Source organism: Mustela nigripes, chromosome 12 (assembly GCF_022355385.1).
Source record: "Mustela nigripes isolate SB6536 chromosome 12, MUSNIG.SB6536, whole genome shotgun sequence".
Classification (NCBI taxonomy): Eukaryota; Metazoa; Chordata; class Mammalia; order Carnivora; family Mustelidae; genus Mustela; species Mustela nigripes.
The window spans coordinates 147,346,954-147,481,353 of record NC_081568.1 but is presented as its reverse complement, the minus strand read 5'-3'; the positions used below and the strand labels follow the sequence as shown (position 1 = coordinate 147,481,353).

The window sequence follows — 134,400 nt, the reverse complement described above, 5'->3', positions numbered from 1 at the left end:
ATTTTCTTTTTTTTTTTTTAAGATTTTATTTATTTATTTATTTGACAGAGAGAAATCACAAGTAGTTGGAGAGGCAGGCAGAGATAGAGAGAGAAGCAGGCTCCCTGCTGAGCAGAGAGCCCGATGTGGGACTCGATCCCAGGACCCTGAGATCATGACCTGAGCCGAAGGCAGCGGCTTAACCCACTGAGCCACCCAGGCGCCCCTAAATTTCAAATTTTCAATGGAGAGATTCAAAGAGGAGGAAAAGGCTTGATGAAGATGAGTCTTCAATTGCCCCCCCAAGTCTTGTTATAGGGAATTGAAGTAACACAGCGGGAGGAAAGAGTCAGGAGTTCGCTGGGATCTGGTCCAGAGTGCTTGGGATCTAGCCCCTCCTAGCCAGACATCAGCGGCCTTGAGAGCCTGCCATCTAACTAAAATGTGTGGCTCAATCTTGACCTGTTCTTCTAAATTAGATGTAGCGTTTTGCATATATGAATGCATTTGTCATGCAGTTTGGAGATAGAAAAGATGCGGCAGCAATGGCCGAAACAGCAGCGATGGTTAAAATAGCTGCCAATGGGATACCTACGAACCGATTTGTTCTTTTTCTCTCTCTTGTAAAGCATAGACCAGTTATTATAGGCGAGATCCCCCTTGCCGTGGCCCAGACAATCAGACTGAGAGCCAGGCCTGGGCTTAAAGGACAGAAAATGCTCCAATAAAGGCTTCTTGTTTTGGGGCTTTCTATAACTTTTTTTTTAATGGAAAAGGAGGCACTCTCTCCGACAGCTTTATTTTCTGCCCTCAGAGAGGGCGGAGGGTGAGGCAATTTATTAGGGGATAATGCTGGAGCCCCTGGTGGGGTGCTAGGGGCTGTTGTTGCGACTGGGGACGGTGGGGGCCAGATTTGAAAGGGGGAGGAATAAAGTCCTGCCAACTAGTTTTAGCTGTTTTTCTTCTGCAAAGAGTAGATAGCAATCAGGTATAGATTCCATGGATCCGAATGAGAAATTTTAAGAGGACCCAAAGCATCTTTTAGCCTTTTGCCCATATGTTCTCAGTCTTCAACCGAAAGAGCCTTCAGGCAGGTGCTCTAGGCAATGTTGATATATTACAGACAACAGCTGTGTCGATTCTTCATTTCTTCGCATCCTATAGAATGTAGCAGTATATGTAGCTGTTTTTTAATGAGAACCTGTTCCTTCCTTAAATATGTTCCCATGACTGACAGGTTTATAACAGACAGAAAAGTAGATCAGGACGAAATAGAAAGTAAATACTGCACAAAATAGAAAAAAAAATGAGGTCAATGGTTACTCCATCACAGACATCGAGTGCCTGTAGTTCCTACCTGGATGAGCGGACGTCCTTTCCCTTTCTAGGGCTTCAGGACTCTTACCCGATCCTGAAGATGTCCAAGGACCACATGTCATTACGCACTGCAATAAAATTCTCAGTCACCAACCTGAGCCTCCATGCAGGGCTGCCTCTGCTAGGGGGAGCACCCGCCGCTGAATCCCACACAGAGCTTTTATTTTATTTTATTTTGTTATTATTATTATTATTTTTTACCAGAAAAGCAAGGACAGACGCCTCCAAGCGTGGGAAAGGGGTACAAAGGGGCAAATATCTGGAAGTGGGCATGCATGGGCATGCAGGGAGTCAGTCCTGGGATAAGGGAGGAGCGGATGTTCGTGCTAGCAATCTCCAGGTGCAGAAAGGGAGGACTGAGGTTACATTCCTTCCTAGCTTCTAACTCGTGCCCTGCCCCTGGGGATTGTGGGAACCTTGCTCCCAGGGAACACTGTGTTCAACAGCCCAAGAGTAGGACTGTTGATGACACTCCCACACTGTCCCTTAGGGCTTACAGTATATTTTCTAAGAATAACTCCACAACCCAGCTGGCCTCTTTTCCTTGCTGCCCCCCAAGCAGGGGTTATAGCCTGAGAGCTTCGTAGTCTGCTGGGCTCCCCGAGAGCCCCTTTCACCCCTCTCCTGGCCTGGCCAGTGCCCAAGGAATGCCTTTTGCCATCAGGGCCCCCGGGAACCAGCTGCTCCCCAGGGGGTGCTGCAGGCTCCCTGGCGACAGGGGTGGTGGCTCCATGCCAGTGCCCTGCTTTAGACCAGCTCTGCCAATTACAGGAGTGGGCGCTCAGGGGTGGAGACGTGTCCTCCAGCTCGCTCACTCTCTCTCTGCCGCTCAGCCCCCTTCCTCCCTGAAAGCGGTCCTGACCACAGCCCCCTGCTCTGGCCTCCTCTCCCACTCCCTCAGGGCCGACTGCGAGGACCATGCGTGTCTGTGGGCAGACATAGTGTGTGTCCCTTGGGGCCTCTGTGCCTGTCGCGTGTGGGAGCTCACGTGTGTGTCTGTGGGTCTCCACACATTTCAGGGGATCCCTTCTGCCAAAGCCTCATTTCCTCTGAGGCCCAGACATCCTCCCCTCCAAGCCAATCCCCTGCCCTGGCAACAGGAAGCTGAGGCCTAGCCCAAGCAGCTTCTGAGGAAGTCCTTGGGCAGAGGTCCAGGCCATAACTGGGGTCTCCACCCCTGGAGCTCTCCCCAGGCCTTCCCATCTGTACCTCCCTTCCTGCCCTCACCCAGCCTCTCAGGGCCTTGCCGGGGCTAGGCCTGCTCTGGCTGACCGAGGTGTCGCCGGAGGCCCCTCTGGGCATGGCCACCCTCCTGGGCAGCCCTAAGGTGCTCATATCATGAAGGAAGTGGAAAAGCCCCTCCCTGAGCCCCTGCAGGACACACCTCTGTGACCCTGGACCACTCCCTCTGTGCTACCTCTCCTACAGGGGCCCTGAGGAACATTCTGGAAGCTGAGCTCATCAAGGACCTTGGAGGAAAGGAAGAGCCAACAGAGCCATTTTGTTGAGAAGAAACCACAACTTCAGAACAACAGACCGTGGTAAGCGTGAAGAACTCAGACGCTAAGCTAAATTTAAAAAGTAATAATAAAAGGGGAGCGGGGTTGAGGGGAGTGAGAGAGGGGCTGCTGGGACTGGCTGACTTAGTCGACTGGAGCTCATGACTCTAAATCCTGGGGTTGTGAACTCAAGACCCACCCTGGGTATGGAGATGACTTAAATAAATAAACTTTTAAAAAAAGATGTTAAAATTATTTTACTGGGGCCTCTGGGTGGCTCAGTGGGTTAAAGCCTCTGCTTTCGGCTCAGGTCATGATCCCAAGGTCCTGGGATCGAGTCCCGCATCGGGATCTCTGCTCAGCGGGGAGCCTGCTTCCTCCTCTCTCTGCCTGCCTCTCTGCTTACTTGTGATCTTTGTCTGTCAGATAAATAAATAAAATCTTTTTTTAAAAAATTATTTTACTGGGCGCCTGGGTGGCTCAGTGGGTTAAGCCGCTGCCTTCGGCTCAGGTCATGATCTCAGGGTCCTGGGATCGAGTCCCGCATCGGGCTCTCTGCTCAGCAGGGAGCCTGCTTCCTCCTCTCTCTCTCTCTGCCTGCGTCTCTGCCTACTTGTGATCTCTCTCTGTCAAATAAATAAATAAAATCTTTAAAAAAATTTATTTTACTTACCAAAAGCATTGCAAAAATAGTACACAGTTCCCAGATACCCTTCACCCCAGCTTCCCTTAATGTTAAAATCTGATAAGGCATAATTCCATTATGTAAACTGAAAAATTAATATGGATACAAACCTATGACTGGTCATTCTACAGACCTTATTTAACATACACCAACTGTTCCACCAAATGGGACAAAGGTCTCAAAACCATTATACTAAGTTATACCAAACACAGAAGGCCATATATTATATGATCTTTACATGAAATGTCCAGAAAAAGCAAATCAAAAGATGCAGAGAGTAGATCACTGGGAGTCCAGGGCTCGGGGTGGGATGAAGACGTTCTAAAACCAGATTATGGGGCGCCTGGGTGGCTCAGTGGGTTAAGCCGCTGCCTTCGGCTCAGGTCATGGTCTCGGGGTCCTGGGATCGAGTCCCGCATCGGGCTCTCTGCTCGGCAGGGAGCCTGTTTCCTCCTCTCTCTCTCTCTCTCTCTCTGCCTGCCTCTCTGCCTACTTGTGATCTCCCTCTGTCAAATAAATAAATAAAATCTTTAAAAAAAAAAACCAGATTATGTTTGCACAGCTCAGTACATTTACTAAAAGTCACTGAATGGTGCCCTTAAAATGGGCAAATTTTGTGGTTATATATAAGTTAGTTGATGCCTGAACAATGAACGCACCAACAGTCAAACATCTGAGTATAATTCCCTCAAAAACTTAACTTTAACAGCCTATGGTAGACCAGAAGCCCTACCCATAATGTAATCAATTAACATGTATTTTGTATTTTGTGTTTTACATGTCGTATATACTGTAGCCTTACAATAAAGTTAGCTAGAGAAAATCACAAGGGGGCACCTGGTTGGTTTACTTCATAGAGCATGTGACTTGGGATTTCAGGGATGTGAGTTCAAGCCCCACATTGGGTGTAGAGATTCTTAAAAATAAAATCTTTTTTTTTTTCTTGAAGATTTTATTTATTTGACAGAGAGAAACACAATGGAAGAGTGAACACAAGCAGGGGGAGTGGGAGAGGGAGAAGCAGGCTTCCCTCCGAGCAGAGAGCCCAATACGGGGCTCGATCCCAGAACCCTGGGATCATGACCTGAGCGAAAGGCAGACGCTTAATAACTGAGCCACCCAGGCACCCCTAAAAATAAAATCTTAAAAAAAAGAGAGAGAGAGAAAATCATAAGAAAGAGAAAATACATTTACAGAACTGTACTGTATTTATAAAAAAAAATCTGCATCTAAGTGGACCTGTGCGGTTCAAACCCCTGTTTTTCAAGTGCTAGCTATATACCTCCATGCAGTTGTTTTTATGCATAATACAAAGAATGTGTGTATGTGCTTGACCAAGCTTCCTCAAATGCTAGCATGTTATGTAACAACGGCATAATGATTACAACAAGGTAATTTTGTAATATTGATCCAGGACTCTTAATCAATAGGCCTTATCCAGATTTCAATAGTTGTCCCATAATGTCATTTTACTGGTCCAGGATCCAATGGAGGATCACGTGTCTTTAGCTTACTCCAGGCTGGGACAACTGGATGGTCCCTCAGCTTGTCTCTTTCTTTTTATGATCTTGGCACTGTTGAGGACTGCCAGTCCATATTTGGTTTGTCTAATGTTGTCACGTGTTAGACTGAGTTCAGACTCAGTTTTGACAAGAATGCCACAGAAGTGCCGTGTGCCCTTCATGTCAGAAGGGACATGAATTCCATAGGTCACCACTGTAAGCTTTAGGAGGAAGGAAGGAAGGAAGAAAGGAAGGAAGGACGGACCACTGATGCTGGCACTTCTTGCTCTAGACTTTCAGCCCAGCCTGCCCCCAGCCGACACTCCACCAGCAGAGTCCCTCACTGATTCATGGCTCTGAACTGGGTCTTCCTCAGTCTGATGCCCTTTGGGCGCTGGGGCCCCTTAGGCACCCACTAGGACTCCTGAGACCCTTCCCTGGCTTCCCTTGTCCCTCTCCATTTTCCTAGTTGGGTTTTCTATCTCTGCACCCTTCCAGGAGGGCCTGAGAGGAGACACCTGTGCTCTGCCTGGCCCCCAGGCTCGGTGTGGAGTGGGCGCTCAAAGAAACGGAGCCACGAATGAGGAAACAGAGGACTGCCCAGCTGGCCTGGCTGTGCTTCCATTCCCCCCCACATCTGCCCCCCAGAAACCACTGAACTGATAATGAGCCCATGGTGACCTGAGTACACAGGGCATTTCCCTTTAGGGGAGGGTTGGGGGAGGGCACTGGCCATAATATCACAAGGTTTTCACAAGGACACCTAGCCTCTGCTTCAGTCAGTGGGGTTCTGGGTCTCAGAACTGATTTAGGTTTGGAAATGGGCAAGGGACCATGTGTTTCCACTGGCTCGGCTAACTTGGCTTTTCTGCTTGTCTGTTCTGGATCTCCTTTGGTTAAGAAGTGTATCCCCCATCAGCTGCCTGTTACTCTTGTCACTAGGTACCCCACTTTCTGTGAGTGATCGCTCTAGACTCTTTTTTTTTTTTTTTTTTTTTTAAGATTTTATTTGAGAGAGAGAGGGAGAGGCAGAAGGAGAGGGAGAAGCAGACTCCCCACCAAGTAGGAAACCCAATGCTGGACTCAATCCCAGGACCCTGAGATCATGAACTGAGCCGAAGGCAGATACTTAACCAATTGACCTACCCGGGTGCCCTAGACCCTGCCATTTTGATCCTGCAAACCATCATGGCAGTCATTGACACATGGCCTTTGCCAGGGGGGTGTTGTGCTCTAGATTTTCTGCCTCTATCATTTCCATTTGTTCCCCAGGCACCCTGTTCTATCAGGGCATCTCTTATCACCCATCCCAGACCACAGCGGCCAAGGAGAGTCAGGTAACAAACTCAAGTGTATTCTGGGCCTTCCGAAAGGAGTCTTAGCCAAGTTCCATTTCACAGTGAATGAGCCGGGCTTGAGGGCCCTGGGTCATTTCCCTGGTTCCTAGCTGTATCATTAGCCAGTTGTACTGGGCGGTTGGCATTGTGCAAAAACAGTTTGCACAATGTGGCTGTCACTGTTGTCCTCGTGGGGCTGGCCCTTGGCTGATGTCTGCTAACTTAAGATGTTGGGAGAGTTCTCACCATTAACTGAGATTAATGGCTCAACCGTGCCTAACCTATTTGGGTTTAGGGGGAGCATCTACTCTCCTTTGGGGAGTCTGGCACCGTGGTTCATGCTAGACGGATGAGACCTACATGACCAGCCCCCTAGTAAAAACCTTGGGGTGCTGAGTCTCTGATGAGCTTTCCCAGTTGGCCATAATTCACACGTGTCATCACATCTTATTGCTGGAGGAATGAAGCATGTCCTGCATGACTCCAGAAGCTAGTATCTGCTTCCCTAGTCTTCACCCCATGTGCCTTCTCCCCTTTGCTGGTTTCACCCTGCACCCATTGGCCGGAGTCCAGCATGGCCTTCTACTGCAAGAAGTTGTACTATGAACAACATTACTGCTGAGTCCTGGGGGTTCTCCCAGCACATCATGGGACCCAGGCTGGCCTTGGGGAGCCTCTGACACAAGCAGATTCATACACTGGTACCTATATACCTATACTACTCCTATAGAGTAGGAGGAGGAAAAACCAAGAACGAGATTGCCTCTGGGAGGAAATTGCCATGCTGAAAGCCTTTAACAGTTGGAGGGTGGTGGCTCTCATCACATCCCCAGGTTATTCACCAGGCTGGCCTCTGCAGAAAGCAGAGGAGCCTGCCCTCCCAGCAGCAGCGGTGACAGATGTGACATACTTATCAGAGCGTATCAGGAGACTGGAGTAGCTGATGTGCAGCCGCTGGCTGCACTCATTTCCATTCCCATGGGGAAGGAGGATTGGAAGCAGTTTGCATTTGCAAGGGATGGACAATGTGTTCTCTCACCCCAGAACTATTGGAACTGTCCCACTCTCTCCTCCATAACACAGTTCGGAGGGACATCGATGCTCTGGGCATTCCCCCCAAACCACGTGCATCCAGTATACAGCTTATGTCATGTGATTGATCAGAGGAGCAGGAAATGCCAAGGACATGGGTGGCCTTGGTAAGACACACACACTGGGAGTGGGGGTGTCAGGGACTCATTCCCTCAGTGACCTGTCGGGCATTCCGTAAGTACAGGCTATTATTCCCACCAATGGGAAAAGGAACAGAGACGTGGTAGGTCTCTCTGGGTTTGGGATGCAGTATATTCCACACTGGGGGACCCGGCTGGGACACATTTACTGGATGTCACAGAAGGCTGCCAGCTGTGAGCAGGACCTAAGGTAAGGATGAGGCTCTACAGCAAGGACTAAAGAGCAAGCACCCTCCTCTTTGGTCACCGGGCCCAGTATATCCCCTGGGGCTAGAAGTATCTGTGATAGAGAAAAAGATGGCCTATATCTGTAGAAAGCCCCAGTTGGAGCCTGGCGCCCACCCTCAGGGCCCAGAGTGAGGCCCCAGGAAATGTACATCATTCTGAAAATGAAGCAAAACTTGACCATGGGGCCACAGGAAACTGGGGCACCAAGTGAGAATGTGGCCAGAGCAGCCTGTCATCTCAGCTGGTTCAATGGGGCCGAACAAGTCAAAACAGAGGACCAACAGACAAGGGAAGAGAGGCTTGGTATTGGCTGAATGGGGTCCTGGGCACATGGGAGTGCCTGGGTCATCTACCGCGGCAACCCTAGCACCTCTTTCAGCTGCTGGCCAGAACTGGCCAGGGGAGGGACTCCCTTTGACCAGAGGCTGGTGTCTTCAGAGTCCTTACAGTGGCTTGCAGTGCATGCAAGCTCTGAACTTTACTGTAAGAAGTTTATCCATGAGGACCCCTGGGTAGCTCAGTCAGTGAAGGATCTGCCTTCAGCTCAGGTCATGATCCCATGGTCCTGGGATTGAGCCCCACATCAGGCTCCCTGCTCAGCAGGGAGTCTGCTTGTCCCTCTTCCTGATCATGTTCTCTCTCTCTCTCAAAGAAATAAAATCTTTTTTAAAAAATAAAGGGGCGCCTGGGTGGCTCAGTGGGTTAAGCCGCTGCCTTCTGCTCAGGTCATGGTCTCAGGGTCCTGGGATCGAGCCCCGCATCGGGCTCTCTGCTCAGCAGGGGGCCTGCTTCCTCCTCTCTCTCTGCCTGCCTCTCTGCCTGCTTGTAATCTCTCTCTTTCAAATAAATAAATAAAATCTTAAAAATAAATAAATAAAACAAAAACTAAAAGACACTATCATTATCGAATCAACAGACTTCCATGAGATATGCCTGTCCTTATGGCAAAAGAAATGCCAGCATTCGGCGCTGTGTTTCACTGTCAAGGGTGTTCAGTTCCCTTTAGTCTGGAAACGTTCATCAGTTCACATATGTTTATCTTTCGTGAGACCAGTTATTTTGCAGAAATACACTGATTTGGGTTTATCTGAGGTTTCCACTGACGACGATTGATCATGCGCTTTGAGCAAGAGAGTCAGGGGAAAGGCACTGTGTTCCTCTCGAGGACTGTCAGGAAGATACGTGATGTCAGTCTGTCCTGTTCCTGAAGATAGGTTTCCTGTTTTGTTTTGTTTTTTCTTCTTCCCCTGAAGACTTTAAGTAATTTCTACAACGTAGAGATCAAGAGTCGCATGCTCCACCAAGTAAGGCTTGTTCCTGGAAATGTTTGAACTGTGCCGTTAACATGAGGTCTGCTGGCTTTTCTGCTGTGAAGCGACATCTACAAGAACTCTCCGCATGCCGACTCTGTCCACATCCCTTGCACTAACAGACTTTGCCCAAATTCTCCTGCAGCTTCTGGCAGCCCAAGACCTAAGCCTAAGGCCACTGGGATGACCCAGCCCCCTTGAGTGCCAGTCTGGCAAAGTTAAAGGTTGATGAAAGAATTGACTGTTTGTTCCAGCCAGCCCCAGAAGATGGGCTACTGACCTCCCATTCTTAGAGCCTTTGTAGAAAAACCTTGAACTGTTTAAGTCCCTTCTCTGAAATGTCTCTCTGAAATGGTGTCCTCAGGAAGGCTGGGGCCTCTGTTTCCCTGTCTCAGAGGGAGGGAGAAGCCTGACTTCACAGAGCACCTCATGACTTTGACAATGACAATGACCAACCTTCTTAGCTGCTTCTTGCAGTTTCTCAGTCCCCGACTCTGTGGGAGTCCCCGGTCTGTTTTTACCTCCCGCACCTTGACCCTGGCTTTGTTGATCTTTGACAAATTGAAACTTGATCTTTTTCCCATTGAAACTTCTCTTTGACGGGTTACACCTTGAGGCTCTGAGGAAAAAAAATCCTGTTACTCCTCAAACTTTCCCAGACTGATTTTAACCACCATTAGGGATCCTTGCCCGAGTCACTCACTAGCCCAATGGTCATTTTCTAATTCCGTTCTTTCTACATTGGTGAAAAAGAGCGTTCCCTTCTTGTCCACTTGAGTACGTATTTGAATCATTATGAATTCATAAATTCTAAAATTAAAAAATTCATATTTTACTCAAGGGTTATACTTCTTTGTTGTTATTTATTGGGATGTCCATGTTGTCTATGGTTGGCCAGGGTGTCATTTTCTGCATCTACACCCTCCTGATGGAGAGAACTGGGAAACAGTTGTGCATATATATATGTATATATATATACACATATGTATGCATACATATGTTGAGGGGCTCCTGGGTGGCTCAGTCAGTTAAGCATTTGCCTTCGGCTCAGGTCATGATCCCAGAGTCTCAGGAATGAGCTCAGCGAGGAGTCAGCTTCTCCTTCTGACCCTCCTCCCCACTCATGCTCTCTCTTTCTCAAATAAATAAATAAAATCTTAAAAAAAAAATGTTTAAAAAAAGAAAACAAAATTCAAACAAGGAAATGTGAAGATCTCACTGGCTTTAATATTAAATGATTCATGAATCGGGCAGCATCCCCATCTAGCAGGTAGAGGGGAGGAAAGGTTTTTAAAGGCAGGACTTAACTAACCTACCTAACCTATGACTAACTTCCTGATCACCTGCTTCTCCTGTGCAACACCCCCCATCCCCTTTTTCTGTCCTTCCCCCTTTAAAACCTTCCGGCTTCCCTTGGGCGGGGTTGGGTGTGGAGGATAGTCTCTAAGACATTAGTCCATGGTCTTTGCAGGTTGCCAGCTTCCTGAATGAAGCCTTTCCTTTCCCACATTGATTTTCAGGCGTTGAGCAGCAAAATCTGAGTTCCGGCCAGGTTCTCTGTCCAGTAACAATATGATATACATACTGATTTAAATATCATGGCCAATGAGACTTTTTGGTGACATACACTGAAATTCTCTACCTGTGTATTTACTTATTTTCTTTTAAATATTTTATTTATTTATTTATGAAATGGAGGGGGATAGGGAGAGAATGAACAGTGGGGAGGGGCAGAAGGAGAGGGAGAAGCAGACTGCCCTCTAAGCAAGGAACCCGGATGGGGGACTCCATCCCTGGACCCCGGGGATGGTGACCTGAGCTGAAGGCAGTAGCTCAACCAACTGAGCCACCCAGGCGCCCTGTACTTACTTTTTAAGTGCTGTTTGCACCCATAAAGTGGGACCTGAACTCAGGACCCCAAGATCGAGAGTTGCATGCTCTGCCCACGGAGCCAGCCAGGCGCCCCCTCTTCCTGACAATTTTAGAAGAGCTTAAAATCAGAAAGAAAGACACTGAAATTGCTTATTTTCCAGATGCCCCATGCAGTGAGGTAGGCCCAGAGGTAAGAAAGGACACCTTTTCATCCCCACAGGCTCTGGCAGGGAGGCTGAAAGAGGGTGGGACCCCCAGTTTGGGGGACAGGAAAAAAGCCTTTGAAATGCTGATGAGCTCTGGTTTGCGTTGAGCAGGTTGTTCAGAAACCAAGCGCGTGGGGACTGCGGTCCCGGATTCGGGGACTGGGTCCCGGAATGTGCATGCTTGTAACAGAAGTGAGGGAGGCGAGAGGGGCAGGGGCCCGCTGAGCTGGGACAGGGCGCGGCTGAGCCCCAGCCCGCCGCCCTGCCGAGGGGGCCCTGCAGCGCATGGGGGCGGTCCAGGGCGGGGGGCGGGGGGGGGGGGCGACGGTGTTGAACGCGGGCGGCCTTGTGGAGGGGAGTAGCGCACGTCAAGGGCAGCCGCTTGCGCAGCCCCGGGCCCAGCCCATTCCCAGGGAGAATCCCGCGGCCCCCTAAAGGGCAGCACTGGGGGGCGCCACAGCTTCACCTAGAATCCGCATCTTGTGCAAATCGGGTCCTCTTCATCCAGTTAAGTGTATGTCTGATTACATGTCAGCAGATCTGAAGGGGCCACCCAAACCCATTCCCCGGGAGTGGGTGGAGCTCCTGGTCACTCAGCACTAGCAATGCTTGGTGGCCACCCTGTCCCCTTGCCACCAAAACTGTACCAAGAGGCGCACCAGCGGGGCAGCGGGGTGGCATGCATTGTCTCTCCCCAGTATGGAACTTCACCCTCCTCCCTTGATGGTCAGGGTCCTCTCCTCCTGCCAGATTTCTGGGCACAAGGAGCTCCAAGGCCCAGGAGGCCAGTAGCTTTGTGCCTAACAGTCCTGCTGTGTCTTCTGGTGGCTATGTTGTCCCTTCAGGAGCCAGGGTCCCTGGTCGCACACAGTCTTAAGTGGAAGGACCTCCCAGGGGGGTCTCTGGAGTGAGAGCAAGCAAGGTATCCTCAACCTCCGCTCCCAGTTCCCCCTCCATGTCTCTTATCTAGTGGAGGCCCATGTCCCCCAGTCACTGATCTGGGGTACATACCCCTTCCTAGAGGATGGCGCCCTCTCCTTGCAAGGCCCTGTCACTGAGCTGACCCCTGACCTGTACTATGCTCCTGGAGTGCGGCTCCCGGGTGTCTGGAGGTGACGTCATAGTGGATCCTATGCCGTGCACCCCGTGATGGCACTGCTGTGCAGAAATGCTCCCTCCAAGGTGACATAGGACAGACTCTGTAGCACTGGGTCAAACACTCTTGACCCTCAGTGGCAGGACAGCCAGAGCCACACCCAGATGCAGCATCTGTTCCCAGACATGTGAATGAATGGCTGCTGCCAATGACCGCAGTGACGAAGACCAAGGAAGCCTCACAGATCATGGGAGACGAAGGAGGCTGGACACCTCAAATGCAGTGTGATTCTGGATGGGATCCCAGACTAGAAAAACAGGCATTACAGGACAGCTCTCAACAGCTGAATAAGATCTGTGGATTAGTTGACAGTCTTCGTTTCAGTATTAAGTTCCTATTTTTAATTTTTGTTTTATTTTATATTTGGGCGGGGAGGGGGGCGGTTCTGAACTCCTGTCCCTGAGATCAAGACCTAAGCTGAGATTGAGTCAGACACTTAACCAACTGAGCCATCCAGGTGCCCCTAATTTCCTGTATTTAATAATTATACTGTTGGGGCCTCTGGGTGGCTGTCAGTTAAGTGTCTGCCTTCAGCTCAGGTCATGATTCTGGGGTCCTGGGATCCAGTTCCCTATCAGGCTCCTTGCTCAGTGGAGAGCCTGCTTCTTCTTCTTCCTCTCCCTCTATGCGCTCTCTCTCTCTCGTGAATAAATAAATAACATCTTTAAAAAAAAAACTACTATACTGTTGCTATAAAGGATGGGGAAGCTGGGGGAACCATATCTAAGTATTGAGAATGGCAACTTTGCTGAGGTATAGAATTTATATACCATAAAATTCACCCATCTTAAATGTCCAACTCAACGACTTTTAGTAAATTCGCCCAGCTGTGTGAAGGATCACCATGATTTGGTGTTACAGCAAATTCATCATCCCAACAAGCCCAGCCCCAGGCCACCTGAATCTTTTCTGTCTTTACTGGTTTGCCTTTTCTGGACATTTCACATAAAGGGATTCATTCATTCCTGTGACATGTGGTTTTTGTGTCCATTGCGACTCAGCACACTTTTGTGACCTTTGTCCTCTTTTCAGAGTTTTTTGTAGGTTTTTTGTTTGTTTGGTACATCTGAGGTTCTAGCTAAACCAAGAGGCAGAAAACAAAACAAAACAAAAAAAGGAAAAAAAAAGATGACTCACCATCCTTTCCTGGCGTGGGAGGGACAGATGTAGTACCAAGTGGCTAGCTGGTCTCCAGACGTGGGCTGACTCAGAGGCTGTTGCTAGCTCAGACTCTGTTGCTAGCAGGGTGGACACTGAGCAGTGATGATGCTCGAGCTCCTGGGTGAGTCAGAGGCATGCTGCCAGGATCCTGCAGAGACGCCCCCTGGCCCCTAGCTAGTCCATTCATAAGCCCCCTTTTCCAGCACAGGGAAGGGCGGAGTGGGATAGCAGAGGCTGGCTGATGTTCCCTGTAGCTACAGTTTGGAACTTGGTCTCTCCTTTGCTCAAGGGGTGGTATCCCTCCCTTAGGGTGCCCTTTTTCTGGTCTATGGATGTCCTCGGGCTCCCTTTGTGGAACATACTTGGCTGGTAGGCCTATCTGGCCATCACAAATACAGAGAGGTACATGCACTCTAGTGTGCAGGATTTAAGCAAAGTCTCTTGTACTGCACAAGCAAATATCAAAAAGAAGAAATGGCATGGGGGTGGCAGATATAACTAATAGATGGGGTTTAAAAAAATTTTTTTTCACTACTCAGGGTTTAGCCACCCACCCCCCTGCCCCGATTCTCCATCACCGAGAATAACATGACACAGTAATGGGCTAGCTGAAGCTCTTGACCTTGAAGATGACAGTAAGTGGTTGGGCTCTGCCCCCCAAAGTGCAGAGAAGCAGCTAGGTATTTAAGAAAATACAGAACCCGGGGCGCCTGAGTGGCTCAGTGGGTTAAAGCCTCTGCCTTTGGCTCAGGTCATGATCCCAGGGTCCTGGGATCGAGCTCATTGGGCTCTCTGCTCATCAGGGAGCCTGCTTCCTCCTCTCTCTCTGCCTGTCTCTCTGCCTCCTTGTGATCTCTGTCTGTCAAATAAATAAATAAAATCTTTTTAAAAAAGAAGAAAAGAAAAAGAGAATACAGAACCCATCTGAAACCTTGACATTCAAGACAGAACAGCCAGTGATGGTGTGTCAGGAAGGAAAGATCCAAAGATAGTTCAGCAAGCACTTACCTTGGCTGTGTCAAGGGAAGCTACCACCTCTGTGACTTGAGTATAGAATGCCAGCTTTTCCTTTGGCAATCTTGAAAAGTTCAGGGACAGGAACAAATGGAGCCTCCTGCACAGGCCTTGTCGAGCTACTAGTCCCCGGGCTGTTGCCTTGTGGCTTCTGTTCCTTCCATGCCCGCAGGCTGGCCGGGACCTGTGGCCTGGAGCAGGGAAGACACTGGACCGCCCTCTCCCACCCCCGGGGCCAACAGTTCTGGCTCTAGCTGTTGTCATTATGGTTTTGCAGCACACAGCGTGTCCTTCCCTTCCCCTCACGCAGGCCAGCTCCCTCAAAGATAGCATTCCAGGACACAGATATGAAGGCGGATGGGTGAGTTCTGCCTTTGTCCTGCGGTTTCTAATGTGGGAAACAAAGGCGGAAGAAAAATTATTAAATATCCTTATTAGCTATAGCCCATTGACAAGGCCTTGAAACAGGCAGAGTGACATTCTTCTAGGGACGCAAGGGCCTCTATGCTAATACTTTGCTAAGGGCAAAAGGCAATCTTATCCCAACGCCCAGGACCCTGTGAGTCTACTTTCACATATAAAAATTCTTTTGGAAACTTCCTTTATCTCTAAACACCCCAAAATATGTGTTGGTAATCATCCCCCAAACATAGAGCCCACTGATAAACATTTGAAGGGTCTCGTGACTCGGGTTTTATAAGACAGTAATAAATGACCTTGTCTCAACAACAGCTAGCCCTCTCAAGGTCTTGGATACCTTGCTTCTGAAATTCCTTAGTCACTTAACACTACCCCCTCACCCCCTCCCAACCTGAAAGTGTATAATGGGCTGGCACCTCACAACCTCAGTGCAGCTCTTTCTTCCCACGGGTCCTGTCCCTGTGCTTTAATAAAATCACCTTTTTGCACCAGAGAGGTCTCCAGAGTTCTTTGTTGACCGACAGACAGCTTGGAACCCTAACCTTTCCTATGTCAGTTTCTGCTCTGGGTGAGGGTCCAAAGATCATCTTTCCCAACCTCCCTGAGAAGGTCTGTAGGCACTGGCTAGCCTCTGGGGCTGGGCTTAGGGCAGCCACTCAGCCAGCCAGTTCTCTTTGAAACACAAGCACAGCCAAGAGGGAAGAGGGGCAGGTGCATTACCACTGTGAAGACAAAAGGGAAAGGGTGGGTCCATCATGTGATGACCCCCACAGTGGACAGTGACAACAGTGGGTGGGTGGGCTGGAGCATATGTTCTTCTAAAAAAAAGGCGGGGGAGGACACCAGATAGGACTTGGGGGAGTAGGGTGCTTGGAGGGTAAGTCTCAGGGCTTCCAGTAAAATATCTCAACTGTTGAGGACCTAAAGTACCCAAGTCACTGGGTCCAACTTCCTCCCTCCCGTTAGACATAAAGATGGGGTGGGGAGGTCCACAAGAGGGGAGAGGCTGGTGGCCCCAAGTTTCACCCTCCTACTTGTCATCAGGTAATAAAAGTTACTCTGAGGTTGGGGCGCCTGGGTGGCTCAGTGGGTTAAGCCGCTGCCTTCGGCTCAGGTCATGATCCCAGGGTCCTGGGATCGAGCCCTGCATCGGGCTCTCTGCTCAGCAGGGAGCCTGCTTCCTCCTCTCTCTCTGCCTGCCTCTCTGCCTGCTTGTGATCTCTCTCTGTCAAATAAATAAATAAAATCTTTAAAAAAAAAAAAAGTTACTCTGAGGTAAACCAGACCAAATGTCCCTCCTTCTACCACCAAGCAGTGGGCAAGCAGCTCCATCCCAGACGGACACCAACTACCCAAGAAGTCACACGTCAATCCCCTACCCACCCTGCTGGCGCGGCCACGTGAGGTCCAAGACACACGCGGTTTCCATACTAGCAAAATACTTTTATTATTTTATAATGATAAAAGAAGGAAAGTAAAGATTTCTTTTTGGTGTATACCAGAGTTAAGGGCAGTAGAATAAGGGAATTAATGGGATTTTTATGTACTTTGATGACAAAAAAAGTTAACAATACCAACTGTTTGCCATAAAACTTATCATACTCCCCCAAAACACATATATAAAGGATCATAGTTTTAAAATCTATAAAAGTAAAAAATATACAGTCAGAAACTCTAACGCTTATTTCCTCTTTAATATAAAATTGTAAACATTTATTTACACAAAGCAAATGTGTATAACAAAGTCCGAGCACCCTTCTTTTGAGTCATGGCTCCTGGAAGAGGGGATTTGCACTGAAGCAGAGACGTCTCTTCCCCTGACTCCCCAAAAACCAGATTCATAAATAAAGCCACGGGCAGCTCCCTGGGGGGACCCCAAGCATCACATTTTATTGCTCTGACACTGCAGCAAGAAGCCTGCTGTCTGTCTGGCGGCCCAAGGACTAAGGCAGGGGGCAGCCCTCCCCAGGAGGGGACAGAGGTGAGCAGCTAGAGGCAGACCAGGAGAGGAACAGGACCTATCACCAGCCTTTAGCCCTCTATTTTTGGTAGAAAACCCGCTGAAGTCACCCTCTTCCCCTTCAGATTGGGGAACTCACGCAGAGGGTGGAGTCTTCACTGGCTTTATGATTCATTCCCTTCTTTGAAAGCTAAATTCAGCATCTGGGAGGGCAAGGGAGGGCATTTAAAGGGGAAATGGCCCACACACCACCCAAGGTGGCAAATGGCTATTATAGAGAAGAGGATCTGAGGGTCCAAGTACCCCCAGCAAAGGCACTGCTGGTGCAGAATAATTACCCCTGTGTGCACAACCCTTCATCCCCTCAAAAGCCACTCAGGCTGCCCACACAGATTATCTTCCCTGGCTCAATTCTTTACATAGGACACTCCTTGAATCATCTACTTTGAGACTCCAGGGAAATAAACACGGGGTTTCAGTTTGTTCCGAGACCACTCTGCATGGAAGCCACTCTTCTCAGTGTCCTCTCTGCTCTCCGACACTTTAAAAGGGTCTCACCCTGCACTTACCACTCTGCTTTCACTCTAACCCAAGTGCTCTCTCCATCTGTGTTGTCCAGAAACAGCCCACAGGGAATCCTGTTTTGTGGACTTTTAGCTTAGTCAAGTCCATAGACCTTCAGAGAGACATCCACTCAAAACCCCAGAAGGATGTATTAGTGTTATAAAGCCATTCTCTTCAAAAAGTGCAAGTCATCTGGCATGGGAGAGTGGCCAAAGTGGTGAAACCAAGTGGAATTCTCTCCTCCAGCCTGGCCTGCACCCCTCCCCCTTTGGGACCCCCACACTCCCGGTTTTCCCTCCTTCCCCCGCACCCTTGCCTTCTGGGGAGGAGATGCCCTCCCACCTACAATGCTGGGGCTCCCTAAGGGATTTTAGTGACTCCCCACCAATCTGGTACACTGCCTTCAAGAGGTTTTCCATTTGGGCTGGAGAGACAAAGAGGGGTGGCAGATAGGTCACGGGAACTGGAGACTAGGTGAGGACCTCTGTGCGCAGCTCAGCTAGGATCACCTTCCTGATACAGCAAATGCTAGTTTTCAGAGAAACTGCAGAAGGAGGGCAAAGACACAGACACAGGCACCCCATACATTCCATTTCAGCACATAGCCTGGGGGCTGGCAAGTCATGAGTGTCGACCCAGAGGGTGCAGCACTGTGGGAGGAGGAAGAAGGCAAGTGGCTGGAGAGGCCACATCTGTGTTCCCAGCGCTGCCACCTCGCGGCATCCTGTTCCTTTTTGGCACATACAGTCACAGGCTGCGCTGACGGAAATGACCTCCCAGGGACCCTCCCTATCCCCTGAAAAGAAGACAAAGAGCAGGAATAAGAAAGGCTCTTGACCACAAGGAAACCCTCAGTTCCCAATGCCAATCATTTTAAACCACCACCTATCCTAATCGGTCCTCAAATCTTTAAAAACAGTTTTTAAAATCTTTTCTATGCTACAAATTGCGAATGGTTCTGCTATACAAAGTTGCAACGAAACCTGTCCCCAGCCTTGGGGCAAGTGGCGAAATCTTGGATTAAGTCAACACGATGGCACACATCGTGGGGTTTCACCATCATTATTCTTGGGGTTTTTTTGGTCATTCAGATAGAAAACCTCCTGCAGAACCCTGTCCTGCTGTCCCGACACCAGGCAGTGGATGCCAGCAGAGGGGCTGGGGCCAGCCGGACAGACCGCAACTGCTGGCTGGGAGCTGGAGGTGGGGGGGGGGGGTCCCCGCAGACCCTGGGGCTCCAATCCCACCCCTCAGCCCTGTTCTCTGGGCCACGAGCTTTTGGTCCAAAGTAGTTGATATTTCTTGAATCTGAGAACAAAAATACAGGCTGTAGGAACACTGAGAATACCGCAAACCCTCCAGTTACTGAGGCCCTAAAAGGTCATCCAAATCATTCATCCACTCTTCCGAAGTCCTGTTCTTCAGCAGGGAGTCAATCAGGTCGGCATCTCCAGCCATGCTGGCCAGCCCACTGGCCCCTGGCTGCCCGCTGTAGGCAAAGGGCAGCTCCTGGCCCGCGGTCCGCACAGGGTATGCCTGAGTGCAGTGCAGTCCCGCCCGGCCTCCCATGGGTGGTGCCGGGCTCTGGCTGAAGGCCCCCAGCTCAGGCCCACCGGGGCTCAGGCCCGGCAAGCCTGGCTGTGGGGCTCCCTGGGGAGGTGCTGGGGCGGGGGCACTGGTCCTCTGCTGCGCACTCACTGGGGGCAGCATGGACCCCGCCGCGGCTGCCGAGCTCATGGGGGCCATGGGCCTGCTGGGCATCGCCTGGGAGAACTGGGGGCTGGACATTTTCATGTGGGCCTGCTGCATGTGGAAACTGGAGGCTGCCGTGAAGGGGCTCACGGTGCTGCTCCCCGGGGTCTGGCCACTCAAGTTGGGCAGGCCCTGATGTGGCCATGAGGCGTTCTGGCCTCCCACAGTGGCTGACACCCTTGGCACCTGTGGCTTGGTTAAGCCAGAGTTCATAGTCCCCTTATTGTGCTGCTGGGAGAGGCTGGAGTTCCCCAGAGAGTTCTGCCCGTAGGCAGCGGAGACCGAGGTGTTCTGGCCCATGCCGGTCTGCCGTGCAATGTGGGCATGTCCATTGGCGGCCTGTGGCGGCGGCTGGGCAACAATCTGGGTGATGCCGGAGGCCATGCCGTAGAGACCGCCCTGCGGCAGGCTTTGGGAACCAGTGAACTGAGCCACACCCCGGTCCTGCGGGCCTGAGTTTGAAGGGAGAGAGGAAACTGAAGTGTGTCCAGGGCCCATTGGCATCAGATTCCCAGCCTGAGGGAACCCTCGAGGACAGCTGGAGTTAGATGGCCCCAAGTTGTTCATGCCAGGCACAGCACCAGAGGACCCTAGAAGGCAGAGAAGAGCCAGTCAATCGAGCTGGCATTTCTGGGCCCACTGCCACCGAGAGGCTCTAGGACCCCAGCTGCAGGCACTGTTCTCTGGCGTAAAAGGCCAAATCAGAACACCAGGTATCTTAAGGTCAGTGGACCCTCAAAGAAGACGGCCCTGTGGGCCAAAGGGGAGCAGGTTTCCCACAGGGTGGAATGGAGGCCAGTCTGGAGCAGTAATGAATTTAAGACCAGCTCAGAGGAGGGGGCCAAAGCCCAGGGCGGGGGAAGCCAGGAGACTCAATGATTCACCCGTCAAAGGCCCACTCTGTTTCTGCTCCGTGGGAGCTCCACGCCAGCACAGCAGACTCCAAGACAGATACGGCCCAGGGTCTGCCTCGGGGAGGCAAAGGCTCTGTGGTATGACAGGGTGGTAACAACAGCTGGCAGGGCAGGGGACCAGAGGCTCAGTGCCTTGGAAGATCTGGGGACGGCTTCAGAAAAATGGTGACAAAGACATCGGGTTTTCAAAGGGTTGAACTGAAAAACTGATTTCAACAGTTTGGAGAAACGGAGTATTCTAGACAGAGAAGAGAGTGTGAAAATGCCAGAGATACAAGAGGTGGTCTGTGTGGGGAGCTCTGTGGCTGGGGGTATGGGGAGGGTGTCCCCACAGGCTGGGGGATACAACTGGACAGAGAGCTGTGGCCAGACTCAGGGAAGCTGAGGGGGCCATGTCAAGGACAGGAATGCAGGACAACAGGGCAAGTAGATGGCAACAGTGGTTCCAGGCCCAGGCAGCAGTTACTCAGATCACTCAGGTGAGGAGTGTATGAGCTGCTGGCACCGTCGGGGTGAAAGAGGGGAGGGTGTGAGGTCCTCTCATATTCCTGGAGGGACGGCCAAGCAAAGGCTGTCAGGTTCCCGAGCATAGCTAAGATATGATAGCTGAGACCTCAGAGTGCTATCTGCCTGTGACACCAAAGTGAGCTGACAGGAAGAGAAGCAGCAAAAAGGCCACACAAACTACCCCAAGTCTCTCCTTAACTGGAAAATAAGAGGGTCCCTTTTTGAAGGCACATCACAGCAGAAACAAAGAACTTTCTTAAGAATTACAGAACCCATTTCCTGTTGATTAGCTATCCTCCAGCCAGAAATAATTTTACTTCAAAAGACGGCATGGCCAGAGTGCCCGCCAAAGTGGTCTGCCCCTGCGACCCTTTCCCCCTGACCCTGGGCCTGCAGGCTCCACTGGCACACTGATGTTTACACAAGCCAGCTGATCTAGTTAGCCCCTAGTAGGAAGCCATGCAGACAGCAAGAGCCACCCACTGCGTCCTGTGCTGCCTGAGCTGCCTCTGCGGTCCCCTCACCTGGGAACTGTCCAACCTGCTGGGGGAAGGTGCTCTGGGATGGGTCCTGGTACTGGGGAGGCGGGCGTGTCAGGTGCCGCTGAAACTGCTGCTTCTCCTAGAAAATGCCAAGGATGGAAGAACAAAACAACAAGACCCACATAAAACAAAAACAATAGAGTCAGAGCAGAAAAAAGCACACCCCTATGTTTGTTACTCATGGATGTGTTCCTGTGGACACAATGCTTGTGGTTTCATTTGGCGGATTTTTAATAAACTGTGTGAAACAGAACAATGGCACAGATCTAAGGAGCAATGATTTAAAAAAGAAAACAAAAACAACGGTGGTGTATTGGTTTAAAAAAAGTTGGGCGGGGAGCGCCTGGGTCGCTCAGTCGGTTGGGTATCCCACTCTTGGTTTCGGCTCAGGTCATGGTCTCAAGACCGTGAGATGGAGCCCTTTATCAGGCTCGGAGCTGGGCATGGGGCCTGCTTAAGATTATCTCTCTCCCGCTGTCCCTCTCCCAAAGTTGGGAGGGCAGATCAGGCAAATGCGAATCAAAGCCGCAATGCCATACCACTTCACGCCCACCAGGATGGTGAGAACCAAAAAGACAAGTACGGGAAAGTTGAAGAGGACTGGTGCTCTCATGCCACTGTGGGCATGTAAAATGACATGGCCGCTTGGGAGAACAGTCTGGCAGCTCCTTACAGGGCACCAAGTAAGAGCTACCACAGGACCCAGTGATTCTTGGAATACACTCAACAGAGCTGAAAACCTCCAACCATAAGAAGGGGGAACAACCCAAATGTCACCAATCGGTGAATGGATAAATCAAACAGAGCTTATCCACACAAGAGTACTGCTCAGCCACGGGAAGAAGGGAAAAACTGGTGTGAACCACAACACAGGTGGTACTTTTTTTTTTTTTTTTAAGATTTTATTTATTTATTTGACAGAGAGAGAGATCACTAGTAGGCAGAGAGGCAGGCAGAGACAGAGGGGGAAGCAGGCTCCCTGCTGAGCAGAGAGCCTCATGTGGGGCTTGATCCCAGGACTTTGAGATCATGACCTGAGCCGAAGGCAGAGGCTTAACCCACTGAGCCACCCAGGTGCCCCAGTAGGCAGTAGCTTTTAATGGGCATATGGCTTCTTTTTAGGGGCTGAAAACGGATGAAATCAACTGCAGTGATGGTTGCACTCCTGTGTGAATATAGTGAAAACCACTGAATTGTACATTTTAAATGGGTGGATTCAAGGTCACATGACTCGAGTCCCAATAAAGCTGTTATTTTTAAAAAATGGCAGAACTGAGGCAGAGATGTGGGCTTTAAAGTCATTCTCAATCACCTTTGTCTTCTGGGTAGCTGCTTCTTCTCTTATGACTTTAAAGATGGAATCTGAAATCCTGAGCACTGCTGTCACCTTGGTGTTTGCGCACCAGACTTGGGGACTGAGCAGGTGAACTGCAGGATGTGGGGTGGGTGGGTGGGGCTTGGTGGGCCTGATTCTAGAACTCGAGGGCCGCAGGGACATTTCCATTTCCCTGTGTCATATTCTGGCTCATCACAAACTACGCTTACAACAAAGCTGGATCCCACATTGAACGAGGAGACCAAGGAGCTCACTGCTCTGGCAGCTGCAGACACAGGACATGGATAAACATCCCTAACAAATATAGTTTAAGCCACAGAGTTGCCTTCATGAATCCCCACCAAGTGATATGAAAGCTGCTTCTGACACAAGCTACCACTGCCTGAGAAACGCCACACTCCTGAGAAGGGGTTGAAAAGGGCAGGGGGGGGCACCTGGGTGGCTCAGTCGCTCAAAGGGAGTCTGCTTGAGTCTCTCGCTCTAAAATAAATAAATCAATCTTTAAAAAAAAATTTAGGGGCGCCTGGGTGGCTCAGTGGGTTAAAGCCTCTGCCTTCGGCTTGGGTCATGATCCCGGGGTCCTGAGATCGAGCCCCATGTCGGGCTCTCTGCTCAGCGGGGAGCCTGCTTCCTCCTCTCTCTCTGCCTGTTGCTCTGTCTACTTGTGCTCTCTGCCAAATGAATAAATAAATAATCTTAAAATAATAATAATAATAATAAAAGATTTAGAAAAGGCAAAGGACACACAGCAGGCCCATATACACACGCACGCACACACAGCGGGTCTGATGGCCGAGCAGCGACACTGAAGGCAGGTGAAGATGCAGTTGGCAAGGGTCGTCCTCCCCTCTCGCTTTACCTGTTCCGCCAGAAGGTGCTGCTGCCTTTGTAAGAACTGCTGTTGCTGCAGATGTTTTTGCTGCTGCTCCCTCTGTTTCTGCTGGTCCAAAAGCAAGTGATGCTGCTTCATGACTGCCGCCTGCTGCTGGCTACTGAGATAGGGGGCGCTGCTGCGCGTGCTGGCCGAGGATGCAGCAGGCGGCTGGCTCCCCACGCCACCAGCTGGGGCAGCGACAGGGATGCTGGGCGGGTTCTGCTCCTGTGAGCGCAGAGAAGGGGGGTCTCAGGTCGGGGGCACACAGTGGAGTCTATAAGCTTCTGCCCACCGCCCTCTACCCAGTCACTGCAGAGCCAAGGGCACATGTCCTCCAGGGCCAGGTGGAGAGGCGAACACTCGCGTATCCCCGCACAGCAAGAAGCAGCGTAACCAGTGGCAAAGACAAGACTTGACATCTAAGCCCGTCTATTCACACGCATGACTCCCGGTCGGCAGCCGGAGCTTCTAAATCCTCACTTTCTGGAATGCGTGAGTATAGATGGGCCCCCAAAGGAGGAACGCTCTGCCAGATGGAGACAAGGTGTTTCAAGCGGGCCAACCTCACATCCCCAGCCATGGGACTGTCCCTGACCTGTCTGAAGCCGTACCACGTGTTTGTTTGTGTAGAGCATTTTCCTGGGACCAGACTGCTGGGCTTCTGTCAGATACGCTCACAAAATACTGAATATCAGTGAGAACTTGAATAAATATTCTCAATTAACACAAAGGGTAGAAGTGAGAGTCCTGTCAGAGGCTCCACAGTATTATCCCGTCATGACTTACATTTAAAAGGGGAGAAATACGGGCGCCTGGGTGACTCAGTGGGTTAACCCTCTGCCTTTGGTTCAGGTCATGATCTCAGGGTCCTGGGATTGAGCCCCGCATTAGGCCCCCTGCTCAGCGGGAAGCCTGCTCCACCCCCCTCTCCCGCCTGCCTCTCTTCCTACTTGTGATCTCTGTCAAATAAATAAATAAAATCTTGGGAAAAAAATAAAGAAAAAAAGGGGAAAATTTAACTTGAAAAGAGAAAAAGGGAAAAAGCAATGATCATTTAAAGGATCTCAACTTTCCAGTCCTGATGAGCCTGGACATTTCATTCTTACAAGAGTCTAATCTTCAAGCAGATGCACCGAGGTAATTTGCTCACCAGCCCCCCCACCCCAAGTCTCCAGTCTCAGGCTCCCAGTGCTTTGTGAGGCGCTAAGCACTGGCAGTTGTCACGCTTAAGGATGCTCCCAGAGGCTGTGCAGAGCTTCCTGGCTGGCAGCGGCAGCAGCAGCATCAACATTGACATGCATGCACTCCTGCTGGGAGATGCCCAACCTGCTTCCAGTTTGGGGCAATTAGAAATAACGATGCAATGAATATCCTGTATCTAACTTTCCTATTTTTTTAGGGATTGTTTCTTGCAGGGGTATAATGTGTTGATGCTTACAAACAATTTTATGGCTTAAGAAGAATATCTAATGCCAAATTACTTCCCACCAGCACCAGGCCTATGTATACACCCTCCTCACCAGAGGGACACTGACTTCCCAATTTTTATCATTACCAACACTGGGATTTTAATTTTGAAAATTTCATAAATCCACACCGGAAGCCGCAAGGGTACTGGCCACAGGCTTCCTTATAGTCATGAAGACCCAGAGACAACAGGGTACACCAACATCAGGGCATGCCTCAAAACTGTGGCCACATGACTGGTAACAAGTATCAAGAGAACTACATGTCCGGACACGAAGGACAGTCTGGGACACGCCGTGGAGGGAGAAAACAAGTGCGCTCCCCTCTGTCCTGGAGGAAGTTGGGGGAACACGCTATCACCATGAGAAGGTTGCCAGGGAAGAGACATCTTCGAACACATTTGACCATGAGGAGAAATGCAAACAGTGATCATGGTAAGACTGGTGCTTGACCATTCTCCATCCTTCAGAGCTACGTGACTCTGCCAGGCTGCACGGGGTTTAAATCTTAAGATACTTTGTGAAGATGTGAAAGGTGGTTTAAAATAAAAAAAGGCAAAGCCTCTAAGAAGCACATCAAGTGTGACCGCTACCTGCAGAGCACAGACCACACCTGACTGAATTTACGCTGCATGGCAGGGAGGAGAACTCAATGCCTCCGCCCAGGTGCCTGGTGATGTCTCAAACATATGGATACTTTAAACCAAGTTACACCAGGGAATTCTACCTTATTTTTGCTTATTCAAAATTGAGCCCACTTTGCTCAGCCGATTTTCTCCCTCCAGGGACTCAAAGGCCAAAGGCAGCTGCTCCCTGTCTCCCTCTCGCTGACCGCAGGGGTACACAGTGACAGAGAGGGAAGCCGCGAGCTCACCTGGTTAGGTGGAACCAGTGACCGGAAAGGCATGTTTCCTGGCTTTGGTTTCATCAGAAACAAGGAGTTCTGCTCATTGCTCAGATGAGGCAGCTGCTGGGGAAGGTAAGCCATGACGGCGGTCTTGCTCTGGCCGGACGCAGGGCCGCCTTGCCCGCAGTCGGCTTTGTAATGAGACAGGGGTTTGGTGTTGCCGTAGTCCAGCACCGAGCCCTGGCTAGGCACGGTACTCTGATTCAGGTTACTTGATGGTGGGTGACTCAGCAGGTTCACGTGGCCAGCCTGGAGGTAGGGGCCTCCAGGCCGCGGGGAGCTCTTGTTCACTCCAGGCATCATGAGGAGTTTGGGGCTGGTAAAGTCTTGCTTGTAGCCAGGAGGGCTGGCAGGCTTCTCCAAGGGATAAGGGACGTTCAGGGGGCTGTGGGAGGGGCCTGTCTGCTGCCATGGGGACATCTGGCCTGGGGTTGGTGCGGAGGTGGCCGGCTGTGGGTTTTGGAGCATCTGCTCGCGCTTCTGCTTGGCAGCGATCTGCTGCAGCTGGTGGGCAGAGGACAGCTCCGAGGCCCCTCCCGGGCCCTGGCTGGGCAACACCACACCAGAGAGGGCTCTTGGGGCATTCTGGGCCTGCACTGATGCCGGCATCAGGGTGGGACTGGGGTTGTCGGCCCCGGGCTGACTAGAGGCGTGGAACAGAGGTTGAGCGCCCCCCAGGCTGGGTGACTCTGTGCTGCCAGGGCCAGCTGAAGGCCCCATAAAGGTCTGTCCTGCAGACCCAGCCCTCACTTGTGGAGAGCCTAACTGTTCTTGTTCGAAGGCTGCCGGAGAGAATTCTGTCTTAATATTAATGTCCTGTGCCAATGGGGTCTGTGTGGCCGACCCAGATGACTCTGGGTCTTTCTTTTCTTCAAAGTCCTCATTAAACAGATCCTTCATGTCTTCATCGGGCACTGACCTGTTCAGCTCCTCGATAAGCTCCTTCCACTCCTGCTCGTTAAGGTTGAGGTCAGGCATGAGGTTGCTCTGAGATATGGAGCCCCCGGCCCCTGCGATCATGCAAGGCAAGTCATCGACGGGCTCTTGCTTTAGCTCTTTATTCAGGCTCAGAGGAAAGGGCTCCCCAGGGTTGCTGCCCCCGTTCAAGTGGAGGCTCGCATCTGCCAGACACTTCTTGCTGAGGGAGTCCAGCCCCAGGGAGTGCTTGCTGCCGGCCTGCAGTGCCTCAGTGCCGGGCTTGTCAGGCTGCCCCAGAGGGGAGGCCGGGGGCAGGCCATTGGAAGCAACGGCTACACCCAGAGGAGCCTCACGCCGGGTCTTCTTGTGTCCAGGAAAGAGGTCTCCATAGCCATTCTGCTGCTCGCCATTCTGAGGAGAGGTGGTGCTATCAAGGTTCCTCTTCACCGTATCGTGGAGATGCTACAAAACACAGACAAGAGGGACTTAAGACACAGCATCATGTAGGAGGCCCCTCCATGCCTGCTGGTGACGTCAGTCTGGGCCCACATCCCATAGCACTCTAATAACTGTGCTTGTCCTGCTCATGCTCCCTCCACTCCCACTTCCCTTCTCCCAGGTCCCTCAGCTGGGCCTGACTCCCAACCACTACCTGCGATCCGGGAAAGCGAGCCCGCGTCAGCACATGGGTTCCTGGCTTCTGGGGCCCTCTCTTCCCACAGGAAGCAAGCCTGATGCTGCCCATAGTCGTCTAGTCGGAGAGTGTGCCCAAGAATGGAGCCGATGAGAAAGAACCAGAAGATACAGATCCATTCTCCAGGGTGCTACCTAAGTCCGGGTTGTACAGGAGACCATTGCCCCTGGACTTTTCACTTTGTGGAACCAAAGAATTCCTCCTGTGTTTAAGCTGACTTAACGCGGATTTCTATCGCTTTCCACAGGAAGGAGCCCTGGTTGCTAGGGGCTCCTTCTCAGGCCTCAGTGGGGGCAGTTCACGAGCACCAGGCCACGCTTCCTGCCCTGCGCAGCCTCTGGAGGAGCCATTGCCTGGCCCCATCCCTTCTCCCTAGGCAGGGCTGCTCCCATGTGCCCACCCTCCTCCCTGCGGCAGGCCAAGCAGCTTCCAATCCCCTGTGCCTAGTCATGAGCCCCAACAAACCCCACTTCTTATCAGAAGCATTCCTCTGAGCACAGCCAGTCTGCCTTACACCGCTGTCCTTGCTTCCCCCTCTTCTCCTCAGAGGGTTTGTTCAGCTAACCTTCCTAACTGTCCGCCTTGTGCGGGGGGGCAAGGGCTATGTGCAGATCAAGACAAAAGTGGTGGTTGCAGTGGAATTCATGTACCACAGGACCCAAGCAGACACGGCTACAGAAGAAGACAGAGGCCCCCCAGAAAACAGCTGAGCAATTGTGCCCTGAGACGGGGCTCCAGATGCAGGGGTTTCGTGAAGAGAACGCTACAATGAGTGGGGAGGAGAGAAGGTGGTATCGTTCCACTCCTTCCTCAGCCTCGTTTTCAGCTCCCGGGACAGGACTCCTCCAAGTGGAGGTGCCTACACTTAGCTCTTAAAAGGGTGCTGCTCCTTTCCAGGCTTACTTTGGTTACATTTTTGTCCTTCACCCTTCCTCCCACTGACCCTAAGCATCCACACCTCGCTATTTACATAGTTCCGAATAGTAGCTTTCATTGTATCTTTAAATAGCCACCAGAGGAGTGGTAGCACCTAGAACTCCAGACCGCTGTCCTCCGGCTATAGAGAAGGGCTAACAGACCCAGCACAGCAGCCTGAGGAGCCTGCGTGCGTGAGCACTCTGACCCGGACTCCTGCCTAGATACAAATGTGCAACGAGTAAGGAAACAAGGAGGGCAATTTTCTCAATCTGGAGTTCCAATTCCATTGCTCCCTTGCCTTTGTTTATCCCCACTTAAAGACTTTCCACTTTCTTTCCTGTTAAAGCCCACTGCACAGGGCTCTATAAATCCTGGCTGAGTCTGTATTTCTCTAAATCCGTGTCTGGGTACCTAAGTTAGCTCCTAAACACTTAGGGATACTCAATAGGTGGAACAGTAGGGCAGAGGTGTAAGCTGATCCTAGAACCCTACAAGACAGTGGCCTTCCTTTCATGTGGGTTCTTCTGCCTCCTGCTGCCACCTAGGGGCGGGAGCGGGGAAGGGACCCATGCTCTTAACCTGGACCTTTCTAAGATCTACTGTTGGGAAGTTTCCTTTGGGGAAGTCAATTCATAGCCATTTAATCCGTCACAAGGAAATAAAAAAGAGTTCATTTTCCTTGGATTTTTAATCTTTCTATTATTTCTTTTTGGAAAATCATTTGTTCCTCACTGTCAGCTTGGGGCCATCTGTGAACCTGGGAGCTCAGTTTTCCACTCTCCTAAGGGGGAAGATGGAAATCTAGAAGGTCAGGACACTTGATGAGTCAGCTGGTTGTCCCAGATTAAAAACAGAATCTTTCTTTGCCTGAACAATTATAAAAGCCACCACTCCCTCTTTCAATATCTGCATGCAAACAGCTGCAGACAAGTTCCAAAGGAACGACTCAATTTTGCAATCCCATTACTTTTGGCCAAAGGAAACAGTCATTTTCTCAACTGCTCACAAAGTGTACCTGGGATGATGTAGGCAGGGATGAGGAGTGTGGAATGTGTTGGCCCTGGCAGATTTTTCCATCTGGAGCATTTGCAGGAATGCCTGATATGTGCAGGCCCCGGCAGAGGAAGACGAAGATGGGTAAACCATGGAGACTAACCTCCAGGATTTTACAAGAGTGGGCAGACACCCTGAACGGATTATAAATTATATAAGAATAAACAATGTAAGAGACATAAGGCATCCAAAACTGGCTGCCATGGATAAACACACGGGCTTGCTCTCAGCAGATCTGGTACTTGTGGGTGCTCAGTGCAGAGGCTCCCGTCCTAACCATCAGGGTTCCAGGAGGATCTGGTCCTGGACAACATGATCCGGTGTTCATTTCCTTTGCAAGGGGGTTTTGTTAAAGGGTACCAAGTGCCTGATGCTAAGCTGGAGGCCCTGCATGCTCACCAAGTCTTCCACCAAAGGACTCTGCAGGCCTCTGCCACCCACCACTGAAGTTCCAGTGCACTTTCTGGTCAGACTAACCACAGGCTAACACCTGTACTCTTGCACTGAGCTAACAAACACGTGTGGCTGCTTAAGACAGGGGTGGCTCTCTCCTCCATATTCCTTACGTGGGCAGTTACCTGGGGGCAGCACCAGTGCTTTCTGCTCCTTCTCAGGTCCTCTTTTCCTCAGTCATCCTCCTATCAGCCAAACACCACACCCCCACCCCCACCTGGAGAGTCAGTACCCTGACCCACTGCAGTATGGGTTCCATCCTCTGGGGATGCTGGGTGGGGATGAGTCGAAGGGAGACTTTAGGGCTGTGTTCCCTGAGGCCAGCAAAGACCTTGGTGCTGTTAAATGCAGCCCACAATTTCAGTCTTTCCCTCCATCATCTGCCTCTTAATAATTCCCTGCATATTTTTAAAGATTTTATTTATTTATTTGACAGACAGAGATCACAAGTAGGCAGAGAGGCAGACAGAGAGAGAGGGGGAAAGCAGGCTCCCTGCCGAGCAGAAAGCCCGATGCGGGGCTCGATCCCAGGACCCTGGGACCATGACCTGAGCCGAAGGCAGACGCTTTAACCCACTGAGCCACCCAGGCGCCCCTCCCTGCATTTTCAAGTTCTCTATCCTATTTCTTTACCACACTATCTTGCTTTCTCTTCTACTTTTCTGGTTGTTTCTTCTAGTCTCCTTTGAGATAGGTCTCCCCTTCAAATGAGTATGCAGGAATTTTAATTTTTAAAAAAGATTTATTGATTCTTTTGAGAGAGTATGCATGAGAGTGTATGAGCAGGGGGGAGGGGCAAGTGGAGAGAGAAAGCCCAAGCAGACGCTTCACTGAGCACAGAGCCCAACAAGGGGCTCACTTCCACGACTCATGAGATCATGACCTGAGCCGAAGCCAAGGATCAGACACCCAAATGAGCCACCCAACTGTCCCCTCTTTTATTCTATACACACTCTGATCTTATCTACTCCCATGGCTTCAAATTCCTAAGACTGAACATCACACTCAGAATAGATCCAACTGCCAGGGATCAAGTGCTGATCTATCAGCCCTCACCCTCTATCCAACCTCCTTTTCCATGCTCCCCACAGTACAGCACACTGAGTCACACCAGCCTTCTTACAAGTTCCTCAAATGTGCTGTCTGCCTCAGGGCCTTTGCACTTGTTCTCTTTTCCCAAAACACTTCTTCCCCATCTCCCTAGGAGCATATAATTTGGGCCCCTCATCTCCTAAAAGTCATAGAATGACTATTTTCCATCTCTCCAACCTATCTCCTTGTTAAGTCCCCCATGGAGGCACTCATGTGAATAAGCCGAGCTTCCCCCATTAGAATGAAAAGCAGAGACCCATTACCTAGAACAGTGCCTGGCACTCAATAAGTATTTGTGAATGAATGTGCTCCTACCCACCATGTCGACAGAGCTCCAGACCCCTGCCTGTCCAACCACCCACCTGATGTGCAGGGTGTGCCACAGATAATTCAGACTTAATCTGTCCCAACCTGAAGCAGCCTCTCCCCATGTCCCATTTTCCTTTCTCTGTTCCTGTCCCCAACAGTGTCACTATCATCCACCTAGTCATATAAACCAGAACCAGAGACCAGCTCTAGCCCCTTCTTTTCCACTCCCTGCATCCAATCAACACACTTGTCCTGCTGAGCCCACCTCCTCAGCATTCTTGGATCAATCTACACACTAACTTCTCTTGCTTGAATCATTTCAACCACGTCTACAGCCAGGCTCCTTGCAATCTCAGCCCTCAACTACATTCCACACTACGGTCAGAGTGACTGCATTGAAGGGCAAATCTGATCCTGTCCCTCTCCTCCTGAAAGCTCTTCAATGGCACCTTGTTGCCCTTAGGTCTTGGTCACCCTGAGCTCAGCTCCACAGTCCTCCTGGCTTCGACACTAGTTTTAATTCTCCACAAACTTTCCCACCACACCCATGCTGTACACCAGTGCTACAGCTCCCTGGAGTGCTGCCAAAGTGTAGGATGAAACATACAAATCCTTGACTTTTAAAGGCAGCAATTCAACTTAATACCATGCTCACTTTTCCTTCTCCCCTATGTTCTTTTTGTACTCTGTATGGATACTCAGGAACCCTGACTGTTGGTGGAAAAGACCATCTCCAGGTAAAGTTGACCTACTTTCAGGCACCATTCAAGATTTCATTGATTTGAGGGACAGTGCGGGAAATCCATGTTGAGTAGCAACCTCGGGAAGGCTTGAGTCTGAGCCAAATGCCACAGAGCCAATCATTACTTCCTCAGTGGCCTTGCTGACTGCTCAGTACCTGCCCCTAGCTATTCCTCATGGTGTCAGAATCTCACGCAACCTTCAAAGGCATGCTGTGAAGAAGGATCACTGGTCCTGCCTTCCAGCAGATGAAAAGTCAGATTGCATGATGCTTCCCAAGGCGGGATGCACTGGGGCTCAAAGGAAGGGAAGGGTCTGCTGCCGAGCCTCCCTCCTGGCAACCCCACCTCCCTTCTGGTCTGACAGGGTCCAGGTCAACTCTGCTGCCACCTGTGAGGCTGAGCGAGGCGTCTGGTATGAAACCCAGGCAGCAGGGAGTGAGTCAGAGCTGCAAGCTGTGAGAGGAGCACCTCCCCTCTGCCAAGCATGAAGAAGCCCATCAAGGTGCTGTGACCAGAAAAACGGGCCATGCAGTGAGGAAATCACACATACACACTAAAGAAAAGGAAAGATATCACAGAACTAAATATAACCTGCTTCTAAAGATTCCCACTTTTTTTTTTTTTAAGATTTTATTTATTTATTTGACAGAGACAGAAACACAGCAAAAGAGGGAATACAAGCAGGGGGAGTGGGAGAGGAAGAAGCAGGCTTCCCGCTGAGCAGGAAGCCAGATGCAGGGCTTGATCCAGGATGCCAGGATCACGACCGGAGCTGAAGGCAGACACTCAGTGACTGAGCCACCAGGCACCCCAAGATTTCCATTTTTTCTTAAAGGTTTCTTTTTATTTATTTGAGAGAGAGAGAGAGAGAGAGATCACAAGTAGGCAGAGGGGGGAGCGGGAAGCAGGCTTCCTGCTGAGCAGAGGGCCCGATGCAGGGGCTCGATCCCAAGACACTGAGATCATGACCTAAGCCGAAGGCAGAGGCTTAACCCACTAAGCCACCCAGGTACCCCGAAGATTCCCACTTTTAAGATATTATTTGTCTTCATAGTTTGAAATCACCAGCAATTTTGAAGGATGGTAAATACTACAGAGATCAGTAAACACTACTCTTTCCCACTGAATCCACCTAGAAGAACATGCTGAAAATGGAAAGTTCCGAGAAATGCATTTTCCAGAAAACTTTATACTCTGGGGTCCAGACATTTTTGCCATAATTTCTTTAATGTTTTATTTTTAACGAATTATAGGTTCCTGTATCAACTATACTCAAATTTAAAAAATTTAAAAAAGTATTGAGGTTCACAGGACATTGGAAAGAGAGTACAGAGAGGTCCTATGTATCCTTCCACCACTTTTCCCAGAGGTATCCCCATGCACTGCTCATTCACAAGATCCTAATATTTGCCAGACACTGCCCTACACAAGTTGAGCACAAAATAACTGTAAATTCTGATAAGCACTTGGTTTTTACTGTATTCTAGGCAGGGCACTGGGTCCTGGGATAAAAAAGACAAATAAGGCATGGTTCCTGCTCCCACTAGCTGGGATGAGATGGTGGAGCAATGGAGGCAGGACAGAGTATTACGGGTGGAAGGAGAGGGGGGCACCCGAGTTAGGTACTAAAAGAACAAAGAAGTCATCCAGAAGTAGGGGGCAGGCATTCCAGGCTGAGAGGCATACGCAAGGATATGCAAACAAACACTGAGAGTAGGAGTGGACAGAAGGGAGGCAAGCAGAAAAAATGAGTCGTAGTTGAATGTTGCTCAAGTGTAAATGGCACAACAGGAAGTGCTGAAAGTCAGGCTGGGAACGGACACCAATGGCTCTGAAATGTTATTTAATAATGTGAGGTTTCAAAAAATACACAAAATGAGAGAGTACAGTACACTGAACCCTCATGCGCCCCTCACCCAACTTAAACGACTCTTAGTATTTGGCCATTTTGTTGCATTTCCACCTCCCTATTGCCACTCCCCAAATTGGATTATTTAAGAAACAAATCCTGGGCATAATACCATTCAACTCACAAACACTTCAGTATGTATCTCTGAAAAGTAAAAACTCTTAAAAATATACATGGGTGTATGATATCCCAATACCATTATCACACCTAAAAGATTAATAATTATTTTTTTAAAGATTTTATTTACTTATTTGACACAGAGAGAGACAGCGAGAAAGGGAACACAAGCAGGGGGAGTGGGAGAGGGAGAAGCAAGGAGCTTGATGCAGGGCTTGATCCCAGACCCTGGGATCATGACCCGAAGTGAAGGCAGATGCTTAACAACTGAGCCACCCAAGCTCCCCAACTTTAATAATTATTATCACCACCTCAAACACATTAGGATGGCTACGATCCAAAACAAACAAACAAACAAACAAACAAAAAAACCGAAATAACAAGTGTTGGCAAGGACATGGAGAAACTGGAACCCTTGTGCACTGTTGGTAGGAATGAAAATAGTGCGTCTGCTATGGAAAACAGTTTGGTGGTTCCTCAAAAAATAAAAACCCAGATATACCATATTAGTCAGCAATATCATTTCTAAAAGAATTCCATTTCAAAAAGCACTGAAAGCAAGGACTTGAACAGATAATTTGTAGACCGTGTTCATAGCTGCGAAATCACTGTAGCCGAAAGGTAGAAGCAACCCAAGAGTTCACCAGTGGATGAGTGAATAAACTCCATACAATGGAATATTATTTAAATGCCTTAAAAAAGAGAGACATTCAGGGGCGCCTGGGTGGCTCAGTGGGTTAAGCCACTGCCTTCGGCTCAGGTCATGATCTCAGGGTCCTGGGATAGAGGCCCGCATCGGGCTCTCTGCTCAGCAGGGAGCCTGCTTCCTCCTCTCTCTCTCTGCTTGCCTCTCTGCCTACTTGTGATCTCTCTCTATCAAATAAATAAATAAAATCTTAAAAAAATAAAAAAGAGAGACATTCAGACATGTGCTACCATACAGCATAACCCTGAGGACATTATGTCAGGTGATAAAAACCTGTCACAAAAAGACAAATACTGTAGAATTCCACTTATGCATGGTACCTAGAGTCATCAAATTCAGAGACAGAAAGGACAATGGTGGTGTCTGGGGGCTGTGGGGAGAGGGAAGTAGGCAGCTAATGTTTCTGTTCTGCAAGATGAAAAGAGCTATGGAGACGGATGGTGGTAGTAGTTGCACAAACAACATGAATGTACTTAATACTAGTGTGTATACTTAAAAATGGTTAAGCTGGTAAATTTACACACGCACACACACACACATACACGTGTTGTTGTTTTTTTTTAAGAGGGAGAGGGAGAGAAATAATCCCAAGCAGGCTCCATCCTGAGTGTGGAGCCCAACACGGGGCTCGATGCTACATCCCTCTGAGATCACGACCTGAGCTGAAACCAAGTCAGATACTTAATCAGCTGTGCCATCCAGGCACCCCTTGTTTTATTTTAGTACAATTAAAAAATTTTTTAATTCCTTATTATCATTCTGTAGGCCAGCAGTGTTCAAGTTTCCCTGTCTTAAGATCTTTCCGAGACTAACAAAATAACTCCTTTATTATGGCAAAATTCAAACACACACTAAAATAGGGAGAAAGTAGAATGACCCTCCATGCACTCACTGCCCCAGTGAAACAACGCCCAGCCCATTTTGTCTCATTCATACCCTACCGCTGGGCTAACAGCAATCACATCATTTCTCTTTATATAGTTCAGCATGCAACACTAAAATATGAAAGTTCTTCGAAAAATAACCACAAAATCATTAGTGAATGTAAAAAAAAAAAAATCAAATTGTGGCTACAGTTTGGTTTACTCAAGTCAGGATCCAAAACACTGCATCTGGTTGACATGCTGTTAGGACTTCTAGTACATAACAATTCTTTCTCCCTTTCTTAATTTTGCCACTTATTTGTCAAAGACATTTAGTCCCTTGTCCTGTAGCATTTTCCATTTCCACCGTTGGCTAATTGTACGCCCACCCAAAGGTGTCATTTACAAGTTCTTCTATCCTCTGTATTTCCAGTAAACTGATAGAAGCTTGATCGGATTCAGATTTTTTTTTTTTACACATAAAAACTTAAATGTGATGTAACAGATGAAATCAGACTTGCATTATTATTATTATTATTATTATTATTTTTTGAACCTGCATTTTTATAAGTTATCTCTAATGCCTCTGTGGTAAATACACTTTAGGGAGGGAGGACACAGCCAGAGCAATCACCAAGGAGGAGAATACAGAAGTAGTCCATGAAAGAGATGGGGGCCGGAGAGCGGGCATGAGGAAGAAGAGAGGATTTCAGAGTTGGGAGGCGGAATTCAGCCTGAAGACTGATCTTATATTGGGGTTGAGGAAGAAAGAAGTTTTTCTCTAGTTTGGGCACACAGGTAAGACAGAGAACAAAGGCAAGGCAGGATTTTGGTGGGGGAAGGTGACAATTTAGTTTTAGCCATGAGGAGAAGACTAGACCATTCAGGTAATGTCCAAGAGGCAGTGAATAACACTGATGAGGAGTCCAGGGGGAAGACTGTCACCAGCAACGTGTGCAGCTGAAACCATGAGCACAGATCCAATCACTCAGAAGAGTGACATAATGAAGATGGAGCACAAGGGAGAATGCTGGGTTAAATACATCCAAAAGGTCCCGAAGGATAAAAGCTGAACATGTCCACTTGGTCAGAACATGTCCAAAAGGTCACTCACTGATGCCACTGTCCAAAGCAGTTCCAGAAGGCTGACTGGAGTAAAAACCCTTGACTTCCAAAGTAACTGGGAAGCAAGTAAAAAGAGTATGAATTGTTCTTTCCCAAGTTTAATTTATTTTTAAAATATTTTATTTATTTATTGACGCAGAGAGAGTCAGAGAGGAACACAAGCAGGGGGAGCAGGAGAGGGAGAAGCAGGCTTCCCACCAAGCAGGGAGCCCGATTTGGGGCTCGATCCTAGGACCCTCGGATCATGACCTGAGTTGGAAGACGGATGCTTGATGACCGAGCCACCCAGGACTCCTCCCCCAAGTTTAATTTTAAAAGGGAGATAGACACAGTAGATTAACCTATTGCTTGGATGGGAATTGGGGGGGAGGCATTGATGGATGACAGCTAGGATTGTGGGGCTTTCTAGGGTGAGGTAATGTTCTAAAATCTGTGTTGATGGTCAGACAATTCTGTGGATAAATGTAAAACCACTGAATTGTATGTGGGAAATGTAAGGCAGATGTGCTAACCACTACACTATGGAACCTATATATGGGAAATGAATTTAAATGGGTGAAAATGTATAGTATGGAAACTGGATCTCAAAAAAAGGTCAAAAAAAGTGAGGAAAGGGCACCTGGGTGGCTCAGCTGGTTGTATCCAACTCTTGATTTCGGTTCAGGTCAGATCTCGGGATCACGAGACCAAGTCCCACATCGGGCTCCGTGATCGGTGGGGAGTCCGCTTGAGATTCTCTCTCCCTCTCCCTCTGCCCCACCCTACCCAGCTCATGCACTCTTTCTCTCTCTCAGGAAATAATCAATCAATCAATCAATCAATCAATCAATAAGTTAATTATTATTTTTTTAAGTGAGGGAGAGAGACCAGGTAGCCAGAGAGGGTCAAAGAAGGGTTATTTTGGAATAATACTTGAGCTCACTTAAAGAACAGCAGATAAGGGGTGACTGGGTGGCTCAGTTGGCTAAGCAGCAGCTGCCTTTGGCTCAGGTCATGATCCCAGGGTCCTGGGATTGAGCCCCACCTTGGGCTCCTTGCTCAGTGGGAAGCCTGCTTCTCCCTCTGCCTGCTCTGCCTGCCACCCGCCCCCCTCACTTGTGTGTGTTCTCTCTCTCTCGATGACAAATAAATAAAATCTTAAAAAAAAAAGTATAGCAGATAATTATCTATTAGACCAGATCTATAAAATCCTCTGGAACTCTGTGATACTGTGCAATCAGGCATTCACAGATAAATATGAAAAAGATGCACCATGAACAACTGAAAGCATAAACACCAATATCTTCTCCTGCACAAGGTGATCCTGACTTACTGAGGGGCTGTGCTTGAGGCTGTGCACGTAAGGATGATACTCTTCCCTTCCCAAGCTGCGCCCTCCACCTGGGTTCTCTATCCCATTCTCATTCCATCCATCTCCCTGTTTACCAGGTCTCCCCCCGACCAAGCATTTATTTGCAATGCTCAGTACCCCCATCTTTTAGCCCCCATCCTACTCTACATTTAGCTCTGGGTTAAGGGGATAGCTAAACTGGGTTCAGATCCTGCTCTGGTTGCCTAACAGCTGTGTGCTCACATGCAAATTAACAGCATCTCGAGAAGCTCTGGTTCCTCATCTAAAGAGGGGCTGGTGGGGGGTGGTGTGAGGAGGACAGTCACTTCCTGGGGGAGCTGTGAGGCACATTCCTACTGCTTAACCAGGCAGCTGATAACATTCTCACCCTTCAGCCAATCCCCTTCCTTCACTTTGGAGCTTCCTCAAAGATGGGTCTCTACTTTGCCATATGTGCCAAGGTGACCTCCTGGATCTTAAATCCAAAGGACACTTTTAAACTATATCTGCTTGACCCTTCTGAGGCACTTGAACTCTCTTCTCTAAACATGTTCCTCCCTTAAGGCCCAAGAGACAGTTCTCTGGACCTGCCTCCAAGGCTCTTTGCAGGCTGCTGCTTCGCATGCTTCCCCTTTCCCCCTTTCCACTGCTGTCTTCTCCCAGGTACCCCATCCACACTCAGGGCCTTGGCCACAGCCCGACAACCTGGCACAGAGTGGTCTCTCAAATACTTACTGAGTGAACATTTCCTGGATCTTCATCTTTTTTTTTTTTTTAACATTTTATTTGCTTATTTATTTATTTGAGAGAGGGGGAGCACACAAGCAGTGGTGGGGGAGGGACAAGCAGACTCCCCGCTCAACACAGAGCCCAGTGAGATCCCAGGACCCTGAGATCACGACCCGAGCTGAAGGCAGATGCTTAACCCACTGAGCTACCCAGGTGCTCCTGGGGTCTTCATCTTTGTGCCCAGCTCTCTCTCCTGCTCTAAACTCACGTATTTGACTGTAACCAGGAATCTCCACACGGATATCCAACAGGATGTCCTCCATACCTGGCTCTTCCTCTCAAGCTCCCTCACTCAGTGCACACCTCAATCCTTGCCCTTTCCTGACTCTACTTCCTAAATCAATCTCCAGTGAGATCTCTCCATATCACCACCACACCTCCCTCTTAGTTGAATGCCTTGTTTTTTAAAAAATAGATTACTGAAATAACTTCATGCTGATCTGATCTATTTCTATTCTCTCTCTGTTCCAACCCACCCCTTATGTTGTTACCAAGCCATCTCTATAAAACACGTATTTGAACCACTTTACATCCCTTATTCCCCCCTCACTTACAGATCAAGCTCAAATTCCTTATTCTGGCACCAACAGCCTGTTTGATCTGATCCCAATGAGCCTTTCCACTTAATCCCCTGCCATTACTGTTGGGCCCCAACTTACAGTGAACTTCTTTCAGGGCTGAGAATATACCTCTAGCCTGGCGATCTCCTACTAAACTTTAAGGATTTAGCACAAACATCAACTCCTCTGTAGTATTTTTTTCCCTGGCCACTTACCCCACACCTGGTCAAGTTCCTTATTCCATCCTTAGTGCTCTAACAAAGGATTTTATATAAAAAGTATACTCCACGTTCAAGGTAAAGCATGGAACCACACTGAAAATACACACCGACCTACTTCTCTGCATCTTGCCCCATCTGTGGAGGACAAGAACCTTGCCCTCTCCACCCCCAGTGCCAGCAAGTTACAGGTGCCCAACAACCATTTCCAGATGAAGCCTCCTTCCTGCCCCATTGATCCCCTTCATGGACACTCTACTGTTCTTTGGCTGCCAGCACATCTGTCTTTCAGTTTCATGGGCTATCTGTGCCCAATAATGGAGACAGTTCTAGTTTACTTAATCTTCACGACAGCCTCTGGGGTCCATGCTGTACCATTACCCCACTTTCAAGATCAAGGCACCAAGATTTAAAGCAGTCAAAGCATTTGCAAAAGTGAGCACGAAACCAAGATCTGAACAGATTGGTTTAATTCAAAGTAATTTCCCAAAGTCCAACTTATGTGGCCCCATCAAATGCGCCTCTTTTTCATCACAAAACTTCTTTTTTTTTTTTTTTAAGAATTTATTTATTTATTTGACAGAGAGAGATCACAAGTAGGCAGAGAGGCAGTCAGAGAGAGAGAGGAGGAAGCAGGCTCCCCGCTGAGCAGAGAGCCCGACGCGGGACTCGATCCGAGGACCCTGGGATCATGACCTGAGTGGAAGGCAGTGGCTTAACCCACTGAGCCACCCAGGTGCCCTCATCACAAAACTTCTTAAAGTCTTCACTTTTCTCTTCTCTCCCTCCTCTCTGAGAGGAAAACATCCCTCCTTGCAAGTATTAACTGCTTTCAGATGCACCTTCTTACTCCTTCTGGACCTGTCTCATCTGAGAATTCTCTTCAAATTATCCCCCTCCAGGGGGCACCTGGGTGGCTCAGTGGGTTAAAGCCCCTGCCTTCCGCTCGGGTCGTGATCTCTGGGTCCTAGGATCGAGCTCCGCATCGGGCTCTCTGCGAGGCAGGGAGCCTGCTTCCTCCTCTCTCTCTGCCTGCCTCTCTGCCTACTTGTGATCTCTGTCTCTGTCAAGTAAATAAATAAAATCTTAAAAAAAAAAATTATCCCCCTCCAGGGCACCTGGTTGCCTCAGACAGTGCAACATGTGGCTCTTGATCTGGAGGTCATGAGTTCAAGCCCCACAATGGGTATAAGCTTACTTAAAAAGAAAAAAAAATGCCCTTCCCAGCTCAAAAATAACTTCAACATGGAGATGCCTGGGTGGCTCAGTCAGTTAAGTGTCTGACTCTTGGTTTCAGCTCAGGTCCTGATCTCAGGGTCCTGGGATGGAGCCCCATGTTCAGCTCTGAGCTCAGCGCAGAGTCTGCTTCAGATTCTCTCTCCTTCCCCTTTTGCCCTCCCCTCCCCCAACTCACATACACGTTCTCTAAAGTAAAACCTTTAAAAAATTTTTCATTTGTAAACAAACAAAATCAATGTTTTGTTTAGAGCAGTGGTTTCTTTTTTAAGATTTTATTTATTTATTTGACAGAGAGAAACACGAGTAGGGGGAGTGGGAGAAGCAGGCTTCCTGCTGAGCAAGGAGCCCGATGTGGGGCTCGATCCCAGGACCCTGGGATCATGACCTGAACCAGAAGCAGACGCCTAACTGACTAAACCACCCAAGTGCCCCTCATGATCTTATTCAATGTATTCTACAAAAAGTTACTGAGAGCTCAGTCAGCCACTATCTGGGTCCTGGACTACAGCAAAGAACAGACAACCTCCTTGCTCTCCTGGAACCTATTAGTTGGCTTGTGTTCCCAAGTAAATAAAGCATAGAAAGGGAGTTTGTGGGGCTTACAATTTTTAAAAGATACTCAGGTAAGGCCTTACACAGCACGAGAAGTTTGAGCCAAAGTCAGCAGGAGATGAGAGAATGAGCCATGGCAACTTCTTCAGAAGAGGGTCCAGGCTGAGGGAAGAGGGGGCACAGAGGCCAAGTGGGAGTATGCCTAGGGGACACAGGTGGGGTGCATGAAAAGATGGTGGGAGAGGGGACCTGGAAGAGGGAAGAGAATGAAAGCGAGAGAGCCTGAAGGCCAGGCATGCCAGACTGCACAGGGCCTGTGGCCCTGGCTAAGGGTGGGATTTTCCCTCAGGTGAGACAGAAAACTGAGCAGGGGAACAAGTTCATTCCACCTGCTGCACAGCCAACAGACTGTAGGAAAGTTCGGGCCGATAGGGAAACTGATTAGGAAGCAATATTCTAGGTAAGAAAACCCAAGTGGTAGTGGCAGAGGTGGTGAGAAGTGGCCAGTTCTGGATGTGTGCAGAAGGCAGAGCTGGAGAGGTTTGCTGAGAGCACTTGGCCTGAGGGGTCTCTGGGAGAAGAGTGTTCCTGGCTAGCGTGCAGTGAGTGAGGGCAGGTGGCAGCAGAGAGCTAAGGCTCCCCGGCACAGTCCCAATGGACTCTGAGGCTGGTGAGGGGGAGAGGCCACAGGTCTGTGGGGTTAAGGATGGAGGGAGGCGGAGAAGTGGCTTTTCCAGGAGCACAGTGAGCTCTGTGGGCACCCCTGCACTAGATAGCAGGCAGCACATCTCAAAGTCTTCCCCAACTCCTAAGGGTGACGGAAGAGTCTGCCCTAGCTTTTCGTACCATCCTCTGGTGTGGCACATATGACACAGCTCAGTGATGACTGGCCTCTGCACCTGTCTCTGTCAGCTCCTGGAGCATGGCCACTCCCTTGTTCACCTGTCTCTGCAGCACTGGATGGCACATGACTCATCACACCAGTGTTCGCCTTGTGGTTGGGACCCGGCTAGTTTGCCAACCAAAAGAATAGTCCATGGTTGGCTAGGTCCTCTGGCAAAGGCTCATACCTGATTAACAGAGGTAATCAGGAGATGAAAAACAACACATCAGCAAACATTTAAAAAGAAATCTCCTGGGGGCATCTGCCTGGCTCAGTGAGAAGTCTTGATCTCAGGATCGTGAGTTTGAGTTGGATATATTATTTAAAAAAGCAAATACTCAGGGTAGCTCAGTCAGTTAAGCATATAATTATTTTTTTTCCCTCAATATCACATCTTGATCTCAGAGTTGTGAGTTCAAGACCCAAGTTTTACTTAAAATTAATTTTAAAAAGTCTCCTAAACCAACAAGAGCAACCATTTTTTAAAAAAGGAATTTATTTATTTACTTGACAGAGAAAGAGAGAGAGAGCACGTGTGCACACAAGCAGTGGGAGGGGGAGAGGGAGACTCCCCGCTGAGTAGTGAGCTTGATGCAGGACTTGATCCCAGGACCCTGGGATCATGACCTGAGCTGAAGGCAGACGCTTAACCCACTGAGCCCCACCAGTCACCCCCAAAACAACCATTTATGAAGCACCTATTCTGCTCCAGGCACAGCAACTCTGCAAAGCAGGTGTTGTCGTCACCATTTCCCAGAGGAGGGAAACAAGGCTTGGAGAGAGTAAGCAGAGCAAAGAGGAGGAGGATCATGGTTAACTATAGCTCAGAAGCAATGCAGAAGAGTGTGTGTGTGGGTGTGCGGGTGTGCGGGTGTGGACTGAACTTGGGAGTGACAGCTGCTCACATCTTAACAAGCCTTGAAGCCACAGCAGAGAACACCGCGGGGTATAAGCTATAAACATCCCCCTGCCATTTCACAGTCCTGGGGGTGGCTGGCGGCCTGCCACACGAAAGGCTGGCACAGTACCCAGAACACATGTAAATTCTTAACTCTCCACATAACGCCTTAGACAGGCTGCATGCATGGGATCACCTCGTACCACACAACCTAACTTACAACACAGATTCTCAACTTTCTCAAACGAAACTCGGAGGTGAAAGAGACAACCTGAGGCAAGTTGAGGTGGAAATTATAAATGGATCAGTGCAACATTAATAGTGCACCTTAGGCAAAGCTCCAAAGGGGCTGCAGCTCAAGACCTCTGCATATCTGGAGCTAGGGACTAGCTCCACATCTGATGCCCCCACCCCGGCCCCGACAAATGCCCTGGCAAGGTCACTAATGAGGCGCCTGTGGCTAAATGCAACTTCCCAGCAACTCCTGGCCCAGGAAGGGTTTCTCCTGATCCAGGATCAGGAAAGGGAATTTTAGAAATCAGAAGCTTTTTTTTTTTTTTTAAGATTTTATTTATTTGACAGAGAGATCACAAGTAGGCAGAGAGGCAGAGAGAGAGAGAAGGGGAAGCAGGCTTCCTGCTGAACAGAGAGCCCAATGAGGGGCTCGATCCCAGGACCCTGAGATCATGGCCCAAGCTGAAGACAGAGGCTTAACCCATTGAGCCACCCAGGTGCCCGAAATCAGAACCTCTTGATACATCCCCCAATCCTCCAATTCCTCCATCAACCAATCACCCTATCCTATTCATTTTATCACCTCCTTGGCCCACATTGCCACTTTCTAGTTTCTCCTAATCATATCTTGTCTAGACCAATGAAACAGCCCTTCTCTACTACCTATGCTCAATTCATCCTCCACACCATCCTCCACACCAACGCAAAGATTATCTAAGACACAAATTTACTCAACGGTTCACCGTTATTTAAATTCTTTAACTGGCTCTCCACAGTACACAGAGAAGAATCAAATTCAAGCTCCCTGCCATGGTATACACAATGGTTGATTCCGGGCATCAACGTGACTGAACCACAAAGTGTCCAAATGTCTATCTGGCCAAACATAATTCTGGGTGCATCTTGGAAGGGGCTTCCAGATGAAATTAATGTCTGCGTCAGTAGCTTGAGTAAAGCAGACTGCCCTCCCTGATTTGGATGGACCCCACTCAGCCTACCAGAACAAGATGGAGGTAAGAGGGAACTCTTCCTGTCTGCTTGCCTGGAGCTGAGACATGAGGATTTTCCTGCCTCTGGACTAAACAGGAAACACTGGCTCTTTGTGGGGTCTCAAGCCTGTCAACATCTGGACTGGAACTAGACCACTGGCTCTCTTGGGTCTCCAGGTTGCCAATTGCAGATCTTAGCACTTGCTAGCCTCCATAACTGCACAAGCCAACTTACTATAATCAACCAGCCGATCAGTATCTCTCTCTCACACACACACGGGTTCTGTTTCTCTGGAGAACCTTAATTCAGTACGTAAGGCTTTTATGATTTGACTTGCTTATGTCTCCAGGCGTATTGCTCAACACATCCTTCTCATAGTTTTCTTTAGCAATGAACTTTTTTCTTGCTCTTATGAAGGGTATCATGCACATATGCACACATCACAGTGCAAAGAACAGTAATAAAACAAATACCATTTTCCAACTGCTCAAGTTAAGAAACACTTCAGACCTTGGCACATAACGTGTGGTCCCAGGACCAACAGAACTGGCATCACCCGAAAGGTTACAAAATGCTGCATCTATATCATTGCCCCCTCTTAGAAATCTGCATTTTTTTATTAAAGATTTTTTTTAATTTATTCATTTGACAGAGAGCACAAGTAGGCAGAGCAGCAAGCAGAGGGAGGGGAGAAACAGGATCTCCACTGAGCAGGGAGCCCTATGTAGGACTCAATCCCAGTATTCTAGGATCGTGTCCCGAGCAGAAGGCAGACGCTTAACTGACTGAGCCACCCAGACATCCCTATAAATCTGCATTTTAAAAGCAACTCCAAGTGATTCATACACACATTAAGCCTCAGAAGCTCTCCTTATAAATTCCTGCACCCTCCTTCAATCCACAAGAGAGAACGAATGTCCTGATTTCGTGTTATCTGATTTTGTCTACAGCTCTACCACCCTCATGTCATCTATCCCCAAATAATCGCTGCCCCAGTCTCCTGCACACACCAGCTGTGCAAGAAGAGGACAGCACTGCCCCAGCTGGACAGAGAGTCCAAGAGGAGGTGAGAAGAGTCTCTGGGTCAGGTCGTAGTCTGGCTTTCCCTTCCCTGGGAGGTGACAAGGCCCCTTCTGAGTAAGTTGCAAGCAAGGTCATGAGTGAGGCTTGGGCAACATGGGGCTCTTCACACTGGAGTGCTCAGCAAGACTGAGGTGTGGACCAGGCACTGGACACGCGGCAGAAGTACAGCCAGAGGGAAGGGGCTGCCTCCCGCTCTCAGAGAAAAGCTGAGAACTTCTGTGAGGGACACAAATGCACCAGCAGAGCATCAGGGGAGAGACCCTCAGGAGCACATGTTTAAGACAAGCCAAATCCTCATGAGAATCTGGGCCAAGATGTCCTGGGCGCTCTGTCTGGAGTTTAAGAAGATGGCCCGATGGAAGTGGCGGCTGGGGGGGGGGGGGGGGGGGTTTGTGATGCCCAACTGTCTCTGGGGTCACAGCACTGCGGGATGGCTCAGCCCTGTCCACATCAGCCCCAGAGCTGGCGTCCCAGGAGTGCTCCCTCATCCTCCAAGGGATTCCCTCCTTGTTTTCTTCTATGTTGAGTCTTGTCTTTTCTGCACCTCACGTCTTACTCTTTCTTGACTTACCTTTCAGTTTGGTGGAGTACATCTTACAGTAGGTCCTTGAGAAAGGGTGTGTGGCAGTTAAATTCTGAAAAATCTTTATCTTTGAAAATGACTATCCTATACTCATTCTTATAAATTTTGGCTAGGTCTAGAGTTCTTGTAATCATTTGCCTTCAGAATTCTTAAGGCACTGTACTAGTGTCTTTTGGCTTCATATGTTGCTGTCATGAAATGCAAAGCCATTCTGATTCTTTTTTTTCTTTTTTTAAGATTTTATTTATTTATTTGACAGAGATCACAAGTAGGCAGAGAGGTTGGCAGAGAGAGATGGGGAAGCAGGCTTCCTGCTGAGCAGAGAGCCCAATGTGGGGCTCGGTCCCAGGACCCTGAGATCATGACCTGAGCCAAAAGCAGAGGCTTTAACCCACTGAGCCACCCAGGCGCCCCTTCCAATTCTGATTCTTGATATGTGACCTAGTACCCTACCTCGGCAACCTGTAGAATCTTTTCTTTAAACGCAGTGACTGGTATGGGGCTATTTTCTTCCCCAGTGCTTCCCCACACAGCATGCCCTTTGAATCTGGCAACTCCTGTTCTTCAGATCTCAAGTTATTTTATTAATCATTTCCCACCTTGTTTCCTCACTTCCTGTTATTTCCATTATTCAGATAGATGTTGGACTTCCTACACTGGTTGTCTAATTTTCTTTTTTATTTTCCATCTGATTTGTCTTTTTCTTTACTTTTTGGAAAAATTACTCCTATTTCATATGCATAGTTCACACATATACTTCATATTTTAAAAGATTTTGCTTTCTGAATTTTTAAAATTCTTTTTCCATAAATACAATGCATCTTCTTAATCTCTCTCAATAATATCTCATTGGCCAAAAATAATTCACATGTCTAAGCCCCCAAATCAAGGGATGAAGAAGTATACTCTGTCTGCTACAAAGCTATGCCAAAGGTGTGGGTATATAATATGAATTATAGGGGTGCCTGGGTGGCTCAGTGGGTTAAAAGCCCCTGCCTTCGGCTCAGGTCATGATCCCAGGGTCCTGGGAAGGAGCCAGCGTCGGGCTCTCTGCTCAGCAGGGAGCCTACTTTCTCCTCTTTCTCTGCCTGTGTCTCTGCCTACTTGTGAACTCTGTCAAATAAATAAATAAAATCTTTAAAAAAAAATGGCCTATAGAGTGAAGAACTGAGACCAAACATTTAACTGACCCCCCCCCCCACACACACACAATTAAGGGATAGGACATTTTCCCATCAATAATAGCAACTCATATTAAAGATTTATTTATTTGAGAGAGAAACAGAGAGTGCGGGGGGTTGGGGGAGGGCGGTGGTGGTGGCAAGGAGAAAGGGTAGAATCTCAAGCAGACTCCCTGCAGATCACAGAGCTCCACTCTGGACTCAATTCTACAACCCTGAGATCATGACCTGAGCTGAAACCAAAACTCAGACACTCAACCAACTGAGCCACCCAGGCACCCCAATAACAGCAATTCATTTTAGCCATGACTAAAGACAAAAGTCAGGGGACAGACAGAGGAGGGAGGACATCAGAAGGCAAGGAGATGTATATTTTAAAAGTGCCCCAATTCTCATATGTCCCCGGCCACAGAAAGTGTCTTTACTATACTAAATAACGTATTAACTGTGCTCTTGTAAATCATGTATTAACCAGTAATATGTTTCTAAAAAGGCTTCCAATCTTTGAAAAGTTCTTTCGCATGTACGGCATCTGCAGAACCTAAATGGCACAGTGGAAAGACAAAGAGCTCTGGTACTGGACTCTGGTTTGAATCCTTGTCTTACCTCTGAGCTGGCAAGCTTGACAACTTAACCTATGAATCTTAGTTTCCTTACAAGTAAAATTGGCGACAATAATATCCACCTTATGAGACCGTTGTGAGGACAGAATGACAAAATATTGAAAGAATCTGGTTCTTGGGACGCCTGGGTGGCTCAGTCAGTTAAGCATCTGCCTTTGGCTCAGGTCATGATCACAGGGTTCTAGGATCGAGTCCCGCATTGGCTCCTTGCTCAGCGGGGAGCCTGCTTCTCCCTCTGCCTGCTTGCTTTCTGTCAAATAAATAAATAAAATCTAAAAAAAAAAAAAAAAAAAAAAAGAAAGAAAGAAAGAAAGAGAGAGAGAGTCTGGTCCTTTTAAAATTTTCTTTTGACCTGAGCCCCTTGACTACTTAGATCAAAGCAAATGTGACTGGATGCCAAGATCCAAAGACAGGCACATCATGATCTAAGTAGCAGAACTGGCCAAAGGCTGAATCCTAGGCTGACAGTCCCTTCACACAGCAGCCCACCTCTGGGCAACCCAGGGCTTCCTTATGGAAAGGTGCTGATTATCATTAGCCAGTCAGCAACACAGTCTTTGCTTTTCTAGCAAGGGAAGAATGGTCTGTGGTCCTCTGGCTTTAAAAGAACCACCCTATTTTTCCTCCCCTGAACCACACGCCCCAGAGCCCAAACCATGCTAGATTGTGTTCTCTGCTTAGAAGTAAATGTTTCCACTTAATTTACAATCTCTGGTCTGTTAGGTTTTTTTGTCCCCTTAATATCTTTTTTTTTTTTTTTAAAGATTTTATTTATTTGACAGACAGAGATCACAAGTAGGCAGAGAGGCAGGCAGATAGTGAGAGAAGGAAGCAGGCTCCCTGCTGAGCAGAGAGCCCGATGTGGGACTAGATCCCAGGACCCTGAGATCATGACCTGAGCCGAAGGCAGTGGCTTAACCCAGGCGCCCCCCAGGCGCCCCCCCTTAATATCTTTTAAAGACAAGGGGAGTTGGAGAGAAGAGAGACAAAATACCATACCTAAAGTCATGTAATTACTTTAGGCCAAAAGTGTCAGTGCATTCAGGTTTTTGGATCCAGGCCCATAACCAGCTTCATCCCTTTTGCATGCAAATGTTTAACTACCTCCTTTCTCATTATTGCACCTTCCTTCCCTGAGCGATAGGGAAGACATACTGGAGTGTGTGTGTGTGTGGGGGGGGGGGGGTTTGTTTGTTTTAGTTTTGTTTAGATTAACAAATTTTTATTCATAACTATACAGAAATAGAGATGCAAAATAGATACACAAAACATGATTTTATATTTTCACTGTTTTATATTCAAGCAGAGAATCACAGAATCTATTACATCTTTCTCTGATTTTTAAAAATTTTATTTATTTGAGAGCATAAGAGACAGAGAGAGTACACACAAGAAGCGGGGGGAAAGGACAGAGGGAGAGGGAAAAGCAGACTCCCCACTGAGCAGGGTGCCTGATACAGGGCTCATCCCAGGACCCTGGGATCACGACCTGAGCCAAAGGCAGACACTTAACAGACTGAGCCACTGAGGTGCCCCTCTCTGATTGATTTTTGAATGAAACTGGTCTAATTTCACTGATATAAATTTTTTTTTTTAAATATTTTTTTTTAAAGATTTTATTTATTTATTTGACAGACAGAGATCACAAGTAGGCAGAGAGGCAGGCAGAGAGAGAGAGAGGAGGAAGCAGGCTCCCTGCTGAGCAGAGAGCCCGATGTGGGGCTCGATCCCAGGACCCTGGGATCATGACCTGAGCCGAAGGCAGAGGCTTTAACCCACTGAGCCACCCAGGCGCCCCTCACTGATATAAATTTAATTAAGAATCCATTAATATTTCTAAGAAGTTTCCAAGGTATATAGTGTGTAAAATCACAGCTTTTATCTTGTAGCTAATTTTTAAAAAAAACTGTACCATAAAATATACCATCTTAACCTTTTTTAAGTATATGGTACATGCTGTGCAACTGATCTCTAGAACTTTTTCATCTTGCAAAACTGAAACTCCATATCCAATGAACAGCTCCCCCAACCCCCATTCCTTCAGCCCCTGGCAACTACCATCCTATTTTCTATTCCTAAGAGTGACTATTTTAGATATCTCATGTAAGTGGAATCATGCAGTATTTGCCTTTTTTGGCGACTGGTCTATTTCACTTAGGATAATGTCCTCAAGGTTCATCCATGTTGTAGCGTATGACGACTTCCTTTCCTTTTTAAGGGTGAATAACATTTCACTGTACGTACACACCACATTTTCTTCATCCATTCATGTCCTGATGGGACACTTAGGTTGCTTCTACCTCTTGGTTACTGTGAACAATGCTGCATTGAACATGGGAGTGCAAACTGGGGGCTACAGGTCTTACTTCTGCCAACTCCACTTCTGAAATGATCCCAGCTTGAAAATATACAGCTTATGACTTTCCATTCAGAGTTCCAGCTGCAGGGTCATCCACTGAATAAACACTTGCTGAATATGTGGCAGGTATGGTTCTAGACTCTTGGTCTTGCTCGCAGGTGGCTCAGAGTCTACTGGAGAGCAGCAAACACACTAACTAAAGCTGAACATGATTTTTCTGACAGAGTGTGAGCACCTGGCCCAGCTTGAGGAGGGACGTGAGAGGAATCCTGGAAAAGATGATGTATGAGCAGAATTCTGAATGAGGAGCTGTAGATGTTACAAGACTGGGGAAAGATACATGTGATGATACCAAGAGAATTTAGGCCATTTCAAAGAACTGCATTCAAAGTATCTGGGGGATCTTGGGAGGGCGTCACCTGGGCTTCATTCCCATGGTACTGGATGCCACACCGATGACAAGTTGCTCCACTAGGCCTGGTAGCACCAATGCTGCTCCAAATGTTTACCATGTGCCAAGTCTCTGCTGCTGCTCTGACAGACACAATAGTTCTCCATGGATCTCAGGGCCTTGAGCACTTAACATGGCGAATATCTGGTCTTTGAGTTAGAATGCTTTAAATTCAGACACATATAGACCGGGTAGCTGGAGTTGTGGCATTTTCCATTTAAAGACATTACTCCTCCATCCTAAAGTAACCAAATCAGCTCTTTGCAGGAATGTTCCACAAGAAAGCAGACAGAACAGAGTAAGAAATGTGAAGGCAATGAGTGGTATTTGATGCAGGTAACAAAATTCACGACAAGGCTCCATGCTCTTTAACTCTCCCCCTTAGAAATCAGAAGTGAGACGGAAGTCATGGGGATGAGTATTTGAAAAATAAGTCAAATCTTTTCTGATAGAAAGCTGAGCCTGATGTGGCTAATAAATCTAACAATAAAGACTGGTTTTGCCAGTTAGGTTACATGGCAGAGAATGTCCAAACTTTTCAGATATTAAACAAACTATAGTCACAGTTTGATGAAAATCTATTCAAAGCCAACAGAAGTATTTTATCAAAAACACTGTATTGACAAAAGTGTAGAAATGAACAGTATTTTGATTGGCCCAATCTATTTTGAGAATATTGGGTTAAACAAGGTACCTCTAAGAAAAGAAAAACAGGTATAATCGGTAATCAATTGATAAGACTTGATAAAGCCTTTTGTATATTTCTCAGTAAATGAGTAAGTGACTGACTGAGATTAATCCTTTCATAAGCAGATGGATTCTAATTTTAAGTTTTTATTTAAATTCCAGTTAGTTAACATACAGTGTAATACTAGTTTCAGGTGCACAATGTAGTGATTCAACACTTCCATGCATCACCCACAGTGCTCACCACGGCAAGTACTCTCTTTAATCCCTGACACCTGATTCACCCCTCTGGTAATCATCAGTTTGTTCTCTATAATTAGGAATCTGTTTCTTGATTTGTCTTCTTTCTCTTTTGCTTGTTTTCTTTCTTAAATTCCCCATATGAGGGGCCTGGGTGGTTCAGTTGGTTAAGTGTCTGCCTTCAGCTCAGGTCATGATCCCAGGGTCCTGGGACTGAGCCCTGTGTTGGGCTCCGGGCTCAGCAGGGAGTCTGCTTCTTCTTCTCCCTCTGCCCCTTCCCCTGCTCTCTCTCTCAAATAAAGAAAATCTTTAAAAAATAAATAAATTCTACATAAGAGTGAAATCATATGGTATTTATCTTTCTCTGCCTTATTTCACTTATTTCGCATTACACTCTCTAGATCCAAGATGGCTTCTAATTATTTGTTTTCAATAACATTGAAAGAGTACATAACCAATTCCTGAGGTTAATTAGTAAGCTAATTTTTGATGATTGATCACCATGTGATTTTTGGTATACAAGTCAGGCTTCAAAAAAAATGTGTAAAAATGCTAGAACTAAATTTCTTCCTTGCTTTTGCATTAATGTGAGTAAGGATTTCTGGAGCTTACATTTATAAAAACAAAAAATAGGGACAGAATTGAAAACTCTTATTTTATCAACAATATTCACTCCTGGTTGCATGAACAAAATGCGGAAGGGGAAAGACTCATCCATCTCACAAAGGGAGACACTTCTTTTATCTTTCTTTCTTTCTTTTTTTTTTAAATTTTATTTACTTATTTGAAAAAGAGAGATACTTCATGCAAGAGAAGGGTTGAGAAAGCAAAGTGGGGAAGGGGGAGGAAGAGGGAAAGAATCCCAACTGGACTCACCACTGAGTGCTTGGGGCTCAGTCTGAGATCATGGCCTGAGCCAAATCCAGGAGTAGGACCCTCAACCGACTGAGCCACCCAGGGACCCTTAAGAGAGGCATTTCTAATAAACTTGTGCTCTTTTTGCTTAATGATTATTTACAAAAATTTATAATGTATTTGTTGTGTGTTGTGCACTAAGTCTAACTCAACTTACTGAAATAAGAAAATATGTAACACAGAAACTTATAAATACTACATATATTTTTCTTTTGTCTAAATCAACCTTTTTTTAAAAGATTTTATTTATTTGATAGAAATCACAGGTAGGCAGAGAGACAGGCAGAGAGATAGAGAGGAGGAAGCAGGCTCCTTGCTGAGCAGAGAGCCTGATGCGGGGGCTCCATCCCAGGAACCCGAGACCACAACCCGAGACCACAACCCGAGCAGAAGGCAGAGGCTTTAACCCACTGAGCCACCCATGCGTCCTTAAATCAACCTTTTTTTTTATTATTATTTTTTATTTTTTTATAAACATATAATGTATTTTTAATCCCCAGGAGTACAGGTCTGTGAATCGCCAGGTTTACACACTTCACAGCACTCACTCAACCTTTCTTAAAGAGAGCAAAAATATCCATAGAGCTTTATGGTCAAAGTAAATTGAAAAGTTTTCAGTTTCAATTTTGATGCCTTTATTGTTGCCGAGAAATTTGCTAGAATGAAAATAAAAAGACCTAAACACACACACACACACACACACACACACACATATTATGTTAGAATAAAACTATGGGGGTGCCTGGGTGGCTCAGTGGGTTAAAGCCTCTGCCTTCAGCTCAGATCATGATCTCGGGGTCCTGGGATTGAGCCCCGCATCGGGCTCTCTGCTTGGCAGGAAGCCTGCTTACCCCCCCTCTCTCTGCCTGCCTCTCTGCCTACTTGTGATCTCTGTCAAATAAATAAATAAAATCTTAAAAAAAAAAAAAAAAAAAAAGAAGAAAACTAGGTAGGGCAGGGGCTCCTGGGTGGCTCAGTCGGTTGAGCATCTGCCTTGGGCTCAGGTCATAATCCTGGGACCACAGTATTGAGTCCAGCATCTGCTTCTCCTTCTCCCTCTGCCCCTCCCCCACTGCTTCTGGGCTCGCGCGCGCTCGCGCTCTCTCTCTGTCTGTCTCAAATAAATAAATAAAATCTTTAAAAAAAAAAACCCAAAACTATGTGGGGCAAGTATTAAAGAAATGCAAGTTGTAAGAGGAAAAGGAAGGATTTCAAATTTCTATGAAAAAAAAAAAAAAAGCATTTGTTAAATGGCTGATAAAAGTGTACTCCTAAGGTATCCAGATTCCACAGACTACATTTTAAAAAGTGATGTAACCACCTTATTTTTAAATGTTAATATTTATAATTCTCTGAAAGCTACAGCCCCTGAAACTATAAATAACATTTTCTGTCTTTTCTCTTTTTAAAACAGTTGATTCATACTGAATTATATGTAAACGCTTATAAGACTGTTACATATACTTATTTCATATATTTCACTTAAACTGAGTTACAATAATTAAGCGTACAGTTGATCAACACAATGAACGCATTATGATTTTTTTTAAAAAATTTTTAAAGATTTTATTTATTTGACAGAGAGATCACAAGTAGGCAAAGAGGCAGGGAGAGTGGGGGGAAGCAGGCTCCCTGCTGAGCAGAGAGCCCGATGTGGGGTTCGATCCCAGGACCCTGGGATCCTGACCTGTGCTGAGGCAGAGGATTAACCCACTGAGCCACCCAGGTGCTCCTGCATTATGATTTTTGGTAAGCTTAAAAACCTGGGATGAAGTTTTAGATGTCCACATGAAAATGTGTTGAAGGGGGGTGTGCCTGGGTGGCTCAGTGGGTTAGAGCCTCTGCCTTCGGCTCAGGTCATGATCTCAGGGTCCTTGGATCAAGCCCCGCATGGGGCTCTGCTCAGCATGGAGACTGCTTCCCCCTCCCTCTCTGCCTGCCTCTCTGCCTACTTGTGATCTCTCTGTCAAATAAATAAATAAGATCTTTAAAAAAGAAATGTGTTGAAGGGGTTCGCAGTGTTGTAAAAAATTATTTAGTTCAAATACCCATTATCAAATACACAGCTTTTCAGGATAGGACTACCTTTCTAGATTCACCTTCTAGCTTCTAACACTTGAAGTCCCAAATTCAAAGAACTACTTACTGTCATAATTTTGTGCTTTTGCTTAGTTTCCCAAAGGGATCAAAATCCTATTAGGTGCCCTGTGATAAGAGCTCAAGTCCCCATGTATATTAGTTGTATTTAAAGGCTTGGAAAACTCCTAATAAAGGAAACTGTTTAAATTTGTTTCTCCAACTCTAGAACTCTTTTAATATTCTGTAAGATTAATGCTCCACAGAACACCTTTTAGGCAAAGCATCTAGCAAAATCTTAAGACATTTAAAAGTCTTTTTTTTTTTTTCAATTTTATTTATTTATTTGACAGACAAATCACAAGTAGGCAGAGAGACAGGCAGAGAGAGAGAGAGGAGGAGGCAGGCTCCCCGCTGAGCAGAGAGCTTGATGTGGGGCTTGATCCCAGGACTCTGGGATCATGACCTGAGCCAAAGGCAGAAGCTTAATCCACTGAGCCACTCAAGCGCCCCCAAAAGTCAAGTCTTTAAAGCCTTCCAAGCTTCATCCAAGAGGCAGCCCTTCCCAGTATTCCCCCAGGCTTTGCAGCCCTCAACACAGCTGTGCAAAAACTAGCTTGCCACCTACTCCCCCTGAGGCTATAAGACCTAGGTCCAGTATGACCATGATTCCTGGCTCTAAGCAGGGGCTCAAATGGCTGAATAGACCAATGGAAAGTGGCAACTGCAGGAAAGGAGTGGGCAATTCACAGGTTTCTACTTCGGATGACTAGCCTAGGGAAAATACTCAGAAGGAATATAAGATTGGCAGGAAAAAGGGAGAGTCCATTTTGGATATGTGGGAAATAAAAGTGGAAAGGTCTGGTAGACAGCTGGAAATATGGATCTGAAACTTGGAAGAAAGATCTGGAGATCTGCAGACTCTTACTATAATAGGCGGTAGATGGAGCCATGAAACAAACAATGACATGACCCAGGAAAACAGGACTATGGAAAAAGTAGAGAGCAGAGTAACCCAGGGAATACTAGTATCTAAAAGGCATACCAAGAAAGCTTCTCAAGCCAAAAAACTCAGAATTCTCCCTTTCCCCTCCCCCCGACCCCCCAATCTACTCCATCTGGCCCATCACTGAGCCCTGTCACCTCTGCCTTTGGGAGCTATACAAAACCCAACTCCTCCTCTCCATCACCACTGCCACATCCAGCCTCAGTCTAGACCACCACGAAAGCCTTAACTGTATCCACTCCTGTCCACACCAACCCGAAGCATTCTCCATAGCACCAGAATGGCCTTTAAAACATAAGTCATGCTTCTGCTTAAAACCCTGCTAACTGCTTCCCAGTGCACTTGATCTGGCCCTTTTTACCCACCTCTCACACTAGCTACCTACCTGCCATCTCTCCAGCTACAATGACCTCCTTTCTCAGCCTCAAAGACCTGGTGCTGGTGGTTTTCTCTAACTGGAATGTTCTTTTCTGAGACTTCCAGCTGACTGATGATCCCCTGTCAATCAGGCCCAGATAAAGACAGAGCATCTTATCTAAAGCTGCTACTGTAAGTCAACCAGTAGCACAATACTCCTCTCATTTTTTCTTAGCATTATAATATTATAAAAATTAGTTTTTTAAATTATCTATCTCTTTCTCCATGAAGCCGGAGTTTTAATTTGTCTTGTTCACTGCTGTATTCCTAGTGCCTAAGATCCCCTCTGGCCCACAGTAGGCACTCAAGTACTCGTTGCATGAATTATTAAGGGAAAGCAGGAGACTGAGAAAAAAACCAGAAAGCTGGTAAGAGAATCAGAAGAGAACAGAGGGGTGCCTGGGTGGCTCAGTGGGTTAAGCTGCTGCCTTTGGCTGAGGTTATGATCCCAGGGTCCTGGAATTGAGTCCCGCACAGGGGTCCCTGCTTAGCGGGGAGCCTGCTTCCCTACCCCCCACCCGCCTGCCTCTAGGCCTGCTTGTGATCTCTGTCTGTCAAATGGATAAATGGAATCTTTAAAAAAAAAAAAAAAGAAGAAGAGAGCAGAAACTAAGAGAAGAGCCTTGAGAAGGAGGAAGTCAAAAAGAATGATGACTAAGAAGCCACTGAATTTGGCAATTCCATCTTTGGTGCCCTTTAAAGGGGCAATTTCAGAAGAGAAGAGGGAAAAGGCAGATTACAATGGGCTAATGAGTAAATGGGAAGTTCAAGGGGAAAGGGCAAAGGGAAGGAAAAAGATGGAATACTATTTTGAGGGTGAGAAAAGACAAAAGAAAGGAGAATAATTGCTTATGCTTTCAAGCTGAAGGGAAGGGACAGCGGGAAAGGGAACCAAAGATAAAAAAGGAAAGAGGGCCAGGACAAGGTCCCGGATGTTATAGGAAGAAATGGGATCCTAAAGCCATATTAGTCATCTCTTCTCTAAAACTATCCCACATGATTACAGTAAGATGTCTATTTTACGTTCAGAAACATCTATTCCCTGGAAGTAATTTGTTATTTGCATAATTCTAACACAGTTTGGTCTACAAAATCATTACTAAAATGCTGTATATGTTTCTTAACTCTTAAAAACACACACTGGGGTGTCTGCAAGTAGAAAGCTTTAAGATTTGCAGGTAGTGCTCACATAGTTCAGAGAACAAAGGTGTTTTAAGAGAGAGAGAAAGAGATGGAGGGATGGATGTAGACAGGAGAAAGAGCGTGTGGGCAAATGATAAAGCAAATGGGACACAATGGTGGTATGGGCAGAATCTAAGTGAAGGATGTACAAATGGTCTTTGTAGTATTTGTGTAACTTTTCTCTAAGTTTTAAATTATGTACAAATAAAAAATTAAAAAAGAGGGAGTGAAAGGTAAAGTTCTTACACCTAAACTAAGCAGGGAAGGCAACTTCCATGAATGGTTGGCAGGCAACTACCAAATTTCTCGAGACTTTCACAACTACTTCAGGAATAAGCAGCAAAAATGTAACAATAGTGGATAAAGGGATGAAGCATAAACCTTTACGGCATTTTACTAAAAGAAAATGCTCAAGCTACTGCATAAGACGATTTTCATTACAGAACACTTGTATAAAGTGGTTAGAAAATTCTCTATAATCTAGCACTCCTAATAAAAAGTCAATTTTTGGGGGGGGCACCTTGGTGGCTCAGTGGGTTAGGGCCTCTGCCCTCGGCTCAGGTCGTGGTCCCAGGGTCCTGGGATCAAGCCCCCCCCCCCCCATCGGGCTCTCTGCTTGGCAAGGGGACCTGCCTCTCTGCCTACTTGTGATCTCTGTCTGTCAAATAAATAAATAAAATATTTTTAAAAAAAGATTTTATTTGTCAGTGAGAGAGTGCACAAGCAGGGAGAGTGGCAGGCAGAGGGAGAAACAGGCTCCTCACTAAGCCAGGAGCCCGACACCGCACTTGATTCCAGGACCTGGGGATTGTGACCTAAGCAGAAGGCAGATGCTTAACCGAATGAGCCACCCAGGTATTCCAAAAGAAGTCAGTCTTAACTGTTGTTAGAAAGCAATACTGGGGGCACCTGGGTGGCTCAGTCGGTTGAGCATCTGACTCTTGATTTCAGCTCAGGTCATGATCTCAGGGTCCTGGGATCAAACCCTGCACTGGGCTATGCAGTTGGCACAGAGTCTCCTTGGACTCTCTCTCTTCCTCTGCCCCTCCCTCTGCTCTCTCTCTCTCTTAATAAATAAATTTTAAAAAGAAAAACTAATCTGGTCTTTAATACACATACAGTATAAAGAAAACCCAGTAAGGTCATTTCTTGACAACTAGAATAGAAAAAAGTCTGAGGCACCGTTTCTGTTCCATCTTTAACAGAATAAGCAGAATAAGGTTAAGACTGCTGGTGGTGGGACATCCTAAGAAAGGAAAAAACCTGAAGGATGAACTCTATAAATCTGATCCCTTTTCAGTTTTACAAACGGTTGCTGATGAAACAGCTGCCTACCAGTATAGTACAACTGGGGGTGGGGGAGAACTAATAATATTCCCTATGTAAGGGATATTAATCAGATCAAGTACACATATAGAACTGTCCAAAATAACAAGAGGCACCTTCTCCACTCCACTTCTCTGTGGAAAGCTGTGCTCTCTCTCCAAACCAAAGTCCTATCTGGGGAAGGACGCTCTCCTCTCAGAACTCAGTAAACCATTAAAATGGAAAACATCACTGTTTTCTTAGTGACACGGACCTACTCTGTTACTACGACCCCATTCCAAGGCCAAAGAGCTCAGCTAGAATCAGTTGTAGACTGAAGTGAAAAGGGTCCCGCTCTCTAAGAGGGAGGCGGAAGAGCAGTTCCACTCTGAAGTTTAAACTCATGAAATCCTTGGGTCAAAGTTTAATGTGATAAGACATCAACATTAACACGGTCCACCTGCTTAGGCTCTAATGCCCGAAGGAATGAATGACAAGCCATATTCAAGTTCTAACACACTCAGAATTCATTTCTCTTCAAACAGCGTGCCTCATTTCTTTCCAGTAAATCAGCACTAAAAATAACAGAGAGTCTAAGCTCTTACTCTCTTTAAACAAATTGAATCAGCACTCATACACCTTCTACAGTGTTCAAGACAACTGTTTGAGTATAAAACTAGGATTTTTATGAGCTTTCGTTGTTTACTTAAATTGGAATGACCATCCACTACTCTTACAGGCTTTCCTTAAAACAAGAGTTGTAAGTAAAGGTGGCTCATGAAATTAAGCCATTTTACTTTTCAGGGTTAGCGTGTAAAAGGATAGATGACTGAGTAAAGTACTACAAAGTTGAGTATCAATCACTCAGCATGTGAGGAAGGCCTAAGATGTGCACAGGACTGAACCAAACTCCTTCCTGCCTCCCAGGGCTTACAGTCGACTTGGCAAGACAGGACCTAAAGCAGTACCACTATCTGCCATACCTTTTCCGAATGTTCTCACAAAGAAGACTCCGACGGTAGGCTAGGGTGGTCAGAAACTAGCTTTAAAGAAGAAGAAGATGAGCCAAAGGATGAGGGCAGGATTCTGAAAGGGGAGAAAGGCCCTGCAGGCAGCAGCCTCTCTGTTTAAGAAATAGGAAATATTTTCACACCCGCACGCATTGGAGTCTTGTAAGAACCCTGGAGGATAAGAAGCTAAACGACATCCACAGTTTACAGATGGAAAAAGTGAGGTTCAGAAGCCTGAACTAGTCGATAGGATAAGCAATGAAAATGTCCAGCAGCCCAGTGTAGGAAACAATGAGGAAAAGAACTCACCAGAACATAGGACCCGTGGGGGCAGAGCATTTAGAGAGGAAGAAGAACCAAAGACTAGTAAGGGACCAGCACAGCAATAGCCTAGTGAGAGGTAATAAAGGCACAAATTTAAAAAACACACAGAACAAACTAGACCGGTAACACTTGTTTTAAACTTTAAATCACCAGGAAAAACCACCACCAAATAAATAAATAAATAAATAATCTTCCTTTTATAAATCAGTTTCACGGATGTGAACCTCTAACCAACAAATTCTCTGACATCATCGGAGATTTTTAAGAGGTTTATCCATTAAAACGGGAGCTGTCGACAATATTACTGGAATTACAAGTTCACACATTTCGGGGCTGCCTCAACAAACAAGCAATACTTTCTTCGCAACTCGGTGAGCGGTATTATGCCTTTTGCGGTGATCTCCCAAGATTTTTGGATTTTTCCGTTCAGAACCTTTTAATTTGGACAACCGCGGATCGGCTTATTTCCATATGCAAGCCCTGGCTCTTCAAAGAGCAGGGACCTTATAAATATTCGCAGGATAAATGAGGCCACTATCAGAAGCAACTCTGTGCCAGCCTGCTCCCCCCAAAAAGTTACCAAACATTCGGAATCAAGCCCGGAAGAATAACCTTTCAGCCACCATTCCCAGCCTCCCAAGCCGGGGCCTTAATTAAGTCAGGTCCTTACGGTCATGTTCTCCCAAAGTAAATGCCACAGTGCTGTTTCCCGCAGATGACAACCGCTCCGTCCCTGCCGTGTCAGCCTCCCCCGAGCCAGACCCGAGGAGCTGCCGGCACCGGGGAAGCTACAAGGCGGCCGGGCGGCGTCAGGGGCAGCGTCTCCCCTAGGACAGGGGACAGAGAGTGCTCCCCACGCCCTACTCACCGCGACGGGTCGGCCGTGCTCTGGGCCGTCGGCGGCGTCGAGTCGCGGAGCCGAGGCCGGCGCGGCAGACGCCGGGGCGGCGGCGGGCGCCGGGGCCGGGGCAGCGGCCGAGGCGGGCGGCTGCCGGTGCTTGCCGGCGCGCTTGGCTTTGGCCTGGATGCAGCGCTGGTGCAGGGCGAAGGTGTGCTGGCGCTCGAGCTCCAGGCGCTCGGGCGACACGGCCTCGTAGCGGGCCTCGCAGGTGCTGTGGTGGCGCCGGCACAGCTCGATGCGCCGGCGGAGGCGCTCCATGACCGCGCTGTGCCGCGGCAGCGCGAACTCCGCCATGGGGCAGGTGGGCAGCACCATGGGCCGCGGGCTGCACGGGCCGGGCCCGGGGCGGGCCTCTCGGGGCCGACTGGCACTGCGGGCTCCGCTTCCCGCCGGCGGCCCGGCCGCCTCACGGCCGCGCCATGGCCCCGCGGGCTGCGGAGCGGGCTCGCGCGCGGCGGCGGGTCTTCCTCAGGCCCCGCTCGGCCCAACCCGGGCCGGCGCTCGCTGCTCACCTCAGGCTTCGGCCTGTCCCCGCCGCCCCGACCCCATTGTTTTCCGCGCCGCCGTCGCCGCCATCTTAAAATTGTTTTCAGGGCTCTCGGAAGAGGGCGGGACCCCGGCGGGCGACCCCGGCGTCACGGCTGATGAGCAGGCACGGCGGCCAATCAGAGCAGGCAGAGCGGGCCGCCCGAGGGGTGGGAGCGAGCACGCAAGAAGCGCGTTGGGGCTCCCGAGCCGAGTTTAAAAGGAACTCTCAAGTGAGGGGCGGAGGGAAGCCCCTGGGTTAGCTTGAGTGCCCGGCATACGGCCAAGTGTGACTGACGGGAGCCGGTCCTAAACGCCACCCTTCTCCGGCAGGCCTTTCCGGGCCCGCGGAGGAAAGGGGCCATCCGGTGCAGCGTATCGTTAACTGCCTAACCCAGACGCGCCCGCCTGGCACTACAGCGCTTCACCAGTTTCTTCCCCTGCAGCCTTTTTGAGTTGTTTCCATCAACTCAAAAGTAGCCACGCTTTTTCAATGTCAGCTGTTTTTCCACCGCATTCCTCACGTCCAGCCTCATCATTGGTCGTTATTGTCCACGAGTGAGCTGGAAGCAGCTTCCTCTTGCACCATTCTGAATCACTGTCAGTTTCCACTTGATATAAAAGTTTGAGCAAGTTTCAAAAGTACTACTTAAAAAACTTAAAAAAAAAAAAAAAAAGCCGCAGCAGATGTTAAGAGGATTCTGGCTCCATTACTGGGGACTAGAACTGTAAAGGCTGAAGCTTCAGCCAAAAAACAAGGAGCCTGGCGGGCCATTAAAGGATGGTGGCTTAGGTAAGATTGAGTCACTCAACAAAATCCAACCAGAGACAATTACGTTTAGTATTATAACCAGTAGGCATAAGGGGTGGGAGACCGGGTGGGTGGGGGTGAGGAACAGGAGCAATGACTCAGTACTAAAACTAGGTAACTAAGCCTACGTAGGCCCAAGAGGTAGGGGATAGTCATGGGCAACCTAACTGCTAAAAAGTTAAATAGGAGGTGCCAGGACCACCACCAGTTCAAACATTTGTTACAGTAACTTTTTGCTAGGGCCCACAAAAATATTTTATTTTAAAATCAGAAGGGGAAAAAAAAGTTCTTACGTAATATGTTTTTATACCAATGCTGTAAAAAAATAAATACAAGAGGCTCAAGTCAAAAGTGTCCAGAGCTCATGAAGCCCACATAAATGGTTCTGGGTTTTTTCCCTCCAGTCTTCAAACATATACTTTACATTAGAATTAAACTACTTTCTAATAGGGGAGAGAATAGTCACTAAGAGTACTACACTATGTATACTTCCCTTCCAGCGAGGAATCCAAAAGCCTTAGCACATATTTAAGAAGTTTTGACCTAACTTCAAAAACATCCTTGAAATAGTACGTGAAAGGTAAGTCTGATTCTGAACAGACATTCTCTAATAAAAATTAAAAGTTCAATGGCTCCCCATACATCAAAGAATGTTATCATAAAAATCTTAAGAAAAAAAAAGGGGGGGTGCTTGCCTGGCTCAGTCAGTTATAGCTCCGCCTTCAGCTCAGGTCATGATCCCAGGGTCCTGGTATCAAGCCCAGTGTCTGCCTCCTTGCTCAACAGAGACCCTGCTTCTCCCTCTCCCACCCCACCTGCTGCTTGTGGTCTGTCAAATAAATAAGTAAAATCTTAAAAAAAAAATTATCTACAAGTTACTGCTCCCTCCCCCATTTCTGAGCTGCCATCCTTACTCTACAACAGGAAATGCTGACCCGCAATCCAGCAGAGAAAGAATGCCCAATCTACACTGAATTGACTGGATCAAATCCACACGGTGACATGAAGTAATTACTCAACTATCCACATTTTCTGCAGTGTAACACTTGACTTGGAAGTTACTATGAAGAAGTTCAGTCAAAAGCAGACACTTAACACAGGGCTTTAATGTAATACCATTTAGTGACGTGACAATTTGAGAAAAATGGAGAGTATTTTGTGGATAAGAGAAATTGAGGAACACATCTGATGGAGTGGGATTTTACAACACTGTGACAAGACAGCCAGCATAGAAAACTATTAATTTAAGTGCATTTTAAGAGCTAAATACTGCTGGTCATTCATTAATGTGTCAGACATTTAATCGGAAGGGTGCACCTTCAACAAGAGAAAACCAAGAAAATATTTTTTTTTCTTTCTTTCTTCCTTTTTTTTTTTTTTTAAACAAACTTTGCTACTAAATAATCCCAGAAAAGCAAATGAATCTTCTAGCTTGTACTTGTCATTCCACAGATCAGCTGGAAGAAACTGTTAGGTGAGATAGGAAGGCAGGTTTCTGGAAATGCAATAATCCCACACATTTGCTTCAAGGAGAAACCTGCAGACATATTTTCAGGTCTTGCTAAGTAACTGTTTATTTGCACTCAATACATTTGGGAAAGTCTGCTACATAGCTAAGGTCACTGTGACCACATAACAACAGATGAAAAGGATAAAGCACGGAACAGCAAGAAAAATTCATCCCACCCTCCTAAGAATTTCAGTGAACCAGTAAAAAATTGAAGATAAACAAAATAAACAGATACAGCCTTCATCTTTTACGAATATACTTCCTCCCCAAATCTCCCCAATATAAACACTTTGGAGTGTTTATATATTCAGTGCAAGAAACAGTGTCATCGGTACATTTGAAACACCTCTGAAGAAAGAATAAAGCTAAAACAATTCTGAATACATTTCAGTGTGGTGTAATAATGATATTACACTAGAGTGATGGGGGAGAGGCTCTGATAGCACCCATCTGCATTCCACATGAAATAAACAAATCTAAGATCACTTTTTAAAGAATTCTACAAGCCACATACCCAAACAAAAAATTTTTTTTTCAACAGGACTGCTTTATCATGTAATTTAAGACACAAATGTTACATGAACTGCAAATGAAGACTTAAAAAGTTAGCAGCTTAAAAAAAAAAAAATCAGATAATTCATGCTGTATGTCACTCCTCCCATAAATACTTTTAGCCTGTGTTCAATTACAGTCAATTCTGAATTGGCTCACCTCTGGCTTAGACTTCTCAAGTCTTTACACAGAGTAAAAAGAAATGGATAAAGATGAAAGACAGTATTCTATCCTATACTTTGACCCTGGAAAGGTGTGGGTCTGCTTAAAAAAGGAAGAAGAAACACTTAATCACAATAAAGCTTAACACTATGCGGAGCGTATAATCATTTTCAGCGACGGACTGCAAGCTGCGCTGTGAAGAAAATGCATAGCAGAGGAAAAAGCTGGGGATCTGGAGCAACAGGGAAGGAAACAGTGTCAACACAGTGGAAGTGATGAAAACATCTGCATCTACTTGGGAGCCCCCATGCCCTGGGAGCATTCCTTAAACAGCCCCCTGCTCCGGATGGCTGGCGCCCAGACTCCCCCAGTTTGGGAAGCATGACTGCCCGCGTGCCACCTTATGCCACTTCCTCCACTGACTACAAAGCTGTCTGGGAACCGAGCTGTTCCAAGGGCAACAGAACACACGCACTGTATGGTCTAACCAACATCAAGAGGAAAAATTTCTTCTTTCTGTATGTCTATTTTTAATACAACTGAAACAGAACCTTTACATAAATTTGGGCTTCCATCCAGTCCATCTCCTCAGTTTCCTCAGGAGGAACTGGGCGATGGAAGCAAGCAAAACAAGATTATAACCACAAACGACTGCACTTTCAACATGATTATCAATTTTAAGGGACAGAGAACACTTGAATGTTTTGTAATACCAAACTTAAAAAACAAATTTCGTTCTAAAAACTGCAATTCATCCCCCTAGCATTTCTAAAGGTTGGTGTTATTTCTGCCCGGACAGATTAATATATTAAATTAAGCCAAGATTTTAAAGACTGGCAAAGTTCTATCACTCTATTTTAAAAAACAAAGATGTTTAAAAACAAAAACGAAAACAAAATACAAGTTAGTTGCTTCATGTTACATTTCACAACCATTAATGTTATATGCTTTCTTTCTACAGACACAGGGTCCTTTATGTCACAACTGCAATTACTGACTGCTTAGATGTTTACAATTACACGGGCTAGTGTTCGACTGGAGCCTGTCGATGGTGACGTCTGGAGGTTTTCTGAGTTTCAACCTAAGGTGTGCCAGGCCCTCGCCTAGGACCACGCTTGCAGGGAAAGGGGAAGGAGAGGAAATCACAGATCAAGTTCTTAAGACTGTTTCACTCTCTTCGTGGCTTTCTGTTTCTTGGTGATCTATTCAAAATTTCATCCTCCTGTTGGTTGAAAAAATAAGAAATTCACTATAATTAGCAATGCTTTAAATAAGTGAAAACTTCACCAAGCTTTCAAGATCAGCCAGGCTGAGGGTAACCCATCTGCAGCAAAAACAAGAGAAGAAAAACGATTAGAAGAAAATGTACCAGAAACAATGGTGTTCTCAAAGGCAGCAGGGTTCTGCATGCTCTAATTTTGTCTGTACTGTTTTCTGTAAACATCCACTTTCCTCAATCTAACCCATCAAAATTTTCTTTAAAAGGGACCAGATGCCCTGCTTTCCCACGTGATCTTGCTCAATCCTGAATAACCTACTGGCCTGTGGGCACATTAGCCCCATTCTGAGGCTGAGAAAGCTAGGATCTCAGGGAATGGAAAACTGTCCCCGCTGCCCCCACACAGCACTCAAGACTGTAAGCCCAGGGCTCCTTGTACTCTACAGAGCAACTTCTATTTTGTGAGGAAGATTGGGGAATATAAAATACATGTGTGAGACTGGTCCCTACCTGAAAGAAGTACATCTAGTTCAAAGTCTACATTGTAATTGAGAAGAATATAGCCACAGAAGGTATCAACAGCATTGACCTTTATCGTTGGAGGGGCAGTTGGAGAAGCTGGTATGGAAACTGGGTAGGATTTTCGAGGAAGGAGCAGACTGAAACAGAGCAGTGCTTGCAAAAGGGCCCCAAGAAAGATGTAGATTATTCTTTCCCTCATACATCCTACTATTCAGTCCACCCAAAATCTGTACCCAGAAGCCCAGTGAGTTCTCACACTCTCCTCTACCCCTGCTCATAGCCACCATTATCTTGCCTGCATTATCACAGCAGCCTCCCAACTGGTCTCATTGATTCTCCCCGGTCTGTAGAAAACACAGCAGCCCGCGTAATCAGATCCTGTCACTCCTGTGCCCCAAAGCCTGCAATGGCTGCCCATTTCACAAGCAGAAGCCAAGCCCACACCACCACCTGGGATGCCCCACCTAATCTGGAGCCTTCCCCACCCCCGACTCTACTGACCCACATGGTCTTCTAGACTACTACTTCAGGCCTCTGAGCTGGCTGTTGTCTCTGTAGGAATATTTCTTCCCATGGACATCTCTACAGCAAAGCCCTTTATCTCTTTTAAGTCGGCCCCAGGGTCACCTCTTCAACAAGGCCTACCATTTCTAACACTGCACCCCACCCCACCTCCAGTACTTCCAATACCTTTTCCTGTTCTACTTTTATTTTTCACAGCCTATCACTTCCTAACATATTTACTTCATTATAATGCCTACTGCTTGTTGTCAGTTTCCTCCCACTGGAATTTAGACTCCCCAAAGGAAGGGTATCTTTGTCTTTGTTCATGGACAATGTGAGGCCCATAACGGGCACTCCATAAATACTTGCTGAATGAACAAATCCATGAACAACAGGGACAAAAATTTTAGAATACAATAAAATCCTTGTTCAAGAAATACTTTTTTCCCCCTCCTAACCACTAGACCACCAGGGAAGGAAATACTTTTTCAGGGCACAGAGAGGAGAGAGAAAGGAGACAGTGTTGGATAATAACCTGAATCTGAAGTTACCATCTTCGCAAACACGTTATTGGTTTTCCCCTGAAACCTTCTGCTTACTCCAGAAAATCCATTACAGCAGAGAAAAATACTTCTGAGATTCAGATGTAGTTTAAAATGATCCAAGGAGGAGTGCCTGGGTGGCTCAGTGGGTTAGAGCCTCTGCCTTCAGCTCAGGTCGTGATCCCAGGGTCCTGGGATCGAGCCCCATGTCGGGCTCTCTGCTCAGTGGGGAGCCTGCTTCCTCCTCTCTCTCTCTGCCTGCCTCTCTGCCTACTTGTAATCTCTGCCTGTCAAATAAATAAATAAAATCTTAAAAAATAAAATAAAATAAAATGATCCAAGGAAATGCATCCCTATGTTGCTAAGAATTCTACTTTTAAAAAATTAATCCTCATGAATTTTTTTCTTACTGCCACAGCCCATGAAAATTATCCTCTGAAAATAAGCTCCTACTTAAATGCACCTTCCCTGAGCTGCTTGGGCTAGAAAATGTACTCCCCCCCTGCTGTTACCTCTACTTTAGGTTTCCTGTCATCCTCCTCCTGACTGGCAGTGCCTCCGTCTTCTTCAGCATCACTTTTCTGCTTCTCTTCTGAGACAGAGATCAAAAAACAACAAGATAGGCAAAACCTTGTACTTGTTTTTGACTAGACTAGCAGCCTTAGAACACACTTCTGGAGTCTAGGGCAATCTTTTTCGTCACTCGTTTCTGAGTTTGAAACACCTTAGGGTCTTGCTTAAAGCAGATATTCTGGGGTCTACTTACCAAGCTTTTCTTCGCCCTCCTCCTCCTCATCTCCCTTGTCCTTTTCCTCTTCCTTTTCTTCTTCTTCCTCCTTCACATCTGGTTGAGGAGCATCGGTCTTCTTATACTCCACAGGACTGGACTGTTTCTGAAATAGTCCCCAAAGTGCAACAGTTTTGTTCAGGTTTTTATGTACTACATTATCATGTAATTACTGAATGCCTAAGAGCAAAGTTCTGCATGAGGCCCTATACTGGCATAGATAAATAAAAGTACTAAGATAAATAAAAGTATAAAGTATTCCCACCCTGTGAGCTTTCTCTTCAGTGAGTGTGTGTGTGGGTCAAAGGCAGAAGGAAGAGTAAGAATAAAGGGGTGAGGCAGGATCATGCAGATCTAAATACTCAAGATGACTGAGGCACAGACACACAGACAGAAGCGTGGTGGGGGAGAAGGCTGAAAAAGGAACTTTGGGGATCAGGTTACAAAACATATCAAATGCAAGGTGAAACACAATCCTCATTTAATAGAAGTAGAGTGCCTAAACAGAATATTCTCTCCTGGTTTCTGGATTGCATATAACAAAGACTAAACAAGAAAAACTTTAAAATAAGGCTGGATTATCCCCACGTGTTTTTTGGGGGGAAGGGTAGGGATAATGAGGGAAGAATGGATAATGAAAAAAAATCAAAGACTGAATTATGAAGCATATGGATACAAACAACTACACCAAGGAGGAAAAGCAGGTTTGGGCCCAGATGGCTGGTTTTATATCTAAGTTGTTGGGTTTTTTATTTTTGTTTTCTAGAAAACTTCTGCCAAATAGTAGGGAAGAGTAATACACCAGGCTAAAACACCAGTAGAAACTGAAGGCCTGTAAAGCCTGCTCCCATCTGGGCACCATAAATGCCCAGTGAGAGCAGTGAATAAGGTTTCAGATGTGGCCCAGTCATTACTGAGAAAACCTCAGGCAATAGATCTTATACTAATATAAAAAGAGTTCTTTTTTAAAAGTGACTAACAGAAAAGCTCATACCTTTCCAGAGCAGCAGAAGAGGATAACAAGAAACACGGGGAGAGCTACAGTCAAAATGTAGACCACCCAGAGCCATGGGCGTTCCTCTGCGGCCTCAATCATCTGCCCCACTACACCTGGCTGAAAAACAGGACAGAACAGATTTCAGGTCCTTGGTTTTGACACCAAATATAGGCTGCACTGTTTCACTTTTAATTTCTGCACATCACTACTCAGGCTCCTCCTCTGTCAAAGAGTTCAAGCCAAGATAATCATACAACCTGAAAAGGAAGTAAGAGAAAAGCCTCCATTTCCTCCCCTACTCTTATCATTAAGGTGATTTCCCTTTCAGAGATGTGAATGCAGGTTTCTTAATCATCTGCTAGGGGCCCCCTTAACCTCAGGGCCAGTGAATGAAGAATTTCTTGATCTCAGAAATCTCTGGCTCTCCCACTCACAGCTTGGTCATGTGGCCAAACTGGGGGAAAATTATGTGTACTGGTAAATCAAGATTCAACATTTAAGAATGCATTAAAATACCCTAAATGGCTAATTTCTTAAATCATGTTTTATCACATTAATTAAAAACAAAACAAAACACACCCTACCCATAACACAAATAGGGAATCTAAAAAGCCATTACATTAGACTAATGAAATCATGTCCAAACACCCAGTATTTTGTATTTAGCAAGCATCTGGTCACATATTTTATGCCAATATTCTCAAATAGGGGAAAAGACAAATCTTATAAGATAGGCTGCCATAAAAGAAAAGATTTGTCACCAGCAATAACAGATATAAATGCATGAGAAGCAAGTGAGAACAAACCTCGGCAGCACCGTCAGCAGCTTTCTTCAGACCCCATCCATCGTTGGCCCAATCATCAACTACTCTTCGATCCCCACAAACAATGAAGTTGTCAAAAAAAATGTCTGAGGTCATGGACCACAGTTCCAAACCAATAGCACTAAAAGGAGTCATTTTGAAAGGTTCCAGATCTTCAAAGAAATCCGGATTTGGAATTTTCCGGGGCTTCCAGATTCCCTGGAGAAAAAAGTAGTTTTTAAAACATTTCAGATAATGAACAACACAAATGTGTGGTGAACCTAAATAAGAATTAAGATGAATTCTGCATGATCAACGAAGGTAAGTGCTGACTTTGCAAAATGTAACTGAGTACCAGGGAATAAACGATGAAGATGTCTGGACTCCCAACTACTTTCAATTTCTAACCTCAGCCCTGACCTTGACCCAAACCAACACCTGCTCTGCCTGGCATATTCCAACAAACTCTTATCAACGAACAGCCTTGAACAAGCACAGGCTTGCTCAGTGGTGATCTGCAATGTATGTGACCATCAACCAGCAAGTGTACTTCTTGATAACTAGCTAGAAGAATAGTTACCACACATACCCAGACATGTGCAGGGTTGAACACTGCAGCAAAGACTCTGAGAGCAAACATGGGTGGAAAGCAATCCACCCAAATGACCATCCACAGAAGAGCTAAAGGGCTGGGTTCCCCCCCCCTTTTTTAAAAATTAACATATTATGTATTATTTGCCCCAGGGGTACAGGTCTGTGAATCATCAGACACACATATTTCACATCACTCACCATAGAGCACATACCCTCCCCAATGTCTATCCCTACCACCCCCTTCCCCTCCAGCAACCCTCAGTCTCAGTCTGTTTCCTGAGATTAAGAGTCTCTTATGGTTAGTCTCTCTCCTGACCCCATCTTGTTTCATTTTTTCCCTCCCTACCCCCCCACAACCCCCTGCCCTGCCTCTCAAATTCTTCGTATCAGAGATCATATAATTGTCTTTCTCTGATTGACCTATTTCACCTTAGCATAATACCCTCTAGTTCCATCTACACCATTGCAAATGGCAAGATTTCATTTCTTTTAATGGCTTTATAGTGTGTGTGTGTGTGTGTGTGCCACATGTTTATCCATTCATCTGTTGATGGACATCTAGGTTCTTTCCATAGTTTGGCTATTGTGGGCATTGCTGCTATAAACGTTCGGGTGCACGTGCCCCTTCGGATCCCCACATTTGTATCTTTAGGGTAAATACCCAGTAGTGCGATTGCTAGGTCATAGGGTAGCTCTATTTTCAACTTTTTGAGGAACCTCCATACTGTTTTAGAGAGTGGCTGTACCAGCCTGCATTCCCACCAACAGTATAGGAAGGTTCCCCTTTCTTCACATCCTCACCAGCATCTGTTTTGATTTGTATTTCTAAAGGGACATTTTACTTAAAGGGCTATTTTAATTTATTTTATTGCTTGACTGCACAACTAAAAATACACTTACAAACAGAAATGTATACACACAGTATAGGCACAGAGACATACACTCATACCTTACATTATAATGGAGGACAGGGATGCCTGGGTGGTTCAGTCGGCTGAACACCTGACTCTTGATTCGGGCTCAGGTTGTGATCTTGGGGTCTTGAGATTGAGCCTGATGTCAGGCTTCATGCTCAGAGTACAGTTGGCTTAACATCTCTCTCCCTCTCCTACCCCTCCCACTGCATGCTTGCTCGCCTGCTCCTCCCTCTCCGAAATAAATATTTTGTGAAAAATAGGATATAATAAAGGGGGAAAAAGTCAAAATTAACGATGACAAGTCATCTAAGACAGAAACTGAGGAGACCAGGGTCTCAGTGGTCACCATCTGTATGCCTAGCATTTTGTTTGCACCTCTCAGTCTTTTCACAGCTGAGATACCGAAGCGAAGCACTGAGCGGATTCGCAGTCAGGGAGCCCCCTCCCGTCTCCACGGTCTATGCCACTGATCGCCATCCCACCAATCGCCAGTTTGGATCCAGTGGCTGTGACGCCCCTACCACACGACAGCAGGCTGCCTAAATCACAAGTTTCTGTTTTTCTTTTCTGATTTTAAACACAAGCTACAAAGCAATCATGAAACCTCTTTCCAGTCCCTAGGTTTATTTTTTCCAACGCTTAACATATAAGCTCTCTCTCAATTCCGAAGTTTGGGGTTTTTTGTCTTTTTTTTTTTTTAAGCTGGGCGGGGAGCCTCATGCACCACCCTGACTCTTGAGACCTAAGCCCAAATCAAGAGTCGGACTCTCAACTGACTGAGCCACCCAGGCGCCCCTGAAGTTTGTCTTTAATTCAATTGTTTGAATACAGTGATCAACCACGGCCGCCTCCCTATAGACAAAACTTCTCTCCAAACAAACAGATTAATGAGGCAACTCAACCATGAGGAGGCACACACCTGGTAGTTAGGATTGTCAATCATGGGAGGCTTCCATTTGCCCTTATAATTAGGGTTGTCAATCATAGGTCGCTGCCAGACACCACACCCAGGGGCCGACTCACACTTGGGGTTGGCAATCTGAGGAGCCTCCCATTCTCCATCCATGTCTTCATCCCTGTGGAGGTAGAAACCAATTACAAACAGATTCTGTGATGCAGGACTAGGACGGCCGCGCCAAGACTCCCCTGAAGTCCTGCAGTAATGCTTCTAGGGTCACACTGTGTCACCAGAGTATCATTTTGTACCTGCATTTCCAGTAACAAGGGTTTTTCGGGATAGATGCCTTCAAAACCACCACATAATTAAATCTGTTGAGCCCTACACTTAAATTGGACACCTGGCTATCTTTAATCAGTAACTTTTATGTCAATAAAAGAGCAGGCAATTTAAGAAGTTCACCGAAGGTCTTACCAGTCCTCTGGCTTCTCTGCGTCTGGATCAGGTACATATTCGGGCTCATCGTCTAACCAGCCTTCAGGCTTTGAAGCGTCCTCATCTGGAATTTTAGCAGGTGCATCTTCATCCCTTACACACAACAGAAAAAGCCAGTCAGGACACAACACTGGCCAAAGAGTTACAGTGTGATCCCACATTATAACTCTGAAACAGGGGCAATCTGGAAATATTTTGGTCGTGCTTACTCTCAAGATTTAAAATAACTCCTTCTGGAAAACAGAAGGGAGTAATTCATTCATCTGACAGTGGTCTAGTATTCAGAATAGATAAGAGAGCTCTTACAATTCCATAAAAAAGACAACCCAACTTAAACACTGGCAAAGGATGTGAAAAGACATTTCTCCAAAGATACACAAAGGGCCAATAAGCACATGAAACGACGTTTAACATCGTTAGCCATTGGGAAAATGCAAATCAAAACCACAATAAAGGGGCGCCTGGGTGGCTCAGTGGGTTAAAGCCTCTGCTTTCAGCTCAGGTCATGATCCCAAGGTCCTGGGATCGAGCCCCACATCGGGCTCTCTGCTCGGCAGGGAGCCTGCTTCCTCCTCTCTCTGACTGCCTCTCTGCCTACTTGTAATCTCTGTCTGTCAAATAAATAAATAAAATCTTTTTTTTTTTTTATAAACCTTTTTTTTTTTTTAAAGATTTTATTTATTTATTTGACAGAGAGAGATGACAAGTAGATGGAGAGAGAGGCAGGCAGAGAGAGAGAGACGGAAGCAGGCTCCCTGCTGAGCAGAGAGCCCGATATGGGACTTGATCCCAGGACCCTGAGATCGTGACCTGAGCCGAAGGCAGCGGCTTAAACCACTGAGCCACCCAGGCGCCCTAAAATCTTAAAAAAAAAAAACCCACAATAAAATATCACTTCACACCCACTAGGATGGCTATAAGAAGGACTATAAGAGGGACGCCTGGGTGGCTCAGTTAGTTGAGTGGCTGCCTTTGGCTCAGGTCATGATCCCAGGGTCCTGGGATCGAGTCCCACATTGGGTTCCTTTCTTGGCAGGGAGCCTGCTTCTGCCTGCCTCTCTGCCTGTGCTTGCTCACTCTCTCTCCTTCTGTTTCTGACAAATAAATTAAAAAAAAAAAAAAAAAAAAAAAGAAGGACTATAAGATGGCTATAAGAATGACTGCTAAAAACAAGTGCTGGTGAGTATGTGGAGATCTTGTAATGTCACTGGCGGGAAAGGAAAACGGCAGCAATTCCACTCTAAGACAATGAAAACGTGGAACCACCCAAACACCTGTAATGACTGTTCATAGCAGCATGATTCATAACCATTGCTAAAAAAACCACCTAAACGTCAGTCAACTGGGGCCTGGATAAAGTGTGGTGGTATCTACATGACGGAGTGTTACTAGCTCAGAAAAAGGAATGAAGTATCGACACACACTTCAACATGGATGAACCCTGAAGTCATTATGCCAAGCACAGAAGCTAGATACAAAAGGTCATATATTACAGTACATGGATGTCCAGAATAGGTTAATCTAATAGGTTAGTAGTTATGTCCAGAACAGGTTAACCCAGGGAGACAGAAAGAGGTGGATTTTAGTATGTGAACAATAACTCATTTACTTTTTTTTTTTTAAGATTTTATTTATTTATTTGACAGAGATCACAAGTAGGCAGAGAGACAGGCAGAGAGAGAGAGAGGGAAGCAGGCTCCCTGCCGAGCAAAGAGCCTGATGTGGGGCTCCATCCCAGGACCCTGGGATCATGACCTGAACCGAAGGCAGAGGCTTTAACCCACTGAGCCACCCAGGCGCCCCTCAAACATTTATTCTTAAAAGAAAAGTTCATCAAGAAGTAGCTAATTTCAAAGTTTTATGCAAGCATTATGAAACAGAGCCCATATTAACTGGTAAGCAAAGACATCTTCTATCCTCTGCCAAGATTATGCTTTTGACCCATGCTTGTTTTAAATTAATTGCATGAGAACACTGCAGAACACTGTACAACATTCAGCTGGCCCTTTTAATGAAGCTGAACATTCACACTCTCACCCCCAAAATAAAACAGCTAGTTAAGGAGTACGATACTGAAATAGGCAGAGTCCAGGTCTACGCGTTTATTCAGTGTTTATTGTAGTGTAGCATAAAAATTCAGGTACACATACTTTAGGGAAGGAAAAACATCAGCTAGAATTTAACTGCTCTTTGTCACTTTCTGACATTTCTAAAAGTTACTGGATCATAGTCCCAACATGGCCACACATAAGAGTATAACCTTGCCTGTTTTCACTTTTCATCACTCTCCAATTCGTACCCAACAAGAAAGGCTATACAGCATATACTCAAGTTCACTCACACATGCCAAGCTCACTCCTACCCCTCTACTTACTGCACATGTTGTTTTTCCTCAGCTGGGAGTACCATTCCCCATCTTCACCATTTGCCTGACTCCTTACCCCATTTCCAAGTCTCAGTCTGACCTCCTTGCTCAAGAAACTGGCCCTGGACTAGGAATAGCTGGTGCTCTCATCACTCACTAATACCTACTACCAGATCACTCACCACACGCACACCGACCTTATCTGCCTGCCTCACAACTCTACTGGGAGCTGTGTGGGCAGCTGGTATCCCTGTGGCTTTGTCTTCCACTGCCCAATACAGAGCAGAGGAGCCTTGAGTGTTGTTTAAATGGGAAAAAGGTTATTATACAAATTAAAGTTTAAAATTTAGGGCACCAGCATGGCTCAGTTGGTTAAGCTTCTGCCTTTGGCTCAGGTCATGACCTCAGGATCCTGGGATGGAGCCCCACTTCACACTCCCTGCTCAGCAGAGTCTGCCTCTCCCTCTCCCCCGACCCCTCCTCCCCACTTGTGTATGTGCATACATGCGTTCTCTATCTCTCTCTCTCAAATAAATTAAATAAATTAAATAAAAGAAATAAATTCAAGCAGAGCCCGATGCAGGGTTTGATCCTGGGACCCTCAGATCATGACCTGAGCCAAAGGCAGATGCTTAATTAACTAAGCCACCCAGGTGCCCCCAAAATCTTTTAAAAAATAAATTAAATAAAATTTCAAGATTTTTAAAGGTTTTTTTTTTAAATTTATTTATTCATTTGGCAGAGAGAGAAAGAAGGGGAAAGCAGGCTCCCTGCTGAGCCAAGAGCCCAATGTGGGGCTCGATCCCAAGACCCTGAGATCATGACCTGAGCTGAGGCAAAGGCTTAACCCACTAAGCCACCCAGGCGCCCCATAAAATTTCAAGACTTTTAAATGTGAATTCATAAAAGCCCTGGAAAGGCCAAGTGAAGAAAGGTTCTGCTACAAACCCACCATGTTCCCACAGGCAAACTCAATCATCAATTTCAGCATTTTGTGGCTTGTAAAATGGTATTAGGCAATCGAGATGATCACTATGGCCCCTTTTCAGCTATAGTGGTCTCCATTTTTCCTACCATTTAGAGAGCACCATAGAATATTGAAATTATGAGATCTTAGCCAACATCAGTTGCTTAAGCCACGTGGAACATATGAAATGCTGCACTGTGAAGACTCACCAGTCATCCGGTTTGACAGCATCAGGATCTGGTATTTTTGGTCTTTCATCCCAATCCTCAGGCTTCTGGTCTTCTGGGTCCTCAATCTCACGTGAAGGATTTACAGGAGGAGTCATGTCATTTAGCAAATTTCCACTATTCACAACAGACTGGTCCACTAATATTTCAAAACTATTATCTGGATTCAAGACTGAAAAAAATTAAATGCAATTTAAAAAAAATAAATCAACCACTCATTTCCCAAGTTCTCTTTTCCACAGCAGAAGATCCTATTTCTTTCTTTCTTTCTTTTTTTTTTTTTAAGATTTTATTCATTTATTTGACAGAGAGAGATCACAAGCAGGCAGAGAGGCAGGCAGAGAGAGGAGGAAGCAGGCTCCCCGGTGAGCAGAGAGCCCATTGCAGGGCCCAATCCCAGGACCCTGGGATCATGACCCGAGCCGACGGCAGAGGCCTCAACCCACTGAGCCACCCAAGCGCCCCAGAAGATCCTATTTCTAATAGGAAATGGAAGCACAGAGTAATGACCTCAAGGTGTCAGAGTCAGAAGACGGTCTTGAAGCCTTATGTAGTTAACCCTCTCTTCCTTATCTGTAAATCATAAATGCTAGTTCCTCGGGATTTTAAAACTAAAGCAAATGACACAAAAAATTTAAAGTTGCAGAAGACTTCACTTATGGACATTAAAAACATCAAAACTCATGCAATAATGGTCTGACACAAATGGTTACACACCAATCAACAGGCAAATAAGTTTATTTATTATAACCACCACCCCTCAACAAGAAAAGCCCATTTCCTCATTTTTTGAACTGGTACTACTACCATCTATGTTACCAAAATTTCCAATCAAACAAGCGTTTGATTGTATATATTAAACCACATGTCTACTTATGGTTGTACTTTTGAGTCCAGTGGAACTTTAAATCCATAAACATATCTGAAGTGAGACTTCCTCTAAAGCCTGGATCCCATACCTAAATGTCTCATTGGCAACTGACTAGGTCCCAGCACATCCAGAATACTATGGAAAGCAGGGAGCACCTATGCCACTGGCCTCAGTGATAATGAAGGCCAGCAACGTTGTCAGTCATATGTGCTCTCATAAGAGATATTCTTAAACCTTTGAGAAGAGAGTAAGTGGAATACAGCACGTTAAACTTTTTTTTTTTTTTAAGAGAGAAAGCACATGCATGTGTGCAAGGAGAGGGGCAGAGGGAAAGGGAAAGAGAATTCTGAAGCAGACTCCCCACTGAGCATGGAGTCAGACTTGGGGTTTAATCCCACGACCCCAGATCATGACCTGAGCTGACATCAAGAGCCAGCTGCTCAACCAACTGAGCCATCTAGGCACCCTAGCATTCAACTTTTTTTTTTTTTTTAAAGATTTTATGTATTTATTTGACAGAGAGAGATCACAAGTAGGCAGAGAGGCAAGCAGAGAGAGAGAGGAGGAAGCAGGCTCCCTGCTGAGCAGAGACCCTGATGCGGGACTCGATCCCAGGACCCTGAGATCATGACCTGAGCCAAAGGCAGCGGCTTAACCCACTGAGCCACCCAGGCACCCCTAGCATTCAACTTTTTTCTTTTTTTTTTAAAGATTTTATTTATTTATTTGAGAGAGAGAGAGAGAGAGACAGTGAGAGAGAGCATGAGCGAGGAGAAGGTCAGAGGGAGAAGCAGACTCCCCATGGAGCTGGGAGCCCGATGCGGGACTCGATCCCGGGACTCCGGGATCATGACCTGAGCCGAAGGCAGTCGTCCAACCAACTGAGCCACTCAGGCGTCCCAACAACTTTTTTTTTTTTTTTTTAAAGATTTTATTTATTTATTTGACAGAGAGAGATCACAAGTAGGCAGAGAGGCAGGCAGAGAGAGGAGGAAGCAGGCTCCCTGCCGAGCAGAGAGCCCGATGCGGGACTCGATCCCAGGACCCCGAGATCATGACCTGAGCCGAAGGCAGCGGCTTAACCCACTGAGCCACCCAGGCGCCCGTCCCAACAACTTTTAATAAAACACTACAAGTGTTTATACAGACACGGTCAAATACATATTACAATATTGATATTTCAAATAATTTTATTTATTTATTTTTTTTTTTAAAGATTTTATTTATTTATCAGAGAGAGAGAGAAGGGGAGAGAGCGAGCACAGGCAGACAGAATGGCAGGCAGAGGCAGAGGGAGAAGCAGGCTCCCTGCTGAGCAAGGAGCCCGATGTGGGACTCGATCCCAGGACGCTGGGATCATGACCTGAGCCGAAGGCAGCTGCTTAACCAACTGAGCCACCCAGGCGTCCCTCAAATAATTTTAAATGTAATTTTACTTTGCTTATTTCTAGCTTTTGAATTTTTATGGAGTATGTATTACTTCTGTTATAAAGAAAAAAAAAAAAAAAGCCCTGAATGGCTCAGTTGTTAAGCATCTGCTTTTGGCTCAGGTCATGATCCCAGGGTCTTGGGATCGAGCCACGCATTGGGCTCCCTGCTCAGTGGGAAGCCTGCTTCTCCCTCTCTCACGGTGTCTCTCTCTGTCAAATAAGTAAAAATCTTAAAAAAAAAAAAAAAAAAAGAAAAGAAAAGAAAAAAGGTGACTATACTCTTTAGGAGAAGAGGCCTGTGTATATATTCTTAAAGCAGCAGGAAAAGCTTCATTAAAATAAGAAACGCATTCCAGGGGCCCCTGGGTGGCTCAGGTTAAGCAGCTGGCTCTTGGTTTCAGCTCTGGACCTGGTCTCGAGTCCATTCCAGGCTCTGAGCTCAGTGCAGAGGATTTCTCTCTCTCTCTCTCCCCCTCTGCCCTTCCCCTCCCTTGCATGGTCTCTCAAAAATAAACAAATACATCTTTAATAATAAAATAAAAAATGCATTCCAATGTCCAACTGTCTAGGGATGTCCGGGTGGCTCAGTTGGTTAAGCATCTTGATCCTGGGATTGAGCCCGTACTGAGCTTTTTGCTCAGCAGGGAGTCTGCTTCTCGTTCTGCCCTACCATTCCCCTTGCCTGTGCTCTCTCTCTGACAAATAAAATCTTAAAAACACACATACACAAAAACCTCAACCATCCAGGTATTGAAGCATCCAAACTTTAACTGAAAGATAATTTGAAAACAAAAACAACATGTATTTCTATTGTAACCCATTATTCAACATGTTCTCAACAAGAAAATACACAATGGGAGAACATGAGGGGAATCAGCAAAGCTCTTTACGGAACATACAAGCTTACTTTAAGATGGTCTCAAACCCCACTTTTCAATTCAACCTATGGGAAAAGCAGCGTTTTTTTGCTGCTGAAAAATTAAGTTATTTTCACCACTATGATATTAAGTCAACAGAGACTCTTACTTGCAGACTACCATCTTCTCCAGATATGTAATCTTTAAACAGATGATAAGTGTACGGTGCCATAATACCCCCAAATTAATATGTTTTCTTACTTAATGTATAAAGATGTGTCTTCTTATCAGTAAAATAGGTCTTCAGATCTGCATCTGGCCTCTTAGCATGCTTTTCTTCATATATACCCGTTTTGGGGTTTTTGTGGCGGAAGATGAAATGCAATTTATAGTCTTCTCCACATTTATCTGGACCAAACATAATCGTATAAGGGGTCTTGTCGTGGAACTGATCCTACAGAAACAAAAATGAATTATTTTTAAGTGACTCAATCAAAGTGTTCAAAAGCAAACTTTCAAAATGTGCTATTTCCTCTAATAAAATCCCAGATAAATTTCTGGCACCTTAAAGAAAAAGCTGATTCATTTGTGAGGCTTATATAGATACCACTGAAAAGGAATAACCAGAAATTACCTGGGGAAACTTACATGAGGATATATGAAAGTACTTAAAAACAAAAACAAAACAGAGTAATGCATGTATCTAGATAGTTACTGCTTCTTACACAAAACAAAGTTTGCCAAAACTAAAAATTACACAGAGCAGAAGTCAGGGATAAGGCACAATGGCTTTGAAATTCACATCTCAAATAAAAAAGAAGCATCAAAGTCAATATTCCCAATCCTCTAAATATTTCAACAGTAGGAGAGGAGGCCTTCATTTTCCCAGGTCTTCCAAGATTCTCTTTCCTTTTCTCTAAGATTCTTAAAAGACAACTGTGGGTGGCCATATAAGGAAACAGGAAGGACGTACCAGGTTGAGTTCTGGGGTTTTGGAAAGCAGTTTCACGTAGGCACCACCACATTCTATTCCATTTTGGAAATTAACCTCATACCTGATTTCAAAGAGAAAACAAGAAAACCATAAGGCATTTTGAAAGATCAAATTTCTTTGACTAGTCTTGGTCACATGTTTCATCACAGGTCATATGTTTATGCTTAAGAAAAATTTCATCCTATTGAAGAACTTTTTTTAAAGTAATTTTTATACCCCATAGGGGCACTAATTCACACCCCAAGATCAACAGTCTCATGCTCTACTGAGTGCTCCTCATTTTCTTTTGCTTTTGAATGGCTGTTCAATCACCCCCAAAACATTAGTAAAATAAAATAAAACCTTAATGCAGATTCCCAGTATACACTTTTGACAAAATCCTGATCATTGGCCATCAGGAGAAAAGTAAGTCAATCTGTTTCAAACGAATTTACTGGGCAGGAAAAAAGTACTGGATTACAGGATGCTTAAATATACTGCAAACCTGCCACTGTGATATGTAATTATTCTTATAATTTCCTAAGATCTGGGAAGTTTCTATCAAGCAAACGTTTGACTCACTGAACAATGAGAGGCTTGGTATCAAACAAAAAGGGCTTGTTCAGTTTCGCAGAGATGGCATGATGCTTGGCCCGAGACATCAACACAAGCCCTTTATCACCTGGGAGCTTCGTTTCCTTCATTTCATCTACCTCCCACTTTCCTGCAAGACATCAGGAAAAAAAAAAAAAATCCACTCACTAATCATGGCTTTGAAGATCTCTTAAATGGTAACAAGCAAAACTCCAAGTCATGCACATCTATCATACTGGCAAATTTTTAACCTACTCCATTTACCTATGAGAGCTAGCCCATTAACCACACACATGTGATAAGTATTAGGATATGGTTTTTAAACCTGTAGCTTATTCACTTCATCTACACCTAGAAAGATCTTCCATTTAACACAGACACCAGCACAGGTGACACATTACTTCTCCATTTTATGATGTAAAGCTGTCCACAGGTCTAACCCTATGAACACACAGACAGCAAAGCTTCTAAGAGAAAAATCTTAAAATGTATACATACTATTTTCAGACCTGCCTTAAGATACACTATAGAAACCACACGTGAAGCCTCAGTCTGCTACTCTATGTAAATCAAATGGAACTCTCACCATCGTATTTGGCAATTTCATCATCAGTGTCATCCTTCTTGGCTTTGGATAAAATCCACCTGTAATTAGGACAAACCCCCAAATTAAGATTTAAATGCCAGCTGGCCTATGAAAAGAATGTAAATACTAACACAAGCAGCATCTACCAAGTCTTCCTAGTCTACTTAATCACTCTAGTATTTTCCGTTTTTTTTTTAAGATTTTATTTATTTATTTGACAGACAGAGATCACAAACAGGCAGAGAAGCAGGCAGAGAGAGGGGGAAGCAGGCTCCCTGCTGAGCAAAGATCCTGATGTGGGGCTCCATCCCAGGACCCTGAGATCATGACCTGAGCCAAAGGCAGAGGCTTAACCCACTGAGCCAGCCAGGTGCTCCTACTCTAGTACTTTCAACTTTTAAATCTGCCACACAGAAATACATACTATTCAACTCACAAACCTGTAAGAAAAAGTACCAAACCCATGAAATAATTCCACCTTTTTTTTTTTTAAAGATTTTTATTTACTGAGTGAGTGCGGATGCGTGGGAGGGAGGGCGAGAGAGAATCTGAAGCAGACTATTCACTGAGCATAGAACCTGCCGTGGGGCTTGACCCCATGAATGCGAGATCAGAACCTGAGCTGAAACCAAGAGTCAGATGCTTAACTAAAGTCACCAAGGCATTCCTCCACTTTTAAGACTCAAGAGAAAAAAACTTCTCAGTTCAAAAGAACAATATATAAGATCAAGGGGAAAAGAGAAATGGAAATTAGACCCACATATTCTAAAAAACTTTTCTAAATGGACACGTTCTAAATTCCATCTAAATGATGACAAACACTGGGGACATAAAATAGTTATAGTTAAGACATTTTACTATATAAAATGCTATCTGAAAAGGAATCCACTATCACATCTTACTTACATGATGCTTGCCAACAAGACATTTTTCCCCAAGAAACACTTACCCTGACAGGGTTCCTCTGTCAAAAGAATCAGCAAAATACACTTCCCCTGTTGGAACCGGAGCTTTATAGGTAACCTGTGTTAAATTTAAAAATGTATCAAAAATTGCAATTTTCAGCAGGATTCCCTTCTTAGTAAGATTTGCTTTCAGTTATCCCAAACTTTTTTTTTTTTTTTAATTTATTTATTTGACAGAGAGAAATCACAAGTAGTCGGAGAGGCAGGCAGAGAGAGAGAGAGGGAAGCAGGCTCCCTGCCGAGCAGAGAGCCCGACGCGGGACTCGATCCCAGGACCCTGAGATCATGACCCGAGCCGAAGGCAGCGGCCTAACCCACTGAGCCACCCAGGTGCCCCTCAGGTATCCCAAACTTTTATAGGTGCCTCATGATTCAATATATAATTTATCATTGGCAACATATAAGAAGCTGCTATTTTAGCCAACTTTGCTTGCCCTTGGAAAAGGAGCCAAATTTACCTTCATCCTTTGACTACCTCAAGAGGTCAAACAAATAGATTCAAAGACCACTTCAAACCTTTGGAGATGGAGGAGCACTGGTATCTGGTTTCGATTTGGAGTCTTCTACCTCTTCAATAACATCATCAAGGTCGTCCTCAATATCAATCATATCATCATCGTGTCCTTCATGAGCCTGAACAATGCCAGTTCCAAGGACCAGTAACATACACAGGAACCACTTCGCTTCCATGTTCTACATATTAAAAAAAAGTAAAATCAGTGAAATGTTATTGCTTACTTTTAAATATTTTTTAAAGATCACTGACCCCGCTCTTATTTAAAATTAAGGCCTTCAAATCAGAAAAAAAAACTTTACTATTTCATTTTACAGATAAAGAAACCGAGCCCAGAGAGATGAAGGGGGTTTTCAAGACTGAATTTCACAAAAATTTCCAAATGAAACTCAAAAATGATTGTCCACATATAGAATTATCACATTGGCTACCCAGACCCAGGTTGTCAGAATGCAATTTCCAACTCACTTCTTGCATTTAAAAACAGTTCGATGGGGGTGCCTGGGTGGCTCAGTGAGTTAAAGCCTCTGCCTTCGGCTCAGGTCATGATCCCAGGGTCCTGGGATAGAGCCCCACATCTAACTCTGCTCAGTGTGGAGCCTGCTTCCCCAACCCCCAACTGCCTCTCTGCCAACTTGTAATCTCCGTCAAATGAATAAATAAGTAAATCTTTTTAAAAAAAATTTTTTTTAAAAAGTTCAATGATAGACAAAAGCCTTTTTAACATATTAATCTACAATTTACAATGACATGGTAACAGAAGGGCTAAATAGCCTCACATTGATGATTTAATATAGATATGGTTATTGTTCAAAGATCACCAAGTTTAGATATGGTTTTAAGTTGGTGTTTTAAGACTGAACAAAAATATTAAACCAAGGACTAGCTACTCTTATCTCATTCTTTTAAACACTTAAGTGCCTTGTATATTGTGTTAGGCTGTCATGGGTGGTAGTGGGTCCCCTTTCCAAGGGACCACAAATCTAAAGATATAAAAGCTGAGTCACATGGATGGACAACATGATTTAATAGTACGTAGTACAGTTCCAGTTCTGCAAGATGAATAAGGGTTCTAGAGACGGATGGAGGGGATGATTGCACAAGAATGTGAATGTAACTTATGCCACAAAACTGTACATTTAATGATGGTTAAGATAGTAAATAACCACAAACAACAAAAACTAATTTTTAAAAAAAGACAGTAAATCTTATGTGTTTTTAAAGCAACAACAACAAAAAAAGACATAAGGAAAAAAATCTGAGCTTAACATTTTTGGTCTTTTGTTTACAATGAAGACCTTTATTTCTCAGGCAAAAAAAGAATAAGAAAAAAAACTGAAGGAGCTCCTTCAGAAACTTCAAATGGCCCCAATTCACAACCAACACTGCCATTTTGACCAACTGAGTTTCTAGAAAAATGTAAATCAATTTATTCTCATGCTCAGTTTAATGCCAAATTCCTTATAAACTCTCTAACCCTTTATAGTAACTCAACACAAATAACTATTTTCATGCATCATTTAGTGGTATTTCTTTATTTATGCATCTTAGGACTGTGTTCACAGAATGAAAGAAGGTAGAGACTGGATTCCTAAATGCTTAGCATTTAGTGTGGAAAATAAAAGTGCTAAATAGGGACACCTGGGTGGCTCAGTTGGTTAAGCAACTGCCTTCGGCTCAGGTCATGATCCCAGCGTCCTGGTATCGAGTCCCACCCACATCGGGCTCCTTGCTCAGCAGGGAGTCTGCTTCTTCCTCTGCCTCTGCCTGCCATTCTGTCTGCCTGTGTTCGCTCTCTCTCCCTTTCTCTCTCTCTGACAAATAAATAAAAAAATCTTAAAAAAAAAAAGTGCTAAATAAAATCATTCACAACCTTCTCTAGGACTGATTTTTAGAAAAAAATCTGTTGTTTTTTTTTAAAGATTTTATTTATTTATTTGACAGAGAGAGAGACAATTAAAGAGGGAATACAAGGAAGGGAAGCGGGAGAGAGAGAAGCAGGCTTCCCGCCAAGCAGGGAGCCTAACGTGGGGCTCGATCCCAGGACCCTGGGATCACGGCCCGAGCCAAAGGCAGACACTTACAACTGAGCCACCCAGGCGCCCCTTTAGAAAAAATTCTTAATGTCAACAATCTGCTTCAGTTTCTTATATACTTTAAAAACACAAGTAATCTCTCATTTATTCACTGGAAAGACCGGTTTTCTGGAATGGCATAGCAATATTGCTATTTGATTTACAACTTGCTCTCTGAAACTAAACAGGCTGATTCAACCCTTCTACCTAAATCAATTTTATCTAATTCCCAAGCAGAAACAATGCCCACGGAAACAATGTTATAGGGGCACCTGGGTGGCTCAGTCGGTTAAGTGTCTGACTTTGGCTCAGGTCAGGATCTCAGGGTCCTGGAATGGAGGCCAGCCTCAGGCTCCAAGCTCAGTGTGTAGTCTACATGTCCCTCTCCCTCTGCCCCTCCCCCCTACTTGTGTGCAGGTTTTTTTCTTTTTTTTTTTTTTTTTCTTTTTTTAAAGATTTTATTTATTTATTTGACAGACAGAGATCACAAGCAGGCAGAGAGGCAGGCAGAGAGAGAGAGGAGGAAGCAGGCTCCCCGCCGAGCAGAGAGCCCGATGCGGGACTCGATCCCAGGACCCTGAGATCATGACCTGAGCCGAAGGCAGCGGCTTAACCCACTGAGCCACCCAGGCGCCCGGTTTTTTTCTTTTTAAAGATTGTGTATTTTGAAAGAGAAAGTGAGAATCTCAAGCAGACTCCACACTGAGCATGGAGCCACACGCAGGGCTTTATCTCAAGACCCCTAAGGTCATGACCTGAGCCGAGATCAAGAGTCAGAATCAGACCAACCCACTCAGATGTCCCTAAATAAATAAAAATCTGAAAAAAAGAAAAAAGGAAAAGAGACAAAGCTATAAATGGGGATTAGAGTCCCAGGTATAAGCTACAAAACCAAACTAGCCCCAAACACAGCTAAAACAATATACAGCTAAGACTTTTTGAAAGTAAATAAAATGTGCTGAGACTAGTAGTAATTAAAAGTACAAAAGCAATGGATTACTTAGAACTGAGTACTGGTGCTGGAACACACATTGTCCAAGGAAAAAGCTAATCAGAAAGATGGTCTGGTGGGCTAAATACTTGCCTTTAAAAAAGACAGGACTGATTGTTTTTTTCTCAATAAGTTTTCATGTGTTGATATATTGCTGCTATAGACTGAATTAGATTCTCCCGCCCAAATGTGCATGTTGAAGCCCTAATTCCCAAGGTGACTGTATCTAGACACAAGACATTTAAGAGAGGACTTAAGGTTAAGAGGTCACAGGGTGCGTAGGGCCCTAATCCAGTGAAACTGGTACCCACGTAGGACACTAGGAGCGTTCATGCCCTGAGGAGTCCATGAGGACACAGTCAGAGGGCAGTTCTCTGCAAGCTTGGAGAAACGTCCTCACCAGAAACCAATCCCGACAACACCTTTATCTGGGACTTCCAGCCTCCAGAATTGAGAGAAAATCATTTCCTATGATTTAAGCCCCTGCCGTGGTATTCTATTCAGCAGCCCAGGCCGACCAAAACAGCTCTCCTTTGGTTTTTAAGTATAATGCAGAGCTGTGTTTCTCAAACTTAAACAGCTGTCAGCATCACACAGGGGCTTGCTGAAGAAGACTGCTGGACTCTGTCCGAGTTTCTAATGCAGTCCAGGCCTGGACTTTTACTTTTCCAACAAGTTCCAGGAACCACACTTTGAGAACCACTGCTTAGGGTTTATGAATAATCCATCCGGGCTTGGTTTTCCAGTTTATAAAGCACTTTCATACACACTGTTCATATAAATCTCCCGTGAGGTATTACTCTTGTTTTATTTTATAAGTTAGGAAGCAAGACTTAGTGAAATCACAATAACCTACTTATTATCACAACTAATAACTGAGACTCAAAGAATTCAAATCTTGTATTTCTATTACACTAGACAGAATGCTACTATGTAGTTGCATACTGAGAAGGCATAATGGAAGAGAAGACAGGAAGAGGACCAGGCAGGAGGAGCCTTTAGGAGTGATCTGAAATGGGGAGGTTCAGATAAGGTTAGTGAGGGCAGAGCGACTGCGGACTAGCAAGCCAGGCTGTGGGCCTACGATGGGGGTGTTAGGGGGAGGCATCTGTGTCGGGAAGGCAGAGTGGTCCCACTACAAGGAAAACCCTTTTCACAGAGCAGAAGGCTAGCTACCTGTCATGTCAGGAATAACACAGGAAGTCTCTAGAAAGCTTCAGAAAATGCACTTCTCACCCACTGCCATTTCCTCTACACTCTGGGGTGCAGAACCTGGTTTTTTAGGTGAGAGAAGTGTGCAGGAATTCACCTATTCCCTTCACATTATCCAGAAGGCCGTGGAACCTGTGAAGTTCTGCCAAACCACGCCTCTCAGAGCTCTTATCTTAATGAGCCTTACCCTCTGCCAGCTCCACATATGCTGTGTTAACACCAGTACTGTTACACCAGTATTGTTACAGTATTTGCCAATATCCCCCCCCCAATGCTACAACCAATAGGCCCATTCTAGTTCCAAGAACCACTAGTAAGTCAACTTAAATGTTCCAAGTTTTGTTAGAGATTTGTCCATATTCACAAAGAATTCAACAATAAATTTTAAGGTGACCTTAATTCTCTGCTTTGTTAATGAAAATCCAACATTACTAAGACAGAGAATCCCCCCCATCTTCTTTCAGCCCCCCTACATGGAATGGAGTCCAAAAGGTAGCACTGACTGGGTGGGTATTTACACAGGATGTTGCTTTCTAGAATAAAACATAGGAGAAAATTTCGGTGATCTTGGGTCTCACAATAAGGTTTTACATACAACATCGAAAGCAAGATATATGGAAAGAAAAATCAGTAAGCCATATTTATTAAATTAAAAAATTCAACTCTGTGAAAGACTTAAGAGAATTAAAAGACAAATCAGACAAGGAGAAAATGCTTGGAAAACACACATCTGATAACAGACTGGTTTCCAAACTATACAAAGAACTCACACTCACCGATGAGAAAACCAACCATCCAGTTACAGAATGGACAAAAATTCTGAAGATAGCTCACCAAAGATACTGAGATGAAAAATAAACATGAAAAGATGCTCAGTATCATCTGCCACTGGCTACTTGCAAATTAAAACAAGATACCACCACGCACATATTAAAATGGCCAAGATCCAAACACTGGCAAAGGTCTGAAGCAACAGGAGCTCTCATTTATTGCTGGTGAAAATACAAAACAGCATACCCCCTCTGGAAGACAGTGTGGGATTTCTTACAAAACTAAACGAAGTCTTACCATCTATTCAGCAATCGTGTTCCTACATACTTGCCCAACTAATCTGAAGGATTACATATGTACAAAACCCTCCACACCAGTGTTTCTAGCAGCTTTATCTATAACCACCCCAACTTGGAAGGACCGAAAATACCTTTCAATAGCTGTATGAATAAAGAAACTGCAATGCAATATTATTCAACAACTCAAAGAAATGAGTTATCAAGCCACAAAAAGACTTGGATGAATTTTAAATGCATATTGCTAAGTGAAAGAAGCCAGTCCAAAAGGGAGAAATGTTGTATATTTGCAATATGACACTCTGCAAAAAGCAAAACTCCAATACAGTAAAAAACTCAGTGGTCACCAGAGGTTCGGGGAAGGTGGTCAGGACGAATGCATCAGCAGAGGGGGATAATTCAGGCAGTGAGACTACTCTGTAGGTTGCTAGAATTATGGATATGTAATTGCACTTGTCAAAACCCATGAAATGTCAAAGCACAGAGAGTGAATCTCACTGGATGAAAATCTTAGAAAATCATTTAGGAGGTCGAGTGACCCAAGGACAGCACGTAGTATGTGACAATGTTACACATACATTAAACCACCTCACTGGAAGGGGTAGAGGGAGGATGCTGACCTACGTCACTTCGTAGTCTGTAAACTAGACTGTGCAAAAGCACTTTACCAGCTGGTAAGTTCGTTCCCAGGGGTGTACAGGTTGACAATCCTGACACTGCTGTATACAGACACAGGAACTGAGCAAGTGAGTATACGGGTGGTGGAAGGTGGGAGCCACCTTTACACTGTTAGGTGTGCGCACTAACCGATAAGCAAGGGCAAGAGGCTGGAACAGTCCTATAGTAATGGGAGAGGGCTGGAGACATCGGTGTAAACTCATGCTGCAGCTAATTCACAGAGGGTTACATGTAGTAGTATTTCTAGATATGCGCACATATGCCTGTTAGTATGCACACGTTTCCCTGCTGTGTCACCTGTGAAGACCTAGAAGAAACTACACCTCAGTAGCAATAAATATACCTAGTACCAAGATCTTGATTTTTTTTTTTAAGAGTTTATTTATTTATATGAGAGAGAGAGATCACAAGTAGGAATAGAGGCAGGCAGAGGGGGGGGGGGAAGCAGGCTCCCTGCTGAGCAGAGAGCCCATGTGGGGCTTGATCCCAGGACCCTGAGATCATGACCTGAGCCAAAGGCAGAGGCTTAACCCCCTGAGCCACCCAGGAACCCCAAGATCTTAATTTTTTTTTTTTAAGATTTTATTTATTTATTTGACAGACAGAGATCACAAGTAGGCAGAGAGGCAGGCAGAGAGAGAGGAAGGGAATCAGGCTCCCCCGCTGAGCAGAGAACCCAACACAGGGTTCGATCCCAGGACCCCAAGATCATGACCCAAGCTGAAGGCAGAAGCTTTAACCCACTGAGCCACCCAGGTGCCCTAAGATCTTGATTTTTAATACCAGTTCCAATTAAAGGAAACAGGGCACTTTGGAGAAGTGGCCAACTCTAGGATTGGGGTAGGAAATAAATAAGATGAGCCTGGAGCATCTCACAGTGCCAGAGAAGTGTTCAAAAAATAAAACAAAAATAAAACACGCATCATGATTGGTAGGGTGATGTTAAAGGAAGACAAGAGTGCGCAGTGGCCAAAGTGGGAACAGTATGAGTCAACAAAATAAGTGGTACTAGATAATACCCCAAGTATAAAGTAAATGTCTATCTAATACAAATATACGGGTAAAGAAAGAAATGGGGCAGAAGAGACAAATTTCCCATGCAGAAATATTCCAACTGATCTATGCAGCTACTCCTCCTTCAAGGAAGGAGAGCCTAATCCCCCACTCCTTACATGTAGGCGGCTACACAGTAATGTCCTCCCAAGAGCACAGTATGGGAAAACCGAGAGAGAAAGAGAGAGAGAGAAACGTTTCACTGTAGAAACCTGGCAAAAGCTATCTCACCCAGGTGACCAAGGTCAACATCAACAGTGAGAGGTCATGTTGATAGTTATGTACCCTTGACACAATGTGATGAAAAAAGGGACTTCAACCTCTGCAGTCTTCCTCCCCAAAATCCATATCCCTAGCATAATCATGAGAAAAGCACCAATCATGAGAAAAGCACCAAACAAAATCCCAACAACAGGAGGACATTCTACAAAACATCCTAACTACTAGTCCTCAAAAATGTCCTGGCCGTCAAAACTAAGGAAAGTCTAAAGAACGGTTGCAGCCAAGGAGAGCCTAAGGAAATCTGACTAAATGCAATGTATCCTGGAAGAGAAAGGGACAGTGAGTAAAAACAAGGGAAACATGAATTAAATAAAAGTTTAGTTAATATTTATGTATCAAGATTGGTTCATTAATTATAATCAAATGTTCCATACTAATTTTAAGTTGTTAACTGTAGGGGAGACTGGATGTGCATCATATAGGAATTCTCTGTGCAGTCTTCATAATTTCTCTGTAAACCTAAACCTTTTCTAAAAATTAATTTAAAAAAAAAAAAAAAAAAAAGGATGTTCCACAATTATGCCTCAAATGGTTCATCTCCCACCCCTTCAAAAAAAATCCTGGAGCTGAAATATACCACAGGAATCTAGTCTAGCTCTCCTTTTTGCACAAGAATGAGGTCCAGAGATCAACTTGCCAAAAATCAGTTATTGGCAGAATCAGGATCAGAAGCCAAGGCTCCTGCAGCCCGGTGCAGTGCACCCTACTTGGTAATTCCACAAATGCTTTTGTCTGAAAGACACAAAGTGATTTTTCACATATTTTAACATCTGGGAAGATTTCAGAGGGTTTTTTTTTTTCTCCCTTTTAAAGTCTTCATTTGTCTTTACACTGACAGAATCCTAAGCAGAGAGCACACTTCTACTGTCACTTTGCTTTCCTGTTTCTAAGATTATCGATAGGAAATCTATAACAAAGAGTTCAACAAGAAAGCAAGAATGCTTAATTTAGGAAACAAACAGCACACACACACCCCAACTTCCCCAGAGCCACAGAGCAAGTGGTTCGTAGATTTATTTATTTTTTTATTTTTTTTTTAAAGATTTTATTTATTTATTTGACAGAGAGACATCACAAGCAGGCAGAGAGACAGGCAGAGAGAGAGAGAGAGAGAGAAGGAAGCAGGCTCCCTGCAGAGCAGAGAGTCCGATGCGGGGCTCGATCCCAGGACCTTGAGATCATGACCTGAGCCGAAGGCAGCGGCTTAACCCACTGAGCCACCCAGGCGCCCCGGTTCGTAGATTTAGAAGGTTAAGGAGTAAAAGTGCATAAAGCAATTACCTTTAAACCGAGAAACATTCTCCTGTAATAAAGAAACATTGACCACATTTGCTAAAATTCTCTTCTATTTCACAGTTCATGCCAACATCTATCAGCTCTTTGATGGCAAGGCCTCCCACATTCCTGCATGCCATGACAGCCCCCCACCTTTGACTTTAAGCCATTATATTCTTAGAACACTTCATTTTTGGTCTTCTTTCAGGGGCCATCTTCTCTCCCTGTCTCTCATAATTTTTATCACTGCAAGACTCTTACCTTAACTCTACAGCAAAGCTCCTCTGAGCCAGGACGCAAATGCTGGGTGGATGAACCACCTGTAGCTAGGCTAGTCGGTGCTATGAGTCTCACAGTGGGCCATTTAAATTCCTATCTTAGCCAAATTAAAATCACTACAGGCATGGACCCCCAGGACAGCCTGCAATCAGAAAACAAAAGCACAAATATGAAAATCTTTCAACATCTATGAATCTACTGAAGTAGACACCTTGTCTCAAAAATACCATTCAGTTATATACAAATAAGAGTTCTGTGTGGTTCTGTCTTTTGATATCCTTTAAGCAAAGGATATCAGTCAGTAAAAACAGTAACTGTGGGGGCCAACTCCATATGGTCCAAGTTCTGATTTCTACTGATCCAGAACTTGATCTAAAACAAAACCTACGGGACAGCTGGGTGGCTCAGGGTTAGGCATCTGATTCTTGATTTCGGCTGGGGTTCTGATCTCAGGGTGGTGAGATCGAGGGCGGGACCAGGCTCCCCATTCAGAAGGATTCTGCTTGAGACTTTCTCCCTCTCCTTCTGCCCCTCCCCATGCTCACAAGAGAACATGCTCTCTTTCGAATAAATCTTTTTTTTTTAAGATTTTATTTATTTATTTGACAGACAGAGATCACAAGCAGGCAGAGAAGCAGGCAGAGAGAGAGAGGAGGAAGCAGGCTCCCTGCTGCTATGTGGGGCTAGATCCCAGGACCCTGAGATCATGACCTGAGCCGAAGGCAGAGGCTTTTACCCAATGAGCCACCCAGGCGCCCCTCAAATAAATACATATTTAAAAAATAAAATAGTAAAAATAAAATAATAAAAATAAAACCTACAATACCTAGATTCTAGAGAAATCGACAGACTTTATATCCTTCAAATCCTCATCAGTCAATCAACTGGGACTTCTGATAAAAGCTGGGTGGCAGAGTTCAAGAGTGTTTTCTGGCAGTCACAGGCTCAGACTGGGAATTATATATTAAAAACGGATTAAAGGAAAAAATGCATCTGATGCCCATCAGAAAACTTGGCTAGAGTAAGACACTAAACCAATGTTTGTTGATGGTATCCAATTCCACGAGTGCCAAGGAGGTATCAAATATGAAAAAAAAGAAAAAGTCAATCAGGAACTCAATCTGTAATATATGGTGTCCATAAAGTCTGAAAACATAAGGGACAAGGGGATTTTTAAAAATCTGGAAGCATAAAAATATTTTACTGATTAAAAGTGACCTTGATGACATTATGTATACTTGCCTGTGTTTTCAGACTAATGAATATACTGTAGTAGTAGTTCTACAAATCAGTTTGGGGGGGCTTTGGGGTCAGTATCAAAATAAACTCATAATACTATAACCTTATCTTTTCTTCATCTAACTTGCAAAAAATGCACAGGTTAGTACCACTTAAGACTCATGCTAGTATTCTCTTTCCACAGAAACAATGCCAAAAAAGCAACAATTTCAAAAATGAATTTCCAACATGATAAAACTGCATAGAACTGTATACACACACAAGTGCATGTAAATCCTGGTAAACTCTAAGTAAGGTCTGTAGATTGTACCAATGTCAATTTCCTGGATTCAAGACTGAACTATAGTTATGTAAGAAACTACCACTCATGGGATGTTAGATGTCTGACCCTGGATCCTGGTTCAGGTTTTGATCTCAGGGTTGTGAGTTCAAGCCCAGCACTGGGCTCCACCCTGGTCATGGAACCTACTTCTAAAAAAAAAAAAAAAAAAGATGCTACAATTGGGGGAAGTTGCATGATGGTTGCCAGAGACTGCTCTGTACTATTTTTGCAACTTTTTACAGGTCTATAATTAGTTCAAAATTAAATGGTCTTTTAAAAAATATTTTTATTTACTTATTTGACAGAGTGATAGAGAGCAGAAGGCAGAGCAGCAAGCAGAGGGAAAGAGAGAAGCAGGCTCCCCACTGAGCAGGGAGCCCAATGTGGGGTTTGATTCCAGGTGCCCCTGAAATTAAATGTTTTTAAATGACATATACTGGATCAACAAAGATGGCACTTCAGACTTGAGCAAAATTGTCCAGAAACCAGCTTTAAACTGACGTCCTTCTGTAAAGCATAAAATTATAAAGGAAGACTCAGAAAAATGAGCTGGATTAGAAATCTGCACTTGAAGAGGTCAAGTCTTTCTCTTTTCCTTCCAATTAATAATGGTTTTGTTTTTGGTAATTAAATGTAATTATCTACCTATATCCATGCCAGAGTATCTCCACCGTCTGGGTTCACATGGACAAACACACACATTTATACTATACACTTAAAATATACATGACTTCTGGCTTGCTTCCCAATTTCCCAAGGACAGAGCAGTAAGTCCAGCTCTCAAAATCTCAGGGACAGCAATCTTCAAGAGCACCTAATCTACTCACTTTTAATACTGCAGTCCACACTTTTTAACTTTTAGAAGAGTGAATTCATTTTGACTTCTAGAGTTAGAAATTTCCTATCTTAAAATGGACGATTCAGAAAAGTAATTCCTGATAACCCAAGGCAGTACAGCACATGTGGTTGGTATAACCCAGAGAAGCCTGGGCCCCAGACTCCCCTGCTTTTCTCTGTGGCCCTGCTTAGCTTACTGAACTCCCAGGGGTCTTCTTTTCCTGTTTTATAGCTGCGGGTTATAGTACTACTGGTGGGAAGGCCTGCTGTGAAAACAGAAGAAGATAATACAAAGTCTATCAGAGTCCAGGACTTTATAGGTAGGTATAAGCAAATAGTTCATTCTCTGATGTATAATTAGTACAACCAATTGAATTAGTTCAATTATCATACAATTATCATACAAGACCCACAGGTCTAATACACCTGCCTCCTCCTACAACGTTTTTCAGCAAAGCTGAATAATTTTGCATGGCCAGAAAAACTTGCTTTTCTCTAACCACACTGTATGATTTCTTAACTCTTCCTTGCAGTGGTGTCTCTACAATTTCAGCATTCGTAGACAGAAATGTCCATGTTTATCTGTGATATTTTTTCCTGCTTTGTCACTGATTATTTTTGTTCAAAAATTCTCCAAAATTCCATTTATTTCTTGGTTAATTGTAACTCTGCTCTCAGCACATTCTAAAAAAAGACAATCCCAACTATTTTGCTATATACATTTAATAACACAGGAGACTTCACCTGAACACGTAATATCTGATTTAACAGAAACAGACAATTCTGCATTGAATTTCGGCAAATTCAGATAACCACTTAGATCAACTTTAGGAATGGGCCTACTAAAGAAATAGTAAATTTGTACCCTGTAAGCACAAAACTGTATTCTCAATAAGAGACTGTGCAGAAAAAAAGGTATTTAAAACAAATGGAGGGCGCCTGGGTGGCTCAGTGGGTTAGGGCCGCTGCCTTCAGCTCAGGTCGTGGTCTCGGGGCCCTGGCATGGAGTCCCACATCGGGCTCTCTGCTCGGCGGGGAGCCTGCTTCGCCCCCACCCCCTCTGCCTCTCCATCTACTTGTGATCTCTGTCAAATAAATAAATAAAATCTTTAAAAAACAAAAAAAACAAATGGAGCCTTATTTTTTGAGTTTATTAAATATAAAATTTCTATATTTTACCTTTTTAAGTCTATTTTTTTCATAGGAAATATTGGTCTGGGGCACCTGGCTGCTAAGTCAGTAGAGCATGCGACTCTTGATCATGGGTCATGAGTTCAAGCTCCATGCTGGGCACAGAGCTTACGTTTTTAAAAAAAATGTGTGTGTGTGTGTGTGTGTATGGGGGAAGAGAAATAGGGATAGGATGGCTGGGTTATGGACATTGGGGAGGGTATATGCTATGGTTGAGTGCTGTGAAGTGTGTAAGCCTAATTCACAGAACTGTACCCCTGGGACTCATAATACATTATACATTAATAAAAAAAATTATTATTTAAAAAAAAATATATATATAGGTGTATGGTTTTTTCTTTTCTTGTGAAGGCCTCGTCTGGTTTTGGATTTAGGGAATATTGACCTTACTAAATGGGTTGAGAAGTATTCTCTCTCTCCTATTTTTCTTTTCTTTTTTTTTTTTTTAATAAAAGATTTTTTTTTTTTTTTTTAAGATTTTATTTATTTATTTGACAGAAATCACAAGTAGATGGAGAGGCAGGTAGAGAGAGGGAGGGAAGCAGGCTCCCTGCCTAGCAGAGAGCCCGATGCGGGACTCGATCCCAGGACCCTGAGATCATGACCTGAGCCGAAGGCAGCGGCTTAACCCACTGAGCCACCCAGGTGCCCCAAGATTTTATTTATTTTAAAGAGAGAGAGAGATCACAAGTAAACAGGCAGGCAGAGAGAGAAGGGGAAGCAGGCTCCCCACTGAGCAGAGAGCCCGATGTGGGGCTCGATCCCAGGACCCTGAGATCATGACCTGAGCTGAAGGCAGAGGCTTAACCCACTGAGCCACCCAGGCGCCCCTCTCCTATTTTTCAGAGTTTGTGGAAGGATTGGTATTAATTCCTCCCTAGGTTTCTGAATGACTTTACCAATAAAGGCATTTGGTTATGGACTTTTATTTGTGGGACTTTGTTTCTTAAAAGAAGTTAGGAAATTTCAACCCTAATTCCTGTAATCCATGTGAAATTAAAAAGAAGAACAGAAGAAATCCCCAGGAAGGGGTTATTTGTCACTTCATCAAGCTGAAGAAGTTCTTTCTTTTCCCAGTTTATTATTTTTTTAAATAAATATTTTATTTACTTGAGAGAGAATGAGAGAGAGAGAGCATGAGACAGGGGAGGGCCAGAGGGAGAAACAGACTCCAACCAAGCAGGGAGCCCAATGCTGGACTCGATCCAGGGACTCCAGGATCATGACCTGAGCTGAAGGCAGTCGCTTAACTGAGCCACCCACGTTCCCCAGTTTGTTTATTTTTATCATGAAAGGGAGCATTTTGTCAAAAGCTTTTTTCTGTGTCTATGAGACGTGGTTTTTGTCCTTTATTAATGGAGAGTGTTACATTCATTATTGTATGCTGAACCAACCTTGCATTCCTGAGATAAATCCCAGTTGGTCACGGCGTATAGTCCTTTTTATATGTTGCTGGATTCTATTTGCTAGCATTTTGAGGGTTTTTGTATCTATTTTCATAAAGACCCAGGTCTACAGTTTTCTTGTGAAGTCTCTGGTTTTGGTATCAGTATAATACTGGCCTCACAGAAGGAGTGCGAAGTGTGCTCTCTTCTATTTTTGGAAGAGTCTGTGAATGACTAATGTTAATTCTTGTTTAAGTATTTGGTAGATTTAACCAGTAAAGCCATTTGGTTCTGGGCTTTTCTTTGTGGGACTTGTCTCTTAAAAGAAGATAAGCTATTTCAAATAATTCCTTTAATCCATGAGAAATTAGAGGAATAGAAGAAATGACCTACCTAATGTTCTTGGTTGTTCAAAAACAAAAAAAAAAAAAATTATTTTTTAAGAAAGCATGTAAGAAATGAGGCAGTCTTTCTTTCATGCAGGTTATCCACTCATCTATTAATACACCCTTTCAAAATGTTGGTCTTATGGGGTTTAAATATCTCAGGTTGTCTAATTTAATCCCTACAAGAACCCCAGGAGGTTTGACCACCCTCAGCTGACACAGGAGAAAACTAAAGCTAAGAGAAATTACAGAAACTGTCCGAGGTCACAGTTAGACACACAGCAGTGTTTGTGAGCAGGTACTATGAAGTCACAATCCCTCCTGGACTATCCAATAACTTGGTACAGCGAGTGAACTGCTAACTTTGGGGCCTCGGTTTCTTCATCTCTTAAATGAGAGTAAGAACACTATATACTTCTTAGGGTCATTGTATAAACAAAATGCACGTCCTGGCTTGCAGGATATATGCATAACCCTAGCAGGGATTTCTACTATTACTACATATGGCCTACCGATACCACGTGAGTTTTAAAGGTTCTAAAACTCGACATTTTAAGGCAAGCAAGAAATTGTAAGTCTTTGATTGGAAAGGAACCAGTTAAAAGGGATTTGATTCCAGTCACTGATGAACCAATTTACTATTCTATACCTTCTGACTGTATTACACGTGCATCTAGTCAAAAAGTAAAAGCATTGTGGGGGGGGGGGGCCTACATAAAACATGATCTTTATTGTGAATGCTTATCCATTTAAAAATATATCTATATGGGTGCCTGGGTGGTTCAGTCAGTTAAATGTCAGCCTTTGGCTCAGGTCGTAATCCCAGGGTCCTGGAATGGAGTCCCACATCTGGCTCCCCGGGGAATCTGCTTCTCCCTCTACCCTTCCCCCTACTCGTGATCACTCTCACATAAAATCTTAAAAAAAATATACACACACACACACCCATATATATACATACATAAACACACACACATATATACATATATATGTATGTATGTACCTTGTTTCGAGTTTTGAATTTTGTTTTTCATTGATGGGAACATAATTGGTTTTTCCATACCACCACTTTCTTTTTTCCTATTACCTAAGTAGGTTTAACATGTGAATACTCAAAATACATTGCTGAAGATCCTCTACATTTTTTTTTCCAAGATTTTATTTATTTATTTGACAGAGAGAGACACAGAGAGGGAGCACAAGCAGGGGGAGTGGCAGGCAGAGGGAGAAGCAGGCTTCCCACTGAGTGGGGAGCCCAACGGGGGCCTCGATCCCAGGACCCTGCTGTCAGGACCCAAATCGAAGACCACTGCCTAACAACTGAACCACCTAGGCGCCCGATCCTCTAAATTTTTTACAAAAAACAAAAACAAAACAAAATTCTCCAAATCGGTTTCACAGCTCAAAGTTAAGCTTAGTTTACGTCTGTTGCAGTTAAAAAATTGACCAACCAGCAGCACTTTCCCAATGAAGTCCTACAGTAAGCTATATAGGTTACAACTATGTGCAGGCCCTTTTATTTTTCCTAGGAGTTGTTATGGACTGCCAGTTCTTCTGCCAGGAGTGTAGCACATTATTCAAAGCAGTTCCCTGTTCACTACCTTATTTGTCCCTCCCAGTAACCCCCGCCCCCGACCCAATGGTGAGGCAGTCAGGAGACTTCCCATTTCTACCTTGAAGATGGGGAAACCAAGGTGGCTCCTAAGTTAGTTAGTTACCATGCTGGGCCTGGAATTCAAGACTCTGCCTTCTGCTTACCAACTGTCACTTCACGCCTGAAGCTATCTTGCAGGGCAAAGTGAACTCTCATGAAAGGATGCAACAGCATGATTGCTAAAAGGGCAGCAACAGCTTCTGCCCAACCGTTTACCTCTCATGGTTCTTGGAAGATAATGTCAGCTGAACTGCCTGACCAATTAAGATAGGTTAGGTGGAGGAGGATGCTAACGCCCATTTTCAGATAGGTCAGAAAATCTGCCGTTGTGGGACTCATTCACTCCAATACACCGTTCACTCCAGCCTTCTCGTGATTCAGTTACCAGGCTTGCTGGCTTGTGCACCCTGGCTGGTGCAAAGAACTCCCACACAGTGCTTTACCTCTGTTCCAAGTCTGCTCTGAGTATAATTACAGCAAGTGTACAACATGGCAGTGATTCTATTCATGACCGGCGAACAATGTGGGAAAAGCTAAGATACAGTAGGACCTCAAAACTCAACACAACTCCTCTACTCTTTACAAAATTATGCAAAATATTCCGTTTCCTAAATCAGAGGTAAAGAGACAACTGTGGCTCACCTTTGTCCTCTCACAAGCTTTTAATATTCAGCTCAGTTTAACTTCCCTCAACCGGGCATTCAGGTGTGCCATTCCCAGCAGCCGACCCACTAGATCCAGTTCTCCCTCCCTTACTTTAAACGTAGTTTCAGCCAGAAACCAACACTGCACTGTACGTTAATTAAAGTTTGAATTGAAAATAAAGACATAGGGGCGCCTGGGTGGCTCAGTGGGTTAAAGCCTCTGCCTTCGGCTCAGGTCATGATCCCAGGGTTCTGGGATAGAGCCCGGCATCGGCTCTCTGCTCAGCGGGGAGCCTGCTTCCTCCTCTCTCTCTGCCTGCCTCTGCCTACTTGTGATCTCTCTCTGTCAAATAAATTAAAAAAAAAAAAAAGAAAAGAAAAGAAAGACATAAATGTGACTTCAGATACTGGGAAACAGGACCTAACTTTAAACGCAGCATGGGAGTGCAGTGGACCAAATGAATTGGGATTATAGCAACACTGCAATCATTATTTGTCTAACACTATGTGTCAGACTTCCCGACCTTACTGTACACCCAATTTAATTCTAACAACAACTTCATCAGGTATTATCACATCCGTTATTTGTGGAGAACTAGGACGCAAACGGTAAGTGAACTCCCTAAGTTCACACAACAACAAATGGTCCAAAGGGCTTGAAACAGGACTGTTATACCCTCAACCCCTCCACCAAAACTGCCCTGCCCTCAGCTATAATCCCAAACGTGATCATAAAATTAATGGGCATGACCTTGGGCCAGTCATTTCATAGCTCTGGGTCTCCCGTTTCCTCCACCATAAAGCGCCCTGCCCTCGGTGAGCTTTTGGGTGCTTTCCTGCTTTTTAATAACGTCCCCTGAATTTCCGACTGGATCCCTCCCCACCCCCAAACAGGTGTAAATGTTAGGACTGAAGTTTTTCAACCAAGGCGTGTTCTAGCACATTCTCCACTCTTCGGGGGTGCTAGGGTTTAGTCTTCGCTTCGCGGGTTTACCTTCCCCTACCGAACCTGTAAGGCTAATCCCAGACGTTGCCTCCCGGTCTGAGACCCCCTTCTCCCACTGCTAGGAGTGCCGACTAGGCCCGATCCCACTCCAGACCTTTCCCCGCTGACTCCGACCCACCTCTCGGCTTCCCAGGTAGCCAGTAAAAGGCCTCAGAAAGCCCTAGAAGCAAAGCCATAGGAAGAAGTTAGCCACCCAGAGGTCAAGGGAGCCTCTAGGGCACCTGCCACGCCTCCCGCCCCCGGCGGCGCGGCCAGGGCCTGGCTCCCCACACCGAGCAGCCCAGATTCGGGCCTCGTCCCTCACCGCCGGCGCGTCTGCTGGGGCCTGGGCCCTCAAACCCAGCCCGACCCCCTCGGCCCCGGCCACGCCCGGCCCTTCGCCGCCGCGCCCCGCACCCAGGCCCCCCGTGGTCCTCACAGGCCCGAGGACACGCGTGGGCCTCCTGCCTCACCTCGAGTTTTACGGGGACCGCCGGCGGTGCCAGCGCCTCCACCCGCCCGCACACCTGGCCCCGCGCTGCAGTGGAGACAGGGCAGAGGCGGCCCGACCGTCACGTGCCGCAGAACCAAGAGGCCTCGGCTACCGCCGCTGCCGCGCGAGCGAGCCCCACCGCACGAAGCCCGGCCCTGCGTCCGCCCCTCGCTCCTGAGTAGCTAGGGCCGGCGCCAAGTCCCGCCCCCCCGCACAAGCTCCGGTCTTTGGTTGGCCGATGCGGCCATCGCTCTATGCACCTTCCCATACGCCCCCTAGGGCTATTCTTCGTGGAGTGTGAGGATTGGCTGGGAATGAGGCAGGAAGTGGCTGTTGATTGGACGGGAGAGAAGGAGGTGGGCCGCCCCGGAATCGGGAACCTCGAGCGCGCGCGCCCTGGGGCGGGGCTGGCCCGGCCGGCATTCTGGCCCCCGGTTGCCCTGGTGCCTTAGTGGGCCCGCTGCCCGGCCCTTCATCCCCAGCTGTTCGGTTCCTACGCTGCCGGGGCTTGGACCTGGCCCCCGGCATGGGCATCCCGTTCCCTTGGCTTAGGGGCGAATGGCAGCCGGCAGACCGGGTGGGAGCTCCGCTGGGCCATCGGGAGGGGCCGGTTCCCGGAGGCGGCATGTGCGGACCCGGGACGGAACCTGGCGCGGGCTCCTCTGGCCTGGCCTGGAGTTGACTGCGCAGCGCTGTGCATGTAACCCGGCGCCACCGTTCCTGCAGAGTCATCTCTCTGGGCGCAGCAGCCTGCCGCCGCCTTACCCAGCACAGAGTCCAGAATGCTATAACCCAAGGTTATTTCCTTTTTCAGTTTGAATATCTCCTTGAATAAGATTACACGTAAGGGCCCGGAGACAGACTGACGGCGTTCGGGGAATAGCATGGGAAGATGTCAGACACATCACAGTTTTTGTAACCCACTTCAGACACATCTTCAGTTTTAATAAGCTGAGATCCTCAGAAAATGATTTCTCTCGGCCTTTTATAGGTCCTGGTCTCGGTCTTCCGTTTGTTTGGAGACCCAAAGGCTGAATCTTAAGATGGAAAAAACTAGAATCAGCCACGGTTAAGTCTCTTTCCCTCTGATTTAGGAAACGGAATATCCTATCCTAAGAACCAGCATTATTCCCTCCTGGCGCTTGTGAGGACAAAAGAGGAGACAGAGTTTGATGTCTGCCTGAGTTTAGTATTCTCCAGTTCAACCCCCAGATCTACGTAAGAGAATTTTACTTATGATATTCCTTATGCCAAGTGTTCCAAACAATGAGCTTAAAATGTAGTTATAGAAACTGTATGCGAGCAAAAGAGCTACTCCAGTAAAGGGGCCAAAAAGTAAGGAGAAGGGAAGGGGTGCCTGGGTGGCTCAGTTGTTAAAGAGTTTGCCTTCCGCTCAGGTCATGATCCCACTCCCTGCTCAGCAGTGAGTCTGCTTCTCCCTCTCTCTCTGTGATCTCTCTTGCTCTATCTCTCAAATAAATAAAAATCTTTAAAAAAAATTTTTTTTTTAAAGAAAGAGAAAGTAATGTAGCTTTGAGTTGGAACCGCTTTCATCTAGAATGGACAGGGAAAGAAGAAGACTTGAGCTGGATCTGGTAAGGTGTGCAGGATTTCTGTAGATGGAGAGTTGGGAGAGAGTTGAAGTCTTCCTCAGATGAGGCAACGGCATATGCGAACACAGGAAAATGGGTAGTGTGTGTTTAGGCTGGAAGTGATTTTTTTTTTTGCTTTGTTTTTTAGATTATATTTATTTTATATTTATTTGACAGAGATCACAAGTAGGCAGAGAGAGAGGGGGAAGCAGTCTCCCCGCTGTGCAGAGAGCCTGATGTGGGGCTCGATCCCAGGACTCTGGGATCATGACCTGAGCTGAAGGCAGAGGCTTTAACTGGCTGAGCCACCCAGGCACCCCTAGGCTGGAATGTTTTAAAAGATTTTATTTCTTTGGCTGGAGAAAGGTGTTTAAGAAAGCAATGGGATGTCAGCTCTAGGATTAGGTTAGGGGCTAACCCTTGAAGGCCTAGCCAAGGAGTCTGCAGGGAGATGGTTTGGATTTTAGATTATTTCAGTATTATTCCAGGGAGTTCTGAAAGACAGAGAGACTATGAAGACAGTTAGGAAGCCTCTTCTTGGAGCTGACTTAAAGGCAGGGTTAGGGAAAGGCAGCATGTATAGAAACAAAAGCATTAAATGTTGATGCTTGAAGAATGGTCCGTTGGACTCAGGAGGATAGGGAAAGAGAGGAATCAAAGCCAACACTGGGAGTGTGAGCCTGGGTGACGGGGTGAACTGGGTAGCCCCCCCCCCAAAGAGGGAATTCAAGCTTGGCTGATCTTGGGGATCCTCTCTGGGCCAAACACAGAGCAAGACTGGAGATCTTGCTAAGAATCCTGCTTGGGTTTTTTTTGGCTAAAGCATAATGTTCTTCAGAGGAAGAAGTAAGGGGCATGTGGGTGGCTCAGTCAGTTAAGATCATGATCCCAGGACCCTGGGATGGAGACCCAAGTAGAGCTCCCTGCTCAGCTGGGTGCCTGCTTCCACCTCTCCCTCTGCCGCCCCCCCCCCAAAAATTGTGCTGTCTCTTTCTCTAAAGAAATAAGTAAAATCTTAAAAAGAAGAAGGAGGCGGCGGCCAAGGACAAACCTCGTAGAATATATCCCCCCCCCCCAATTTAAAAGCAGTCACTGTTGATTAACTGACCAGATTACAAAAATAATTGCTCAGTTCATCCCTCTACTAAGCCTGCAAGTCTGGTCTTCCATGTTGCCAGTATCTCCACCTTTTACAAAATGGGTGGTCTTTTTCTTGATTCCGCTTGTGGAAATGATCATCTGACAGGCCCTAGGAAGTTGTTTGCTTCTCCAAAATGTTTTCCAACAGTGAAGATCTCATCAATCAGATCCCCCATGCAGATAATGCCATACTTACCAAGAGATGGAGAAATCCAAGGGTTATCTGTATGGGCAATTGGCCCTTGTTGATTTTGCCATAACCACACTTGTGGATTTGCTCATTGTCTGACTTTAGGTTCAGGTACTTCCTGTGCAATATATGGGCTCCGTGAGTGAAAAGTGAAAAGGAGCCTTTTTCATAATGTGTGTATGTTATCTTTTCAGTGAAGAATCACATAAATGGGGGCACCTGCCTGGCTCAGTGGGTAGAGTTTGTGACTCTTAATCTCGGGCTTATGAGTTTAAGCCCCAACACTAGGTGTAGAGCTTACTTTTGTGTTTAGTTTTAAAAAATAAAATGTTTAGGGATGTCTGGGTGGCTCAGTCATTAAGCATCTGCCTTTGGCTCAGGTCAGGATCCCAGGGACCCAGGATGGAGCCCCACAGTGGGATCCTTGCTCAGTGGGGAGACTTCTTCTCCCTTTTCCTCTGCCTGCTGCTCCCTATGCTATGTGCTCGCTCTCTCTCTCTCTCTCTCTCTGGCAAATAAATTCTTTAAAAAATTTAATAAAATGTTTAAAACTCATTGTAAACAAAATTGTTTATCAATCCCTCCTTCCTATCCAGTTGCTTCTTATAACTTAACTTGCCCTCTACCTATCTGCAAAGCAGCCCTCACTCTTGCTTATCCCCTCCTTCCCTTGCTTGAAAGAAAAAGGGGGCACACAGCCAGAGGGAGCACTGTACATTCCTCTTTAGTTCTTTCCTACTGGTGAGGCTAGTAACCAGCCTCCAACAGGAAGCTCTCTAGGGGTCCACCAATAATCACCTGAATAGCATAAACTCAGGTGTGGCCGAAAGGGGGTCCTTATGGATAACAAAAGACACTCCTGGGGCACTTGGGTGGCACAGTATGTTAAATGTCCGATTCTTGATTTTGGCTCAGGTCGTGATCTCAGGGTCCTGAGATCATGCACGGTGTCAGGCTCTACATTCAGTGTGGCGTGTGCTTGAAAGTGTCTCTCTCTCCCTCTGCCTCTGTACCTCCTCGCTCTCACTCTCTCGCTCTCTCAAAATAAATCTTTTAAAAAATAAAAATAAGGGGCGCCTGGGTAGCTCAGGGTTAAGCCTCTGTCTCTGGCTCAGGTCATAGTCTCTGGGTCCTGGGATCAAGTCCCACATCGGCTCTCTGCTCACCAGGGAGCCTGCTTCCCCAACCCCTCTCTGGCTGCTTCTCTGCCTACTTGTGATCTCTGTCTCCATGTCAAATAAATAAATAAAATCTTAAAAAATAAAAATAAAAAAGATGCTCCTGTTGTTCAGGAAATTCCAAGGATTTTAGGAGCTGTGCACCAGGAACCCAGAACAAAGACCAATTTTTATTACACTACCATTCCCTCATAGCGATTCTCAACCCATCCCTACTGCTGGCCTCAGACAAATGCTGACTTGATTTGTTACTACAGAGTTCTCTTTTCTAGAGCTTCATATAAATAGAACCATAGAGTATATAGTGTTTTGTGTCTGGCTTCTTTCACTCAACAAAGTCTTCCAGGATCCTCATTTATACGGTAACATTTATCACAAATTTGTTCCTTTTGCTTGCTAAGTAATATTCTATCATATGAGGATGCCTGTCTGTTTACCCATTCACCAAGTAACAGTTATCTGGGCAGTTTTGAATTTGGGGCTCTATGATATAAAATAGCTATGGACTCTTTGTACAGACATCTCTTTTAATGTTCGCTGAATAACCTGACATCTTCCATTTTTCTTGGTGGTTTACTACCATGATTGGTAGTTTCATCTTCCTGGTGCTTCCCAAGACTATGGAGTAAGGTTTTGTTGAAATCTTACACACCAGAAAAATCTTCTGGGACACCTGGGTGGCTCAGTCTGTTCTGTTGGGCATCTGCCTTCTGCTTGGGTCATGATCTCAGAGTCCTGGGATTAAGCCTCGCATCAGGCTCCCTGCTCAGTGGGAAGCCTGCTTCTCCCTTTCCCTCTGCTGCTTCCTCCACTCATGCTTGCTAGCTTTCTCTCAAGTAAATAAATATTTTCAAGAAATCTATTTATTCTACCCTCACATAGGTTTTTTTTTAACTTTATTGTTATATAATTTACATACCATAAAGTTTGCCTATTGTCAGTAAATGATTCAATAATTATTAGTAAATGTAAAGAATTCTACAGCCATTACCACAATCCAAGTTCAGGATATGTGAGCCTTTGTCCATATTTGCAGTCAACTCCCAGTCAACCCCAGGCAACTGCTAAATGGTTTTCTCCCTCTATTGATCTCCATTTTCTAGAGAGGTCACATAAATGAAATCATACTGAGGGGAATGGGGTAACTGCGTGATGGGCATTAAGGAGGGTGTGTGATGTGATGTGATGAGCACTGGGTGTTTTATGCAACTGATAAATTATTGAATACTACATCTGAGACTAACGATGTACTAGATGTTGGCTAATAGGATTTAAATTTAAAAAAATAAAGTAATAGAAATTTTAAAAATAAATGGGACCATACAATATGTAGTCGTCTTTCCATACATGTTAGCAGCATGTATAGGAATGCAATCCTGTTCGTTGCTGCATAGTATTCCATTGCAAGACAACATGGATGGAACTAGAGGGTGTTCTGCTAAGTGAAACAAGTCAATCAGAGAAAGACAATTATCATATGATCTCTCTGATATAAGGAATTTGGGAGGCAGGGCGGGAGGTCGTGGGGGGTAAGGAGGGAAAAAACGAAACAAGATGGGATCAAAAGGGAAACAAACCATAGGAGACTCTTAACTCAAAACAAACTGAGGGTTGTTGGGGGGAAAGGGAGAGGGTGGTTGGGTTATGGACATTGGGGAGGGTATGTGCTATGGTGAGTGCTGTGAAATGTGTAAGCCTGAGGATTCACACACCTGTACCCCTGGGACTTAAAATACATTATATGTTAAAAAATAAAATAAAATATTCCATTGCAAGGCTATGCCACAATTTGTCTATCCATTGAAGAGCTGATTGGCCTTTAGATTCTTTTCAGTTTGGGGCTATCGTAGGTAATGTTGTCATGAACATCTGTATATGAGCTTTTTTTTTTTTTAAAGATTTTATTTATCTATTTGACAGAGAGAGAGAGCCTGGAAGAGAGGGAGTAGGAGAGGGAGAAGCAGGCTTCCCGCTGAGCAGGGAGCCCGACATGGGTTTCAATCCCTGGACCCTGAAATCATGACCCTGGACCCTGGGATCACGACCAGAGTCAAAGGCAGACACTTAAAGACTGAACCACCCAGGCGCCCCTGTATGTAAGTTTTTATACAAACATCTCTATTTCTCTTGGGTACTCTGTAGGAGTAGAACTGCCTATCTCTGCGGTAGATTTGTGATTAGCTTTAGAAGATTCCCCAATTGTTTTCCAAAGTAGTTGTGCTATTTCACAGTCCCATGCCAGGTTTTGGTTCTCTGCAGCATTGCCAACACCTGCTATTGTCTGTGTTTGTTGTTGTAGCCCTTCTAGTGGGTATGTAGGAGCATCTCGCTGTGGTTTGTTCCAAATGCAGTGAACCCCTTCTGGCAGCAAAGCTGTTGGATGGTGCAGTCCGCCCAGTCATGGTTGGCTGCCTTTCTGCTGCCCAGGCTGAGGGAATTCAAGCAGCCCCGGGCAAGAATACCACAGACTCTGTTCTCACCTAGAGTTCAGTGGTTTTTCATGGACAACTGCCCCTCAATTTGTCCTTTGCTTTTTGTCTATTTCCAGAACCCTAAATGGTTTTTTTCTTTTTCTTTTTAAAAAGATTTTATTTGGGTTCTTGGGTGGCTCAGTGAGTTAAGCCTCTGCCTTTGGCTCAGGTCATGATCCCAGGGTCTTGGGATCAAGCCCCGCATTGGGCTCTCTGCTCAGTGTGGATCCTGCTTCCTCCTCTCTCTCTGCCTGCCTCTCTGTCTACTTGTGATCTCTCTCTCTGTCAAATAAATAAATAAGATCTTTTTAAAAAATAAATAAATAAAAGATTTTATTTATTTATTTGAGAGAGAGAGACACAGTGAGAGAGGGAACACAAGCAGGGGGAGTGGGAAGGGGAGAAGCAGGCAGCCCGACATGGGGCATGATCCCAGGACCCTGGGATCATGGCATGAGCTGAAGACAGAAGCTTAATGACTGAGTTACCCAGGTGGCCCTAAATGTTTTTTTGGATTTATTTTTTTCCTCCAACTTTATCATTGTTTCCTGGAGAGAGAATTGTTGATCTCCACACTTTGCCATATACTTTTAGTTGAAGATTTTTTCCCTCTGTGTGTCTTCCCTTGACATTGCTTTCTTCCTGCTTTCTTGCATTGGTCTCTATGTTTCACATTGCAAGGGCCATGTCTGCCATTAGAAAAACTTGGAAAGTTTATAAAAATCCTAGTGCCCGGGCACCTGGGTGGCTCAGTTGGTTAAGTCACTGCCTTCAGTGCAGGTCATGATCCCACAGTCCTAAGATCGAGTCCCATATTGGGCTTCTCCTGCTCTATAGGGAGTCTGCTTCTCCCTCTCCTTTGGCCTCTCCCCCTGCTTGTGTTCTCTCTCTCTCTGTGTCAAACAAATAAATAAAATCTTGTAAAAAAAAAAAAATCCTAGTGCCCAAGCTGTACCCTTAGAACATTACATCAGAATCTCAAGGGGGAGAGCATAGCCATTTGGAATTCAAAATAATTATAAGCCAGTGAAAAATTAAAATGTCAACAAATTTTTAAAAAGAAAAAACAAATTAATAAAATGTAAAGAAAAATACCTAGGGGGCACTTGGCTGGCTCTGCTGGGACAAGCATGCAACTCTTGATCTCAGGGTCATGAGTTCCAAGTCCCACATTGGGTGTAGAGATAACCTAAAAATAGATAAACAAACAAACAACAACAACAACAAAAAATACCCTACACTCCAGTGTTTCCCCTTTACTCACACCAGTACCATACTCACAACCCTTCTGACACCAGATATGTGGGAATTTTTCCCACATGTAGCAATTCTGTGACACCAGCTAGGCGCCCTGCAATTTAACTAAGTCCTGACACCATCTGCCTGGAGATAGCTAGCGTCAGATTCCCCCAATGCAAGGCTCAGTCCATGAGACTGACCACACTTCAGATGCCAGTCACAAGTAGTGGATCCCCAGGTTACTCACAACATCTGTCCACCTGGTTCCAGATCAGAGGCTCTCACGATCTCCTCTTGGATTTGATTTATTTGCTAGAACAGCTTGAAGAACTCGGGGAAATATTTATGTTTACCACCTTATGAAAGTATGTGATCAAGGATACAGAGGAACAACCAGTTAAAAGGATACATTGGATGAGGTCTGGGAGGATCCCAAGCAAAGGCACTTCCATACTGTAGTTTTGGGGATATGCCATCCTTCCTGCACACAGATATGCTCATCAACCTGGAAGCTCTCTGAACCCCTAAAGTATGGGGGTTAACTCTATTTCCAGCCTCTCTGCCCCCTCTGGAGAATGGGGGATGGAGCTGAAAGTGCCAAGCTTCTAATCATGGCTTGGTCTTTCTGGTGACCAGCCTCCATGCAGGATCTCACCAACATCTACTTCATTAGAACAAAAGACACAGCTATTACCTGGGAAAATTCCAAGAGACTTGGAAGGTCTGTATCCGAAAGAAGGGTCAAAGATCAAATATGACAGCAAAAGATGCACCTAGTCCTGTTACCACATAGGAAATTGAAGGGTTTTAGAAACCCTGTGTCAGGAATTGAGGGGGGAGGCGGTACAGAGAGTATATAGATTTTCTATGATCTCATGATACTGATAGAGAAGGGAGACCTCTTGCATATAGTAGAATGCTGAGAGCTAAGTGACAAATATGAAGTTAGTGCTAGCATTGGAAAAGCATCACTTTGCAAGTATAATGGTAAAGATTAGCTGAGGTAAGAATCGCCACCAGAGGCTAAATGTGGAAGGAAATTTTGATGAGGAACAGGATACTTACATGGTCTTAGAGTGTCTAACTCCACAGTACAGAGGGCTCCCTCGCAATACTTAAATGTAATACCTGTCTCTAGCTGGTCTCCTGCACTGAAAAACACTACTAGCATTATTGTACTAGTGCCAAATGCCATTACTGGCATTATAAGGAGGCAGATGATATTGAAACATGGATGGTCGATTAAAGTAATTTGTAGTGAAATGAATTCATTGGGTTGATATCTGTACTGTGGTCATATAAGACCATACAAGATTGAAGTATTTAGGGACAAAGTCTCATGATATATGTAAATGGTTCAGAAATAATCAAAGAAATAGAAATAGTGTAAAGTGTTGACGGTAGGGAAATCTGGATAAAGGGTATACAGGTGTTCCATGTATGATTTTTATTTTACTTTTAATTTAATTTTATTTTGGGGGAAGAGAGAGCATATGTGAGAGGGAGGGGAGATGCAGGGAAGAGGGGAGGAAGAGGGAGAGAGAATCTTAAGTAGGCTCCACGCCTGGTATAGAGCCCAATGCAGGGCTTGATCTCACAACCCTAAGATCAGGACCCAAGCTGAAATCAAGAGTCAGTTGCTTAACTGACTGAGCCACCCAGGTGTCCCTCCTTGTATAATTTTCAGCTTTACAACTTAAAAAAAAGTCAGGCTTTCACAATCCAATGAAATTGTTCAGAGGCTGATTTGGAAGTTGAAAGCCCAGAAAGTTGCTTTGTTTTCCACAAAAGCTTCACTTTCATTTAAGTGGTAACAGGGACCTGTGTAAAAGGGAACTTTTTAGGGCAAACTACACAAGGGCTATTCCAAAATATTAACTCACCTCACAATCTTGTTCAAATGCCTATAAACATAAACATCCCGGGACACCTGGGTGGCTCAGTCGGTTAAGCATATGCCTTTGGCTCAGGTCATGATCTTACGGTTTGGGATCAAGTACCCCTTCTAGTTCCCTGCTCAGCGGGAAGCTTGCTTTTCCCTTTGCCTGCCACTCCCTCTACTTGTGCTTGCTCTCACTCTCTGACAGATAAATAAATAAAATCACTCAACAACAACAACAACAAACCCATAAACTTACCATACATTCATTTCCAACTTTTAAAAAAAGATTTTATTTATTTGACAGAGATTGAAATCACAAGTAGGCAGAAAGGCAGGCAGAGAGAGAGGGAAAAGCAGGTTCCCCGCTGAGCAGAGAGCCAGATGCGGGCTGGATCCCAGGACCCTGAGATCATGACCTGAGCCGAAGGCAGAGGCCTAACCCACTGAGTCACCCAGGCGCCCCAACATTTCCAACTTTTGAGTATAAAAGTATAATAAATGTATAAATTACCTAGTAACCAAAAATATTCAAATTCACATTTAAGTAGGATAACAACAACAAAAAAAAATTCTTTTTTTTCCTGCTGGAAATAAGAGCCGCGTGCCGGATCTGGCTCCAGTGCCCCAAGGCAGGTGGTTTGGGGCACCGCAGGCATGTGCTCTGTGCGCTGAGACATGACGCGCATGCTCAGTCTATTTTTGACTCTTAGGAAAGACTTTGAACTGCACTCACCGTTGGAGCTTGGCGTTCCCACGCCTGCCTGCTTGCCTTCCCCTTTCCTTAACCTCCACCACTCGAACCCAGATGCAGACTCTCCCGTTCAGTGGTACTTACTGGTTACAAGGTGGTTACCTAGAGAGGAGAGAATATGCATGACATTTTTTTCCCCAGATTTTTTTTTTTTAATTAAAACAGAAAATTTAAACATTTTTTTTCCATAAAGTACTTACAGATTCCAAAGAACATGCATGGAACTAATTTTAAGATACGATGGCTTTGGAGAGGCATGGGGAAGAGGGGCAAAGGGAGTAGCCACCTCTGGACCACCCCCCAACCCCCCACCTCAAGGCTGTCTCCGCCAAGTGCCAGAGGATGGCTGAAGGAGAAGCTAGGGAAGAAAAAGGCCAAGGGAAGGGTGACAGGTGGACATCCTTTCCTGTTTAATTTGCTCTTCCTAAAAAGGCAGAGTGAAGCATGTGCTTTCTTTATAACTGTGTTCTCCGTGCTCTGTACTATCTGAATGGCTTTTAAAAAAATATTTGCCAATCAAGAAATTGACAGAGGGCTCAGTCATGATCCTGGAGTCCTGGGATCGAGTCCTGCACTGCGCTCCCAGCTCTATGCAGAATCTGCTTCTTCCTCTGACCTTCTCCCCTCTCTGTCTCTTTCTCGAATAAATAAAATAAAATCTTTTTAAAAATGGGCAGAAGACATGAACAGACATTTCTGAAAAGAAGACATCCAGACGGCCAACAGACACATGAAAAAGTGCTCCACATCACTCGGCATAAGGGAAATACAAATCAAAACCACAATGAGAGACCACCTCACACCAGTCAGAATGACTCAAATTAACAAGTCAGGAAATGACAGATATTCGCGAGGATGCAGAGAAAGGGGAACCCTCCTACACTGTTGGTGGGAATGCAAGCTGGTACAGCCACTCTGGAAAACAGTATGGTCATTCCTCAAAAAGTTGAAAATAGAGCTACCCTATGACCCAGCAATCAAACTACTGGGTATTTACCCTAAAGATACAAATGTAGGGATCTGAAGGAGTACTTGCACCCGAATGTTTATAGCAGCAATGTCCACAATAGCCAAATTATGGAAAGAACCTAGATGTCCATCAACAGATGAATGGATAAAGAAGAGGTGATATATACATACAATGGAATACTATGCAGCCATCAAAAGAAATGAAATCTTGCCATTTGCAACGATGAGGATGGAACTAGAGGGTATTATGCTAAGTGAAATAAGTCAATCAGAGAAAGACAATTATCATATGATCTCTTTGATATGAGGAATTTGAGAGGCAGGGCACGGGGTTGTGGGGGGAATGGAGGGAAAAATGAAGCAAGATGGGACCAGGGAGGGAGGCAAAGCATAAGAGACTCTTAATCTCAGGAAACAGACTGAGGGTTGCTGGAGGGGAGGGGGGTGGGAGGGATGGGGTGGTTGGGTAATGGAGCATATGTGGTATGACAAGTGCTGTGAATTGTGTAAGACTGATGAATCACAGACCTGTACCCCTGAAACAAATAAAAGGTCATATGTTAATTTAAAAAAATTTAAGGGGCACCTGGGTGGCTCAGTGGGTTAAAGCCTCTGCCTTCGGCTCAGGTCATGATCTCAGGGTCCTGGGATCGAGCCCCGCATCAGGCTCTCTGCTCAGCGGGGAGCCTGCTTCCTCCTCTCTCTCTGCCTGCCTCTCTGCCTACTGTGATCTCTGTCTGTCAAATAAATAAATAAAATCTTTAAAAAAATTTTTAAGAAAGAGAGAGAGAGAGGGCACCTGTGGGGAGGGGAGGGACAGAGGGAAAGAAAAGAATCTCAAGTAGACTCCCCATTCATTGCGGAGCCCAATGTGGGGTTCAATTCCACAACCCTGAGATCACAACTTGAGCTGAAACCAAGAGTTCAACTTTTAACCTACCTAGCCACTCCAGGCTCACCCGTACTATACAAATGACTTCTGCCATGTTTTATATATATGCAGAATTCTTTTTTTTTTTTTTCAATTCACTATCTTAGCACAGAGAACATCTCGTTGTTTCAGAAAAGGGTAAATGTCACTAACAGTGACTCAGAAACCAAGTGAAATAGCCATGGGGCAAAACAAGTTTGCCTCCTTGGCTTTGGCAGTATTCATCTTGGTTGCCAAGAGAGGGGATTACGGGCATTCACAGTTCCTATGGCATTTGCATGTGGTGTGAGGAAGTGAAAATTCATTTTTATATGTTTTCTCCTTTCCTCTGTCCCCTTAGAATGAACTTTATGTCCTTAAACTCAGACCTGTCAGTACCTTGCACTCCTTTCCTAAAGGGCTTGAGGTCTCTCTTTTTCAGTGTTGACATCAACATAAAGTTTCTTAATTCCTCAGAACCGAGGTCTTCTTGTAAAAGGGGTTAAGGTGTTAATTGCTCTTCATCTTTCTAAATTTCTCCTATTCGAATAATTAAACAAAGACTTCCTTGGGTTTTATAGTTTTCCCTTTTTCATAAGGAAATAAGGGAAATTGAAAGTTACTGTAGACTATGGCCACGCATTACCCATCTAAAATACTGAAATTGTCGGGACGCCTGGGTGGCTCAGTTGGTTAAGCAGCTGCCTTCGGCTCAGGTCATGATCCCAGCGTCCTGGGATAGAGTCCCACATCGGGCTCCTTGCTCCGCAGGGAGCCTGCTTCTCCCTCTGACTCTGCCTTCCACTCTGTCTGCCTGTGCTCGATCTCGCTCGCTTTCTCTCTGACAAATAAATAAAATCTTAAAAAAAATAAATAAAATACTGAAATTGTGAATGAAAATGAGCCTTAATAACAGAGACACAATTGGAGAGAGAGACAGAGAGAATGAATCACTGGCTCGATTGAAATATTCCTGGGCTCTGATTCCACGTCCATCAGACAACCTTCTGAGGGCTGATCTGAGCTTTCAAGTGTCCTCGTTTGTCCTCGTGATAGGAAGAGAGAGCTTTGAACAGTGAACACAAGGGTTTATTTGTGGAAACTGACATTCAAATTCTAAAATTAGGATGGAAATTCAATTATATGGAATTGCAAAGGACCTAGAAAACCAAAGAAATCTTTAAAGAATATTGCCGGGGGGTTCCTGGGTGGCTCAGTGGGTTAAAGCCTCTGCCTTTGGCTCAGGTCATGGTCCCAGGGTTCTGGGATCGAGCCCCACATCGGGCTCTCCACTCAGCGGGGAGTCTGCTTCCTCCTCTCTCTCTCTCTCTCTCTGCCTGCCTCTCTGCCTACTTGTGATCCCTGTCAAATAAATAAATTTTTAAAAATCTTTAAAAAAAGAATATTGCTGGAAGTTACTACCATATGTTAAGACATTCTGTAAGCTACAATAATTAAGAAAATGTGATGTGGTGCAAGAATAGATAAAGAGATCAATGGAAAGGAGCAGAGAGCCCAGAAACACTCAGTCACAGGAAGAATGACTGCAACTCCGGAGAAAGCCTAGTCTTTACTGTAATTGGTGTGAGGTCAAATGGACATCTGTATGAAAAAAAAATCAACTCTCACCTCACACTATAAACAAAAATTAACTCAAACAGGGGCAACTGGTTAGTGTAGTCAGTTAAGCATCCAACTCTTGGTTTCAGCTCAGGTCGTGATCTCGGGGCCATGAGATCAAGCCCCACGTCAGGTTCCGAGTTCAGTGCAGAGTATGCTTGTGATTCTCTCTCCCTTTCCCTCTGCCCTTCTCACTTGAAGATTAAGAAATTAATCTCCAAAAAATTAACTCAAGGGGCACTGGGGTGGCTCAGTTGGTTAAGGGTCTGCCTTCAGGTCCAGTCATGATCTCAGGGTCCTGGGATCCATCCCCATGTCAGTCTCCCTGCTCATTGGGGAGTCTGCTTCTTCCTCTGCCTCTGACCCGCCCCCCCACCCACTCATGCCCTCTCTCTCTCTCTCATAAATAAAATATTTTTAAAAAATTAACTCAAAATGTAGCACAAACCTAAATGTAAAGCTAAAACCATGTAACTTCTAGAAGAAAACAGAGGAGAAAATCTTAGTGACCTTAGGTTTGGCAAAGACTTCCTAGATATGAAACAAAAAGCAGGAACTACAGGAGAAAAAATTGATAAGCTGGACTTTATCAAAATTAAGAACTTTCACAGGCAAACCCACAGAATGGGAGAAAAATTTTGCAAAACATATCCATCACATCCACATATCCATTTTTATCTAGCATTACAGAACTTCTTAGACTCAAAAAGACAAACAATCCAGTTAAAAAAAAGAAGAAAGAATGGCAAAAGACCTTAATTTACCAAAAAGGGTAACAAAGAAGCACATGAAGACACGACCAACATCATTAGATATTACGGAAATATTAAAACTACAATTTAGACATACCCATTAGGATGACAAGGATTAAAAAGGTTTACCATACAAAGTGTTGACAAGTATGGGGAAGAACAGAAACTCTTTCATGGCTGTTGGGAATGGGGTGCAACCATTCTAGAAAAAGTCCAGTAGCTTTGTAAAGAGGTAAACACACACTTACCATATGACCCAGCCATTCCACTCCTAAGTGTTTATTCAAGAGAAATGAAAGCATATGGCTGCACCAAGACTTCTACACATATATTCATAATAGCTTTATTCGTAAAAGCCCCCAAACTGGAAACAACCCAATTTTCCATCAAATAGATGTGAAAACAAACTGTGGTATTTCCATACAATGGGAAATACTCATCAATAAGAAATTGTTGATGAATGCAACCCCATGGACAAATCTCAATTATGCTGCAAGAAGTTGGTGCCCAAAAAAGGACATACTAAATTATTCTATTTATATAAAACTCTAGATAATGTAAACGATTATGTAGTGATGAACACTGAGAAAACTTCTGAAGGTAATGGATGTCTTCATTATCTTGATTTGGGTGATAATTTCATACATCAAGTTATAAAGACATACCAAATTCTACATTATAAATATGTTGTTTATGGGATAAAGCATGGTACAGCTTGTGACTCTTGATCTCAAGGTCATGAGTTCAAGCCCCGCACTGGGCATATAGCTTACTTAAAAAAAATTTTTTTAGGGGCACCTGCGTGGTTCAGTGGGTTAAGCCTCTGCCTTCAGCTCAGGTCACGATCTCAGGGTCCTAGGATTGAGCCCCGCATCAGGCTTTCTGCTCAGCAGGGAGCCTGCTTCCCTCTCTCTCTGCCTGCCTCTCTGCCTACTTGTGATCTCTGTTTGTCAGATAAATAAATTATAAAAAATCTTTAAAAATTTTTTTTAAATTTATTTGAGAGAGAGAGCACAAGTAGGCAGAGCGGCAGGCAGAGGGAGAGGGAGAAGCAGGCTCCCCATTGAGCAAAGAGCCTGACATGGGGCGTGATCCCAGAACCCTGAGATCATGACCTGAGCCAAATGCAACTGAGTCACCCAGACACCTGTTACTTGAAATTTCTTTGAAATAAAGGTTATTTATTGTCAATTAAATTTCCAAAAAAAAGTGGGTTTTTTTTTTAAGATTCTACTTTTGGGGGGGCGCCTGTGTGGCTCAGTTGGTTGGGCCTCTGACTCTTGGTTACGGCTCAGGTTGTCATCTCAGGGTCATGGGATTGAGCTCTGTGTTGGACTCTGCGTTCAGAGCAGAGTCTGCTTGTCCTAGCCCCTCCCCATTGCTAGATCACTTGAGCTCTCCCTTTCTCACAAATAAATAAACTCTTAAAAAGATGATTTTATTTTTTCTTTTTTTTTTTAAAGATTTTATTTATTTATTTGACAGACAGAGATCAAAAGTAGGCAGAGAGGCAGACAGAGAAGGTGGGGGAAGCATAGGGAAGAGTCCCTATGCGGGACTCGATCCCAGGACTCCTAGATCATGACCTGAGCCGAAGGCAGAGGCTTAACCCACTGAGCCACCCAGGAGCCCCAGATTTTATTTTTTCAAGTAATCCCTACACCCAACATGGGGCTTGAACTCACAACTCCAAAACTGAGCTGCATGCTCTTCTGACTGAGCCAGCCAGGTGCCCTCGTCAGTGATCCCTTCAAAGACTCTTCAAGAAAAAAAATTCCCGGGGGGGCGCCTGGGTGGCTCAGTGGGTTAAGCCGCTGCCTTTGGCTCAGGTCGTAATCCCGGGTCGTAAGCCCCGCATAGGGCTCTCTGCTCAGCAGGGAGCCTGCTTCCTCCTCTCTCTCTGCCTGCCTCTCTGCCTGCTTGTGATCTCTCTCTGTCAAATAAATAAATAAAATCTTTAAAAAAAAAAAAAAGAAGAAAAAAAATTCCCGGGGCGCCTGGGTGGCTCAATGGGTTAAGCCTCTGCCTTTGGCTCAGGTCATGATCTCAGGGTCCTGGGATCGAGCCCCGTGTCGGACTCTCTGCTCAGCAGTGAGCCTGCTTCCCCTTCTCTCTGCCTGCCTCTCTGCCTACTTGTGATCTCTCTGTGAAATTAAAAAAAAAAAAAAAAAAAATTCCCAGGAGGCAGTGCTACAAATACACCTGGCTCTACTCTGGGATATGAGCTCCTCTGGAGCTGGTTCTGACTCCTTGGAGGGCCATGCTGAATTAACTGGGAAGGACTCTGGGGTCAGGAATGCCAAGTTGAGGTGACGGCAGGCAACCTGATGTGCTTGGCAGGTACAGTTGACTTTGTTACTTCCCATTTTCTCAACACAAGATGCTTGTCCCTCCAACAGGCCCATTTCATTTCTGCCTCCAGGCCCCAATCTTCCTGTAGTCCCCTCATCATTTAGGTCTTAGCCTGAATGTCTGGCACCTTCACTGAATACCACGTGCTAATGTCACTTTTTGTATTTCTCTATTTTTTTATTGTGTATATCAAAGTCAAATTCTTATTCATTTATTTACTTTCATTTTTTTTAAAGATTTTATTTATTAATTTGACAGAGAGAAATCACAAGTAGACGGAGAGGCAGCCAGAGAGAGAGAGAGAGGGAAGCAGGCTTTCTGCTGAGCAGAGAGCCCGAAGCGGGACTCGATCCCAGAACTCTGAGATCATGACCCGAGCCGAAGGCAGCGGCTTAACCCACTGAGCCACCCAGGCGCCCCTTTACTTTCATTTTTTAAAGACTTCATTTATTCATTTGAGAGCGAGCGAGCATGGTGTGGGGTGGGGGAGGCAGAGGCAGAGGCAGAGGAAGAAGCAGACTTCCCGCTGAGCAGAGAGCCCAAGACAGAGGCCTTGATACCACCAGTACCCAGAGATCACGATCTGAGCCAAAGGCAGAAACTTAACCTGCTGAGCCACCCAGGGGCCCCTTCTATTTATTTTTATTATTTATTCTCTTCCTCCCTCCTCTATGCAATTGGGGCCCCAGATCCCTTTTCCTGGTGATGCACCCACCACATATGTGCCTTAAGTGTTGGCTGACGCTCACAGCTGCCCCGCCAGTAACTGATGGGAAATGAGGGGTGGAAGAGAAGGGAGTGGGTGAGAAAGACTGGCATTCCTGTGGCAAGGGGGCCTAACTCTGTGGTGTAATTTATGCAGTTACCTGTGGGACAGGTCTGAAGCTAGTTTCCACTTGAGGCCACTCTCCTGCTTGTTTTCGTTTGCTTCCCCGCCCTGCCCTGCCCTGTTTCCCTCACACCCTTCTCCTGAGAGCACTTCCTCAGTAAATCACTCAAACAAGAATTCTCATCTCTGGCTCTGCTTCTGGGAACCTGACCCATGATACCCTAGGTAAGCTTCAGGAGGGACTACCTTGTTCGTTCCCTTACATCAAATTCCTATCTCCAGCTCTGCAGAGCTGTACCTGGAACATAGCAAACACTCAATACATGTGTTGAATGAATATGGGGAGAGCCGAGAGCTAGACTTTGGGCACCCCTTCTGTCCTGGGCTAGTCCGGCCTGGAGGCATTGTGAGTCATAGCTGGTGGACAGCAGCTGAGGGGTTCAGAGATGGGGCCAGGCCTGGGACAGCAGCTCAGCACCTCCAACACACCCTCCAGGTGAGGCACAACTTGCAGTGAGGTTTCCTGGGAAAAGGCCCTTTAGGAAGATGCAGCATTAAGGGTGGGCCTGGCTGCACCCACTTGGGCCCTCTTAGGGGTTTCAGAGATGTCACCATGAGTCAGATCTAGGTGATCGTACCATCCGCTCAGCCTAGCTATGTGCAAGAGGAATACGCATGTACTGGATTGATGTAGGCATGACAGAGTGTTCTTTCCCTTTTCACCTTACATGGGGGAGAAGAGGAATTTAAGAGAGAACATATAGTCCTTTTCCCATAGAATAGAGTCAGCACTTTCAGGTTTTGGGGGAGACAGAGAATGAGACTTGTTATCTGTCCTTCAGCTTGCTTGAGGATGTAGTCTGCTTGGGAGAAAAGTCACAAGTAGTCTACCTAACCGCTATGACCTTGAATCCTAAGGATAGGTCCTACTCCGTGGCACGTGCCCCTAGGATGTCACTGACTATACTGAACTACTGTCATCTACACACACATCTGTGTTCCAAGCCGGACCAGTGCATCTTGAGGGTGGGCACAGACTAAGAACCCCTGCCCAGACGAGGCCTGGCCCACAACCCGTTATGCCACTGGCTATTTTACACATCCTACTGAATACTTTTCTGAATCCAGAGCTAGCCCTGGCTTTGTAATGTAGCAGTGCCAGGAATAAGTTTAGGCCCTGGTCTCCTTTCTGGCTTCCTCTTGTATTCCCAGCAGAGTCCCACACACCAGCCCTACTCCAAGCTCTTCCTCACATCTGGGAAATTCAGGCTGTGCCTGGCTCTTAACTCTGCCTAGAGGCTCTCTCTCCTATCTACCCCCAATTCATCCAGCAAAGCCCTGCTCAACTTTTTAAGTAGCGGCTCCACCGTTCCCTTCTCCTGGGCCCATAATCCCTTCCAGCCGCCGGCCCAAAGCTCAGAAAGGCAGGGATGCGGTCATTCATACGCAAATGCATCCCCTGCGCCTGACTCAGAGCGGTCTTTGGGAAAGGTCGTTTCAGAGACTACTGTCAGCGGCAGCGTGCAGGGATGGGCTCCTCGGCGACCAGCAACTGGTTAGCCCTGGTGCCAGCCTCAAAGCTAAGCTCTGTCCACCGGTTCTCGCGGTTTGACGGGACAGCCTATCCAAGCAGGCTGCTCACCCGCACTCTTGCTCCCCAGCAGTGCCCCTGGCTCGTCTTCATCATTCTGGACACCGGGGCTCCAGAGGCAAGGGCGCAGCCCCGGTCGCCCAAGTCCTCGAGGTTCGGCACCGGGCACCCGCACGCCCGACAAGGCCCACTCGGCCCTCGACCTGGAGGCCTTCAGGTGCCCGGCGTCGGGCCACGCCGGCCGCCTGTGGGAGCAGTTGCGGCAGTTCTGGGTCGACCACTTCTCGCGGCGCTTCTCGCCACGGCGCCCGCCGCTACGCCGCATCTCCTCCATGTCCACCTTCTACCTGCTGGACCACCGGACGCGCCAGGCCGAGCTGGGCCTCAGCTACGGCGCGCCGCGCACGCGCCTGAGCGACGAGGACTTTGTGTTCCGCGGCGGTCGCTGGACCGCCGAGGGGCTCCCCCTGCGGCCCGGGCCGCCTCTGTCCCCGCCGACCATCTCGGGCTGGGAGCCGCCGGTGCAGCGGGTCAAGAGCCAGGTACTGCTGGAGGAGAACAACTACTTGAAGCTGCAGCAGGAACTGCTCATGGACATGCTGACTGAGACCACGGCGCGCATGCACCTGCTGGAGAAGAAGCTGGACACCGATTCCAGCCCGACGGCGGCGGCGCGCGCCTGGCAAAGGAAGATGCGCAAACGCGAAGGCGCGAGCGGCGTGCTCATGATCGAGCCGCGCGCTCTGGAGTCGCGGTGACGCAATAAAGCCCGGGCGGCGCACGCGCACTTCTCTCCTTGTCCGGGCGCGTTCGTGGGCGGCGGAGTGGGCCTGTCCAGGGCTCCCGACTGGCGTGTAGGGACCTTCACTTAGTGACCAGTGTGGACGGGTGACTCAGCCAGCAGAAGGGCTCGGGAGGGCGCGATAGGGCCTTGGCGGAAGGTGTGTGCGCGGCCCGCTCGCTGGGAATGCGGGGTGGGAGCCGGACTTGCAGAGGAGAGGGGAAGGGGAGCGAGGACGCCTAGCGGGGGCAGGCAGTGGCATTCTCGTCCCAAGCGACCGAGGGCCAAGTCGGGGAGGCCACGAAAGCTTGGGCGCTCGGTGATGGAGGGTGCGGTGAGGCTGGGAGGCGGACGGGGTCGGGGACCTTGCTCCTGGCTCCCCGCTGACCTAGAGGCGCGGCGCGGGCCAGGGGAGTTTCAGCCTCAGTCCAAAGTCGGTGTGTTTGACTCGGCTTTCTCGAACGTGAGCGCAGCCGCTCCCACCTGGCTGTGTGGTATTTGGGGAGTCGCTTCTCTATTACAGGCCTTTTTCTCCTCCGTAGTCTCCCCCAGAGTACAAACAAGCACTCTCCAGGGCAAAACCTGTACACAAATAGGATTTGCTCCGCCCACGTTGCTTAAAAATTTTGCATTCGTTGTCAACGCTTAAGAATTCAGAGATTTCACATTAAATATCCAGATATCCTGTGTTCTGAAAAAGAGACTTGGCCACCACCTGGACCTCCATTCTGTCCAGCCAGCAGTTTCCTGAGCTGAAGTGTGGCTGTCACCTGCTGGTTGCTTCACTCCTTGCTTGTTGCAGGTGTCTGATTTTGATATCCTCCTAGATCCCTTCTGGATCAGTGTTCTTTCCCAGGACGTGGGGAGCCCATTTCCCCAACCTCCATACACACGAGGTATTACATAAGGTGCTTTGGGGAGTGTATTGTACTTGTGATGACATTTGTCCTTGCTATATCCAACCTTTTCCCTGGAATAGAGACAGTGCATTTCTGCATCCACTGAAACTTGAGACCAGGGGTGGGGGGGACCCATCTCCCGAGGGCCATTTGACAGTTGTGAGAGAAGTGGGTATCCTGCCTCAGCCCAATTTTATTTCAGGAGTAAACTAGGGATTACTAAACAGCTACTTTGTATGAAATTGTGGCCTTATTCAAGCAGCGAAACAACACAAAACATGTCATTAGACACAAAGTTGAGAAACATTTTTTCTTCGCAATGCTTTTTTTATTTTAATAATTATATATTTACATTAACATAGATTAAAGTACTTAAAATAGTTATGGGGGTGAAATAAATTCTCCTTTTATTTATTTATTTTTTTAAAAAGATTTTTATTTATTTACTTGATAGACAGAGAGAGATCACAAGTAGGCAGAGAGGCAGGCAGAGAGAGAGGGGGAAGCAGGCTCCCCGCTGAGCAGAGAGCCTGATGTGGGGCTCGATTCCAGGACCCTGAGATCATGACCCGAGCCAAAGGCAGAGGCTTAAACCATTAAGCCACCCAGGCGCCCCAAATTCTCCTTTTAAAACAACTAGGAAAGCAGGGGGGCCTGGTGGGCTTAGTTGGAAGAGCAAGTGACACTTGATCTCAGGGTGGGGAGTTTGAGCCCTGCATTGGGAGTAGAGACTACTTAAAAATAAAATCTTGGGGCATTTGAGTGGTTCAGTCAGCTAAGCAGCTGCCTTTGGCTTAGATCATGATCTCAGGGTTCTGGGATCAAGCGTCCCCACCACCCTCAAGCAGGGAGTCTGCTTCTCCCTCTCACTCTGCCTCTCCCCCCTCCTGCTTTCTTTCTATTTCAACTAAATCATAAAAAATAAGTAAATAAAATCTTTAAAATAAAATAAGAAAAAATATACACAAAAAAGGAAATGAGAAGGGAATCAAAATGATAGACTAGAAAAAAAAAATCAAACCTGAGAGAAGGGACTAATGGAGAAACCAGACAAGCGAAAGAAGTTAGACACAAAGGATCATGAATTTCATGTTTCTGTTTATTTTTATCTTTTTTAAAGACTACATGAGCAGGGCATGGGGAGGGGCAGAGGGAGAGGGAGAAGCAGACTCCCCATTGAGGAGGGAGCCCAATGCGGGGCTCAATCCTAGGACTCTGGGATCATGACCTGAGCCAAAGGCAGATGCTCAGCCTATGCTCAGATGCTCAGAATCACCCATACATGATTCTGTTTAAATAAAATACCTGTAATAGGCAAATCCATAGAGACAGGAAGCAGGTTGGTGGTTACCAAGGACTGGGGGCAGTGGGAAGGAAGGAGGGACTGCTTTACAGGTAAAGGGTTCCCTTTTAGAGTGATGAAAAAGGTTTTGGAACTGTTTGGTAATGGTGGCACAACATTGTGAATGTTCTAAAAGCCACCGAATTGTACGCTTTCTTAAAAAAAAGATTTTATTGGGCGCCTGGGTGGCTCAGTGGGTTAAGCCTCTGCCTTCGGCTCAGGTCATGATCTCAGGGTCCTGGGATCGAGCCCCACTTCGGGCTCTCTGCTCGGCGGGAAGCCTGCTTCTCCCTCTCTCTCTCTGCCTGCCTCTCTGCCTACTTGTGATCTCTCTCTGTCAAATAAATAAATAAAATCTTTAAAAAAAATAATAAAATAAAAAAGATTTTATTTATTTATTTGACAGATGGAGATCACAAGTAGGCAGAGAAGCAGGCAGAGAGAGAAAAGGAAGCAGGCTCCCTGATGAGCAGAGAGCCCCATGTGGGGCTCAATCCCAGGACTCTGGGATCATGACCTGAGCCGAAGGCAGAGGCTTTAACCCACTGAGCCACCCAGGCACCCCCAAATTGTATGCTTTAGTGAGTTTTATGTTAGGCGAATTTTACCACCACCACCACAACAAAATTTCAAGGAAAGTGCTTTATATAAAAACATGGAGTAAAAACTGTATGAGGTATGGGAAAATAGCCAAAATCATAAAGGCGATCCAAGAATGCCTAAAGTTTAGGGAATATTGCTTTGCCCAGACTCCTTGAAAATAAATAGAGTATCGGGCATGCTAGACCAGCAGCAGGCAGGCAGGCAGCCTCGTGTTTAGTGAAAGGCATCCAAGTGGCTAAAGGGCCCGAAATAAATGGAGCAGGATGATATTTTGAGATATCTGACTTTGTTCTTTCTGCTGTGGAATTTCACCCCCTGACGTAGGCAGCCAAGCTCATTGCCCCAGGGGGGGATGTGACAGAGCAGAAAGCAGGAACAAAGGACTCTTTGTGGCTTTCCCCTCCTATAGCTCAGCACTTTCTGGGGATCAGAGCTTTGCAAAAATATTTTTGGGCTTGAAGAGGGAGGTCAAAAAGGCCACAGATTTGTCGACAGCCAGAGGAAAGATGAAGGGAAATGGGAGTAGAGAACCTGGTAGATCTTCCATCTTGGAAAACCTGTCCTTTCTTGACCCAACAAGACTTTGCAGCTACTGCCCCATTTCTCTGCTTCCCTTTGTAACTAATCTCCAGAAAGTTACTTGTATTCACTGTCCTCAATTCCTCCCCTCCCTCTTCTCTCTTAATCCCTCGCTAGTTTGGGTGTCTCACCCTCCACTCCCCCCAGCGTGCTCTCCTCACAGATGCCATCATCCTCCAGTGTTAGAGACTTTGGCCAATTCTCCATCCTCCGTCTTGGTCCATCAGCCACATTTCCTGCTCCTCCTCCTGGAAACACTGTCTTCACCGGGCTTCCAAGGCACTACAAGCTCCTGGGCACTATTTCCCTCCTCCCTCCGCATTCCTCAGTGTCTGGCTTACTCTCTTCACTTCCTTCAGGTGTCTGCTTCAGTGTCACCTTTTCAATGAGGTTTTCCCTAATGACTCTATTTAAAGGAGTCCGTCTTCTCCGCCATCCCAACCAAAGCAGGACAACGGGTCCTCCTTTCCTGTTTTGTTTTCTAACATCTGTAACCACTTGGCATGCTGTCTGTTTTATTGTCAATCTCCTCCACACCCCCATCCCACACCACTTGGACTTATGCTCTGTAGGGCTTTTCATTTCTGTTTTTTTCCTGTATCTCAGTGTAGAACACTGAGTAGGCCCACTCCACATATTTCTAGAATGCACAGAGGTCTACAGTGGCAGGCACCTGAGTCGCAGGGAGCCAATGGTGTTTGGCCTTTGGCATTGTCCCAGATTTCTGATCCCCTCTAAGGCAAGAAAGGTGTACTAGATGTTTTGGAACTTTTGGTTCTGCCCGATCAGCCCACTCTGACCCCAGCCACAGCTAGGGTAGATGGCTCTGTGGACACTGGCAGTGCCTCATTTCCAGCATCTACTATGGCTTTCTCCTCAGCCTTAGGAGCTCTCTCAACCCAGCAGGCCTAGGCTGGAGTGCAGGTGAGTGAATGCTTTCAGCCCATAAGGGACAGGAGCCAAAATACACAGTGTCAAATTTTCCTTCTACCCTGTGTCATTCTCCTCACTCCCTCTCTCCCATTTCCTGGATTCATCTACCAAAATGAGCTGCACCCAGGTTCTAGGCTCAGGCTCTGCTTTTATGGGAATGAAGCTAAAACAGTGGGAAGTAGCCCTAGAAGGGAGACTAAGGATAGGAGTCTAGAACTATGGCATCCACCATTCAGAAGGCAACAGGGACCTCTCACCACCATTGGCCCGGAGGGTAAGACTCTTACTCTTACTCTTACCTTTGGTAGACTGGAATGAGATAGAAGTTGAAGGGAGAGCTGGGCTTATGAAGTGGCTTTGGCACTTGAAAGAAAGGCAGCTGTAGCTACAAAGACTATGGAGGTGGCTATTTTTCTATACTGCTTTAGAAACTTTCCAGAAAGAACGTCAGGTTCATGTGAACCCCATCGACGGAGCCCATGATATGAAAGCCAGAAAGTCTCCTGAAGCAACATAAGGAAATGCTCACTTTTGCAGTGAGGAAGCAGAGTGGGCTGACAATGAGGCGCACGATGGAATCATAAGGGCAGCACAGTTGCAGACAAGACCCATCTTTCTCAACAATTCTCCTGTGCTACAAAGTCAGGGCATTGAACTGGGGGTTGGAGGGGTAGCGAGGGAAGACAGGATCCTGAGGGGATCATGGGGATGTTTGGGTGGACATACCTAAGAATCTGGAGCTCCAGAGCCCCTGAATCCTCCTGGCCAGCAGCTGCTGCTCCCTTCCCCTTGATAAAGAAAAGTAGCCTTGTTTTGCGTGGAGGCCATGTAGAGATCTCACTTGGGCTCAGTGTCTTATGAAATGATACTAATCACTCTCTTGAGATCACCTCCGCTCATTGCCTCTGGATCAGCAACTAGAATTGGGTCTCAGCCTAGCCTCAGCAGTGAAACACAATCCGTGATCTAGGAGGAAATAGTTCAGTCCCCCAAAAAGTTGCAGGACAGGTCTAACCACAGGACCTAGGGGAGCACATGCAGGAGTGGATCTTAAGGGTACTGATGGGGGTGGGATATCTAATATTGGGCAGTGAGTTGATTGATATGGGGGCATTTCCCATGACTCAAGACCTAAAGTCCTGCCAAGAACACCCAGAGCTTATTCTAATGACTCCAGGAGTTTGGACACAATGGTGGCCTCAGTCAATGTGCTGGAGATGCCAGGATTGCCTTGGGCGAGTTTTGAAGAAGGAGCCTGAAGCCTTAAGGGAGTGGGGATCTGAGAATGGGTTTGTTACATAAAACTGGAAGATTCACCATTTTTCCCCTTTTTTTAAAGATTTTTAAAATTTGAGATGCCCGAGTGGCTCAGTCAGTTAAGTGTCTGCCTTCGGCTCAGGTCATGATCGGAGTCCTGGGATCAAGTCCCAGCCTGCTTTTCCCTCTGCCTACCTCTCCCCCTTCTTGTGCATGCTCTTTCTGACAAATAAAGAAAATATTTTTAAAAAAATTCTTTTAAAAAAATTTTTTTGAAAATTTATTTGAGAGCATGAGCACTAGCAGTGGGGAGGGGCAGAGGGAGAGGGAGAAGCAGGCTGCCTGCTGAACAGGGAGCCCGATGCAGGGCTTGATCCCAGGATCCTGAGATCATGACCTGAGCCAAAATCAGATACTTTTTGTTCTTGGGCAGCTGCCCAGAGGATTCTCCCTCTGCTAAGGCAGTAGGGGACGAGACAGTGAGGGGGCCATTGAGTCATCGAGAAGCTGTTGGTGGCTGACCCCTGTGGGCCAGAGTTAACAGGAGATGCAGCCGTGGAATGAGGTTTCCTAGTGTCATTGGAAATGGTGAGATTCTCAAATGGCTTCCTTCCTTCCTTTCTTTTTATTTACTTATTTGTTTATTTTTGGAGAGAAAGAGCACAAGCATGGGGAGCGGCAGGCAGAGGGAGAAGCAGACTGGGACTTGAGCGGGGAGCCCCATGTGGGACTTGATCCCAGGACCCCAGGATCATGACCCGAGCCAAAGGCAGACGCCCAACTGACTGAGGCACCCAGGCGCCCTTCAAAGGCATTTAACTGTTTGGATGATGGTGACGTGATACTTAACAGAAGGTAGAAGGGCATTCTTTTTTTTTTTTTTTAAAGCAGATTTTCGTTTTTTTTAAAAAAGAGTTTATTTGTTTGACAGAGAAATCACAAGTAGGCAGAGAGGCAGGCAGAGACAGAGGAGGAAGCAGACTTTCTGCCGAGCAGAGAGCCCAATGTGGGGCTCAATCCCAGGACCCTGAGATCATGACCTGAGCCAAAGGCAGAGGCCTAACCCGCTGAGCCACCCAGGCACCCTAGAAGGGCATTCTTTTTATTATTATTATTAAAAGATTTTATTTATTTATTTGACAGATCACAAGTAGGCAGAGAGAGGGGGAAGCAGGCTCCCCGCCGAGCAGAGAGCCTGATGCGGGACTCAATCCCAGTACCGGAGCCAAAGGCAGAGGCTGAACCCAGGCGCCCTAGAAGGGCATTCTTAACCAGACTTCGCAGCAAGATTGGGGCGGCCGCTGGGGGGTTGTTGCTTCTCAGAGCTCTCTGGCAACGCCATGGTGTCCATAGGGGCAAAATAAACAAGCAGCCGAAGGGGGCAGAGAGTGAGCAGTAGAAGGGTTTGGAGAATAAGGACGAGAGATGCACCTGCAGAGATCTGACTGGCTTGCTGTTAAAGTGCCTTCGTTACAGGTCAGGATTTAGATGCATTCTAGGGAAAGGCAGGGAGAGCCCCACACTGAAGTGAAGTTAACACCACTGCAGTAGAGCGGCAGGTTTGACAACAGAGTAAGTTACAGAGAAACATTTAAAACTGCACTCTGTGCACCCCTGAATATGTGGAGTCCTGCCTACACAGCCTAACAAGGAGAGCAGCCAGTATGAGACACTGAGAAGTGTGACTGTGAGGGAACAAATTCAGCCCCTTTGGGTGTGTCTCTGTTCAGGCCCCTGTCAAAATTCCACAGGCTTTTGTGAGACCAAAATAGGCGAGAAGTTCACGATCAGGGTGCCAGTGTGACGGGGGTGAGGGCTTTCTTGCAGACGAACTTCTTCCCCTTGAGTCCTCACCTGGTGGAGGAGGGAAGCAAGCAAGCTCTCTCACAGCTCCTAGTCCCATCACAAGGGCTCCATGTCAGGACCTGCTCAAACCCTGAACTCCCAAGGCCTCACCTCTCAATGCCATCACATTGGGGGGTAGGGTTTCGCCATATGAATTTGGGGGAGTTGGGGACTGTGTCCGTAACAGGAGGCAAATGTCAGAATCAGAAGCAGAATCAGCAGGAAGCAGTGAGTAGCCCCAGGACCTGCCTCTCAACCCACGCCACCAGTCCAGGCAACGGATGGCAGCTGGGCTGTAACAGCAGTCGGTAAAAATGCCCGGCCGTTCCATATGAACCAGAAGAGAGATCCGGGGATGGATCATGGCGATGGTTGCACAATAGTGTAAATGTAGTTAACACCACTGGACGGTACGTGGAAAAGTTCTGGAGACAGTCAGTTTTTTGTCCCATGTATCTTACGGCCAGAAAAAGGAGGAACACGTGGTGTGTAGAGATTGGAGTCCAGAATGGAATATTAGCCAGAGGATCATGAACAGCCGCACAACCTCAAAGAGGAGAAACAGCCTATCTGAAAAATAGTATCTGTCCGGAAGACAGCCTGCAATTCCCAGACAGACGTGCTTTCAAGAATATGTGTAGGATCACAGGGGAGAGGAGCAGACATGACCACTGCACGAGCACAGACAGCAGTCCTGTGTCCAGGGGGGCCAGTGCACTGGCCTCATGCTGGCTAGGACAGGACTGTACTCCACCCCACCCCACCCCGCCTTCCAAAGGGGACCCAGCCTAGGCTGGGTGTTTCCCATACAACCAGCTGCTTGCCTGGTGTCTGGGAGTGAAGTGGCCACAGCCTCACACCAGCGAAATTTCTACTTGTCCTTCCATCTGGCTCCGTGCCCCACAGCTGTCACTTTACCCTAGCTGTTGCCTCACCCATCAGTTCGGACGCAGGCATGTCTCCTCTGCTGCTCGGGGGGCCACTCCTAGTAGTGCCCTCTGCTGCTCCGGGGGCCACTCTCCCTCCCCCAAGCAGTCTGGGAGGCCATCCGTCAGCAGCACCTGGCCTGCTGTCCGCCCTCAGTCTTGTCCAGAATAAGAAGGAGCACACTCAGAAGCCTGTGCCCAGAATGTCCCTTGTGCAATCTGCACACATATGGGACAGTATACCACAGAAGCCTGTGGCAACCAGAGGGGACTGAGGAGGGAGCAAAGGCCCACAGAACTTGCATGGTCAGTGCTGTCAGGGAGAGAGGAGGCCTCGCAGGGGACCCTGGGGACCACGGTGGGCTAGGGCTGCCCCTGGCACTGCTGTCCCTGGAGCCACAGAGCAGGAGCCTTGGTCCCTTCCCCCTTGGGAGCCACCACCAATGTCCTGTCTGTTGCTTTTTGTCCCCTCCTAATATATTTAGCGATACCGTAGTATCACCTACTCAGTCCATTTTCAACTGGTCCCTGTCCTAGTTCTGATCAGCCAGAGCTGAACTGAAGTCTGGGGACAAAGCAATGTCTCAGGGATTCTGTGGGCTCACTGGGGGTGGGCTGGGTATGGACCTTTGACACCCATGTCGTGGGGCTATGCCAGCGGGTGCACAACTCTCCTGGTAGGCCAGTCAGTGGCTTGGTGGTGTGGAGGACCGTGGAGGGGGCCTGTGCATGGCCGGAGAAATGAAAACATGCGCCTGGGGAGCATGAACCCTCACATGCTGGGCAGGCCTCTGAAGATACACATTGACGGTCACAATGTATGGGCATTAATTGGCTCCAGGTTTTCAAATAAACTAACTGAAATGAACAAAACCACCAACCCCAACCCCCAACACATGAGACAACTGGGGATAGATAAAAACAGACTGATATCACAGAATTGTTCAATTTGTATAAGCATGATATATAAGGGTTACATTTTGTGTTTTTGAAATCCTTATCTTTTGGGGCACCTTGGTGACTCGGTCTGCCTTTGGCTCAGTTCATGGTCTCAGGGTGCTGGGATCGAGCCCCACATGAGGCTCCCTGCTCAGTGGAGAGCCTGCCTTTCTCATTTCCCCTCCCCCTTGCTTGTGTTCTCTCAAATAAAATATTTTTAAAAACAGTAAAATAATAAAATCCTTATCTCTTGGAGAAAATTAGTGGAATACCCTCAGATGAAATGATAGGATGTCTGGAATTTATTTCCAGGTGATCTAGGATGTGGGCAAGGGAAGTGGGTGGGGGTACAGATGAAAAGATAGGGTTATAAGCTTGATTTTCGAAGCTGGTTGAGGGCTCACCATACCGTTCTTTCTACTTGTATGGTGGATATTTTCTGTAATAAAATATTTTCAAAAGGATCAGGGCACCTGGGTGGCGGAGTGGGTTAAAGCTTCTGCCTTCGGCTCAGGTCATGATCCTAGGGTCCTGGGATCAAGCCCTGCATCGGGCTCTCTGCTCAGCAGGGAGCCTGCTTCCTCCTCTCTCTCTCTGCTTGCCGCTCTGCCTACCTGTGATCTGTGCCTGTCAAATAAGTGAATAAAATCTTAAAAAATATATATACATATATATGTATATATTTTCAAAAGGAAAAAAAGAGAAGCCTGAATTTTCCCTGGAACTGTTAAAGAAATCTGATTAGTCTTACAAATCTCCCCGCAAAGAAAATACTGAGCCCAGCTGGCTTCCTACTCGGGCTCCACCAAACTGGCAAGGAACCCATCATCTCAACCGTAAAAAAACAAACTTTTCCAGAGAACTGGAAGAGAACACGTTCCTTAGCACACGCCAGTATAGCTGAGAGCAAACTGTGTCCCAAAGAAAGCCACAGGCCATTCTCACCAGGACAACGGAAACAATTAAATTAGCTAGTAATAAAAAGATAACTGCAAAAAAAAACAAAACAAAACAAACCCTGCAAATTATTAGCAAATCAATTTCAGCAGCATATTAAAAGAACGGTGTATCATGATCAAGTTGCATCTATCCCAGGAATACAGAGATGAATTAGTGCTAGAGAATCTATAAATAAGCCATGTAAACAGATTAAATGAGGAAAAACCATATAGCAGATGCCAAAAAAGTATTTGATATTTCACCTGAAAAAAATTATTTTTTTAAAAGATTTTATTTCACAGACAGATCACAAGTAGGCAGAAAGGCAGACCATGGGGTGGGGGGAGCAGGCTCCCTGCTGAGCAGAGAGATCATGAGAGCAGGACCGTGGGATCATGACCTGAGCCAAAGGCAGAGGCTTAACCCACTGAGCCATCCAGGCACCCCTCCACCTGAAAAGAATTCTTAACAAAAACAGAAATAGAAAGGAATTTCTGACTATATAGAAGATATTGGGATGCCTGGCTGGCATAGCCAGTGAGGCATGTGACTCTGGACCTCGGGGTTCGAGCCCCACGCTGGGTGTAGAGATTACTTAATAAAATCTTGAAAAAAGAGAGATCGTCCAAGAACTTAACATTGTTTTAAAATTTTTAAGTACTGTTTATCATCTCGTCCTATTTTGTGAACAATTAACTGCAAATACTCAAAGTGTATAATTTAGGGACACCTGGCTGGCTCAGTCAGTTGAATGTCTGAGTCTTGATTTCCGCTCAGCTCACGGTCTTAGGATTGTGTGATTGAGCCCAACGCTGGACTCCACGCTCAGTGGGAAGTCTGCCTAAGAATCTCTCCCTCCCTCTCTCCCTCTGCCCTTCCTCCTGCACCTGTGCTCTAAATATATAAATAAATATTTTTTAACAAACCCAAAGTGTATAATTTAACAAGTTCTTATGTATCTGTATACCCATGAGACCATCTGCAATCAAGACAATGAACGTATTCATCACACCCCCAAAGTTTCCTCATTCCCCTTAAGGGGCACCCCTGCCCACCTCCCCCTCCCCAAGGCACCACTGATCTTTTTATCATTATAGATGACTTTTCAGTTTCCAGAATTTTCTGCAAATGGAATCATACAGGATGTACTTTTGAAAGTCTAATTTCTCTCTCTTCCCAAGTATTTCAAGATTTATCTATGTTGTTAGACACATCAGCTAGCCTTTCTACTAGGGAGTAGTATGCCATCCTGTGGAAATACCACAATGTATCCATTCCTCTACTGGCGGAAATTTGCGTCGTTCCCAGTTTGGGGTTAATCTAAATAAAGCTGCTATGAGCATTTGTGTTAAAGCCCTTGTGTGGACATGTGTTTTCATTTCTCTTGGGTATCTTAACTCTGTTTCAATTTTTGAGGAAGCCAGACTGTTTCAGAGGCTACCACGCCATTTACATTCTCACTAGCAATGTGTGAGTGTTCCGGTTTTTTCAAAGCTAAGTTCATACTCGTTACTTCATGGGGTGGGGGGGATTGTTTGTTTTGTTTTTTAATGTATAAGAAATCTCAAAGATCACCAACTCTCTTTGGGGGCACTTGGCTGGCTCAGTCAGTAGACATGCAACTCCTGATCTCAGGGGTTGTGAGTTTGGGCCCCAGGTTGGGTGTAAAGATTACTTAAAAATAAAATCTTAGAGGAGTACCTGGGTGGTGCAGTTGGTTAAGCGTCTGACTTGGTTTCAGCTCAGATCATGATCGGGGGGTGAGGTCAAGTCCTGTGTCAGGCTGTGCGGTCAGTGTGGAGTCTGCTTGCAATTCTTACTCCCTCTGCCCCTCCTCCCTGCACCCTCTCTCAAAAACAAAAAACAAAAAACAAAAAAACACGACCCTCTAAGGCTGTGCTTATGGAGATTGCAGAGAAAATCCAACAAACTCTATACTAATTAAGGTTTAAAAAAATTGTGTGCACATTTACATGTTTCTGAATGCAGATGTATAAAACAAGATAGGTACGGAGATGGGGCTCAGGTGCTTAAGCATCTGACTTTGGCTCAGGTCATGATCTCAGGGTCCTGGGATTGAGCCCCACATTGGGCTTCCTGCTCAGCAGGGAGTCTGCTTCTCCCTCTCTGTCTGCCTCTCCACTTCCCCTCTCCCCCCAGCTTATTACTCTCTCTCAAATAAATAAAACGTTAAAAAAAAAATATGGAGAAGTCCAGCTGCACCTCTGTCCCATCTAGCCTGATAGGATACTCACTAGGTAAACGTATTTTTTAAAAAGATTTTATCTATTCATTTGACAGAGCACAGACAGGGAGAGCAGCAGAAGAAGAGGGAGAGCAGGCTTTCTGCTGAGCAGACAGCCCGATGCAGGGCTCCATCCCAGGACCATGGGATCATAACCTGAGCCAAAGGCAGGCGCTTAACAGACTGAGCCACCAGGTGCCCACTCCTCACTTTCTTTTCTTTCTTTTTTTTTTTTAATAGCAGTATTGTACCCTGGGTGAATGTAGCTTGATCTATTCCTCTATGAATTCAAAGTTTCTTGTCTGTTTTTGGCTTCTTTTTAAAACATTGTGAAGCTCACATAACAGAATTTACCATCTTAACCATTTTTCAGTGTACTACTCAGTAGCAAGAGGTCCTTTCACACATTCTTTGGCAACCATCCCCACTGCCCATCCCAAAACACTTTTCATCTTGCAAAACTGAAATTCTGTCCCCATTCAGCATCAACTTCCCAGTCCACCACCCTCTCCCCAGCCCCTGGCAACCACGGCTCTACTTTCTATGATTTTGACTACTCCAGGTGTCTCATATAAGAGGAATCATACAGTACTTGTCCTTTTGAAGGTTCCTACATATTGTAGCATGTGTCAAAATGTCAGAATGCTTTTTATGTCTGCATTATATTTCCCATAT

General features: G+C 45.9%; 3 protein-coding genes across 6 annotated transcripts; 1 reads left to right on the top strand and 2 right to left on the bottom strand.

Annotated features, from left to right (window-relative positions):
* Positions 1 to 16,400: 16,400 nt before the first annotated feature.
* MAML1 (mastermind like transcriptional coactivator 1) lies at positions 16,401 to 61,359 on the bottom strand. Its single transcript, XM_059416168.1, has 5 exons — positions 60,704 to 61,359; positions 25,768 to 27,180; positions 23,413 to 23,652; positions 21,200 to 21,296; positions 16,401 to 19,844 (listed from the first exon to the last, which is right to left on the bottom strand). Exons 1-5 carry the CDS (start codon positions 61,049 to 61,051, stop codon positions 18,865 to 18,867), a joined length of 3,078 nt encoding a protein of 1,025 aa, XP_059272151.1. The 5' UTR covers positions 61,052 to 61,359; the 3' UTR covers positions 16,401 to 18,864.
* Positions 61,360 to 63,158: 1,799 nt separating this feature from the next.
* Positions 63,159 to 101,135, bottom strand: CANX (calnexin). 4 transcript variants are annotated; one of them, XM_059416167.1, is made up of 17 exons: positions 100,952 to 101,135; positions 100,618 to 100,659; positions 91,818 to 91,977; positions 82,926 to 83,102; positions 82,394 to 82,467; positions 81,445 to 81,503; positions 80,847 to 80,988; positions 80,265 to 80,346; positions 79,553 to 79,745; positions 76,116 to 76,305; positions 72,554 to 72,667; positions 72,101 to 72,257; positions 69,674 to 69,889; positions 68,865 to 68,984; positions 67,850 to 67,976; positions 67,596 to 67,675; positions 63,159 to 65,518 (listed from the first exon to the last, which is right to left on the bottom strand). In XM_059416167.1, exons 4-17 carry the CDS (start codon positions 83,097 to 83,099, stop codon positions 65,465 to 65,467), a joined length of 1,782 nt encoding a protein of 593 aa, XP_059272150.1. In that variant the 5' UTR covers positions 83,100 to 83,102; positions 91,818 to 91,977; positions 100,618 to 100,659; positions 100,952 to 101,135; the 3' UTR covers positions 63,159 to 65,464. The 4 variants fall into 4 exon arrangements, with proteins under 4 accessions (XP_059272150.1, XP_059272149.1, XP_059272148.1 ...); XM_059416166.1 differs by lacking the exon at positions 91,818 to 91,977; XM_059416165.1 differs by lacking the exon at positions 100,618 to 100,659.
* An 18,611-nt stretch (positions 101,136 to 119,746) lies between these two features.
* On the top strand, positions 119,747 to 121,276 carry CBY3 (chibby family member 3). Its single transcript, XM_059416399.1, has 2 exons — positions 119,747 to 119,786; positions 120,432 to 121,276. Exons 1-2 carry the CDS (start codon positions 119,747 to 119,749, stop codon positions 121,193 to 121,195), a joined length of 804 nt encoding a protein of 267 aa, XP_059272382.1. The 3' UTR covers positions 121,196 to 121,276.
* Positions 121,277 to 134,400: the final 13,124 nt, after the last annotated feature.

Coding starts and splice junctions, on each gene's coding strand:
- CANX (XM_059416167.1), bottom strand. CDS start 83,099: ATGGAAGCGAAGTGGTTCCTGTGTATGTTACTGGTCCTTGGAACTGGC. Junction 79,746..80,264: donor AAACCCCAGAACTCAACCTG/GTACGTCCTTCC, acceptor TTGTTTCTGTAG/GATCAGTTCCACGACAAGAC. Junction 69,890..72,100: donor TTGACAATCCTAACTACCAG/GTGTGTGCCTCC, acceptor TTTTTTCTCCAG/GGAATCTGGAAGCCCCGGAA.
- CBY3 (XM_059416399.1), top strand. CDS start 119,747: ATGACCTTGAATCCTAAGGATAGGTCCTACTCCGTGGCAC. Junction 119,787..120,431: donor TAGGTCCTACTCCGTGGCAC/GTGCCCCTAGGA, acceptor CTCAAAGCTAAG/CTCTGTCCACCGGTTCTCGC.
- MAML1 (XM_059416168.1), bottom strand. CDS start 61,051: ATGGTGCTGCCCACCTGCCCCATGGCGGAGTTCGCGCTGCCGCGGCAC. Junction 27,181..60,703: donor AGCACGGCCGACCCGTCGCG/GTGAGTAGGGCG, acceptor TGTGTTTTGTAG/CATCTCCACGATACGGTGAA. Junction 21,297..23,412: donor AGCACCTTCTGGCGGAACAG/GTAAAGCGAGAG, acceptor GGCATTTTCTAG/GAGAAGCAGCAGTTTCAGCG.